This window comes from Pagrus pagrus (assembly GCF_965226575.1).
Source record: "Pagrus pagrus genome assembly, chromosome: 10".
NCBI classification, from domain to species: Eukaryota; Metazoa; Chordata; class Actinopteri; order Spariformes; family Sparidae; genus Pagrus; species Pagrus pagrus.
The window spans coordinates 6266598-6368225 of NC_140194.1; the positions used below are offsets into that span (position 1 = coordinate 6266598).

General features: G+C 41.8%; 6 protein-coding genes and 1 long non-coding RNA gene across 12 annotated transcripts; 3 read left to right on the top strand and 4 right to left on the bottom strand.

Moving 5' to 3' along the window:
- Positions 1-2697: 2697 nt before the first annotated feature.
- LOC311263360 lies at positions 2698-13481 on the bottom strand. Of its 2 annotated transcripts, XR_014623341.1 has the most exons (4): positions 13329-13481; positions 11698-11903; positions 9575-9885; positions 2698-3144 (listed from the first exon to the last, which is right to left on the bottom strand). It is a non-coding gene; the product is annotated as an uncharacterized lncRNA (long non-coding RNA). The 2 variants fall into 2 exon arrangements; XR_014623342.1 differs by lacking the exons at positions 11698-11903; positions 13329-13481 and adding an exon at positions 10783-10874.
- A 2272-nt stretch (positions 13482-15753) lies between these two features.
- Positions 15754-18540, bottom strand: LOC311263885 (Golgi apparatus membrane protein TVP23 homolog A-like). 2 transcript variants are annotated; one of them, XM_084364235.1, is made up of 7 exons: positions 18456-18540; positions 17252-17334; positions 16755-16899; positions 16538-16627; positions 16331-16459; positions 16118-16246; positions 15754-16034 (listed from the first exon to the last, which is right to left on the bottom strand). In XM_084364235.1, exons 2-7 carry the CDS (start codon positions 17329-17331, stop codon positions 16008-16010), a joined length of 600 nt encoding a protein of 199 aa, XP_084220361.1. In that variant the 5' UTR covers positions 17332-17334; positions 18456-18540; the 3' UTR covers positions 15754-16007. The 2 variants fall into 2 exon arrangements, with proteins under 2 accessions (XP_084220361.1, XP_084220360.1); XM_084364234.1 differs by lacking the exon at positions 18456-18540 and adding an exon at positions 17496-17541.
- polg (polymerase (DNA directed), gamma) lies at positions 17985-26521 on the top strand. Of its 3 annotated transcripts, none has more exons than XM_084364231.1 (23): positions 17985-18072; positions 18771-19368; positions 19523-19718; positions 19854-20021; positions 20157-20303; positions 20439-20518; positions 20634-20816; positions 20992-21134; positions 21225-21348; positions 21433-21657; positions 21767-21878; positions 22236-22319; positions 22530-22643; positions 22729-22889; positions 22980-23033; positions 23132-23249; positions 23355-23490; positions 23647-23893; positions 23985-24107; positions 24258-24426; positions 24742-24950; positions 25056-25216; positions 26383-26521. In XM_084364231.1, exons 2-23 carry the CDS (start codon positions 18797-18799, stop codon positions 26469-26471), a joined length of 3615 nt encoding a protein of 1204 aa, XP_084220357.1. In that variant the 5' UTR covers positions 17985-18072; positions 18771-18796; the 3' UTR covers positions 26472-26521. The 3 variants fall into 3 exon arrangements, with proteins under 3 accessions (XP_084220357.1, XP_084220359.1, XP_084220358.1); XM_084364233.1 differs by having other exon boundaries at positions 18033-18051; XM_084364232.1 differs by lacking the exon at positions 17985-18072 and adding an exon at positions 18584-18640.
- Positions 25218-37373, bottom strand: fanci (FA complementation group I). Its single transcript, XM_084364229.1, has 38 exons — positions 37259-37373; positions 37032-37131; positions 36869-36941; positions 36572-36702; positions 35916-36069; positions 35727-35784; positions 35112-35153; positions 34848-34971; positions 34668-34753; positions 34435-34567; positions 34275-34352; positions 34045-34181; positions 33144-33324; positions 32950-33037; positions 32704-32834; positions 32558-32628; positions 32324-32438; positions 32078-32200; positions 31761-31829; positions 31572-31673; positions 31298-31486; positions 30652-30773; positions 30393-30554; positions 29856-30035; positions 29593-29759; positions 29432-29502; positions 29095-29211; positions 28966-29017; positions 28750-28877; positions 28474-28539; positions 28245-28341; positions 27928-28112; positions 27530-27586; positions 27384-27443; positions 27164-27238; positions 26908-27003; positions 26682-26783; positions 25218-26545 (listed from the first exon to the last, which is right to left on the bottom strand). Exons 2-38 carry the CDS (start codon positions 37122-37124, stop codon positions 26483-26485), a joined length of 3978 nt encoding a protein of 1325 aa, XP_084220355.1. The 5' UTR covers positions 37125-37131; positions 37259-37373; the 3' UTR covers positions 25218-26482.
- A 2024-nt stretch (positions 37374-39397) lies between these two features.
- On the top strand, positions 39398-47427 carry fbxo31 (F-box protein 31). Of its 2 annotated transcripts, XM_084363468.1 has the most exons (10): positions 39398-39931; positions 41600-41671; positions 42081-42167; positions 42569-42645; positions 42826-42993; positions 43119-43193; positions 43303-43412; positions 43668-43821; positions 44199-44572; positions 45596-47427. In XM_084363468.1, the coding sequence occupies exons 1-10, from the start codon at positions 39490-39492 to the stop codon at positions 45816-45818; spliced, it is 1782 nt and encodes a 593-aa protein (XP_084219594.1). In that variant the 5' UTR covers positions 39398-39489; the 3' UTR covers positions 45819-47427. The 2 variants fall into 2 exon arrangements, with proteins under 2 accessions (XP_084219594.1, XP_084219595.1); XM_084363469.1 differs by lacking the exon at positions 42081-42167.
- Positions 47428-48058: 631 nt separating this feature from the next.
- Positions 48059-63707, bottom strand: ces2b (carboxylesterase 2b). The gene is made up of 46 exons (XM_084363525.1): positions 63266-63707; positions 61281-61482; positions 61061-61202; positions 60351-60484; positions 60097-60250; positions 59899-60003; positions 59452-59550; positions 59193-59336; positions 59024-59101; positions 58801-58939; positions 58551-58697; positions 58380-58452; positions 57939-58292; positions 57719-57860; positions 57289-57422; positions 56954-57107; positions 56742-56846; positions 56207-56305; positions 55959-56102; positions 55790-55867; positions 55569-55707; positions 55317-55466; positions 55156-55228; positions 54715-55068; positions 54495-54636; positions 54066-54199; positions 53727-53880; positions 53515-53619; positions 53014-53112; positions 52767-52910; positions 52598-52675; positions 52377-52515; positions 52125-52274; positions 51965-52037; positions 51524-51877; positions 51304-51445; positions 50875-51008; positions 50536-50689; positions 50324-50428; positions 49822-49920; positions 49575-49718; positions 49406-49483; positions 49185-49323; positions 48933-49082; positions 48773-48845; positions 48059-48686 (listed from the first exon to the last, which is right to left on the bottom strand). The coding sequence occupies exons 1-46, from the start codon at positions 63351-63353 to the stop codon at positions 48503-48505; spliced, it is 6405 nt and encodes a 2134-aa protein (XP_084219651.1). The 5' UTR covers positions 63354-63707; the 3' UTR covers positions 48059-48502.
- Positions 63708-65607: 1900 nt separating this feature from the next.
- On the top strand, positions 65608-101218 carry banp (BTG3 associated nuclear protein). The gene is made up of 14 exons (XM_084365449.1): positions 65608-65706; positions 65880-66033; positions 67601-67676; positions 68029-68138; positions 68269-68468; positions 68673-68762; positions 68924-69096; positions 70468-70707; positions 72829-72987; positions 75756-75877; positions 78510-78581; positions 80790-80834; positions 96520-96660; positions 100800-101218. The coding sequence occupies exons 3-14, from the start codon at positions 67607-67609 to the stop codon at positions 100914-100916; spliced, it is 1539 nt and encodes a 512-aa protein (XP_084221575.1). The 5' UTR covers positions 65608-65706; positions 65880-66033; positions 67601-67606; the 3' UTR covers positions 100917-101218.
- Positions 101219-101628: the final 410 nt, after the last annotated feature.

Below are 101628 nucleotides of genomic sequence, written 5' to 3' on the forward strand. Positions count from 1 at the left end.
AAAGGACTTGTAGGACACATTAAATCAGCCTGATTAGGAGTTTAGGAGAGGGCAAGGCTCAGGTCTGGCTGAAAAGGCTGCCGGGCAGCCCTCGAGTGATACTATTCACATCCTGGGAGGAAGGTCAGTGTCAGAATAGTTCACAGGCCCCATCTCCATTCTTATGCTAAAGGATCATGTACACATCGGCTCATTCAGAGGCTGCGAAGGCATAAACAGCTTTCTGCAGACTTTCCCTCCAAAATGTTTGGATTCCTCGACTTGAGCTCCGAGGTCCTGCCTCTGTGTCTCTCTTTTCTTGTCGCTTCTGAAGTGGAGATTGCATTCGATAATTGAAATGATGTTTCAAAGTCTGATTAATGTAAAAGAAAATGTTCAACAATATTACAAGAAAAGAAACGTGGCATTATTCTTTCTAGATGTGAGAAACTGTCCTCTTCAAGTCAGTGTGAAACCGTTTTTTTTGAAAGTGGTATCTTTATTTCCTCCAGTGAGGTGAACGTGCTGTTTAAACAATCTGTTGTTCCAGTCACTAATTTTGTGTAGTAACTAGTTTTATTAACCCTCCTGTGAATAGACTTCTTCGTGCATCTTCCTGTCTCTCTCTGAGTCCACTGGTCACGGGGGAATAGCAGGAAATAGCCACTTAATTAGCGGCCCTTGACCTTTGGCTGTGGCTCAGCCGGCTCCTGACCTCAGCATCTCCTCCTGCCTGTTTATTGTCCTCCGGGGGACTGTCCACATCGTGACCCCCTGACCCCTCCTGACCTGTAGGGACTTCACCAACAGGTCCCTAACCAGCTGCCCCCGCCTCATAAGACACTCATCAAAAAGCAATATTTAACCTGAGTAGCCGATTCAAGCAGCAACTACCTCAGGATGCTGAAGCCGTCATGATCCTTCCTGCAGAAAGAGACCGAAAACACACATTTGCAGAATGTGTGATATAAAGTCAACAGAATATTTTTTTTGGTTTTAATGATGAGAATCAAGCCAGTGTAACAGTTTTTTTTTTTTTGCAAAATCATTTTGAACATTTGGGGCTTTCGTTCCAGCCAAGACTCTACAGAGGCTGATTTCACTAATTGGTTTCCATTCATCCAGAGAGGGGAACTAATCACCGAAATCAGCCGCTGTAGAGTTTGGATGGATTGAAAACATGCTGACTCCTGCACGGGGGCCTCCATGACTGTGATCTCCACCGCTGCATGAGTGTGATTTTAGATTTAAAGAGAGGAGAAAAATATTGTTTTATGCACCATTCACACTTTAGTGACCTATTTGATTTATTTCTTGCTATTTTTGTCTCTTTATTGTAACGTATGTTTGGTATATGTTGTATTCAGTGGCCAACTTTTATTTTTGTTTTCTAGATGCTCCATTTAGTAAACAGCAGACGCTAATAATGTGTATAATGTTCCAGTTTTTTACTTTTCGTCATGCAACTGCTCTTGAATTTCTGCTGCTGTGACACTTTTCCTTGACCTGGTCTCAATAAAGTTTCTCATGAGGACAATGCAAAACTTTATTAATTTCAAATGCAAAAAACAAAACAAAAAAAACAGGTTGCTGTAAATTTTAAGAAAACGTTTCAGCGTTGATTTCAAAATAAAATACCCTAAATGTTTGCATAATGTAGTTTAAACTCAAAGTTTTAATTAGCCTGTTAAATGCTAGCCGTGCATCATATTAGTGTTTCGTTGTCTTATAAATAAAAACATATGAATTCGTTAAAATAAAACAGGCTAAATTAAAAAATGTAACAAATTAAAACTGAAAAAAAAAGGTGCGTTCACGTGTCACATTTTTCTGCGTAAACGCGCTGCCTGTAAAAACATTTTTCGCTGTCAGAGAGAGAGGAAACGACTAAATTCTGCCCTCAGATGTGACTAATGGACACTTTTAAGGGTTTCTCTTGTTTTCACAGACGGAAGTAATAATCCCCTGTTGACCCTGCGCGTGTCCATCTGTTGTTTGACTCCGGACACAGATCAGTCGGACACTGATTGAGGTCCGACTGACACCGGGACAGCCTGTAATCCCTCCAAAACCTGATTAATCGTCCAAACTGGGCCCTGGTGGGTCAGTGATAGGACTACATTAGGATTTAAAGTCAACAACACGTGAAGCCTGCACATCTTTTTATCCATATTATCTTCTTTTAAATATATATCTGCATTTAATTTTTCTCAAAGTGCAGCGAAAAAAAATTGCAAAATGTTTTTTTTTATAAAAGAGAGAGAGAGAAAGAGAAGGAGAGATTCGTTTACATTTCCCTGATAAATAAAATATGAGGGGAATGAACAAAAAAAAAGCTCATTATATATTTTAATAGCGGGGCAGGGTCAGTTTTGTCCGCAGAGTTTTGTGGCTGATGAACTTTTTCTCTCCCACTGATTCAACACACGTCCCCCTCTGTCTGCTCCTCCTAATTAAAACTTAATGCGGGGTCACTCAAACACACCGTCACACACGATCCTCACACACACACACACACACACACACACACACACACACACATTACCATGTGAATTATAAAAAAAGAGAGAGAGAGAAAAGAAAATCTTCTGCAGGCTTCACCCTTAAACACACTTTACATTTTAGATTTATCTTAAATCTTTTGAGATAAAAGACAAAATATTCCACATGAAAATTAACGTGGTTCGATCAATAAAACAAAACTATAACACAGAGATATTTTAATTATCTTTATTTCAACATATTTCAGTGTCATTAACAGCAGTAAACCTTAAATTAACACACTTTACCGGTGATATATTTATATCCTATTAATTACTAGACATAGGAGAAGAAATTAATTAATAACTGAATTAATTAAAACATTTATTTGCTATGAAAATGCACATCATGTATTGAGATGTAAGAAGGAGCATTCAAGGCTTCTTTATTTTATCATTTGTAAACAAGAGATTTGTCTAATCGCCTCTTTAATACAGCATCTTCACGGATCACAGACATATCTCGTGTTATACATTTCACGCCAACAGGATCTTTTTTACAGTCCTTCAACAGTGTTTCCATGACTGACAATCATTATGTTCTCGTCTCCGACGTCGACGTGTCGTTGAGTTTGATCCACGGTTCCTACAGAGTGCAGAAGGGCTTTGCAGGTCTCGTCCAATCCTGAGGGGAAAAAAACGACAGAGGAAATCATTAGCATGACAATCAAACTCCATAAACTCCTCTGCATGGAGAGAAAAGATATCTCACATTTTTTAGCAGAAGATTGTGAAGAGTTTTCCCACTTTATTCCTTTTTTTCTCTCTTTAATAATGGATGTAGCATAAAAGTAAGCACACATTAAACTTTCATAATAATAATTAAAAGCTTTAATGTAAAGATTCTTTTCAAAAGCTTGCAAAGAGCAAAGCATTTAATAAAACCTTTGCAATAAAGTAGATAAACAAAACAAAGGGCCACAGGGTGGAACAACATAAAAAGAGTAAACAAACCCCCCACACATAAAGTACGGTCATATAAAGTGAGTCTATGGAGGTTATGAATTTAAGCCCAAGTATATAAAAAAGCAATAATGACTCTGCAGGCCTACGATCTTTGTTTGGACAATACTGAATTTGTTGTTGTGCATGATTTTAAAGTTTTGTACGAAAATCAAACGCGGCGTTTCAGAAAAAGCAAACTTCCTTTTCATGCCTGGTAAAAAAAAATTAAAAAAATAGGCCCCTGCGCTCTGCATGTTGTTCTTCTCTCCCATTTTCAGGCTGTATGCATGGAGGGATCTTAAGGCTTTTATCCCCACGGGGAACCAGGCCGAACTCTTTCTCTGTCAATTTTCACCCACTCCCCAATTCAGACGAGCCCTTTCTCACACCGAGCCCACAATGAAGGATTTGTCCTCGTTCTCTTTGTCCACCTCTGACATCTTTTTTTGACTGCTCCCTCTCCTGCAGACAGCATGCAGCGTATGCAAATACACGCTCTTTTATTCCCGAGACCCCTCCCCTGAATGAATGCAACCTTAAATGAGGACACACTTGCACACATTTACAGAGGAGGAGGGGGGGGGGGTGGAGCATGGAAACACGCACGTATTACAATCAGTGGATTTGCATGCCCTCTCTGACATGCAGTCACTCAAAACATCGAACGCTGACAGTTTTAAAACGAGCAGACAGGAATATATGGTGTCACAGATTATTTTATCTGTACAGGCTGTTTACCCAGACTGATGGATCACAGACAGGACATCTCAGACTGGAGGTGTTGGCTAGTAATGTACTTTTAAAAAAATAAATAACATTTTTTTACAGTGTAACGTGTGCAGAGAAAGAAAGACGATCTGCTGCTGCACACGTTTTGGCGTAGAAGCTCGTGTGAAGCTGAATTTGAGAAAAAGTCAAAGATCTTTACGTGCACAGATACATCAAGTATCTCTACCATCTGCTACTTTCTCCCAAAGAGGAAATAGTTTCTTTGTTATATGATGTAACTGAGACTGAGTACAAAGTCCATATTATGTTTTTTTGCTTATTAAAATTAGTCGTCTAGTTACATTTCAACATTATCTGCACTATGATGTTACTAATGGTTAGATTACGTTTCGAGTTCAAACTCAGATTTTTAATATTTTCAACATTAATGAGTTACTAATACAAACTCAGAAATATTTATTTTTTCCATGACTGAAAAAACAAGCTGTTCTCAGAGGAAAATAAGGTCCCCAGGACACTGTTTGAAGCTAGGCAGGTGGCAGGGTCCGCCACATATGAACACAGTAAAACAGTATGAAAGTGTGTTGTTCTTCAAGGTTAGTTTGTTTATTCAGTTTTTTCAGGCATGAAAACAAAGAGAGTTTGTTTAATGATTAAAAAAATGTTTTCCCTGAAGCTACTTAACTCTAAGTGATGTGTCTGAGATGTAATATGGGTAATAACTTATTGAACAATGTTTAACCTTACAGATTAAATTGTGCTCCGTTGTGACTGTTTCCTGAGTGTTTTCTTACTTTAAGACCAGACAACAAGTTTAAGTTTACACTTCAGTTAAAACTTTCTTGGGAACGTCTCCACTTTTTGGTAAAACGTCCTTCATCTCCGCTGATTTGTTGTTGAAAAGAGTTTGATGTTTGAGTTGTGAAAGCCCTTTTTTCTGTCTGATTTTATTCAGACAAAGCTCTTTGTTTGCAATCTAAGAAGTCCTTCACCACAGTAATGGTATATTTAGTGTCCTATAAGCCCACAGCGCACACACACTATAACGCACAATGGCTGTTCAGATGTGTAGGACGAGACTGAAAAATGGTCCAACACAATAGCGGCGTTGCACTGAGGAAGAGGTGCAGACTGGTAATGTGTAACTCTAAAGGCCGGATGAATTATAACGGTGTCTGTTCTCTCGCCGCTAACATTCCCAAGCTGGCCCGTGCCATCTGTGAGTATGTGTGAATGGGTTCGAGTTAGTGTGTGTGTGTGTGTGTGTGGTGGGGGGTTGACGTCTGCTGGACAGCTCTGACAGTTCGGCCTTTTCAGTCGTACATTACTGAGCCGGCCCGGCCTCTTTCCCATAGCAACCCTAACAGAGGTCAAAGGCTATGTACCCCCCATCCACCCACCACCACCACCACCTCCTCCTCCTCCTCTTGTGCTCCAGGGTGGCCGCAGACTTGTCTTAACTCCCTGACTGGGTGCAGACAGAGCGGCTGCACCCACGAACTTGAACTTGACTCGATTTCTGACAGAGTGAAGGAGACGCATGTCCATTTAGTGGCATGAAAATGAGAGTATTCTCCGGATTTTTTCACTTTTTCACCCTTCGCTCTGGTATCGAATTCACGCACTGTACCAGTCACGTAAAAAACATGTATAAATGAGGTCACGCCAAGGATTCCCCCTAATTCTCCTCACCCTAGAACCTCATCTCCTCCTGATATGATTACAAAGGGCCGCTGTATTAAAGGCTCAGTCACCTAATTCTCTTCTACTTTCATTGGAGCACACAGGACCCCTACTCAGGGGACGCCACGGCCAGCAGACGTAATCTGAAAAGCCTGGGATGTAGGAACTTCTCTCCATCTTCCTCTAAGATACTTAATGTCAGGCTTTGTGCTAGATTAGTCTCGGCCAAAGTTGCATTAAAAAAACCCAGATGAGCCTCGCTTGACCCACATTGGACCTCGTCCAAGACTATGGGCGGCCCGTGAGCTGGGCTTTATATATCACAGCAGAGCCGTTAAAACATTAATAGTGTCCACACATAGCGAGGAGAATCCGGAGAGGTAACCCAGGAGCTATATGGTATTAACATTTTATCGCCGCTGTGGCTACGCTGCTTCACCTGCGCAGAATTGGAAGTGAGCGGCGGCTACTGTCACTTCATCATGTCACACGTTATAATTTCCCAGCACTGAAAAGCCCACAAAGCAAAAGCAATACATGGTTAATAATGAATAACAGAGGAAAGAAGACCGAAAAGGTAATCATTTATATTCTGCCATATTCCGGAGGGGAAATACATTTGTCATTTCTTTGAAAAGTTATGTTCAAGAAGGAATTGAAGAATGAATATTGAAGTTCTTCTGCCATCGTGTGTCTACTCAGGGACGCTCGTGTCCTAAATCCTTCCTGACACCGTGACCTCGCTGATCAGCCGCTCTGGTTTTCAGGCGATCTTGATTGAAAAACTCTCCTTGTGTCAGAGCAGATTAAAACCAAACTCCTAAGCAGTTTCGCCAAAGTCTTCGTAAGACACATTCGAACCAAGATGAGCTCACCTTGAGAGCGTATTTTAATTGTTCACTCCCTGTCGTTATTTCACATTGCCTCAACCCGCGTGTTGCAATTAGTCGACACTTATCATTAGACGAGGAACTGTTCTGTGTGCGCGTCGCTCGTTTTCACATCCTCTAAATACTCGGAAAAAGTGAATGCTCTTCTGAATACGTGAGTACATTTTCTTGATTTGCTTGAGTCACCCCCTCTCTTTGACCACGCTGTCTCTGTCGACTGCTGCAGCTATCGCATAAAGTTGCACACTAGCACCCCCCCTTTACTCTTTTCAAACACACACACACACACACACATGCACCAGCCCTCCATGCCCAGCTCCTCGTTGCTGCAGATTGCTTTAGCATGGCACTGCTGCACGAGCTAACACAAGCTAACTTCATCAGCACATGCAGAGGTGGCTCAAACATGGCTGCCCATGTGCTACACCTGCCTCCGTCGCCTCCTTTACATACACATTTGTCTCCGCTGTCGTTAACCCTTCCCTGATCAGCCAATCTTTTAGTTTTACTCCACAAGAAAGCCACAATTTTGCCATCCCCGCCCCTCCCGCTCCTCAGTTTTCCCTAACGTAACATGGAGATATGCAACAGAGATGTAGCACGGAGCGAGCTACAGTATCTCCGAGATTAATTTCCCGCCTTCACCGTTGCTTTCTCTCTTCTGTCAAGTCTGCCCGGAGCAACGCGCTGTATATCACAGATGAGCAGCACAAATGCAATTATAAAGACGGCTCTGAGTCTTTTATGTGAATAAAGAGAGGTTATAATCTTTTGACACGTGGGCTGCACATGCCTTACATATCTGGTGGAGGCACACATACAGTACGAGGCTCATTAATAATCATTATCCGCAGGTTACATCATTCAGCTTGTTAGGCGCACCCATCGCCTTAGCTGAGTCACTCTCGGTGGTACGCCGTGCCGACGTTATTTTCAGAACGTGTGTCTTTTTCGCCACCTGAGAGCGATGCAAAATATGCAGATTGTGTTTGCACGAAGGACAAATCACATCCCGCTGGTTAACTGAGCAGAGATAAAGGAGTGCACGGCTGATGACAGGCGCCCTGCGTTAAATAAAATCAGATTCTCAATGTCAAAAACATGAAAATGCATCTTTGCGGTTGTTAAAATATCATCGCATTAGACCTCTGATGGCAAACTGTTCGACTGTGTGGCAGGGTGGAGGCCTGATGTATGCACCTATATGCATATCATGTATGAATGCATCTCTAATGCCAGTGAAATCTGTCTCATTTAGCAGGAAAAAAACTGCATCTACATGCCTTTCAGACATGTAGAGGAGGCTGAATAGACTAATGAACAGTCAGGTGGCACTCCAGGGTCTGGACTACTACCCCCCCCCCCATCAAACACACATATTAAACATACATACACTCGCACACACATTAAAACTCAGCGGCTCGCCCGACCCCGGTGATCCGCACGACAGTCTAATGTCTCAGGCATCTGCTCATGTCTAGTCTGGAGGGTCTTTCCCACCCTGCCCCCCAGCCCAGGCCCGCCGCAGCACCAGCTCCCACAATGGTGGGAAAGCAGGGCCTGTACGGAGGGCGGAGGAGGTTTGGGGAGGGGGGGGCGGTGGTGGACTAAACAGCTATTGAGGGGTAGAGAGAGGGAGAGAGAGCGGAGCTGAATGATAATGTGAAAACGCACGGCACTGTTCATTAACACACAAGCACTGCAGCTGCACATGTTGGCCCTGGACACACATGCTCACGTGTCTCTCTCTCTCTCTTTTTTTTTTTTGCTTCAGGTTGCTGCCAGAGCCACAGGGGGTACAGAGCAGCTCTACGCCATGATAAGGAGCGTTTGTTCGATCCGTGGTAAAGACTTGGAGCTGTGATATTTGGCGGTCGCTCCTCCCACAGTCAGATTTTGGAAGAATGTGACATACATACATGAGTGATGTCTGAGTGTGGGCGTCAAATAAAGTTCCTCCATGTTATAAATTGAGTTAATATCTAATGTTCGGGAATAAATGCTTAAAAAAAGAGACGAGATCCAACATGTGAGCAGTCTTTTGAAGGGGTTTTTAAAAACACCATTGGAAACAATCCAAACGTTCTGATGATTGCATAATATAATTGATTTTAAAAGAAAGATATTTCATATAAAAGGCCGCTTCGTAAGCCAAAATATCCTTCTTCAAATCGTGAATTAAATGGAAAAATTGTAATGGTTCCACTGTTAAAAACACTAATGTGATCTCCCAAACAGGAGATTATTGCCCCCCCCCTTCCTCGGCAAAAATTCACCGGAGGGTGTTCGACACATTAAGATCCTGCGCTAAATATCATAATGTGGATTTCATAACAGAAGCAGGTTTGCATGAATTAATCTACGAGGTTCGTCGGGTGGAAACGCGCCGTACACACACAGCCTGGTGTGCATCAGGGAGTAAAGAAGCACCATGACAAGAGAGGATGGCAGGTTTCCTTCAACCAGTGCCAGCTCATTAATTTTGTTTGCTACCCCCACAACCACCACCACCACCCTTCCTCACCCACCCGCCCCCCACCTTCGCATCACCCCTTAACTGCTAATTAGCAGGAGCAGAAGATAGAAGAGAAAAGGGGGGAGGCCATGTGTGACTGGGGAGGAAATGGGTAACTCTTCTTCTTTCCCTCGTCCTTCCTCCTGCCCCCATCCCCCATCACACACACACACACACACACACACACACACACACACACACACACACACACACACACACACACACTCACACTCCCCCACCTCCTGCCCACCATCATCACTGGTACCCAACAGAAAAACCATGATGCAGCTCACCTCATATGCCAGCCCAGCCATTTTAGGTGTCGCAGCAACATCTCCCAAGATGGCTCCTCCGAGCGCGCCCATACTCCCAAGGATCCGGCAGGGTCTTTGTCCGCCTCCTGGCACGGGCGAAAGCGTCCCCCCGTTGGCAGTGCAGATGGCATTAGAGGCTCTTGGGTAAAAAAGGGTGATGAGTGGGGGAGGGGGGGAGGAGGTGGCAATTCCGGACTGACCGTTTTTCTCTCCTCGTTTTCTTTTAATTATGGTTCTGCCCTCTTTTGAGGAATCCCCCCCGATCATTCAACGCTGTTAATCGGAAAGGCCTGTAACAAGAGCAGATGGAAGAGAGAAAACAGAGGAATAAAACAGGAAAAGCACATTTCAGCCATCAGTACAGCTAAACAAAGCCTTTTGATTACAGGTTTTAATTAAAAATTGATTCAGCTTCTGTTTAGACCTTCACAAAGTAACCAAAACTTTTAAATCTGTCGCCCTCGAGTGTGTGTTTCTGCTACAATAAAAGCACAAAAAGAATCATTTGCATCGTACGCGCACACAGGATGAAACAAGAATGCCTCCGACCGTCCCGTAAATAAAGTCTCAAGCGTTTTTTACTCCCATTCATTAAAGCGGCCGCCATGTCGACAAGCTACCAGGCAAAGCTCAGGGAAAAAGACTTGGACGGCGGCCTTTTCACATATCCAATATCTCGCTGTGAAACGAAGCAATTAGCCCGGTTTGACAGCGAGCTCTTCTGCAATAGGTAGTTAACGGAGTGAATGAAAACTCATCTCACTTTGGTGCTCTTTAGGCTTTAGTGGCATTCTCCGGGCCGAGCGTATGCACCGCGCAGCGCTGAAGTACCAAGTTGAAAAGTTCAGCTCCTGTCTACAGGATGGCCCTGGCCTTCTCTTTGAGGCGAGACACAATGTCTCCCAAAGGTCCCGAGATTCTCTACAGCTTTAAATACAGACGCCAAGTGTCTTTTTTAACCCTGTGTGTGTGTGTAGGCTGCTACACCACTCAACTGCACTACAAGCAGTCCTGGAGACATTAGTGACCCGGACAAAGCATTAGCCTTCCCTTTCTCTCTTGTATAAACAGATTCTCAGAGGTTGAATCCAAAATGTGGTGTAATTTATTTTGAAATTAATTGGAAAATACTCGCAAAAGATAAATCCGGAGGATCTGCTTTGGTTAAAAAAAAATTAAACACTGACTCAGGATGACATGGCAACACACCGGTGTGTCCCAAAGCAGCTACCTCCTGGGATCCTTGAGAGAAATCCTGGAGGGATTTAGGCTTCGCTTCACTTACTACAGGTGAGCACGAGGCCTCACTTTCACTTTTCACAGTAGCGAAAGCACAGGTGTAAATAATCAAATCAAAGATGGCTGAAATCCATTTAGCTGCCGCAGTTTCAGGGCTCTGGTACTGTGCATGCTGGCTCACCGGTGCACTTCTCCTACTGTGACGAGTCAAAATGTCTGCTGTATAAGAAGACCAATTGTGACCTCATGCTGCCTCCCTGTTAACATTATTTGATTTTTTTTCACACAATTAAAACCAATTCCTTCTCAGATGAAGTTACTAAATCTCAAATCTGTAGCATATTCATTTGGGAGCCCTCGAAAAACAGAGAAAGTTTGAGCTGAGGCTACTATTTAACATTCAGCACCACGTTGCGGGGACCCTGAATGCACCACAACCCTTGTAACCACCCTAAACAGGGCCAGTTATCGACTGCAGGCCCTCTGTCAATTCATACAAATCATATACTGAATCCTCAAAATAAACTGATGTGAGATGAGAAATAAAACAGAATTGATATCAAACATAGAAGCTGGGTGAACTTTGAAACACTTTCCTCCACTGGATTAAAAGAAACATATTGTGTGGAAGCCATTTTTTTTGTTTTTCTAATGTCTCTCTGTTATCTCAGGCTGATATGTGGCTAATAAACATTTTCCAGCAAAGAAAAAGCTCTGCAAACTCATATAAATCTGCTGCATGCTTCTAGGAAATAACTCACTTTTTATTCTAGGCTATTTGAATTTTACACCACGTGTTAAACTACAAGCAGTTTGGATTATCTGTGTTCTAATATTATTAAAAAAAAGCTGTTTTTTCTTACCTTTTTGAGCTGAAAGCCAAAAAAAAATCCGTCTCCTCTCCTCTCAGTTTTCAGGGGGATGAACACAGCGTCAAAGGAAGTGATTTCTACTTTCGGTTATCTAGCTTTATGACAGGTATTTAACACTCATACAGCTAGATAACCAAAGACAGAAACACACCTCCTGCTCTCACACACTGTCAGGCTGCAGCTGCTGCTGGCCTCATCTAGGAGGAGGTGAAGATGTGTTAGCAGGCCTGTGAGATTATTACACTTTTCTTCTAATTATATATAAATAACTAAGACTGACTAGAATAAATAATAACTACAGCCCATGATAGTAACATGAGTTTAAACATTTAAGGTGAAACACATTTTATTGGTTAAAGGAGCCCAATCCGTTAAATGTCCCTGTCGTGATACGTTCAAGTGTCTGGTTGAAGGCCTAGTCACAGTGACATAATTGTATTTTGTAATTTGTGCACATTTCTTTTAATATCGTGTGTTTTTAATTTAACAAGACTTGTTCAAAAATATCAAGCGATTTCAGTAGATTTTCTTGAGAACTAAAAAACAAATATATTATTTTGCATGTATACGTGGGGTAAATAATAATAATAACAATAATAATAATAATAATAATAATATGAAGCATCTCTTGTATTATATTTCTGCAAAAAAAATCGGATTCAATATTACATAATTTGCAAAGCAGTAAATGTTCATTCGTACCAACTCCTGAGAGACTTAAAAAAAAAATTATAATCATTGAATAAATAAACGTTTCACACATTTCACGTGTTAAGTTGCGTTCAGGGACACGCATGCACACTGAAAGAGGTAATTCTATAAAACACACCGATACAGTGAGTGTGTCGGACAGGCCTGTTTCCTGCAGAGCAAACCCGAGGTATTTTTCATTCATTTCACACAACTTGTCACATCTGAACTCTCATGACTGACACATTGTTGTAAAAATCCCACATATTAATGATTTAAAAACTTAAACGTCTCTATTTACACACGTGTAATGCTAAGTAAGAGTGTGTTTCTGCCTCTTGGATGATCAGGAAACTATACAGGACGTGTCTGAGAGCATGACCGTGAACCTGACAGACGCAGCAGCAGGTTCAATGACGCTCCGAAATTTCTACAACTCACTCTTTTTAAATAAATATAATAATACAAGAAGTGTTAATGTAGCTTGTTTATGAAGCAGATTTAATTTGCTCGTGGCTCTTTAGTGCTCCTGGGAGGTAGGGAGGTGGGGAGGGGGGGCACGGGTCCCTACTTTTAATGAGAGTTGCGATTGGCCTACTTCTTCTAAAACTAGACTATTTCACACGCAAGGATTATCCGCACGAGCTATTACAGGAAGCAATTTGTAAGGCGAGAAAGGAGCGTGTGGTTATTTTCTGGCACTTTAAAGAACAAGGTTGGGTTTTTTTTGTCTGTTCTTCTCTTTCTCTCATTTTAAATGAAACGCAAGGGCGTTTTCTGAGGGTTAAAACACGCAGAAAAATAAACTAAAAACACGTAAATGCATCTCGCGTGTGCCTTCATTCTCCATGGAGATGGCACGAGAGCAGATTCAAAGCTGGTGGAAATATAAAAAAACGATGTACGTGCAAAATCAAGCCTGCGTTTCTTACCTGTTTCGGGAGCAAAGCGGCTCGTGGAGGGAAATGTCCTCAACTTCAGCTCGTAAAGAATTTTCCAGATGATTTGTTCCGCCTTCACGCCGGGCCCTTGTGGGGAGTCAGCCCCGCCGCCGCCGCTGCTGCTCTCAGGTGAGTCCAGTCTCATCCTCGCTCCTCCAGCTTCTGCATCTCCTCCAGCCTGCGCGCTTCCTCTACTCGCTCCCCGCACTGACGTCATGCCAGGACCAGGGCGGCGTGTTGACCAATCACAGAGTCCGCTGCTTCCAAAGACCGTCCGAGTTCAACAAGACCTCTCACTCCTAAAAAAAATATAAAATCTTATGCTTTTTATTGATTTCCTCACCACTAGGCTTCTACCTCTATAATATATTTTAAAAAAGACCAAATACTGAACAAAGCAGATCTTATTTTCAAAACGATCTTACTTAAAGGTCCATTTCAAAGCTTTGCTGGAGATTTTTGATCATATAAATAGATTTTTCCCCCCATTTTTTTTTTTTTTTAATAAAAATTGTAGATAAATAAGTTTCAATTTGTTTCAGAGCACTTAAAAAAAAAAAAAAAAAGTTTGTCCCTGACCTTGGAAACAGCATTTGACAAAATGTCACCTCAGGGTCCATTTAGATAATTTCACATTATGTTCACCAGTATATAGAGTAGCAGTATTAATTTAACCTTCAATATAATCATATATATTTAGCGTTTATTTTAAACAGAGTAGAATAACAAGATTATGAACTAGGCTGCTATTTCCAGTTGAAAAAACTCAAACAAATGGTTTCACTAGAGCCTCATAGGGCTTTCTAATCATCTGTGAGAGGTTTTACAGCCTTCATAAGAATCTAGCTCCACTTTAAATACGTCTGTAGTTCTTCTGCCAAGTTATTGAGCTCCACTGACATTTTCTCTTGAAATCAATTCAACATATCTCCTGGTTTAAATTTATTAGCAAGGCCTAATATTGCTCCAGCATTCAGCAAATCTGGTGATCATAGGCTGCCAAAATGTGCTAATGTATGCTGAAAAATATTTATGAATATATTTAAAGAAAACAAAATATTACCAGCAAAATGTTTCTGGGAATAGTAAAATGTATGGGATTTTTTAAAATGTATTAGTGATATCCCAAGCACACTTTCATCAAGGGCGTGAGGTACATGACAAAATAGATAGCCGGTTTCGGTTTTGTGGGATGACTCACTTATGCGTTAAAATTTGATGTTCTCTCTGGAAGTTACCATCTCCTCGTCAAAGCCTTACAGTAGGCTATTGTAAGTTCAGACAAGTGGATGCAAGAAAATGATTTCCCGCCCAATGTTTTAAACAGGGTAAACGCGGGCTGGAGGCTGGAGTGAGAGCTCCTGACGCATAAAACATCTTTGTGATCTGAGGCGTTTGTATGTGGCAAGTGATGGCTGGAGAGCTCAGGGGCCACGGCCAAGAGCAGCAGGCTGTGAGCGGTTCCCTCCAAATCTGTACTGGACAGTGTCACCAAAAGCACTTTTTAATGTAACAAACCAAACTGGAGACAGATTAAAAGACATGAAGCTCTTTTTTTTCCATGTTTGCAGGAAATAATGTCAGAGTATAAGACACATGACAGTCATAGTTAAGGCAACCCATTGTCTCAGGATTTAATCCCAGTGCCTGGTGATTAATCATAGACTTATGAGGTGTATGCTTTCTGATGCTCCCACTACATTCCTGTTTGGGGATAGGCAACAATAGGACATTGAATAAAATGGTGAAACAGGACGAGATCAAACTGGCAGGAATGGAGAGCCAGACTGATTTGTTAATACAGATTAATGAAAGTTAATGACATTTGAGTGAGAATGTAATCTGCTACGCACAAATTACTACTTCTAAAATGAAATTTCTCACCCAATAAACAAACAAAACTAAAAAGCTTCAAATTAACAAGTTAGTTTGAACGTTTAAATCACTCAGACGAAGAAGTTGCTGTTTGTTTTGTTGTTCCCACTCTTTTGTCTGCTTTTGCTCATGTTTTTAATCCTTCAGCACTGAAGCACACATGCGACAACGTGTAGGCCTGCTGCTAAATACAAATATCTTCATTTCAATCAAACTTTAATGGTCGTTTGTTTGTTAAAGTGTAACGAATGCTTCACACTGTATCTGAGGTGCCATCGTTCCCTGGTGAAACTTTTAGGGGTGTTCTGGGACAATATCAATCAAAGCAAACTGGCTTCACTGGAGAGTTACACCCTGTCTCTTATGTTTAAGAGGTAATAAGTCTAGTTTAGGGTCCTTACGTCAGATTAACCCTGTGTTTTATTGTAGGTCATGGAGCCACAGAGATCTTTACTTAAAGCGGTGGGAAAAAAACCTGCACGTCAATGAAAACTAAATGCTTTTTTCTGATTTCAATGAATTAATTCGCAGAGAAGGAAAATGTGTATAATGCACTTATCTTTTATTAACATTGACTGATCCATGGGCAACATGTGAAGTGAACAGTCAGCAGCATAAGGCATGCACAGGGCGCACGGCCCTTCAAGTAGATGCAGCTTGTGGACACTTTTGGAGACGAGACAGCCCTCATCCATCCTGCCCTCGGTCTCTTTCACACACACAGAGACACACATGAAAAAAACAAAAAACAGAAAAGCACAGCAGAGTGGCTGTATGGGTGCAGGAGGTAGATCTTCACAGTATCCCAAAGATGATGTCTGGCTGGAAGAGGAGAAATCATTTGTGAGTTTATGTCAGATTTGATTGAATGCTGCACATGTTTCGCGCTGCAGTCAGTCACTCACACGCTGTAGGAGGTGCTGTCCCGTGAAAGAGCTGGTGTCTGGAGGCTGGCCGTCCTCTCCCCCCGCCTTGCAGCGTAGGTAACCGTAGAGATTTGCCGCTTGGAGGGAAATACTTGCCACCACAAGTGACTGGGGAAGACAAACAGATGCATTTAGGGTTGAGATCTCCACAGAGCATTTCTAGAGCATGCACACAAGCAACATGGGTCTCACCAGCCATTTAATCTTCAGGGAGAAGAGGGAGGTGAAGAAGAAGAATATCCATATAAGAGGACAGATGATGAGACCCAGCCAGAATATCCTCGCCTCTGCCTCTGTCCCAATGTTATTACCCCGAGAAGACTGCACACACATATCAATAACCCAGTGTTAATGCTCCAAAAATGCTCTACCGTACTCACAATAACGAGAGTGTCTTACTTTTTTGGCCTCAAACACCCACAGGCTCTTTCCATCATCATCAATCTGATTCCACCAGCGCAGCCCCACCAACAGCCGGCCAGTCACATTCTGAAAACACAGGATGAGAGTGAGTTTGGTGGAGTGAAAGAAAAAAAGGGGTTAAACTACTGAGGGGAGCAAGAAAAGAGTGGCGAGGCGTTGGAAAGTGAGGGGACTTAACAGCTTGACCTCTCACCTTCACAGACCAGAAGTCGAAAGAGAGCAGAGTGATGATCAGGACGAAACACGGCGCGAAATTCTCGCTGATCCAGTCGCAGAGCAGATATGTGACAATGGCAACCACACGGAAGAACAGGTGGAAAAAGGAGGCGAGGGGGTGTCTGAAATCAGATGCACAGGGTTACAGATGATGGAGAGACTAAAAAAATGCAAAGTCAGGCAGGAAGAGTCGACTTTGATGTGCAGTAAATCTGCAGGCTGTGATTTCCTCTGATGATGTGTGTAAACATAAAATCATGTGATATAACTGAAAAATCAGTCATAGCTTTTAGACTGTATAACAGAGCATCATTGGTCCTATAAAGTTTTTTTCTTTAAATTCCACATTATAACAAGTTGAAAAAAAAAAAAAAAATCTCCCAGCTGGCTGATATCCCAGCTGATTGTATACTAATATAAACAAAAATAAATGAGTTTGTGAGACATGATAGATAGCCTCCCCCTGCAGTGCACCTTATGACTGCGCTTCTCCGCGCCCTCTCCTGCTCGTCAGCAGCAAAGTCCAGCTCCACATCCTCCGTGTCGTCCGCCATCGCCTGACGAGAAGCAAAGACAAAAAAACACACAGCAGGACAAAATCATGCCACACCATCCTCTCCGATACAACGCAGGCACAACACACAGTAGATACGGCTAGAGGCAGGTAGAAAATACTCATCGGTTTCATGATTGTGAATGTTAAAACCAAGCGAGGTACCATGTAGGGGGAAGCGTAGCTCTATTATAGGGCAGGAATAAGCCAGGTGTTGCAGTGAAATGGGACCGACAGTGCCTTCTCAGAAACTGCATCCACATCAGGAAGCGGGGCTTAAATGGAAAATTAGTGGGTAAAGGAAAAAAAAAAATACTATGAAAGGAAATGGCCTTGTAAATATCAGTGTGGTATGGTAAATGTGTGTAACGGATTCAGACGTCGCTACAGGATTTAATCAAAAGAGCGACCGCGGCAGGACTCGAACCTGCAATCTTCTGATCCGAAGTCAGACGCCTTATCCATTAGGCCACGCGGCCCGTCGATATACTGCTCCGGCAACATACCGCATTTTATATATTATTCAGTATATTTATACCCAGGATGTTGTGGATAATGTAAGGCTACATTTGCCCGCTGTCGTCCACCAACGTCGTGTTCAACCAAACATTTGTCTGTATTGTTAAAAAACAAATACATTCCTCCACACCGCCGGGGGTCGCTAACGCTGCGTGTTGCTGTAGCTTTAGCCCCACAACATCACCGTGAGTCGTCCTCCTCGGTGGGTAGCAAACATGCTAAGGTAACACTCGCATTCGCTCATTTTGGATTTTAAAACATATTTTAGTTGATTACTTTAACGTTTTACTTGATAACACGGATCGGGTGCGGCGTCTGTTTTGACTTGTAGCGACGTCCAGCTACCAAATTTAGTATTAAATAGTTATTACGTAGTTTGATGGCTCACACATGGAGGCGAGCATGGGTCTGATGTTAGTAACTTTCAACAGTTACTTTATTTAATTTAATTCATTATTAAGTCGATTAAAGTAGTAGCTAGCAGTATTGTCTAACAGTAACCGCTACTGTAGGTTAAGCTAGGTAGCTAACGTTTAGTCGAGCACCTACTTTTAGTTAACAAACTTGTTTTTGGTGTAATTGTGTGAAATATCAAAGTGTTTTTACCTCCTCGTCTTCAATAATGTGACCAAAATGTGTGTCAGCATGGACAAAGTAAGCCACTTAACAATGTTACACTAGAAAAATACACATTATAACATAAAATCAAACATGCATCTGTATCTGTTATGCAGGCGTGGAGAGTAATAGATTACATGTAACGTGATCACGTAAACAGCATGCACAAAAAGGTAAGATGTATTAGATTACAGATACATTATACCCTGCTGTTACGTCAGTATCTCCTCCCTATTTGTGCCTAACTGGAGCTAATCCGTATCATGTCACAGTGTTGATGTTGTTGATGTTTATGTCTTCCAGCTGGACTGTGAGGTCTTCATGAGGTGATGCTGCATGTGCTGCGCTGTCCTCTGCAGAGGACTCTCATCCCTCTACAATGGAAGTGTCTACGATCCCTCTGCTCCACCGAGCCTCAGTCCCTTCAGGGCGAGGACTCCACAGAAACCCGCATGAACCCCCTTAACATTCAGATGCTTTCGAGGAACCTCCACAAGCAGATCTTCAGAGGCCTTAAATCAAAGTGCAGAGAGGAAGATGTGCAGCGCAGCATCAGGCACCTGCAGAAACACCAGCTGTGGGGGAAGGAAACTTCCCTGTTGCCCGATGTGGAGCTGAATCTGCCCAAGATGTACGGCGAAAATATTGATGAGCACTTTCGTACCTTGGCCCAGACGCAGAGTCTGCCCTACCTTGAGGCTGCGAACAACCTGCAGTTGGCTGAGCTCCCTCCTATGCCGCAGGAATGGAACTGGGAGGTTGGCTGGACACGTTATGGGCCCGACGGGAAGAGTCAGAAGGTTGATTTCCCAGAGGAGTCGGCACTGGTGTTTGACGTGGAGGTGTGCATGTCGGAGGGGAAATGTCCCACACTGGCTGTTGCTGTGTCTCCCACTAACTGGTGAGCAACGAGCAAGAACTGGAAAGAGAGTGTGAAGGGTAGAAATGCACCGATGGGGAGGATCGATTAGCTTCTGTTTATTGTTTTGTTATGGGTTGTTTTGTTTATTAGGCAGAGGATTTAGATATTAATGTGTATGGTTCTCCCCTGCTAGGTATTCCTGGTGCAGTAAGCGTCTAATTGAAGAGCGGTACACCTGGTCAAATCAGCTGGCCCTATCTGACCTCATACCACTGGAGACAACCAGAAACTCTGTCCGGCCACCAGATGGTCACTGGAAGGAGATGCTCATAGTGGGCCACAATGTCAGTTTTGACCGATCTTACATTAAGGAGCAATACTTGCTGAAGGTAAAATGTTCAGAGGGTGGTGTGTTTCCGTCAACTCAGCTTTCTAACACCTTTTTCTTACTATTGTATTGAGTCACATGCCTTCGCATGACTTAAGTTCATGTACAGAACAAAGATGTGTTTTCTTTGCTACAGGGCTCTAAGGCGCGCTTCATGGACACCATGAGCCTTCACATGGCCATCTCTGGGCTGACTGGGTTCCAGCGCACACTGTGGATGGCCAATAAGATGGGTAAAAGGAGGGGTCTTCAGGAGGTCAAGGAACACATTAAGAAAACTGGACAGAAAAGAGAAGGCCCAGCGGTTTGTGTGCTTTTATTCACCATACTTCAGCTACAACATGCAGTGTCAGTGATAACGTTGCATCTTCAAGTAGGGTTAGTTATTTGGCTTCTGTTACCAGCGAAACCCGCCGTGACATTATGTGTTTGTGTATAGATTGGCTCCTGGGACTGGGTGAATATTGGCAGCATTAATAACCTGGCTGATGTCCACGCTCTGTATGTGGGAGGGGAGCCTCTGAAGAAGGAGGCCAGAGAGACCTTTGTGAAGGGCAGCATGATGGATGTCAGAAACAACTTCCAGGTTAGAGATTCGCAACAAATCCAATGTCAGATTGTCAGTATTTATGGGCCATATTTATACATATTAGCAGGTCTAAATGACGTGCAATCGTCATGAAGTAAAGACAAATAATGTGGGCTTTGCTGACCTCTGCAGGAGTTGATGCAGTATTGCGCCATGGATGTTGAGGCCACACATCAAGTCTTTGCAGAACAGCTTCCACTTTTCATGGAGAGGTTAGTAAATCCTAACCCGCAAACATTTTTAGTTTACGCTTCTATGTATTGATTGTTTAGCTAAGAGTATGATATTAATTTGCTCACCATATCTCTTTTTTTCTTCTTTTACAAGGTGTCCTCATCCAGTGACACTTGCAGGAATGCTGGAGATGGGCGTGAGCTACCTTCCTGTCAATCAGAATTGGGGCCGTTACCTGGAAGACTCTCAAGACATTTACGAAGAGCTCCAGCGAGAGATGAAGAAATCTCTGATGGCTCTAGCGGACGACGCCTGCCAGCTGCTGCAGGGCGACAGGTGAGAAAAGCAGCTATTTATCACTTTGTGATCACTTTGTGATAAATAGCTTATTTAAATTTAAAGCGTATGTGAAGGTAAAAAGAAATATAGAATTATGCATAATGTACAGTTTCATAACTCCAAGGTTTAAATATGCAAAAATATGTATGTTAATGTTTGTTTTTACCTTAAGATACAAAGAAGACCCCTGGCTGTGGGATCTTGAGTGGGATGTGCAGGAGTTCAAGCAGAAGAAAGTGGCAGCCAGCAAAAAGAAAAGCGCCAAAAAAGAAGCAGAAACAAAAGTCGCTACTCCTCTTCCAGACTTGGATGAAGGTACATTCTTCGCTGCTTTGCAACAATTATAGAAAAAGGTGTTTTAAAAACAACAGATGAGATGATTCAGCTGTGTTGTCGTGACATAAGACCCAGGTCCACCCTCTGAAGAGGAGATGGAGGGCCCTTGCCCCAGCAGGCTGGCTGTGGAGAAGCTGAAGGAAACAGTTAATCGACTTCCTAAGAGAAGGCAACATCTGCCAGGACATCCAGGGTAAGATCCACCTCAAGCACTTCAGAGTCGTCCAATATTTAGTATCTTTCAATAACCATTTCCCTCTCTCGCCTTGTCCTTCAGGTGGTATCGTAAGCTTTGTGAGAAGATGTCTGCGGAGGACAGCTGGTCACCTGGAGCCAGCCTCATCAGCCTGCAGATGAGAGTGACTCCTAAACTGATGGGTCTGACGTGGGATGGTTTCCCCCTCCATTACGCAGACAAATACGGGTGGGGATACCTGGTACCCGGACGCAGGGATAACCTGGTGTCTCAGGAGGAAAATACAGGGCCCGTGTGCCCACACAGGTTTGTAATATACTGTGATTACATCATCGAGATATCGGCTATTGATTATTTAGAATTACACAGCATAGGATATGTGTTGGGTTTGTTAAAGCATTGTTTTGTCCCATAGGGCTATTGAGAGTGTTTACAGGGAGTATTGTGAGCAGAACAGCAAAGAGCGGCCTGAATATCTGGACTCTTCAGATGACCTCGTGTGGACAGACAGCGAAGTGTGGAACAAGGTGCGTCGGCTCATAGTGTCATTTACCTTAGCTGTGTAGTGTTTACATAAAAATCCATAAATATGCAGTTTACAAATCATATAGAAGAAGTGTTTATCATAACTTTAGATCAAGCCAAAACAACAAAATAATCTCAGTGATTGTATGTCTGTCGTTACAGACGAGTGCAGACAGGAGCAGCTAGTAGCTAATGCAGCATAACTTTTCATAGTGCAGGTTCACCAAAATGTAATATTTTTAAGTTTCGAGTTGTTTAGGTGTTGGTGTTTAATCAGTGCTATGGATCATTAATCAGGCCCATGGCCTCTGGAATGATAGAATATGTATCAGAGGTGTTTTTTTAAACTTCATCTCAAGATGGAGGAGTTTGGTTCCACGGAGAGTCTGCCAGAGGAAAATGGAGTCACAGTGACGAAAAATGGGGCGAGGAAGAAAAACGGGGTGAGTGAAATGGTCGTTCCATTTATTCTGTTTTAATCTAGTATGTATGCACAGTTGCAGATAAAGGTTAGGCTACACTAACTTTATTAGTATGATACTCTTTGTAGAATTAGATTCCAGACATTTTGTATTCTACATGCGTCTGACTTCGGTGTTTCTTCACTGTGCTGAAATTGAACATCAGTTACTGTGTTTTGTTATGTGACATAGTCCAAAGATCCAAATGACATCTCGGCAGAAAATCAGTGCCATTATCACCAGGGAAACGGCCCCTACAATGAAGTAGATATCCCAGGGTGCTGGTTTTTCAAATTACCCCATAAGGTGAGTGTTTATAATACCTAGCATTGGCACATTGTTGCTTTAATGATTAATTTTCATTGTTTTACTGTGCGTGTGTGTGTTTCAGGATGGTAACGACAACAATGTTGGCAGTCCTTTTTCAAAAGACTTCCTGTCTAAGATGGAGGATGGCACTCTCAGTGCAGGAAGCAGTGGAACCAACGCGACGCGAGCTCTGGAGATCAACAAAATGATATCCTTCTGGAGGAATGCCCATAAACGTATAAGGTAACATCAGTTTCCATTATAAATTGGATAATCTCAGCTCTGTCAGGCATGAAGATGATGAATATGTTTTTTTTTTTTGTCTCCTCATAGCTCTCAGATGGTACTGCAGCTGCGAAAGGTAGAGCTTCCTCCGATTGTCAGGAGGTCTGTCTGTTATATCAACAGCTATCATGTATTTATTGATAAGCCATGTGGAGAGGAGAAGTCTCTACTGTACATAACAACCTTCCTGTCTCCCGTAGACACAAAGAGTTTGATGAAGAGGCCCAGTACGGTGCCATACTCCCTCAGGTCATCACCGCTGGAACGGTGACGCGTCGGGCTGTGGAGCCAACGTGGCTGACTGCCAGTAACGCTCGGGTAAGAGTCAGAGCTGACGAGGACAAACTGCACATCACATAGCATTCATCAGAAGCCAGTCATGAAGTTTTGTTGGTATGGTTTTTTGTTTTTTTGTGTCCACAGCGGGATCGGGTAGGCAGTGAGCTGAAGGCCATGGTGCAGGTACCTCCTGGATATCACCTGGTGGGGGCAGATGTAGACTCTCAGGAGTTGTGGATCGCTGCTGTGCTTGGAGAGGCTCACTTTGCTGGCATGCATGGTGAGATTTGTCCCCATTGACATCTAAGTCAACTTCTAATTACTAATGAATGACCTTAAAATGTGCATAAAAATATGTTGATGTAAACACGGCCATAATCTGAATATACAGCATCTGATGTTGACTGTGTTCATCTCATGTCTCTGCTGGGTTCAGGCTGTACAGCGTTTGGCTGGATGACCCTTCAGGGGAAGAAGAGTCAGGGCACTGACCTGCACAGCCGCACTGCTGACGCTGTGGGCATCAGCCGAGAGCACGCCAAGGTGTTCAACTACGGACGCATATATGGTGCGGGACAACCCTTTGCTGAAAGGCTGTTAATGCAGTTCAACCACCGCCTCGGTCAGGAAGAAGCTTCTAGTAAGGCCAAGCAGATGTACGCCTTAACAAAGGGCTTACGCAGGTACATTCAACAAGCTGAACAGTTGTGTGTTTGAGGAAATATTTCAGTTGTTTGTGCAAACTTGAGCTCCAGTACTTGTATGTTTTTTCAGATACCATCTGACAGATGAGGCTGAGTGGCTGGTCAATGAACTGGGTATTGAGGTGGAGATGGAGGAAGATGGAAGTGTCTCTCTGCAGGAGTTGCGGAGGATCACCAGACTGGCCTCACAGAGGTGAGGGAGCAATTAAAACATCACACAAACATCCAGTCTCTTGTCAGGAGCTTTTTTTAATTAGCCCAACATATTCTCCCACACCATCTCAGTAGCTCCGTTCATTCCTTTCCCTCTGTCTCTGGTTGTTATGTTCCTGACACCCCTCAGCTCTCGGCGGAAAAGGTGGGACATGGTCGGCAAACGTCTGTGGGCCGGAGGTACAGAGTCGGACATGTTCAATAAGCTCGAGAGCATTGCTCATTCAGCCCAGACAGCCACTCCTGTTCTTGGATGCAGGATTAGCAGAGCGCTGGAGCCCAAGGCAGTTAAGGATGAGGTGAGGCAGTGCTCATCAGTGGGGACAGACTTGCATAAATCTAATCAACAAAAGCCTTTTTTATTAGTCTAATTCTGGAGATTCATTGTAAGAGATGTTTATTGCCCTTAGCCAAGGGCCCACTTTGTCATTAAGGGAAGGCTAAGTCCTAAAATCTAATTATAAACTGTTCTGAAGAGGAAATTCTTAGCATAGAAATGGCCGTTCTTTCCTAAATCATGAATAACACATCTTGCTTAAGAGCCCTAACTGGTTGAGGTCCATTGTTACTGCTAATGGAGGCTCTGAGACTAAGACGTTGCTTTGTTTTCTCAGTTTATCACGAGCAGAGTGAACTGGGTGGTGCAGAGCTCTGCGGTGGACTACCTACACCTGATGCTGGTGGCCATGAAGTGGCTCTGTGAGGAGTACGACATTGACGCCCGTTTCTGCATCAGCATCCACGACGAGGTGCGGTACCTCGTCTGCAGCACAGACCGCTACAGAGCAGCGCTGGCAATGCAGATCACAAACCTGCTGACGAGGTCTGATCACAGCTTAGTATTTATCCTTCCCTGTCAAAAATATCCACCCTAGAACAGGCTGTAAACTTGAGACTTTTTCTGATTGTGTGCTTGTGTCTCCTGCAGGAGTATGTTCGCTCATGCATTAGGCATGCAGGACCTTCCTCAGTCGGTCGCTTTCTTTAGTTCAGTTGACATTGACCAGTGTCTGAGGAAGGAGGTAAACATGGACTGTGTGACCCCGTCCAACCCCACAGGTCTGGAACGGAGATACGGCCTGCCACCTGGTGAGTTCTGCACACCACCATCAGCCTTTATTTTTATAGATAGACTTGTCACAATAGCAATTGTGTGCATGTATAATCTGTAAATATGAAACACCTTCCACAGATACAAAAAAAAAATTCTAAACTCACAAAAATATTTTGCAAATATAAAATGGATCTGGAAATACGAACAGATTCCACAAATAAGAGAAAATTGTGTGTAAAATACAAATCCACAAGCTTAGAATTAAGATCCACACCTTTTCAATAGAAAGTGGATTCACAAATGTCTGTTTGAAATCCGTATATGTTTGTATATGACACAAATGCTTTTCATGTATATGTATATTAATGTATTCATGGATCTATTTTTATATATTTAAGTTTTAATTTAGTTTTTTTTAATATTTGCAAAAAATATGAGTTTACATTTGTGGAAGGTGTTTTATATTTACTGACCACACATCTGCACACAATTCTCGATTTGTTCACACACATACATCTTTTTTCATACATATAACATGCAATGTGTAACTATTTGAAATAAAAGTGCACTAACTCTAACTTTGAGGGTACCTAAAAGACATGAAAGTCTTACTAGAACCCCAAATATATCCACGTGTAGTACAAAATTAATATATATCAAAGAAGCCTTTTTACATTGTCTGTGACCGTTCGGTTAATTTGTACTGCATTACACATTCTTGTGTGAGCTGGCCACAAGAGTAAAAAAAAAGAGTACTGAATGAATCTAAAATGTTGACTCAAACAGTGTATATAAACAATATTTATTTTAAAACAAAACAGCACTTATAATAATGCCTGAAAATCTCTTCAGGATGAAATTACGTATATTGGAAACCAAAGATCCGACTCGTTCCCTCAGCGTAACCAAGGATCGATAAAGTAGGGTCATCTTAGCTACGTAGTTATGTAATAACAACTATACAATCTTTAAATGAACAGTGACCCTTATATTAACAACAGAGCAGCTTATTCATCACGAAGTCATCCTGAAAAAAGTCGATTTACTCCTTGACAACTCTTTAAATAATGTAAAACAGAAATGACGGTGTGACACATTTATCATGTTTAGAGATACGTGTCATATGCAACAATTCTTTTGAATAAAGTGATCTACAGGAACATAACCGAGTTGTTAAACAATGTGTGCAAACTTTCCATAGGTGAGGCTCTGGACATTTACCAAATCATCAGCATCACTAAAGGCTCTCTGGACAAAAAAAGTCAGCAGTCGGAAGGACCTAAGAGATGAGGAGTCTTTGCTCACGGCTTTCTCTTCTTCTGTTTCGGTTCTTGTGTCTCCTCTACGTCCTGTGACTCTGTGGTCTGAAAGGAAAAAGAAACAGACACTTGGATCCTACCTTGCAGGAGGGAAGGGGGGAAAACTATGGCACTGTGAATGTGTAAGGGCAGACAGAAAGGAGTTTTGGAGCTGCTAGTTTCAGTGTGAGATTGCACTTACCTCCTCAACGTTGTCCTGCTCCTGCAGGGCTGCGTCGAGAGTGGTTGCGTTGATGCGGAAATCTCGGGAGGTGCTCAGCTTCATGTACTGCATCAGATTTACCTGGACAACAACCGATGTTGGTGAAACACTGTACGAGTGGTCTGACAGATGATATGGTACTGATGGTGTTCAGGGAGCTTTGTGTTTTCATCGACCTTTACAAGTCTCTTTATGTCACACATACCTTAGATTTTTTTGAGAGTGTGATGAGGTATTTTTCATACTGCTCGATGCTGAAGATTAAGTTCGGGATGCCCGTTGTCTCTCGCAGAAGTTTTGCCTACCAAGAGAAAAATAAAAGGATCGATCATCAGATTTGTTTGAGGCTTAGAAGCTTTGGGTTGTACAGTGTATATACACGTTTAATGATTTAATAAATAAACAGAAAATGTAAATGTCTTGTTGTTATCATTATAATCACAGGAGATGAATGTTCTGACCGAGGTAATAGTGTTCACTTCATTCCTCTTCTTTTTCTTCTTGTCATCTGCACCACCACCACCGTTTTCTCCACTCTAAAACATGAAACACATTTTATTTTTAAACTTAAATACTCCTTCTCAGGGCTGAAATTCCATAACCAAAAACAGCACAGTCATATTTAGAGAATATTATTTGTGCGAGAACTTCCAAACATGTTAAAACTGGAGTGAGGTCTACCTGTGCGTAAATGATGAAGGCGTAGCACTGTGGTGTTAGGTGGGAGCCGGACAGTTTGACCTACACAGAAAACACCAGATCAGCATGACATCATCGGGACAAGAAGATACAAACAGAGGAGAGGAACAATAACACATGAGACTCACCAGCTTCTCAAAGCGTGCAGGCAGTGCAACGGGCTGGCTTGTACACACCTGGATGTACTAAAATGACAAAGGGAGAAACAAATGTCACGCTAGACAAACTTCAGGGTTTGTACAACTTTTTAAGAGTAAATTCGAGCATTTTTTTAAGCACTTTCAAGATCGCAAAACCAAACATTTCCAGACTCTTGAAGCCTGTATCATCAAATCTTCATTGTTAAAAATGAAATTGCGAAAAAAAAAGCCTCACAGAATTCTTTTGTCCACAACAATCGATATATAAAAACTGTAAAAAATAAGCATTTTTCAAACTTTCAAGACTCTATGAACCCTGACACTTCCCAAACTCTACATTAATACTTACATCACAGTTGTACAATACAGAGTATAGAGATACGCACATATTTGACGAGGGTGGTGAGGATGTTGTATGTGCGAGTCAGTTCTTTCAGCAGTGTGATGGTGCAGTTGCCAGGCAGCAGGGATGTCTGGACCAGCTCGTTTAATGCCGTCAAAAGAGTCCCCAGCTGCAGTGTCACAGCTTTCTCTATTGGATCCTGCTGGCCTGCAGTCTGGGTGGCCTCACCTGCACGTCAGGAACGTTAACATCACAGAAGTTTTAGTACTGTGTCCTGACAAAGATGCATTTCTTCCTCGTGTCCCCTCTGAACTCTCACCATTAATCAAACATGAGCACCTGTGTGAAAAGGTTTCTTACCAGAGCCCGATTTGTCAGAGGGTGTCTGGCTTTTCTTTCTGGCAATCAGCCAGTCCACTTCATCAAGCACCCTGTCCACCTGCGACAGGACCAGCAGCTGTGGCAAGAGATTAAAAACGATGACGAAGATGACGATGGTGATTATGGGGAGCACACTGCGCAAACAGATTCAGGGTGTCACTGGAAATCAGAGGCCCCCAGTTACACACAAAAAAAAAAAAAAACTCACTGCTGCAGTGGTTACAGTCTTTGGGTTCACAATGGCAAAGTGAGACTGTTCTTCCACCTCCACATCCTGAGCATAAAGACAGAAAAAGCAGAATAAAAGATCATCAAAATGTGGCAAGCTAGTATTGGCTGAATTGCTAAATAATTGTCACCAACTACTGCAAAATGAAGGCCAAATGATAGCTGTGGATTGCTGTTGTAAAGTATCAGTCCAGGGTGTCTTGAAGCTTTTTACAACCTTTTTAAGAAACACAACGTAAAGTATGTTTGTGTGTACCTGATCAATATCTCCCCGTTGGCTGTGGATGTCCTGGCAGAGCTCGAGCAGCAGGCTTACAGGACTCTTATAGAGAACATGCAGGTTGAAGAGAAGAGAAAGCAGGCCTTTGGAGAACGCTGCATCCTCTAAAAGAGAGAAATAAACAGACCTCAGAACACACCTTACCCTACTGAACCCAACATGGCGACAAATATTAGGTCAGCTGTCACTCACCAAAACTGGTCTCCTTGCAGATTTTCACAGTCCATGTGATCATCTGTACAAACTGCAGATGAAGACGTGTGTTAATGGATCAAGTACGACTCCATTTATCCTATAAGGTGCAGTTAGGGGTAGACCTACCTGTTGGGAGGAGGGCTTCAGCTGGCGGGAGAGCACAGTCAAGATGCTGACCAGCAGCTGAGCCTCTTTGCTGTTAAATTCATCCTCGCCGCCACTTAACTGTGTGAACAGCGCCCTCTGTTGACGGGCAAAGAAAATTGGATTTTAGTGTAGCTGCTCAGATGGGGTTGAACATTCCTCACCGTATGTAAAACACTGCTGTCTGAAAGAAATCAAGTAGGTTTATATCTGACGCTTTAAAGGCTCCTGTTACAAAATTGACACATTCTATATATGAAGTCAGGTTTCTGAAACAGGCTAAAGTAAAAATAACGTAATACATTCTGTGTAGATGCACCTGAAACTGTCGGATGTAAAAGAAGTTCATCTCAGCGCCATCATCTGACTCGTCATCTTCCTCTGAGGTGTCTGCAAGAAACACAAAATATGATGAATTCCTGCATACTGCTTAGCTGTAAAACGTAAACTTCATTGCTGTTACGGTGTGAATAGTCTGACCCATGGTGGAGAGGAGCTGGGCCATCTTGTCTGGAAAGCGCTGCTGGCATGTCGTGAAGATCCTGAGCAGACCTTCCAGACACAGTTGGGAGAGGCTGGAGCGCTTCTCCTTTTTCCCTGCGTCCTCCACAACACTCGGGATGTTGGTGTAACGCCATATCAGCACACTGGGATGACAGTTAAATAAAGACAGATCTCTCATTGGTTATAGAAAATAAAACCAGGAACAGTCAAACTGAATGCTTAGGCCTGGGGGCACCAACCTTGTCATGTCACAGAGGAAGCGGAAAGTTCTGTCTGTGTTCTGTCCATCCGGGCCGTCCGTGTGTCCAGTTTCCTCCAGCTGCTGGATCTTCTGTACGGCCACGCTCACTGCATAACGCACAAAATCACCACTGGAGCGAAGCACCGATAGAGCCTCCTCTCTGCTCTGAGTACTGTCTCTGAAAGACAAAAAGCAACATTTGACCATTTTTTTAATGTTTCAGTGTTGTCAATACTATTTTTGATTAATGTATACATTTTCTGGAGACCAGTTAGCTTTTAGCTCATCCAGTTTGCTCAATACTTGTAACGTTTTGACAAAAGCTAAATATAGTGTATTTGTTTACTGGCTACAAATTGCAAACCAGTAAAGCCATGCAAAACAATGAACTAAAATGAGTGCATTTCCCAATGAGTACAGTATTTTAAAAGCTGTTTTCAGGTGATTCAATTTCATAAAATGTGATGTTTATATTCAGACAAAACCAGTAAGTGTAACAGTAATCCATGTAAAGGTAAGCATGGAAAGCATTTACCTGAAGAGCGCAGGGAGTAGAGTTGATATGAAGCCCAAAGACAGTAAACTGCGGGGGGTCTTGTGTGAAGGTACTCGACCTTTTCCGGCTTTCTCCTTCAGGATCTCAGACAGCTTGTGGTAGCGGTTGAACAGCTCCATGAGCTCCTCGAAGCGGCTTTTACTGCCGTAAAGTACACACACAAAAAAAAAAAAATCACAAATCTAAATACATGAATGCAACACAACGTCCTCACCATACAAAAAAAGATATATGTTACCTGTAGTTGGCTTTGATGAAGTTGTACTCCATGAGGACCTCATACACTCCCATCACCAGCACAGCGTAGATATTATTCTTCACCCCAACACTGGATCCCATGGAGAACTCAGCTGACTTGTCCTGATCAACACATAGACCGTATATATGGCTTCAGATGATGCTTCCAGTGTCACATTATTAACGGGCAGGGGTAGAAATAGAGCTGTGATGATTGGTTGATTGAAAGATAATTAGTTGCCAACTAGTTTAATCATTTCGTAAATTTTTCAAGCAAAATAACAAACATTTGCTGGTTTCAGCAGCTCCAGGATTTTACACTTTAGAGACTAAACGACAAACCGATTAACCCTAAAATAATCTGCAAATTAACTGACAATGAAAAATAAACGTTGGTTGCAGTCCTAAGAGGAAAGCATGGAAGCTGAGGAACACTGGCATTATGATGTGATGTACATTTCAAAATAAAAATACAGTGTTTATTTGCTTGCACATGTCTAAGTTGCTATATTTCCTTCAACCAGACTAATCAGTAAGAGAACAATAAAATGTTATGCAGGTCATGTTGAGAGGATTACGCCAATGTACAATATATACAATGTATACAGTTCAGTGTACAGTTTACAGCTCCTGTCTTTAATGCATACCAGTTCAAAGTCCTCCAGTTCACTCTTTATCATACGTCTTGTCATGCTCTCTAGGATTGTCTGAAGTTCAGACTGGTATCCCTCTTCCTCCTCCTCATCATCATCGCTGTCGTCAGTGTTGCGGTTGGTTGATCGCCGCATGTTCTGCAGCCACAGCAGGCAATGCACAGTACAGCTCACCAGATGGGCCTGAAGGAGGACAAACATTATTTACAGCAGCCATTAACACAGCAAACACCCAGGCACAATAATGCTACAATGCGGACAAGCATACCAGCGGCTCCTGGAGGTAGACTTGGTCTCCTTGAGCTGTGATGCACGGTTCCAGCTTCACTGGGGGCAGGAGGTCTTGTTCAGGCTCGTAGTACCGCCTCAGCTAAAGATGCAAAGACATACAGCTGTCTACATTATAGATATTATGATAACAAGGCCGTTACACTGAACACAGTACACACACACATACCTGTGAGAAGAGGGTCTGCATGATGGAGCTTGCAAGTTGAGAGTTGCGACGGAGAACATCATAGAAACCCTGAAATAGGTGAGAATTTGCTTTGTCAGTATAAAACATATCTTAACACACCCTAAATGTTAATAACACCACGAATGTTGAAGGGTTACATTTCATAATTTTGTCTACAGTTAAAGATTTATATACAGCATAAGATGCTCAAGATGGCATAAAAGAAATTGGGACTAAGCTAATCAAGACTATCAATCATGGCTAGTAATTGTTAAATTAACAACTACTTAACATGGCATTAGAAATAGAGCTCTAACCTCATAGAGCATGAGGCGCACATCAGCCTGCTGGCCGAGGCAGCGACGCAGGCTGCTGAGGATCTCCAGACAGAACGCTTCGTTTGCAGCAGAGTTGTAACGAGAATGAACGTCCACTTGAACCTATTTTCCAGAGTTCAGGCAGACGGTCACTACATGATAGACTGTGTTAAGGGTTGCACATTTTTCCACTACTGCATGTGTTTTCAAGCATATGAACTGCATAAAGTCCAACTGGAACTGTACCTGACTAGACGAGATTGCCTGGCTACACTGGCTCGACGCCAAGCTGCCCAACACTTTGAAGTTCTTCAGTAGCAACAAGAAGCCGGTCACTGCAGACTTCCTGCCATCCAGTTGGCTAGTAGAGAGTCATATATGGGAGGAGAACAGTGTTTTCAATTACTGGTAATCTATCAAATGTGTTAACAAAAGCATGATTCATCATCTGTACTGATACAGAGCAAAGCAGTACCACACCTGGAAAACATGGCCTTGCGTAGAACCAGAATCAAAGCGTCTTTCAAGGACATGCTGACTTTAAGCAGGGGCTGGAGATTAAACAGAGAGGAACTATTAAACAACGGAAACATCATCTCTGTTTAGGTGTTTGTCTCTTTAGGTACCTGGACAGCTTTTAGTAGACCCTGAACCGTGGCCAAGGGCAGGTATGACAGGTGGTCAAATGTCTCTGTCACCTTGGAGGATGACTCAAGGAGGATCATGGGAGCAGAGACCACAATGTCAGAGAAAAGGTCTGATGATACAGAAACAAAAACAGGAAAAGAAAAGACGGAAAGTTAACATGTATTCTATATCTTGATTGATTAATAGAAACTAGTGTACGTCTGAAAGTTGGGGCTTATCATTACCTAAGTAATGACTGACAGGCGAGGCTGTCTTTGTGACCAATCGATTCAACACCTGCTCCAGTATCTCTCCTCTGATAGGCTCGTGCATCTGTCGCAGAAGAACAAACACACTCCGGTGAGAAAATACAATACAAACATGCAGTCAATTACCAATCATTTGTATTGTGGTTATTCTATAATATAAAAAATGTTACCTTAAAGCCCTGTAAAAGCACCTGTCCTCCCAGTTTACATGCCAGCTGAGCAGGGGTCCGGGCTATGGTAGAAGACCCTTCTGTGGTCTTGCCAAAGGGTCCAGGTTTGGGTCCAAATGCATCCATAAGGAAGAAGCCCAGCTGCACCAGCCCCTGGGTCACATGATCCCAACCAAACACACTGCACGGGTGGAAGAGAAGAGTTCATGTGAAGAAGATCAACTACAAATACTGAGTTCATGACAGATGTGAGATGTGCATCTTTACTTTATACATCTCAATTATTTTTCCCAAAAAACCATCTTTTATCACTCTTTGCCAGACAACACAGGAAACACAGAAAAGACCAAAAAGAAAACTAAACTTTATTGTGGAGAAACTCTGTTTTCTCACAGTGATCATGATTCTGATGAAATATTATAATCAGTGTTACCATTATCCATTAACTGTTTGTTTTTTCTTGGGGAAATCTTTCAAAGTCAGACATATTTAAGTTTCTCTGGTCATAATGTCTCTCGTCCTATTCCAGGTTGTCAAATACTGATGCTTTAGATTGGTGATGCATGACATCAGCGAATTTATTTCATCTGTGAATTTATAACCTCAATAAACACATTTAATGGTCCGAGCAGTTAAAACTTCCAGGTCACGCTGACCTGCATGGTCAACGGAAACCCTGATTGTAATGATTTAAACTCGACAAATTTGCTACCTCTTACTTCAGAATCTTTTTTGTTGTTGTTAAAACTCGTACAAATACACACAATCACAACAATACATCTGTATGTGTGAATCTCAGGCAGTTCACGTGGTGTTGGGCTACATCGACAGGGGGATAAGCCCTTTTCGCTGTTAGAGCAACACATTTCCAACACACTTAACTTTGATTTGATGCTCTGACCTGTTCTTTACTGTGTCCAGTATCATCTGAGCCACGCTGCAGTGTCCAGGCAGCAGGTCCTGCAGGAACTTTGACCCCTGCTGCAGCTGCTCGTCCTTGAAGCTCTTGATGATTGCCCCCTTCAAAAGGTCAAACACCTACCCAAATCAGGGAGAGGAGATGAAACGAAATAAGTGAGCAGGAAAGATAAAATAACATTGAAATGAGTATACAGAAAAAAGGTGTCTCACCTGCTCCTCATAACGCTGGATGCGAGCCACTGAGAGCATCAGGGCAACACTGAAAGGGCACAGGTCCCCATAGGATGTCTGTAGAAATTCAATTCAAGATTTATGGCAAACTCTACATTACAATAGTCACAAAATAACTGACAGATGAGTTATACATAACCTTAAAGCTTTTAAGGAATTCTCTCCCGAGTTCATGGTCGAGTCGTATGGCAAAGACTATGTGGAGGATTGCAGTGCCCTCCACGTGCCTTAACTGGTCCTGTGGGATGGACTGAACCTCTAGATCCAAGCTCCTGAGGAAGAAACAGCAAAATCATCAGTTAAGGGGAAAAAAAGGCAGTAAGATTTAGAGTCAACATATTTTATCCCACTTGCAGTTTATGAGCCACTCACTCTCCATCTTTCTGCTCTTCTTCCTGGCGAACGTCTTGCTCCTGAAAATAACTGATGATTCCATCCAGGACCTGTTTCTTACAACCCTAACAGACACAGTGCAGGGCCGACTTTTAGATCATTAAAAAAAAGAGGAACTTGATTACCTGCTCCTGATAATCAACATGCTGATACACACACCTTTGCAGATAAAAGCAGCAGCTGATAAACCAGAGGTGGGATCTCCTGCAGATCCAGTTTAGTGAACATTCTCAGGACTTTCTCCACCAAAAACCGCAGCTCCTCTGATGACAAGGGCACATCTCTGGATTTAGGCAGCACAAGAAGAAAATTAAAATTGGGTAAAACATTGTGATATCAGTGTGAACACATAAAGATAGGGAAAATATAAGGTACTGCAATAAACAAGCAAGAATGTGATGGTCTGATAGTCAAAGGTATTACCTGAACATGGTTGTCAGGTGGATAACACATTGTGGGTCCCATCTGCATGGAAAAAAGGAATAGATAAATACATTCAACAACCACTTTTATGTTTGAAAATGATCCATATCTAGGGTTTTATGCGTGAATATTTCATCTCCATGAGGGTCGTTGACGCGCCCTCATTATCATATATGCCTTGGCAAAAAAATCACAGTAAAGACCTCTTTCAAAACTCCACCACTTAGGATAGCATTTGGAGTAGCTCCACAAGATATACATCCTAGTTGCCAAGGCAAAAATATGACATATCTTAGCTTGATGACCTATACTCATACTATACTCTGGTAGAAAAGCCATAAATTACACACATTATACATCATTTGACATTTATGCTATATGGCAACCATTTTTAACCAATACAGAGAAAATGTGCACGACTGATATTTTAGTTTTGTACTACTGACCCAAAATTATACGCAGTTAACCTTTACTTTCATCCCTGATAATCATTAATTATTATTGATAGCCAAATTTAACCCAAAACTCCCTACTAATGTTGCATGAAGCACTACAAACGAAAAATTGCATATGAACACTGTACACATAGCTGTTTGAAATATGAGATGTTCTCACCTGCTTGAACAGAGGCTGTTGATCAGCTGTTTCTTGTATTCCTCACCACTGAGTTCACCTGAAGTTATGATAAAATAACAAGCAACCACAACAGACAGAAATTCATCACCTTTTAACATCTGCACCCTCATTAAGATGTTTTTGATATGACTTATAATAGAGTTATTAAGACTGGTAATTTGCACTAACCTTTGCCATAAGACAAGGCCTCACAGGCTGAGAGGGCAGTAAGTACAGTAGGAAAGAGCTCCAGGGATTTCCCACTGCCCATCTTTCCCACCTTAATGGCTTCAACGAAAAGGGACGCCAGTTGTGCAAGAGACGGTCCGGACAGTGTGTGAGTCTGTGTATAACATTTGCAATGCAAAATGGTAATAAGACAAGGACAGGACAAGGGGTCACAATGTGTAAAGGTATGTCTACAATTAAAATTGCTTTACTGATGAGAAAAAAAAACTAAAAAAACTGACTGCAATTCAAGAAAATTAATAAAAAGTAAAGGGAAAAGATGTAGACACAAGATCAGAAATCAAGTAGCCCCAAAGAGTCTGTGCAGGCCGTCAGAAAAATGTTTAACAGTTTTGTTATTAAAGTCATATTGTATTAACCCATGTCTCACGTCTTCATATCTGAAAAGCATTAGGCATCGCAGAGAGTTCAAAGCAGGTTGTTACTTTAAGAGTAATGCATTTGTTACCCAGTACAACCACAATCCTGCCAGTTTCTAGACATTACTTGATTATACACCTGCTATTACTTGTTGCTGCTCTTTCACGGAAGAACATGTGTCATTAGAAATCCTACAAAAGCATCATGATCAGACTTTTTTTGTTGTTTTTTTTTACCTCCAGCATCAGTAGTCCAATGATATCAGCCACCACCTCAGTCTGAAGATCCCCAGACTCACACAGAGGGATGCAGTGTTGATAAACAAGAAGTCTGCGGTCTGATCCTTCAGTGGAAGTGGGTGGAGAGCCTTCACACAAGAGCAAAAAACTTTACTTTTAAATGCACAGGACACCATGTGCGATATTGAAAACAATGCAGGTCATTTATTAATGAGTTTAATGACTCTGCCTGGAGATGTATGACAGATTGTGATTATAATGATGCACTCACAGTGGAAGAAACTGAGGGCTCACCTTTGAATATGCCTTTAATCGTGGCCCCGGCCTTCTTTCCCTTTAGTGCCCCATTGGTAATCCCAGTGATTAGCTAAAAAAAAAAGGAGATGATTTAGGGGGGAGTACTTTATAAGCAACCTGGCAGAAAATGTGTTGGACTAAATTGACAAAATAACATTACCTGGTCATTAGTAAGGGAGGACAGGTACTTCTGAAGCTCGGCAGTACTGTCTCGATCAGACAGTGAGATAATTTTATCCATATCAGCCTTCATGATGAACCTGCAGACAGACAAACACAGCTAGCAAGAAATCCTCATGTGTTGACAACCTCAGAGAGCGTATTGTTGCAGTAACGTTCGCTAAATGTTTAATTTGGAAAACAAAGCGCACAAATGAAACGGTTTACCTCTGCTGATCGTCTGGCCAAATGTGATATTGGACATTCAGTTTAATTTGGCGAGCTGTTTCGTAAACAGTCACAGTCCAGCCTTCAGTAACGCTTTCATAATATGTGGCGAATTTCCCGCCAGTGCACACTTCCTGCTTTTGCTTCGTGGTTGCCACGTTCGGCTCACAGTATCCCACATCACGTTATTTGATAATCATATCAGCACAACACTCATTGTGACAAAATACATGTAATAACATGCTACACGTTTAGGTTTAACGTGAAAGTATTCAGTAACTCAACGCTGTATCAACTGTTGTGTAATTGCTAGTGAAAGCCATTTAGTAGAAAAACCTGATTTCTGCAGATCTGGCAACCCCGTTTACACAGCACGCCTACAGACGTAACGTCAGTTAGCCAGCCAGGTTGCCACTAATAATATCCCCCCTGTTGTAAATGGTCAAATTTAATGATATCAGCCTGAAAATCACAGGACTTATCTGTTGTGGGGAAAGAAGTAAGTAGTATGAATTTGAAAGATGTGTGAGACTCCTTTCCTATGAAACAGAGGGGGACAGTAATATTACAAGCTGTCAGGATGTGCTTTACCTGCTATAATGGAGCTGCATTTAAGACAAATATGATAAAATAGCGATTTATATTTAGCCTATAAATGAATGAGCATACTTTCTTCCAAAAGTCCATAATATTCAAAATGAAAAGTCTCTCACAAATATAATATTTTTTATTGATAGAAATAACAGTAGTTGGCTGTGTTGATAAAGACATAAAAACACAAACGTATGTGCTGTTGTCCCAGTTTAAAAATATAACTAGACAGTCGTGAAATTTGGATTTCACTTCTACAATACAACATCTTCAGATAAAACTCACTAAAAAAAGTCAGTTTTGAACCTCAGCTCTCTCCACAGTGCCTCTGTGGTACGAGCACAACAACTCGGGGGCGAGCGTTTTGTGAACGCGCGCTTCCTTCGCCTCGCTCTCTGACAGTGTTTAATAGCCTAATTACAAATAATCAATGAATTAAAAGAAACCGTAGCAATCATAGAAATCAATCCTTTATAAAGCGATCCTTTAAGTTGGTATGCGGAGTTTTGGGATTCCATCTCGGGCTAGTGGCGCAATGGATAACGCGTCTGACTACGGATCAGAAGATTCTAGGTTCGACTCCTGGCTAGCTCGATCTTTTTCTTTATCAGGAAGATTTGACGACGATTCCTGTTATATCTAATTCAAATTCCACTTAATAGATTATTTTGATAATCATTTTAATTCATAATGTAAATACACGGCGATTTAAACTGTTATAGATCATTCACCAGTGTTTAAAGCTGCTTCAAAGTAAGGTGTGTCAAATGGGAAAAAAACTCCACTCTGTGCAAGCATATTCTTGCCTAACCTTTTATTTAAAGCACATATTGCTTCTATTATATGTGTGCAGTTGTCCATAGCCTGCTGATACTCGTTTTGGTAGATATTCCCCAACAAGGCTGGATAACCAACCCAATGCTCTGGGGGACCGAGACCCCCTGGGGCCCCCCAAAAAACCACAGGTTCACTACATGTTGTAGCATGAGTAATTGCAAATCTGTTGAGGAATTTGCACCGCTAAAAGACAATATCCTGCATTTTTTAGATGCTTTTTTATGGATGTGTTCTGTAGAGGAGAGGATTATTATACCAGGATACAAAATATTTTACTTTTTACTGCTTTTATTTAACAGCTAATTACTAATAATTGTGCCGATTAAGATTTTACATACAGAACAAATGATGATCACATTAAAGGTGTACAGTATGTAAAGAAAACAAAATTAGTTCCACCTGGACAAGCTAATAATTAGTGATAATAATAATAATCTACATAATAAGTTTTATCCTTATGTACAGTTTGAGTTTTGAAAGCAGGACTTATATTTGCAGTATTTTTACAGTGTTATATTTGATATGATTATTATTTTTCCAGTCTGATTTATGTATGATTTAAGTGACAGTTGAGGAGCACAGAGTAAAGGCCGAGGAGAGAGACCGAGGGAGGGAGGGATGACATGCAGAACAGAGCCTCGGCCTGGACTCGAACCCGCGCCGCTACGCTCTTTTACGTGCATCGATGTGACGTCAGAAGAAACGCTTCTGCCCATGCTCGCACGGACAGGAGGGAGAACAGACCAGACTGCAGCTGATAGATGTGTTATAGTGATGTAATGTTGCCTGTTTGGTGACTACGGATGGCTGTTTGTGCCAGGCTCTGCGGAGTGGGTCAGTCGCGGAGGTGCAGGAGGCGACAGCGGCAGAACCAGCAGGATCAAGGTAGCGATTCCGACATGGACGAGGAAGAAGAAGAGCGGATCGTGGGCCAGAAGCAAGGCGACGTCGGCTGCGGCGGCGGCGGCGGCGGCGGCGGAGGCCCGGAGAGCGGCGTCGCCACTGCAGGGCCGAGTGACGCTTGTGAATATGGCAGCGGTCATCATGTCAACAGAAGAGGCTGCCCGGAGCGCACGAGCACGGGACCTCCACACCCGCAATCATTAGTGGAGCTACCGCCGGAGCTTCTGGTGGAAATATTCTCCTTGCTCCCCGGGACAGCGCTACCAAGTGTTGCCCTGGTGTGCAAGAAATTCAAACAGATCCTCCACACTGAGACGATCTGGAGGAGGCGGTGCATGGAAGGTAAATATAGCGAGCGATTACTGGATGCATTTTTAAACCTTCTAGTAATAGACTGCTAAATAAAGCCCCTGAGTCTCATATTAATATCAGATGTGTTGTTGAGCGCGAGATTCCTTCTGTATTTGTGTCTGGCTCGGTGCACAGCTGAGCCTCTGGTTCCTCAGAAATGTCTCCCCCCACCTTTAAAAGCCTTTCTATCGATCTGTACGGGAACAGTGAAGGAAATGACCACTAACCCCCTGCGTCCTGAGTCACTGCTGTAAAAAAAAAATAAATAAATAAATAAATAAATAAATAAAGGACCGAGCTCTCTCACTGTTATCAGGCCCCTGTCAGCCATTCTGTGCAGCTGATAAGACTGTTGATGCAGGGCCGGCCCTTGCCTTTTGGGGGGCCTTGAGCATTATTTAACCACCACCACCACCACCACATAAGCACCCCCATGTTGCTAAAGTGGAGTGCACTGTGGCAACAAATATGTATTATAATGTGCACATAATTACACACAATACCATGTAAAACATTAATAATGTCATATTCTACGAGCTCACTGTTATTGTTTTGAGACGCCATGTCGAGTAGCCAGTATCGCTGCAGAAATCAATCTGTAGAACAAATACAATGTTATATATCAGTTAGTTTAGAAAGATAAAAACCTTTTATTTTGGAATATTAGATTTATATCTAGGTATACATCATGATAAAAGCTTTCCGGCAAATCGTATTAGCATTTGTTAGTCAATAAAAGGTAATAAACTTCATACAGCACTTTTCAAAACAAAGTTTCAACGGTTTACATGGTCGTAAACCAACGGCTAATAGAAAAACACAACAGCGAAAAGGGAAAACATGACTGCAAATAACAAAAAAACAACGAAGGAGTGGAGTGGGATTTGCAAGAAAAACAGCGGGACCTACGATAATCCTCTTCCAGAAGAAGTTAATGTCGTCATTATTTCCAATTTTGTTTGATTTTGATTCCGTAACATGAGCAGTAACTGGATTTAGTCATTAGTTTGCACTGTAACACAATCAGGAAACTGCAAACTGTAGACAGCACGAGATAAATATGTTGGCCTTTAGGAATGTTGCGTACTGAAAAGTTACACAACAACCAGCATACCAGGCATTTAGGGTGAGCTGGAAAGCCACTTGTATGTGCGGTGCAGAACAACAATCAAGTATGAAAAACCAGTGAATTTAACTTGTCATTCTTTATTTAAGGTTTGAGAACACTTCGAAGGCAGTAAAAACACAAACACGAGCTCTCCAAGAAACGTAATTTAAATGTCCTTTCTCACGGTTCTTGTGGCGGCTGCACCGGCCTTTAACAGCTGCTCGGCTCACTTGTGTGCCTCAGGCCGGCTGTGTGTTTTAATAATTCTTGTGAATCATCACGAATGGGACGTGATCGGGTCACAGTGTGGACTTTCCATCTTTCTGGCTGCTATGCATACTTCCTGTTCAGCTGCTTTCGCTTTTGGAGTCACAACATTAGTCAGAGTTGATCTGGACTTTTGCCACTGTTTACTGTCTCGCTGTGGAGCTGCCGTAATGTGTAACACCCCCACTCGCATTATGAATCCATTAGATATGGAGGATTTTTTAAGCATTTCCATCACCACGTTTATGCGCCAAATAATAATAATACATGTTTTCTCTCTGCAGAGTTTGGTATGAAGGATGATCTGAGGAAGATGGAGGTTGGAGGAGTATCCAGCCGGGACCTCTACGTTAAACGTGAGTTTGACTGCTTAAAAAAGTTGTTTTTCTTTGACCCAGTGTAACATTTGGTTCATCTCTCCTCCATCGGGTCATTTAACATTTGCACCCTCATATTTAGTCGTGTGTCTGTGTCCAGATCCATCTCTCTAAAGCAGCAGATTGGGAAAATAGTCCCAGCATATTGCTTTCTTTGATATGAATGTGGTAAATTTTAGTGAAGTCCCTCCCATCCGGTCCTCGTTTGTTTATCAGCAGATATATTGAGCTCGTTTTTGCATTTTGAAATTCCAGCTGCCGTAAAAACACGCCAGGCAAAGCGGTGGCAGCTGTTGGCTCTTTGAATATATTATTTTTGCAGTTGGACTGAGCCCGCCTCGGTCCTGGTGGTGGCTGCTCTACACATGCCTGTGTTGTGCCTGTCCAGGTGTCAACCCGCGGGTGAAGTCTGGGCGCTTTATGAAGCTCCTCCCGGACTACGAGCACATGGACTATAGAGACGTGTACACACACTGTATGTACATGAGCCTCAGAGTGGCTGACCTGAGCATGAGGGGTTGTGTGTGTGAGCGTTTTTATTGATTTCATTCGCAAGCCAACAGTTGCATCAGTGTTTATGCATCCTGTTAATGATTCTCCTCAGCACTGTTTGCTTTCATATTAACTTGGTGTGCTGTGTGTGTGTATTGTTTGGACTGGCTGACGGGAGCGTGGTCAGTTTACACTTTCCTCCCTTTGGGTTTACATCTCATAGACGCCATCCTGGCAGACATTAAACAAAGGGGTCAGTCTGTGGGCTTTAACTTCCCCTCTGTTGTTTTTAACCATGCACGGTGTAGCTAAAAAAATAAATAAATGAGTGCATCGTTCCAGAAACTGATCTGCGCTGTGCAATGTTGTGCTCTTTTGTTGCAGTGCTTCACCCATACAGACACATCTTGGGCTTGTGGCAGCCTGACATAGGTCCTTATGGGGGGTTGCTCAATGTCGTGGTAAGCAGTGTGTTTCTCAATCTCATTTGTAGTAAAATGAGGAACAAATGACCGCAATTTACAGTTAGTTGATCTCTTGTGCAAGTCAAACGCTGGTCATCGAGGAAGCAGCAGAAAAAGGCGTTTTAGCATCAATTCAAAGGGTGATAAGTTATTTTAAAAAAAGTGTTTATCATTCAGGTGGACGGGCTCTTCATCATTGGCTGGATGTATCTGCCACCTCATGACCCTCGTGTGGAGGACCCCATGAGAAGACGGCCGCTCTTCCGTATCCACATGTGGGAGAGCAAAAAGGCCACTGTGGAGTGTATGTACGGACACAAAGGTCCCCACAAAGGAGACATACAGGTACAGGGCTTATTATTACAACAGCATAAAAGCTTCTCTGTGCGCCGAAGAATACTTTAATTTGAGGTTAGAAGCTAATTAAAGTAGATCATCCTTTAATATGTGTCATATTGTGTTATCTTTAGACTGTGAAGAAGGACGAGTTTTCAACAAAGTGTAACCAGACTGATCATCACCGCATGCCAGGGGGCAGACAGGAGGTGGGTCAAAACAGACACCAACACTAACTCATTTTGAAGCCCACATACGTTGATAATGTCAACTTTTATGTTAATGTTCTATAATGTCTGTCTGTGTGTGTGTGCGTAGGAGTTCAGGACATGGTTGGAGGAAGAATGGGGCCGGACGCTGGAAGAAATCTTCCATGAGCACATGCAGGAGCTCATCCTGATGAAGTTCATTTACACTAGTCAATACGAGTACGAGTCTCTTCCTCACATCACCCTTTCTCCGAGGCTGAAATCGAGCGTCGGAGCGTAATGTCCTCAGTAGCTCTTATAGGTTAAACGTTAATAAACAGACTCGTTATCTTAAGATTTGCCCCCAATTTCACCTATTGATTAAGTTGTAACTTGTACTTGTAGATCTGATGGACTTAGCAGAGGTTCAAGTAAAAAAAAAAAAAGGCGGTGGCTTACATCTGCTTTTTCTTTTTCTTCTTTTTTTTTTTACAGTAACTGCTTGACATACCGAAGGATCTACCTGCCTCCTGTGATGCCCTCTGACCTGCTGCAGCCGGGCCTCTTCAAAGGCACCTACGGCAGTCACGGCTTGGAGATTGTCATGCTCAGTTTCCACGAGACTTCTGCGAGAGCCACCAAGCTCACTGTAAGTCAGTGAATAATCATTATCAGACACCGCGTTTGTTGTTAAATGAAACGTTGTTTTAATTAAATAAATTAATCGTGTGCATCTTGGCCCTGCAGTGTAAAGTACTCACAGTCTCACAGCAGATCTGTGAACACACTGATTTTTCTACAAAAGACTACTTTCCTGGAAATCATTTATCTTGTTCATGTCCGTTAGGTCATCCTCCTCCTCTCCAACAACAAACTAGTCAGCCAGAGTTCCTGATGTAATCACTCAGGCTTTTATCAGTCACTCCTACACAACCAAGTGCCTTTGAACGGAACATTCTCAATGTTGTGACCCGCCACATTTCATCTGCTAGTTATGCAGACTGTAATTTTTTCTCCTTCTTGCAGGGAGACCCCAATGTTCCTGCAGGCCAGCTCACTTTGGATGTTGACCTGAGCCGGCCCGTGGTCCTCCCAGACTTGGAGCAACAGCGCAACATAGAGGAGCTGTCCCGGCTCGTTCTGGGGGTACACGCGGAAGTACAGAGAGAAGCGGAACAACGGGCCAAGGGCGCTTCTGCCACAGTAAGAGGTGCAGCAGAGGGGGCCTGTGGTAGCACCAGCGCAGAAGCAGGGGTGGATGCAGATCACGGTGCCTGTTCAGACAGCTGCCAGCTCGAGCCCAGCAGCACCACCACCAATGTTAATGAAGCCCAGCCCTTCGTCCTGCCCCTGGGGGTTACGGCTCGCAACGAGGTGTACCCTCGCACCTGTAGGAAATGGTAAGGACTTGTCTAAAAGGGCATGGAAAATGTATACAGTCTAAATTCCACTGCTGGATTCATTGTGGCTGCCTTTGCCCCAGTGACAGCAGTGTTAGACAGTGTACCTATTGTTCCTGAGCTGTACTCAGCTGAGCTACAGTATGCTGGTGAAAGTTCACAGCCAACATGCTGAAATCATATCAGTCTCTCATTATGGCTTGTCAGTGTGCGTTTTGAATGTAAGCTGAACATGTGAAAATTCAAATGAAGATAGTGATTATGACTATTTTTGGCTTCCAAAATGAATTAAACTTGCTATTGTGCAAAATGGATGGATGATGCAGAGTGCCTGTTCTGGTGCACCAAATCAGGGTTAATTGTTTGATCAGTTATTTTGACCATAGTCCAGTGTCCCGACTTCAGTCCAGAGGTGGAAGTCTAAAGTCTTAACCCTCAAGTCTCAAGCAAGTACAACGTTACTGTGGTGAGAATCAAGCAAGACAAGTCAAGTTATTGCTCAGGTCAAACAAGTCACTAATCAGATCTATACAAAATGATGATCTACCCCAGTTACTACATTTAAATTAGTTAAAGGTACAAAAACTAAAAGTCAAGTCCTTTTGAGTCCTCTGTCTCAAGTCAAAGTCAACTCACAAGTCACAAGTCAGGAATTCAAGTCAAAGTCCAGTTGAGTTTTTTATCGGTGTTGGTCAAGCAAGCCTCGAGTCCTTAAATCTGCGCCTTGAGTCTGACTTGAGTCAGGTCATGTGACCCGATTCCCCCGACTCTGCTGGATTTCAGTAACACCAGAAATACTTGGATGTGTGTAATTGTGATGCATTTCTATTACAGATTCAAAATCAATTAGTCTGCATTAATCTGCATTCATTGGACAATGATATTCAGAAATTGTTATAAATTATTATTAGTTTAAGTAAAATACTGCAATCATAACCATTACCTATTGCTGTTATTACTGTTTTCTGTACTCATGACTCATATCCATCAAATTGTTGACGAGTTGTTGTTCCTCCATTTCAGCTTCTATGGGACAGGCCTGATTGCCGGGCATGGCTTCACCAGTCCGGAGCGCACCCCGGGGCTCTTTGTGATGTTTGATCAGGACCGTTTTGGTTTCATCTGGCTTGAGTTGAAGTCTTTCAGTCTGTACAGTCGCCTGACGGACAACCTGGCCCACGCTCACGCCCCAAACATGGAGCGATTTGAGGCCATGCTGCGCAACATGCAGTCCTGGACATCCTGATGCACCACGCTTTAAGTCTCCTCCCACAACACCATGACACACAAATCACCTCTGTCCTCCGCTGGAAATGTTACTACGGCGATAGCTCATGATCTTAACTCTCCAGGTTCTGTCTCTGTCCCAACACATTGGGTTTTACTGTGTAATTAAGCTAGTTATACCACCCCCAAGCACTTTGAAAGGCCCCCCAAGTCACCATTCATCACCTCACCTCAGTATGACCTTAATCCTTCCATGCAGCATGATTAACAGGTCACATAAATGTGTTTTTTTTATTTATTTATTTATTCCCTTGCAGGAGAAAAGGAATGATTATTTGAAACCAACTATTATGGATCAAACTGTATGTGCCTCTGATTCTAAAAACCATGTCTGTACTTGGTAGTGCTTGAAGAAGATAAAGGTGTCCAATGTATTCTACTATATAGTATTATACCAATTTTAGTGCCCAACATATTAAAACTGCATGCTGCGTTTTATTTAGATCTAACTGCATTACACTCATAACCATTATCTGAACATGATGTTTTATTTTCATGAAGCAGCATGCCCTTTTTTTTTTTTTGCTTTAGAGACATCAGAATTAAAAGAAACAAAAGACAGCATCTCAGGTGCTTTTCTCTTCACCACGTCGGTGAAAAACACGACAGAAGTATTAATGTGTATAACAAAAATGTCATTAATAGTCCAATAGAAATACTGAGTTTTACAACCGTGCAATTTTCTAATCATTGACAAGAGATAATTAGCTGTCTTATCAAACACTGTAGCTGTATCAGACTGACATCAATTTACCCTTTGAACACGGGAGATATCTTTTTCAGTGATATGCTTTGGCTCATGGTCATACATGAAAGATAATAAATGTCGCCACACCTGCCATAGCATTATGTAAGTTGGAAAGATGTATTTTACTGCAATAGAATAATGTAACCTATACATAAACTAAATTCAATCGAGATAATACGGTTTATGTGCTTATGTATTATGATCTGAAACGTCTCTTACCTTTTAAAATGTATTGCATTTGTTGTTTGTTTAAATGGCTGACGTGATGTTTGCCTGGCTTTATACCTGCAAAAGCTATCCAGTTTTCCGATTAATTACAAACTTGAGACCAGGCTAGCTGAACATTATACAAACTAACAGCTCAAAGTGCATCTCAAAGTACCCAGTAAATGTCTGTATGTCTCATCACGGCCTGATGGTGGTGCCCAGTAGCTTTCCTACTCCAAGTGCACTTTTCTGGGCAGTATAGTGAATCATTCGAAACCACTGGCCAGCACTTTTCTATCAAGACTGCAGCTTTACTAACATTTGCAAAAAAAAAAAGTGTCTGCTGAAGCATCATCAACTTAATTTAGTCACATTTTATTAATTTGCTCTGCAATTTACAGCATTTCTTTGACACATTCTCCTCTCTGTAAGCCCTCTGTATCCAGCTATTTGAATGATTTGCCTTTGAAAAATGTTGCTTTGTACTATTTTCGATGTCATACGCCTGATTTATGAAAAAACTGAGTTTGACTCATTCAACTGCTCACATCGGACTTCAGGGAGCTTTTCAGCTTAAGCGCTCTTCTCAGTAATAAAAAAATACAAAACTGAAGGGAACCTTTTTGTCATATCTATTTATTCTGTTATGGTTTCTATCTGTATCACATTACGGCAATGATGCATGTAACCTGTTCTCAACTATCCCTAAAAAAACATTATCTCTTGTACAGGTATTTTATTGGAGAGACATTTAAATGTTGTTGCACTTCACAATACAGCCCTACATAATATGAGGAATCAAAAATTGCAAACAAACTTCTATTATCTCCATAAAGCATGAGCTTAAGTGACCCTTGTTCACCTCTTTTACGAGAGTGCTGGACCTACAAAAACCCTGGAATTTGGACTGTCTGGTAATCCATGTTAACCCTTTCCCATCAGTGTCCACACTGTTGTTTGTGTGCACTGGTGGACTCATTTCAAAACAATGCTGCAACAGTACACTCTTGGATGCCCTTATGGTAGATAAGACATGATAAAGTGCCCTCTAGGAACACATGTGATGCCTTTTTTATTTTTTTTCCTTCACATTTTTGCCCCCTGCCCCTCAAACATCCTGAGTCCATTTCTGTGTTGACAATTTTGTTGTTTGTGTGTGTGAATAGAGAATGAAATAGTTGGACACAATGTTGAGTCAGGTAGATACAAACACAACTGAATAATACACGATTTCACACAACAACTTCAAAATATTTTTTTTTATTTTGGATCATTAAAATAGATATTAAATATGTGGGTTCCTGGTGGTGAAGCTGCCCTACATATTTCTTTTATGGCTTTTAGAGTTTATAGAAAAATTCGCTGAATTAAAATGCCTTGGATTCAAACTGATGCTCAATATTCACAGTAGCTAAAAAAAGTTATCACAACTTTCAGGTAGATTTTAGAATTGGGGAAAATACTCCAAAGATACATTTTTTGAAAGGACCTTGTTCTAAATTTCATACAATGTGTTCTGCAAAGGCTACAAAAAGTGCATCAAGTAGTCAAAATATTATTTATATCACATTAGTGGTGATAACAATTTCACAGTAAGGCAAGTGCATTTTAGTGGCTTGTTTAGGGTGAAAATGGAATCAATAAAAAAAACTGGAATTGATGGACTGGATAAAGGAGAGGTGGCTGCTCTAAAGCTCGCTGTGCTTCTTTGCTTGATGTTGTCGGATCTTCTCTGGGAGCGTCTGAGTCAGGAAGACAAACTGGTCCTTCTTCAAGCTCTGACCAGTTACCTGCTCCTTTAAACGAATTTCCAGGTAGTGTTCTTCTGCTCCGTACTTTGGCCAGTGGGCAAGACCGTCCCCATTAGGAGACCTAGACACATACACACACACAGATGTTATAAACAAGTATGTCTTATCTCAGGTCGTATTATAACATATAATGAGGTTAATTCTTACCCTGTGCGAGCAAAGTTAGCCCAGTAGCTCATCATGGTTCTGCTCAACTGCATCTCCTCTTCAGAGCATTCATCTAAAACAATAATACTCTTGTTACACACCCAGAGAAAATCCAAACCTCTGGTGGTCTGCTGAAAAATGTATTTTATATTGCACTTACCACTTAACTTGACATGAGAAGTTGTGAAGCAAAATCCTAGTACTGTCAAGAGTTCATCTCCATGGTCAGTGCCAACAAAGCTTGGCCTTCTTTTCTGCAGGAGTTTGGGAGCATACTGGTACTCATACAGGTACACGGGGGCGCCTGCATCTATTGGCAGACAAATGAGTGTGATATTATGTTGTTGTGTGACAGTAAATAATAAATAATGGTTCTGAACTAGATTTGAGTAGTCTTCAGTAAATGTACTACCTCTGTGAGCATTAGCTGCCTTTATGGCTGGAATGTTGAACATCAGATCTCCGAGCATCTCTGTGAACCCATCTCTATTTTTCACACGATCTTCACCATTTCCAATGTATTCCTCTACGATCAAACCACTGATGATGGGCTTGAGAAAAAGAGCAACACGTGTTAGAGAAGTTTGAGCATGATGAAACAGTAATACTGTATCAGGCCAGTGTCTGTCTTACATCAGGGCTGAACATGGAAATTACGTTCTGGACCTGCTCTCGATCCATTCCCTCAGCCCAGTTTGGAGGACCAAAGAACTGAGGGAAGACACAGCTGGAATTAACATTTCAGACAAAATCAAAATGTTTAATGGGCTCATAGGGCAATCAATTTAGTATTTACACTTACACCATTTAGTAACCAGCCCCCTTCATCATCATTAATACCAGTCATGAATGGCACAGTGAGAAGTTCATGTTTCTGGAACAGCTCCTCGACAGGTTTGGTCAGGAAGTGTCCATCAACATTTATGGGATATCTTAAGTGTGCATTCTTGAGAGAACAAAATGTAAGAAGAGAAAAAATTATAAAAACCAGCTACATAATAACAATCCCATCAAGTCAATCGATATTAGTTTTGCATACAATAACTTACGCTCGTAATATCCACAAAAGTATCAAAATCGAGGTTGTTCATGCAGTCAGCAAGTTTCTCTGTGCTTTCGAAGCTGCAGCCAGTTATATTTGCGACCACCTGAGGACATTTCAGAAAAACAAACACTTTATGATATTCTCAGTATAGTACACAAAAACTTGCCACTAATTCTAAACCACCCATAACTGCTTAACCATAATTTGAGCTCACCAGATCTAGGAATCACATCAAATTGTACTTACTGATAGATACCAGCCACCTAAATGCACCTTTTTTTTCCATCATCAAGATCAATCCTTTATTCCCTGAGAAATAAATGCCCTATCTCGCAATGTTAAAGAAAGCAAAAAAAAATGTTTTCCTGGATCCGTCCCTTGTCTATTCTGGGCTGAGACTCGTCCTCCATCCAAGTTCCTTTGAAATCTGTTTAGTATTTTTTGTGTTATCCTGCTCATAAACCAACCAACCTAACAAATAAATAATAAACACACTGATAATCAACCTGTGTTATAGGTAGAGGATCATTTGCAACAAGCACATCCATTGCAGCAGTGCCACTCTCAGCAATTGCATGGTGGAACAGGCCGTCGGACAGTGGCGAGAGAAGCTGTTGATTTAAGTGACAAAATATGAGACGTTATTTGAGCTGCAGGAACTTTGTAGGAACTTTGTAGTGAGCGCAAAAAAGTGCTTTATCTGCTGACTGATCCTTACCAGGAGGGATACGCTCACTCCACCAGCCGACTCCCCAAATATGGTAACTAAATCTGGGTTTCCTCCAAAGTTGTGAATGTGCTCCTGGACCCACCTCAGAGCTTGGACCTGGTCCAGCATACCGAAGTTCCCTGACATGTGCTCATCTCCAGTGCTGGATAGAACATACAATTATAATCTGCAAGCCCAAGTTTACAACTGCTGGTCAAAGTAAGTAAATAAAAAGTACAATAAAGAGAAAATAGAGTTTGAAAAAATGGATTGTAGTTCACATCTGGCACAGATGGGATCAAAAGAAATAGAACGCAAGTGAGTATTAGTTTTTGGGGGTTTTTTTACCTGAGAAAGCCCAGAGCTCCCAAACGGTACTGGATCAGAACCACAACCACATCCTGGTATGCAGCCATGGCAGAGCCATCATACATTGAAGCTGACCCCATAACAAACCCTCCACCATGGATCCAGACCATGACCTGGCAAGACATAAGGATGTTTTTCCTTTATTCTAACAGAGCTCATAATAATCTAAACTAAACTACAACAAACTAAACAAAGACTTTTATCCGACCAAAACTGGCTGTGACAAATCAGGTATATTTAGAGGTGATCCCTTTGCAGCCCAATTCTAAATAATTGGCATCAGTATTCATTGTAATTAGGAGTTCTTTAAAAGGAAATAAAATGTAAACTTCTCCATGAACAGTACCAAGAGCTGAATCTCAGTAACTGAGCAGCACCACTCTTCAATCTGCTGCTTAGGGTTCTTACTGGGAGCTTGGTGTTGGGAGCTCTGTTTGCAGGAGTGTAGATATTGAGGTAAAGGCAGTCTTCTGAAATGTCTGGGATTTCTGGCAACGTGGCACCCAAATTTTCAAGCAGATCATGAGTGAGCTTCATATGCTGAACACACCTGAAAAAAGAGACACGTTTTATCAATAATCATTGTCATAATTTCTCCAGGTGTGGTTTGCAACAAATGAAGCCTTACATGGATGGCTGCTGGGTGGCGTCCCTCACTCCTTTCCAGCCCTCTACAGGCTGTGGTGCAGCCAGTCTCAGAGCAGGACCTACAGGTGGCTTGGCAAATGGGATACCAAGGAAGGCATGGACTCCAGTCAACTTCCCCTTTATGCTCACAAACATGCCTCTCAGGCTGCCGAGCTTTGTGTGGACTTCAGGTGATTTATGTTGTTGGATCTTCTCTGGGAGCGTCTGAGTCAGGAAGACAAACCGGTCCTTCTTCAAGCTCTGACCAGTTACCTGCTCCTTTAAACGAATTTCCAGGTAGTGTTCTTCTGCTCCGTACTTTGGCCAGTGGGCAAGACCGTCCCCATTAGGAGACCTAGACACATACACACACACGGATGTTATAAACAAGTATGTCTTATCTCAGGTCGTATTATAACGTATAATGAGGGTAAATTCTTACCCTGTGCGAGCAAAGTTAGCCCAGTAGCTCATCATGGTTCTGCTCAACTGCATCTCCTCTTCAGAGCATTCATCTAAAACAATGACAATCTTGTTACACACCCAGAGAAAATCCAAACCTCTGGTGGTCTGCTGAAAAATGTATTTTATATTGCACTTACCACTTAACTTGACATGAGAAGTTGTGAAGCAAAATCCTAGTACTGTCAAGAGTTCATCTCCATGGTCAGTGCCAACAAAGCTTGGCCTTCTTTTCTGCAGGAGTTTGGGAGCATACTGGTACTCATACAGGTACACGGGGGCGCCTGCATCTATTGGCAGACAAATGAGTGTGATATTATGTTGTTGTGTGACAGTAAATAATAAATAATGGTTCTGAAATAGATTTGAGTAGTCTTAAGTAAATTAACTACCTCTGTGAGCATTAGCTGCCTTTATGGCTGGAATGTTGAACATCAGATCTCCGAGCATCTCTGTGAACCCATCTCTATTTTTCACACGATCTTCACCATTTCCAATGTATTCCTCTGCGATCAAACCACTGATGATGGGCTTGAGAAAAAGAGCAACACGTGTTAGAGAAGTTTGAGCATGATGAAACAGTAATACTGTATCAGGCCAGTGTCTGTCTTACATCAGGGCTGAACATGGAAATGCCGTTCTGGACCTGCTCTCGATCCATTCCCTCAGCCCAGTTTGGAGGACCAAAGAACTGAGGGAAGACACAGCTGGAATTAACATTTCAGACAAAATCAAAATGTTTAATGGGCTCATAGGGCAATCAATTTAGCATTCACACTTACACCATTTAGTAACCAGCCCCCTTCATCATCATTAACACCAGTCATGAATGGCACAGTGAGAAGTTCATGTTTCTGGAACAGCTCCTCGACAGGTTTGGTCAGGAAGTGTCCATCAACATTTATGGGATATCTTAAGTGTGCATTCTTGAGAGAACAAAATGTATGAAGAGAAAAAATTATAAAAACCAGCTACATAATAACAATCCCATCAAGTCAATCGATATTAGTTTTGCATACAATAACTTACGCTCGTAATATCCACAAAAGTATCAAAATCGAGGTTGTTCATGCAGTCAGCGAGTTTCTCTGTGCTTTCGAAGCTGCAGCCAGTTATATTTGCGACCACCTGAGGACATTTCAGAAAAACAAACACTTTATGATATTCTCAGTATAGTACACAAAAACTTGCCACTAATTCTAAACCACCCATAACTGCTTAACCATAATTTGAGCTCACCAGATCTAGGAACCACATCAAATTGTACTCACTGATAGATACCAGCCACCTAAATGCACCTTTTTTTTCATCATCAAGATCAATCCTTTATTCCCTGAGAAATAAATGCCATATCTCGCAATGTTAAAGAAAGCAAAAAAAAATGTTTTCCTGGATCCGTCCCTCGTCTATTCTGGGCTGAGACTCGTCCTCCATCCAAGTTCCTTTGAAATCTGTTTAGTATTTTTTGTGTTATCCTGCTCATAAACCAACCAACCTAACAAAGAATTAATAAACACACTGATAATCAACCTGTGTTATAGGTAGAGGATCATTTGCAACAAGCACATCCATTGCAGCAGTGCCACTCTCAGCAATGGCATGGTGGAACAGGCCGTCGGACAGTGGCGAGAGAAGCTGTTGATTTAAGTGACAAAATATGAGACGTTATTTGAGCTGCAGGAACTTTGTAGGAACTTTGTAGTGAGCGCAAAAAAGTGCTTTATCTGCTGACTGATCCTTACCAGGAGGGATACGCTCACTCCACCAGCCGACTCCCCAAATATGGTAACTAAATCTGGGTTTCCTCCAAAGTTGTGAATGTGCTCCTGGACCCACCTCAGAGCTTGGACCTGGTCCAGCATACCGAAGTTCCCTGACATGTGCTCATCTCCAGTGCTGGATAGAACATACAATTATAATCTGCAAGCCCAAGTTTACAACTGCTGGTCAAAGTAAGTAAATAAAAAGTACAATAAAGAGAAAATAGAGTTTGAAAAAATGGATTGTAGTTCACATCTGGCACAGATGGGATCAAAAGAAGTAGAACGCAAGTGAGTATTAGTTTTTGGGGGTTTTTTTACCTGAGAAAGCCCAGAGCTCCCAAACGGTACTGGATCAGAACCACAACCACATCCTGGTATGCAGCCATGGCAGAGCCATCATACATTGAAGCTGACCCCATAACAAACCCTCCACCATGGATCCAGACCATGACCTGGCAAGACATAAGGATGTTTTTCCTTTATTCTAACAGAGCTCATAATAATCTAAACTAAACTACAACAAACTAAACAAAGACTTTTATCCGACCAAAACTGGCTGTGACAAATCAGGTATATTTAGAGGTGATCCCTTTGCAGCCCAATTCTAAATAATTGGCATCAGTATTCATTGTAATTAGGAGTTCTTTAAAAGGAAATAAAATGTAAACTTCTCCATGAACAGTACCCAGAGCTGAATCTCAGTAACTGAGCAGCACCACTCTTCAATCTGCTGCTTAGGGTTCTTACTGGGAGCTTGGTGTTGGGAGCTCTGTTTGCAGGAGTGTAGATATTGAGGTAAAGGCAGTCTTCTGAAATGTCTGGGATTTCTGGCAACGTGGCACCCAAATTTTCAAGCAGATCATGAGTGAGCTTCATATGCTGAACACACCTGAAAAAAGAGACACGTTTTATCAATAATCATTGTCATAATTTCTCCAGGTGTGGTTTGCAACAAATGAAGCCTTACATGGATGGCTGCTGGGTGGCGTCCCTCACTCCTTTCCAGCCCTCTACAGGCTGTGGTGCAGCCAGTCTCAGAGCAGGACCTACAGGTGGCTTGGCAAATGGGATACCAAGGAAGGCATGGACTCCAGTCAACTTCCCCTTTACGCTCACAAACATGCCTCTCAGGCTGCCGAGCTTTGTGTGGACTTCAGGTGATTTATGTTGTTGGATCTTCTCTGGGAGCGTCTGAGTCAGGAAGACAAACCGGTCCTTCTTCAAGCTCTGACCAGTTACCTGCTCCTTTAAACGAATTTCCAGGTAGTGTTCTTCTGCTCCGTACTTTGGCCAGTGGGCAAGACCGTCCCCATTAGGAGACCTAGACACATACACACACACAGATGTTATAAACAAGTATGTCTTATCTCAGGTCGTATTATAACGTATAATGAGGGTAAATTCTTACCCTGTGCGAGCAAAGTTAGCCCAGTAGCTCATCATGGTTCTGCTCAACTGCATCTCCTCTTCAGAGCATTCATCTAAAACAATGACAATCTTGTTACACACCCAGAGAAAATCCAAACCTCTGGTGGTCTGCTCAAAAATGTATTTTTATATTGCACTTACCACTTAACTTGACATGAGAAGTTGTGAAGCAAAATCCTAGTACTATCATGAGTTCATCTCCATGGTCAGTGCCAACAAAGCTTGGCCTTCTTTTCTGCAGGAGTTTGGGAGGATATTGGTACTCATACAGGTACACGGGGGCGCCTGCATCTATTGGCAGACAAATGAGTGTGATATTAGGTTGTTGTGTGACAGTAAATATCAAGTAATGGTTCTGAACTAGATTTGAGTAGTCTTCAGTAAATGTACTACCTCTGTGAGCATTAGCTGCCTTTATGGCTGGAATGTTGAATATGAGATCTCCGAGCATCTCTGTGAACCCATCTCTATTTTTCACACGATCTTCACCGTTTCCAATGTATTCCTCTGCGATCAAACCACTGATGATGGGCTTGAGAAAAAGAGCAACACGTGTTAAAGAAGTTTGAGCATGATGAAACAGTAATACTGTATCAGGCCAGTGTCTGTCTTACATCAGGGTTGAAGAAGGAAATCACATTCTGGACCTGCTCTCGATCCATTCCCTCAGTCCAGTTTGGAGGACCAAAGAACTGAGGGAAGACACAGCTGGAATTAACATTTCAGACAAAATCAAAATGTTTAATGGGCTCATATGGCAATCAATTTAGTATTTACACTTACACCATTTAGTAACCAGCCCCCTTCATCGTCATTAATACCAGTCATGAATGGCACAGTGAGAAGTTCATGTTTCTGGAACAGCTCCTCGACAGGTTTGGTCAGGAAGTGTCCATCAACATTTATGGGATATCTTAAGTGTGCATTCTTGAGACAACAAAATGTATGAAGAGAAAAAAATATTAAAAAACAGCTACATAATAACAATCCCATCAAGTCAATCGATATTAGTTTTGCATACAATAACTTACGCTTGTAATATCCACAAAAGTATCAAAATCAAGGTTTTTCATGCAGTGAGCGAGTTTCTCTGTGCTTTCAAAGCTGCAGCCGGTTACATTTGCGACCACCTGAGGACATTTCAGAAAAACAAACACTTTATGATATTCTCAGTATAGTACACAAAAACTTGCCACTAAGTGAAATGAAACTCAATAGTCCTGTATCACTCTAAATTCTAAACCACCCATAACTGCTTAACCATAATTTGAGCTCACCAGATCTAGGAACCACATCAAATTGTACTCACTGATAGATACCAGCCACCTAAATGCACCTTTTTTTTTTTCATCAAGATCAATCCTTTATTCCTGAGAAATAAATGCCCTATCGCGCAATGTTAAAGAAAGCAAAAAAAATGCTTTCCTGGATCCGTCCCTTGTCTATTCTGGGCTGAGACTCGTCCTCCATCCAAGTTCCTTTGAAATCTGTTTAGTATTTTTTGTGTTATCCTGCTCATAAACCAACCAACCTAACAAAGAAACAATAAACACACTGATAATCAACCTGTGTTGTAGGCAGAGGATCATTTGCAAGGAGCACATCCATTGCAGCAGTGCCACTCTCAGCAATGGCATGGTGGAACAGGCCGTCGGACAGTGGCGAGAGAAGCTGTTGATTTAAGTGACAAAAAATGAGACGTTATTTGAGCTGCAGGAACTTTGTAGGAACTTTGTAGTGAGCGCAAAAAAGTGCTTTATCTGCAGATTGATCCTTACCATGAGGGATACGCTCACTCCACCAGCCGACTCCCCAAATATGGTAACTAAATCTGGGTTTCCTCCAAAGTTGTGAATGTGCTCCTGGACCCACCTCAGAGCTTGGACCTGGTCCAGCAGACCGAAGTTCCCTGACATGTGCTCATCTCCAGTGCTGGATAGAACATACAATTATAATCTGCAAGCCCAAGTTTACAACTGCTGGTCAAAGTGAGTAAATAAAAAGTACAATAAAGAGAAAATAAAGTTTGTAAAAATGGGTTGTAGTTCACATCTGGCACAGATGGGATCAAAAGAAGAAGAATGCAAGTGAGTCTTAGTCTTTTTTTTTTTACCTGAGGAAGCCCAGAGCTCCCAAACGGTACTGGATCAGAACCACAACCACATCCTGGTATGCAGCCATGGCAGAGCCATCACACATTGAAGCTGACCCCACACCAAACCCTCCACCATGGATCCAGACCATGACCTGGCAAGACATAAGGGTGTTTTTCCTTTATTCTAACAGAGCTCATAATAATCTCAAATAAACTACAACAAACTAAACAAAGACTTTAATCCGACCAAAGCTGGCTGTGACAAATCAGGTATATTTAGAGGTGATCCCTTTGCAGCCCAATTCTAAATAATTGGCATCAGTATTCATTACCATTTGGAAATTATTTAAAAGAAAAGAAAATGTAAACTTCTCCATGGACAGTACCCAGAACTGAATCTCAGTAACTGAGCAGCATCACTCTTCAATCTGCTGTTTAGGGTTCTTACTGGGAGCTTGGTGTTGGGAGCTCTGTTTGCAGGAGTGTAGATATTGAGGTAAAGGCAGTCTTCTGAAATGTCTGGGAATTCTGGCAACGTGGCACCCAATTGTTCAAACAGATCATAAATGAACTTCATATGCTGAACACACCTGAAAAAAGAGACACGTTTTATCAATAAGTATCGTCATAATTTCTCCAGGTGTGGTTTGCAACAAATGAAGCCTTACATGAGTGGCTGCTGGGTGGCGTCCCTCACTCCTTTCCAGCCCTCTACAGGCTGTGGTGCAGCCAGTCTCAGAGCAGGACCTACAGGTGGCTTGGCAAATGGGATACCAAGGAAGGCATGGACTCCAGTCAACTTCCCCTTTACGCTCACAAACATGCCTCTCAGGCTGCCGAGCTTTGTGTGGACTTCAGGTGATTTATGTAGTTGGATCTTCTTTGGGAGCGTCTGAGTCAGGAAGACAAACCGGTCCTTCTTCAAGCTCTGACCAGTTACCTGCTCCTTTAAACGAATTTCCAGGTAGTGTTCTTCTGCTCCGTACTTTGGCCAGTGGGCAAGACCGTCCCCATTAGGAGACCTAGACACATACACACACACAGATGTTATAAACAAGTATGTCTTATCTCAGGTCGTATTATAACGTATAATGAGGGTAAATTCCTACCCTGTGCGAGCAAAGTTGCCCCAGTAGCTCATCATGGTTCTGCTCAACTGCATCTCCTCTTCAGAGCATTCATCTAAAACAATGACAATCTGGTAAAACACTCTGCATTATGAAACCCAGAGAGAACCCAGATCTCCCATTGTCTGTTGAAGATTTATATATTGCACTTACCACTTAACTTGACATGGGTTGTGAAGCATATTCCTAATACCAAAAAGATTTCATCTCCGTGGTCACTGCCAACAAAGCTTGGCCTTTTTTTCTGCAGGAGTTTGGGAGAATACTGGTACTCATACAGGTACACGGGGGCGCCTGCATCTATTGGCAGACAAATGAGTGTGATATTATGTTGTTGTGTGACAGTAAATATCAAAATAATGGTTCTGAAATAGATTTGAGTAGTCTTCAGTAAATGTATTACCTCTGTGAGCATTAGCTGTCTTTATGGCTGGAATGGTGAATATGAGATCTCCGAGCATCTCTGTGAACCCATCTCTATTTTTCACACGATCTTCACCGTTTCCAATGTATTCCTCTGCGATCAAACCACTGACGATGGGCTTGTGAAAAAGAGCAACACGTGTGTTAGAGAAGTTTGAGCATGATGAAACAGTAATACTGTATCAGGCCAGTGTCTGTCTTACATCAGGGCTGAACATGGAAATGCCGTTCTGGACATACTCCGGATCCATTCCCTCAGTCCAGTTTGGAGGAGCAAAGAACTGAGGGAAGACACAGCTGGAATTAACATTTCAGACAAAATCAAAATGTTTAATGGGCTGATATGGCAATCAATTTAGTATTTACACTTACACCAGGAAGTAACCAGCCCCCTTCATCATCATTAACACCAGTCATGAATGGCACAGTGAGAAGTTCATGTTTCTGGAACAGCTCCTCGACAGGTTTGGTCAGGAAGTGTCCATCAACATTTATGGGATATCTTAATTGTTCATTCTTGAGAGAACAAAATATATGAAGAGATAAATTTGAGAAAAAACACAACATAAAAAAGACGACATAATAACAGTCCCATTAACTCAGTCTATCAATTTTGCATACAATATCTTACCTTCCCAAGAGTCACAAAAGTATCAAAATCAAGGTTTTTCATGCAGTCAGCAAGTTTCTCTGTGCTTTCAAAGCTACAGCCAGATACATCAGCTGCCATCTGAGGACGACAATGTAGAAAACCGAACATGTTATTATATTCTCAGTATTGTGCACAAAAACTAAAATGGCACTCCATTTATTATTCCCTGAGAAATGATGCCCTATCTTGCAATGTTAAAGAAAGTGAAAAACTGTTTTCCTGGATCCGTCCCTTTGTCGGGATCTAGACCAGGAGTTGATGGGTCTATTCTGGGCTGAGACCCATCCAAATCTGTTCAACAGTTTTTTGCATAAACCTGCTGACAAACCAACTGACCAACTAACTAACCAACCAACAAACAAACAAACAGACAAAGGTGAAAACATAAGCTTCTTAGCAGAGGTAATAATCAAACTGATAATCAACCTGTGTTATAGGTAGTGGATCGTTTGTAAGGAGTACATCCATTGCAGCCGTGCCACTCTCAGCAATGGCATGGTGGAACAGGCCGTTGGACAGTGGCGAGAGAAGCTGTTGATTTAAGTGACAAATAAATTAGAGGTTATTTGAGCAGCCGTGACATAACTGTGCAATTAAGTATTTTATATGCTGATTGATCCTTACCAGGAGGGATACGCTCACTCCACCAGCCGACTCCCCAAATATAGTCACTAAATCTGGGTTGCCTCCAAAGTTGTGAATGTGCTCCTGGACCCACCTCAGAGCTTGGACCTGGTCCAGCAGACCAAAGTTCCCTGACATGTGTTCGTCGCCAGTGCTGGATAGAACATACAATTATAATCTGCAAGACTGCATGAGACACAATTAAGAAATGTCAAAGTATGCTCATTCTACCTGTGCTTAGTCAGTCTTTTTACCTGAGAAAACCCAGAAGTCCCAAACGGTACTGGATCAGAACCACAACCACATCCTGGTATGCAGCCACGGCAGAGCCATCATACATTGAAGCTGACCCCATACCAAACCCTCCACCATGGATCCAGACCATGACCTGCCAAGACACAAAGACATTTTTACTTTATTCTAACTGAGCTCATAAGAATCTCAATCAAAATACATTAAACTAAACAAAGACTTTTATCTGAATAAAACAGAACTGACGCTGACAAACACACTCTTAGAAATAAGAGCCTCCCGTCCCTATCCATCACTGTTCCAAAAAGTAAATGTTTTACTTTATCTGACTGTTTTCTCTATTTAAACATTAGTCATTCAAACATAGATTGCTTAGATGATTTTATATGAGACTTTTGGGTTCTCCATTGAACCACCTGGGTCAGTTCTTGTTAGCACCCAAAGAAAGTGGAAAGGTTCTGGATAGAACAACCAATAAGGGTTCTGGGTGGAACCATTACACCATAGAAAGGTTCTCTGTAGACCTTGTCATGGGGGGTTCTGGGTAGATGGTTCAAAGTATAACCTTTCATGTTGGGTTCTAGGTAGAACCCTTGAAAAATGTTCCAGGTGGAACCTCTTTCAATGCAAACAAAGTCAGCTTCTCCATGAACACTATCCAGAGCTGAAGCTCAGTAACTGAGCAGCACCACCTGCAGCAAAGGGTTCTTACTGGGAGCTTGGCGTTGGGAGCTCTGTTTGCAGGAGTGTAAATGTTGAGGTAAAGGCAGTCTTCTGAAATCTCTGGTATTTCTGCCTCCAAGACACCGATTTTCTCAAACAGATCATGAACTTGCTGTAAATTCTGAACACACCTGAAAAAAGAGACACGTTTTATCAATAATCACTGTCATAATTTCTCCAGGTGTGGTATGCAACAAATGAAGCCTTACATGAGTGGCTGCTGGGTGGCGTCCCTCACTCCTTTCCAGCCCTCTACAGGCTGTGGTGCAGCCAGTCTCAGAGCAGGACCTACAGGTGGCTTGGCGAATGGGATACCAAGGAAGGCATGGACTCCAGCCTTCTTCCCCTTTACGCTCACATGCGTACCTCTCAGGCTGCCGAGCTTTGTGTGGACTTCAGGTGCTTCAGGCACTGAGGCAGATTCATAATGTGACACTTCACAATTTATCAATTCATTTTCCATTTCCAATTAAAGTACAAACAAAATATATTTCTTCCAAATATTGCATGGTTGGTTGGTTTTTCAAGTAGTTTATGTTGCAAGTGACGAGTTACATAATACAGCTACTTTCCACTTCAACTCTGTTGAGCAATGTGAGAGAATCAGTTCCTCTCTCTCGCTCGCCAGGCTGTTATAACTCATTTATAGTTGTAAAGTCATGGCATTTGTTGACATACAGTTAATGATTAATCAAAGTATAACCAACATATTAATCATTAATAAAATGTCGCTCTTCAAGCTGGCTGTGTGCCTATCGGGCTGCAGATTTACACCCTGATTCAACTGTGACCCACTGAGTGCAGTGTTGCAGAGCAATGCAATGACTGTTACATATATCTAAAGTGTGTTGACATCCTCTCTGGACATAAGTGGTTTAGATAATTTGACTAAATTGCCTGCTGGGTATTTATTTAAAACAGTTCATTTGTAAAGTCCTGTTAATAATCTTTACAACTAACCTGGTGGATAACATATTATAATAGAAACAATTACAAAACTCAAAAATAAAGATATTACATTAGGTATTGCATTCCTCCATTCTACACCACATTGAATATGGTGCTTATTAACACACCTACAGTTATTCTTATTTAATATTAAGCTGCATAAAGCCTGCAGAAGAAAAGACCAGCCCACATATCTGAAAGTCACACCCTGATAGGGCTTTAAGTTTCACCTTTGGACACACTGAGCATCGCCAGTATGTGGGTGACAGGGTAAACAATGTAAGAAGGCACTATGACAGATGCATTTAAAAAAGGGGCATACACTGCAGCTGGGGTCGGTGAATTATTATTATTAGTCGTAGTTGTATGAGTAGTACTTTCGATTATGCAGGTCCGTGTCTTCCATCATCAATCGATCAGGACCACTTAGCCTAACTCCTTTTTGAAGAGAATTGAAGATTAATTTTCAGTTGGTTTTTCGATCATGCCATGGCTGCATGAGCACCAAAGTGCAAATCAAACAGACTGAAGTTATCGTTCGTCCCGACTTCTATCAAGCTGTTGAACAACAAAACTAAAATTAAGCTGCCACATTGTCAGTGTTAAAATGTATAGTGTCTTCCATATTGAGATGTTTTTATGCTGATTTTATAATTGTTTTTTTATGTGCGTCTGTTGTTGAGGTATGCTTGTTTCTGTGAAGCAACAAATTGTAGCACGGTGCCCAAGGCAAATTTCCCATCGGGGACAATAAAGTTATTTCTGTTCTATTCTATTATGATTTCTATTAATAGTAAAGATCAATAATATTTGACAGACAAAAGATAATTATTTTTATTTATTTATTTTTACATCTATTCAGCACAGTGTTGCCAACACAATGAGAAAAGGGAGAAGGTGTATTAAATGTACAATAACTACTCCAAAGACCACTCAGTAAGACCACAGGCAGATGACAAGGACCACAAGACAGACCAGTGTCTTTAGCGCCCCTAGTGGTTGTGACCACTGGTCCGTGCCAGAGACCAGCTGGTCCGTGCCACAGAGGAGCTGGTCGCGACCACCAGTTTCTCTCGCGCCCCTAGTGCCAGCAACCACTGGTCTGTGCCAGAGACCACGGTCCCTGGCACGGACCCAGCTACAACCCCCTCTATCCCCAGTGCAGTCAGAGCTACAGCTAACAAGCAATGCATGCGAATTAATGTCGTCGATGCAAATAAAGTAGTTTTTGTCCTAGCCTACTTACCGTGAAGGTCTGCAGCCACGTACAGGAATAAAAAGGACATTAAAAAGAAGGAAGTTTGCTTCGCACGTAGCTTCATAGTTGGGCTCATGTGTCGGGTTGCGACACCCTGCAGGAAAAAGCGCAGAGACGAAGTGCTGCCACCCAGGAAGCCTCCTGCTTTTTAAGTCGGCCGTGCTGCAGCTCAGTATGACATCATCATGTTTGACAGCACGACGACAGGTGATAACCGAGGGGAGACCTTCCGCCTGTCAGGGTCCTGTGTCACCGGCCGCCATGGCTCTCATGAAGGGTGTTTTTTTTTTTTTTATCGGTCCTTCTCAAAAAACAAAACATGAAAGCTGTTCATATTTTAGGCTAAATAAATAAGCCTCCACCTCGGAAAACATGGCAAAGCAAGCCCCCAACTATATTTATCACTCACATGCTCGTTACAATGCCATTTAGAGAAAGCGTGAGCGCAAACACTTTGAACAAAATCTCCTACGAGCCAAAAAGACACAAGGGCTCTTGGGAAATGTAGTTGTTCAGAGTTGCTAATTATCATAATAGCTGTTGCACCCAAGAGATCCAGTTTGGAGAAAAGTTATTGCAAACTGTACACAATAGGCTAAAACATGTTCAGTTTTTTTCCATCACTTTCATTTTTCACCTCTGATCACAAAGTCTCAAACTTTAATGTTCAAAAGGCATATTTTTAAGAATTTAAACAGCCTATTTGGCAGTTGGAGCGGCTGCTACTGGCATTATTTTTCATTATGAAACTTACTGGGTTATGGTTCAAATCCCAGGCTGTGTGAACTGCCTGGGGAAAGGTACATACATACAGGCTTAAAAAGGAGGTTCGACAGGTTTGAAAATACAAAAAAAAAAAAAGAAAAAGTCTACCACCTAATCTCCTGCCATACCCGTCTATATATCTGACAAGACTGAACCTGAAAAGGACAATGCTCCTTTTTAATCTTAGAAGTTGGTTGTAAGTTTGAGTTTTACCTCTGCTTAACAGCTCGGGTTAAAACTTTTTAATGAAATAAGAGTATTTTTGTGCTTTGCAACAGACCTAACTAATGAATGGGCTTATGAACCTACTAACAAAATGACCAAAGAGCTGGAGTGAGATTGTTTAAGGGCCACATTCGGCCCATGTGCCACCAGTTGAATAGGTCTGATATAAGACTACTACTTTACTTTGCATGATATTTTATGCAGACCTTGTTTAGCATTTTTTCCATTGGTCAGTTTTCATTTCATCTCAGGTCATCTATCAACCTCAGCCACCAAGTCAAGCTCTTCCTGTCATTGTACCGACACCAACTCCTGTAGCGTCCTACAGTGCCTGGACCGTCTCAGCAAATGCTGCACCTGGAACCTCGCAGATGTTGTTCCTTCAGCTATGCCACCGTGAGCTCAGATGCAGACATCAGGGTCGGGTAGTTCCTTAAGCCGCTCAACAAGAAGATTAAAAACAGGAGAGGGAGCACACAACAAAATACACTACTCAAAATTAGTTAGGGATATTGGGATATGGTGTATATAGTATATGCATGTGCAGACAGATATGATCCTTTGCAGAGGATGTGATCCACTGCAAGGAAAAGAGAAAGCCACCACCACGTCTTATTTTTATTATTATTATTATCATTGTTAAATTATTACAACTTTACTTCAAAAAATCGAAATATTCCCATATACAAGACATGATTGTCTGATGTCTAACTATGGAATAATATATAATAAAATCCTTAATATTTATATATATACTTCTTCTCTTCATCATCACGTAAGGTCCTTAGCTTCGCAATGGATTTTTACAAAGGCCTACTTCACATGTCTGTGTTATCTTAGAGATTATAGAGTTAGCAACGAGCGGGATTCGATACGACGATGTCAGGGTGCATTTTGGTAGCTTCAATAGACTAATGCGGGCAGGCAGTTGCCAGCTTCTTTGAATAGAGTATCTGCTGTCCGCTCTCTGACGGTGTTACATAACTTAATCGCTCCGAGTAAATAAGCTAAATTAAGTTTAATTGTATTTTTCACCATTACACATCGACGTTCATCACAAGCATACGCCTTTAAAACATCTAGTGGAATAACTAACATACAACTCGGGCTAGTGGCGCAATGGATAACGCGTCTGACTACGGATCAGAAGATTCTAGGTTCGACTCCTGGCTAGCTCGATCTTTTTCTTTCCTAAGTCTACACAAGACAAAGTTTTGTCATCTCCATACCAGCAACCCCGTAAAACAAGCATCATACTAACATCTGACAAATGTTGCGGATTGAACTTATTCATGGACAGTTTATATAGATATATGGGGCGTTGACCAATAGAGAATTTCCACTGGTGCATCTCCACATTTCAAACTACTATTAAGTAACACCGATCGATAAAGTAAGTTTTTCCTCTTCAGGTCAGTTTCCTCTTCACTTTATATGAGGTAAGTTAGCGATTATGCAGAAACCCTTACCAACATGACTTATATAGAATATTTTTTAAAATCTGATTTAATATGAAACAACTAGCTAAACAATTTTGCATGTTAAAGCTTCTTGTTGTAAAGGTGAACTGAGGAGTATTCAACGTTAAACATGCTGATGTATATGTGTGCAGCTGCTGTGCTTGTCCGGCGGCCGCAGCCCGTCTCTGACTCCCCTCCTGAACCTCCGTGTGAGAGCAACGCACGAAGGCAGGGGCTCATCTCTCGCGAGGAACGACGCCGTTATCGGAATCTCTACAAACAACACGAGAATTCATCATTCACACGGTAATATAACCCAATCTTACACGGTACATGTGTTGTGTGCCAGCGCTGGGGAGAAGAAGCTGCACCAAAATTCATATTTAATCGTTATTTCTTCCAACAGATTCTTGCATTACATTTCGGCGGCCTTTAGGCCCAACTAGCATGCTAACCACCACGCTAGCTTAAACAGTGACTCATTTGCGCTGCTTAGCTTTAACGTTAGCACGCAAGCTTGCAAATCCGATTTTGTAGCGGCAGCTAACGTTAGCTACATTCGGTCCAGGCTATTTAGCTAGCGCGAAAACGACAGTTTGTTGAAGTGTAGTAGTAATAACGCAAGCTAGGACACATTCAGTGAGTTATATAAATGCTTAGCCAGCTAACACATCAAGTTAGACCGTTTCTTCAGTTTATAATGTTGTTATAAAGTATTTTCACTTCGCTGAGAGACCCCCGCCCAGTTAGCTTACCGTTACTGTAACAGATAGCTAAGCTGTGGAGTAACATTATCTAAACGTAGATAGCCAGGCTAGCAAGACCACTAGTTTCATGTGACATTTTATTGATCGTAGCAGCTGAAAGGGTAACTTTGGCTATCTGAGGAAGCAGGGGGTTTGCTACACTGTTTCCCCAACACTAGCAGAGTTACCTCAATGCTAATACAAATGCTAGCCTTGAGAGTTCTTGCAGATTCAAGTCCACTGATAATGTCTTGCTTTTCATTATCATCACGACATTGCCCATATGTTATTATGCTGGGCAGGAATTTGTCATTAATGTTAACCTAACTAGAGGAATTGACCAGGGAGAAGGCTGGCACATCATGTCTGTGGGTATCTGTCTTCACACTGTTACTGTCACCCTACTTGTGTATGGCTCTCCTCTGAGGACACATGCCCCCTGTACACATCTTCATGCTGCACAAATACACAATGAATGCATTCCTGATTGACTCTGAATTGAAGGTATCAACAGCCCATACAGTTATGTTAGCTCACACAATAGCAATTACGTGATTGTAATAAAGAAAACCCATTTAAATTACATTACAGCTCTCTCTAACCGCTATTGATATAATATTGAGAGAGGTATCCTTGCAGTCAAGTTGAGACAGAGAGGTATATAAGCAGGGGACAGGAAAACAACAAAGTATAAACCAAATAAATGTTGGATATGTTGTCAAGAGTGCTTTGTGTAATTAATATTTCTTGGGTTATTATGTCTCAGATCGGTTATTGGTTTTTGCAACCACTTGTGCATACCATTAAAGACTGAATGGTATACACAAGTTAACAGTGAAATAACTGTTATACCGTTTTGTGATATAATTAGTGAAACTGCTAGATAGCAGATTTTTAGATGAATGTGATGCGTGTGAGTCTGACAAGCCTTGATTCTTGATCAGCAGTTTTCCCCCTGGTCAGTAGTAACTTGCAGTATTCCTGGAAGACACTCTTTAACATCTCTGTATTGAGCAAACTAGTGAAATTTAGTATATGCAGTTTGAGATTACTTAAGTGAATGTCAGTAAATACATCATTTTCTGTCTTGTGAAGTTAACAAAGTTTGCCTTTTTATCTTATTTCAGTAAGCAATGTCCGAACCAGGGTTGGATGATATAGTGCAAATAACAGTGGAGGACTTTCACCAAGAAGACCGTCCAGGTAAGAATCCTGTGAAACAGCATGAAAACGTATTATTTTTCTAGCTGGATGTTGACGTTCTCTGTTCTTTTGTCCAGATATGGTTCAGTTTCCCTATTAGGCAAACGCTGCACTATGAGACGTGGGCATTTAATCAGTAACAATTTCACAAGTGTGTGCTGTGCAACTTAATTATTTAAATCTGTACAATAAACATTGCATGCAGGATTTGGACTCTGTGTCAGCATATACTTAATACCCTTTGCTATGGATTGGTGCAGGAGCGCAGCTTCAATCAGGGCATCCCGCAGTGAACATCCAACAAGATGGCTGTCGTGTTGTTGACAATGTCTCTGTATTTGATTCATGGCAGACATGTTGGACAATCATGAAGATGATGAAGAAAGACCTCAGAAGAAAAAGAGGAAATTAAGCACCAGCCAGGAGAATAACAACAGTAACCAAGATATATCTTTTATAAAGGTACCAGCTCTGTATAATGGACGCTGTCCAAAGCTCATTTATTTTTACATTGCTATAAGTACACAACATTTGTTAATTTTTCGAGTGCAGATAAATTACACATACTACATCTTGTTCTTTGTGTTTCCAGAACCTGTTGGTTTCATTCACTGCATCAATTACCCAACGACTGGAGGGAATTGAATCAAAGCTACAGGCTCTGGATGCTACATGCAAAGCTCTTGGACGCAAACTGGACAGCATGGTGCCCTGTGCAAAGAGTCCTATCCAGGTTCCTATGGTTGCAGGGTCTCCTCAGGGGGCCACTCAAACTTGGAACAAAGTGCGATGGTAAGGCTCAACAAGCACAAATCGATCGTTTTCTGTATCCAGGCCAGGAAGTGCATTCTGAAGAATTTGTCATTTTCACTATTGTACAAAGCTGTACTTTGCTTACTGGAGCTAACAGAATCACATTACTTGAACTGTTTGAGGATTGTAAAGTTTGCATGCATGTGCCAGTTAACAAAAGTGTTTTGATCTTCTCCTTTTCAGTGTTGTTCCACAAACAAATGTGATAGTGAGCAGTGAAACCCCAAAGGTCACTGGCCAAGAAGACACCCCCCTGGAGAACCTGCTCAGCAAGTGAGTGGCTCAGATTAACAATATTGGGGTTGCTACTGGAAAACATTAATCAAATGTGCCCTGCCTCAGTTTTCAGTCCAGGCAATCTGTGGAGAATCTGAATACTTCACCCACTGTGTATGTTAGGCCTAGTGATTACAAATTTGCGTTTTTCTTTTCAGCACGGTGACCAGGAGGCGGCAGAACACAATCCTTGTAAAGGTGCCGGGCCCTGAGGAGAGTCAGGAGGAACAAGAGAGCGGCTCAGAGGCCAGTGACTCTATTTCTAATGGTGGCCAATCCAGCAATGCGCAAAATGGCCAAAATGTCACACTCATCACACTCAACTCAGAAGGTATGACTTCACACTGCTGACACAGACACAGAAACACACATACAGCATGTACATTATTACTCTTGTTCCCTGGTAGTCTATCAGTGTATAGCAATTAACATATTGGCTACATTGACAATGATAAAAACAAGGTTGGATTTTTAAGGGCCCTCCTTACAGATTTAAAATTAATATTCCTCACACGCTTATACACAAATTTATATTTCTGCTTTTACTTGGAAGCCAGTCACTGTTGTGCATTTTGAATAGTACCATCACAGATTGAGCAGCAGGAACAACTACAGTTTTACTGCTTTCAATTTTATTTTTTAACCTTTGGGCCAATTTTTTCCTGTGAGGCAAAGGAAATAAAAAGCCATAAACCTCCAACAACAAATCTTCCATCGCTCGACTTAGGCCGTCAATATGACTTCTCGGCACCAGGAGGCTCAAGCCACCCTTTTCACTAAAAACAAAACTGAATACAGTGCAACAATTTGAGTCAACTCTGCAGTGCTGCAATGGATCAGTTGCCTTGAATTTATTTTTAGACCAAATGTTAAGAGTATTCACCATTTACCTCTCATACACACACTGATGGCAGTGAGCATGTGGCGGGGAGCAATTTGGGGTCTTTCCCAAGAGCACTTCAATCAGCGGATGACCCGCTGTACTTCCTGCATCACAGCCACCCCAAAGTAATCAATTTTGATTGATTTTGTGGTTGGACTTAACTTTAACATGGCTAACGTGACTCCGTCAGATGGTCTCCATATTGAATAGAAAACAAACTGTGCTGATGTGTCATGTCCATGTCGCTGTGGTTTTGACTCAGGCTGCATCGATAAATGCTCCGTGCGGTCAGTCATGTTTTCAGTAGCTTTGGTTCTGGCTGAGCCTGAGAGAGAATAGTTTATTTCTAATTGTGCAGACCTAAATGAAGTCCACATTGTTGTTACATTTGTTACGATTATTAGTTTGGTTATTTTCAGTTGACTGAGGAAGTTCTTGGGTATCTTCAAAGGCAAACTATTACTCATTTATTTTCATCTGCGGGTTACCATGATAAAACTGTATTAGTCAGCATTAGCTAGATGGTACCATGTGTGTCTCATGATTGTTTGTGTGTGTGGTGGACTTAACAGCTAACATACGCCGTGAGCAAACAGCCAAACCACATATTCTGCTTTTTTAAAATACCTTTTAATAATAACATCACAGTTTTGCCCATAATTCACCTACTTCCTCTTTACTGCCACAAGGGTGTGCTATTGTATTACATGAAGTATCTGTGTGGCTGTGTACCAGTGCAGTATTTGTCAGCCTGTGAATCAATACAATAAAGCTGTGTAGATGAGTTTGAATAACTGCTCCTTCTCCTGTTTCCTCTAGATGATTACCCAACAGGCACCTGGTTGGGAGACGAGAACAACCCGGAGATGCGAGTTCGTTGCCCAGTGTCTCCAGCTGATATGCTCCATATCACCACAAACTGCCGCACAGCAGAGAAAATGGCACTGACGCTGTTGGACTACCTCTTCCATCGGGAGATCCAGGCCATGTCGAACCTCTCCGGTCAGGGCAAACATTGCAAGAAGCAGCTGGACCCGCTCATGATATATGGCATACGATGTGAGTCCTCCTGCCTTGACAAGTGTTGCAATTTTAGGCCACCTGCTTCACTTTTTGATAAGTTTTTGACAAAGTAGAGGTAGGCCTGGTGGTAATCTGACTGACCAGATGTGTAGACTGTGGGTATAAGCGTGTCATTGGCTGACTATTTCACTCAGCATTGTCCCACTGTCTGCTATCTCTGTGTTAGCATTTTTAAAATACCTGTCTCTACTGAAGAAAACACCAACAAACACCAAGTCAGCAATGTACACGCTGAAAATGGCAAGACCACCCTGGTCGCTAACAGCACAAACTTAGACAAACTAGCACCTGTTACTTTTACTTTTGCAAGGTTTCAGTCATTTTATGGGCTCGCCTCCCCCACGTAGAAAACAAGTCCCCATCTACAATATTTTTGCAGTGGAGTGTTTTTCCCCTATAGCAGAATGATGATGGCTGCAGCCCGACCTTTCTCCTGGAGAGCCTGGTCTGACTATGCGTGACTAACCTGGTGGAAAACTAGAGTTGGGATGGAGCCGATCCAATATTAGTATCAGCCGCCGATCTTGACATAATTCACTCATCTGATGAACCACTAACAGTACCACGTACCGATACAGCTTCTGCAGTCTAATGTTTTTATGAATTGTAAACACTGTGTTGGGTCTCGGATCGAGACTGAAAAAGAGTGGATCGGTGCATCTCTATGCTAAAAATGATTTAATTACAAGCCAGTTTACAAAAAGGAGTGTCTTTTTGTGCACCAGCTGCTGGCACTGACAGACGTCATCAAGCCTTGGAAGTGAATCTTGTCAAGTGTTCTTGAGCTGTTTGAACTTGCCAGTTGGTGATAACTTAATTGGCAAAATGACCCACTTATAGCTGCCAAGCAACCGCTGTTTATCTCATGGTTATTACATGATTTTTGCACAGTATAAATTTCACACACAAAATGCACTCAGGCAGAGTTTAAATCCTCGCCCCCTTACAGCAATGAATGAACTCTCTGAGACCTTCCCACATTTCGTACCCGTTCCCATTACAAAGCGGCACCGGATTGAACACAGAAATAGACTGCAGTCTGTATTCCCAAGACGGGTTACAACAACATGCATTCATCATTGCACACACGCATAAATGTGCAACACATTTTATAACATACCAGACTCTAAATGACAAGCATATGTCTGGTAGAAAGATCCTAATGGAGTCACCCTCAATTCACTCAACTCTTTGATTTTTGATTAAGCAGAGTCGGAATTCTGATGATAGACAGACGGATATTTAATATGGTCCTGTGACTATATACTATATTTATATGGGTCATATTGCAGTGTATAGAGGGGATCTGTCAGCTATAGCCTTTCCTTCAGTGTGAGGCTTGTGCCCCCTGCAGGAGGGTTCAGTAAATATACCCTATGGCCCACATAAGGATTTGTATGCGTGGTTACCTATATTTCCTCTCAGCAGTGTGGGTGTGTGTAGTTACACACAGATTTGGCCTGACATAGAGGTATGTAGAAGCTGGAGCAGGGCCAGGTGAGTTTTGGGTGACTCATTCTGCCTGCCTTCAAAAAAAGGGAAAAGGAATGAAGGAGCAACTGGCCTGCCTGCCTGCCTGTACAGGACCCATCAGTTGTAAAAGGGCTGCAATCCGCTGCCATCCCTCACTCTGCCCAGATACCCATGAGCTCCCCCTCTGTCTCATTTTCTCCCCTCAGGCTGTTGTTAATTTCTTTTAGACAGGGCTGTCAAGTGGCTCACTGGCTTTAAACAGTTCGCTGAGGTTCACAGCCACGAAGTACAGCTGCATCCAGTCTCACCTGCACGTATCTCGATTGAGGGAGGGATGACGCACAGTCGCAGTCCTGTGTAAACACTGCTTGTCGATGGGTGTGGAGCAGAAGTAAACAGAATCAGGACAGTTTTTTCTTTAACTTTCCATTAAAGTGTGCATCAGTTGCATGTGAATTGGCCCTATTACAAACACCTTGTCCTATAGCTGCTAAATTATGCCCACCCTTTATCTATTCTGGTGCAGTAGTCTGCTGTGACAGTTGGCATTGAATGTCCAGGAAAACAATAACTGATTATTTATACTGTGTGCAATGACCTTTGAACTCTCTGTGTCCCCCACAGGCCACTTGTTCCACAAATTTGGCATCTCTGAGTCAGACTGGTACCGCATCAAGCAAAGCATCGACTCCAAGTGTCGCACCGCCTGGAGACGCAAGCAGCGTGGCCAAAGTCTGGCTGTCAAGAGCTTCTCCAAACGCACCCCTCGCAATTCAGGCGGAGGTAAAGTACAGATCTGCTTAAAACTACTGTATAGGCTTAAAGAGTCAGACTTTGCATTAACACTACCTTTATGTTATCTGGCAGCCAGATAGAGAGACAGAAAGAAAGAAAGAGAGACACAGCAACAGTGTCAGAAAATGATTAATAGTTCTCACATCCAAGACAGCCTCCCTTCCAGTTCCTTTCTAGAACATCTACATTTGGTCCATGACGGAGTTTACTGTGTATTTCTCATTATCCAAATATATCTGGAAAAAATTAACAGTGAAGAAGTCAGCATTAGCCACGTAGTATGTCAAATGAACACATACAAAATTATAAGCAAAATAATATGGCAAAGGATCCTGCAGATGTGTCCGCAGAGTATTAGACTGGAGTGACTTGTGGACTTTATGTGTGTAAATCACACATAAAAATCCAATTAATGTCAACCTTTTAATCTTGTAAATATTTATATTTAAGAAATCAAAGTACTTTTGAACCTCCTGACACCTTCCTTGTGAAATGCTGTGGGAGTGAGCACATTAACATTTATCTGTTTTTGGTCTGAGAGATGAACGCCTACCTGGCTCCACTCACATGAGTCTTTATCAGCTGATAACGTTGCTATGTTCCTGTTTTCTAATCAAACAAGGTTGTGAGAATCAAGAGATGTCTTTTGCTGTTTCTTTTGCCAACGGGCCAATGACGCCACCATTTGTTTTCAGTTTGTATTGATTTCAGCACAGCGGCATGTTATATTAGTTGGCTTGTAGTTGGGGGACTTATTAAGTTTTTGCCGTCAGCTAAAAAAAATTTGATTCTTTTCTCAACTTTGGACCGGCTTCAACGAATTTGAAAGGAATGGATGGAAGCCTCTGAACTTTATCATCTTGATAGCCAAGCTTTCTTGTGGTTGTGACAAAGTTTACTATGAATATCTACCAATGATAATGATTATTATTATCATTGGTTATCATTGTTATTGTACGATGATGATTATGATGATGATGTATTATTTTTATAAAATGTTGGTGATCCACCTAGAGACGGGCTCAAATACATTAAAGAGTATCTTAAAATAACAGATTACAGATACTTGTTTTCCAAATATATCCCAATGTTTTAGCAATTTAGCTTCAGTATGGGCTGGATTTTGTTGCCAGTTGTCGAACAGCGACAGACAGCAGCCTCATGATTAAAATTAAGTCTTAATTTGTGCTATTTAATTTAAAATTCAAGTTACTTTGTTAACTGCTGTAATGTAGCCAACTCTGATTTTGCATCAAACATAGATCACGACGTCAGTGGTTAAAACTGTTTTCTAAAGGAAAAATATCCAACATATTTCATATATTATTAATGAATTATCGATAATCTATTGTTAAGGCAGCCGACTATCGATTAAAGAAATTACTTAAAATTTGCATCCATAAGTTTTAATATTTGGCATGTCTAATTGCCTACTAAGTCTAACTCTTTCTTATTGCTTGGATGCTTTACACCAAAAAAACATTTAAAATTCAAATGTTCTCTTTTACTTCCTATTCAATTAATTTAATGCAGGAAAATGACTGGATGCAAATAGTCAAACAGACACAGTCACACACACATTGAGCTCAGGCTGCACCTATTTCATCAGCTATATGAAAGCTATTTTAAGACCGGAAACTCAAAAGCAGATACAGTGTGTATTGCTGCAGATGGTTGTAATCTGCACACAATGCCTGCTGTCCTTCCTTCCCTGCGAGCCATCACCTCTCACCTCTGACCAGGGAGAAGTGAGACTACAGGGGAAACCCAAATATCCTGTGAGCAAACACGAGGGGTGGGCCCTGCCTTTTCAGGGCCACACACACCCAGGAGTGTACAACACAAATACTAGTTCAGATGGCCCATGCACAAACATGCAAAGTCAAACATACAAATTAATTCCTTCCTTAATCTGGTCACGTGTTAATGGACAGGAAATGGCCAATTCTTCTGCTTTTTAAAGTGCTCTTTATCAGTGAACCGGGTAGTAGAGCTCAGACCAAAACTGTAAAACGTCATAAGCCACCTGGCTCTCACTTCCTTTTCTGGCAAAGAAAAGCATTGAGGATTATTTACATAAAACGATACATAGCAGTAATTACGGGAGACGGGACACAGCCGTACTTTTCAAGGCAACATAATGCAAAGCAGAACTTTTGAGGTGTATGTGACATGTGCTGTATGGTTCATATCATTTAAAGCGACGTTCCTTTTTTTTTTTATTTGATCAAAAAAGCATTTCTTGCAAGTTCTGTTACACTGAATGACCTCAGATCTAAAGGTGTGATTTATCTACCGTGATGTACACTGTAGTTCTCTGCTGTCTTTAATTTGCTGACATGGTGTATTGATTTCTTTGGGTTGGTTTGGAGCTTCGGTGGGTGATGCTACGGGTCCGTGCACTGTTTTCGACTGTGATAGCCTGTGTTTAGACTGAGGCCTGGAGTTTGTGTTTGGCTGCTAGAACAAGAGTGTGTTTGGATGGCTAGTTGGAGAGTCCTTGTTGTGTATTTAGGCGTTTGATAAAGTATAAACACGCTATCATCCAGCAGATGGTCTGGGTGTCAGCCAGGTTTTTTTTTAACAAGAGGTTGTTAAGGCCCCTTGCATCACCATGTCTGGGTGTGTGTCAGTTTGTGTGTCTGTGACCTCGTTTTTATTTTTTATGCGTCCAGGGACCCTTTGCACTGTATTCCTGACCTGCTTCCACTGTACACGAGTGCACTAATAACCATGCTGCTTGTTCTCCTAAACAGAGGCAGGCATGGCAGAAGAAGCAGCCCAAATAGAGACTGCCACCCAGCAGACCTTGCACTACACACTGGCCAATCAGCAGGTCCAGTTTCACCGTATTGGCGAAGATGGACAAGTTCAGGTGGTGAGTGTCAGACATTTCATCCCCCAATCTTTCTCTGAATCAATTTTATTTATCGTTGAACACACAACAAACTATTCTCTGATGGTCTGTTTCTAAGATACAGATGTACATCTTAGTTTTAGCCCCCTTTTTCTGATATATTTATTTATTTTCCTTGCTGCTGTCATACGAGCGGCCCACAGACCAGGATTTGTAGTGCAGGGGGATAGATTACGCCACCCAGCACAGTGACACATATGGCAATCTGCAGACATATAGTTTAGCTTATGACAATGGAGGAGTTTCCCATGCTCAGATAGTCGTTGACCTTGTACAGCTGCTATGGTTAAAGGTCAAAGTCAGGCCCACTACAGCGTTATGGGTGGGCTGACAAAGAGGAAGTCACTGGACCTCTCATATCTTATCCTTACTTTACTCTGAAATCACCCATATTGCCTTAACTTTAAAGGGGACCTATTATGCTCATTTCCTGCTCTATATTTTTGCATGATACACAGTTCAAAAGATTAATTTTTTATCTTGTGCTGGTCCTTTATGCAACCCCTCACTTCATCATCTAGTCCTAAAACAAGTCGTTTGAGCTCCAGGCCTCTTTGAGTCCACTTTTTTCAGATTGGACCTTCCAGAAGCCTGCTGAGGGAAATCACCCAGTGCTTGTGAGCAGTGAGCACTGCATTGCCGGTCTACTGGCATAGTGATAATGGGGCACTGAAATTAATGACGCCTAACCAACTACTATGCCGAACACAACTGCATAACTTCATTCAATGACTCTGGTAAAAGGGAATCATATTTTGTGGAGAAAATAACTCTGATTTCCAGAGTTTCCTGATGGATTGACAGCTTTACTTGTTGCTTAGCTAGTTCGCTCAGTTAGCCGTACAGCTATTTAGTTCATTTAGCAGCTACAGCTAGCGGTCCTATCAGCTAGCTGATTCTGTTTGGACTGGAGCTTTGGATCTCTCGGAGGAGGTGGTTTTCAAGCTTGGGGATAGCGGGATAAAGCAAGGAGATTCAGCTAATAGGATGGCTCACTGCACTGCTAACTGAATTAACAAGCCAACAGCCGCTATCATTACACTTAGCAGCAGTTAGGATATGGTTGAGGAACAACTAAAGCTATCTATCCATCAGGAAACTCCATAAATCACAGAGAGTTCACGCAGAGCAACTGGAGGACATAAGAGGGAAAACTAGAAAGTATTTTCTCCATAAAGTTTGATCCAGAGTCCTGGTCAGAGCAGCTGGAAATCAACTCTGTACCATTAGACAGACAGAGCGGCTGCATGTCCCTATACTGAGTGGGCGTGCTGTGTCTCAACAGATGACCAATAAGTAGAAAAATAACAAAGTGAAAACAGTTCATATTCAAAGCAGTCTGAAACCTGAGCTCAAATAAGTTTACTTGATTATTTGAAACTTCAGCCACGTTTAATATGAACATCCCACATGTAACATCAGTATATGACAGAATAATAATCATAAATTCCCTTTTTAAAGGGACAAGTGAGGATTTAAACACTGAGGCATGATGAAGGTCTCAAAGATATCAGTGTTTTGAAGTTACAGTTTTGAATTGATCAAATTGATACAGTGACAGCAAAATAAATTGGATTTTCTTTCCTTTTCTCTGATTATACTGTGTGAACAGGACAGAGGTAATTTTCATTCTGCTGTGAGGCTCCACCTCTACTCTTTGGCACATCCGCTGTATGTAATGACAGTGCTACAAAGCTACCTCATAATTTACAACGTTGAGTATTTCTGCTGTAGGTAGGTTGCTACGTGAAACATGGGTTTGGAGGTACTGATGATAGGTGACTCGCCTGAGAAAGGAAGGAACAGGCATGAAAGATAGAGGGTGGACAGACAGGAAGAGAAGTTAGGGAGATGTTGGAAGAGTGGGAGAGAATGATTGTCAGGAGCTCACTGTGCAGTTATATTACCCTCGCGACACTCTGCAGAGTATTACAGGGTGCAGCTGAGCCTGAAATTTATGAGTGCTGCTAATACAGAGGAGGAAATCGAGTATACTTACTGGCTGTGATTCAGGGCTGCACCCGTTGTCTGATATTTTTTAACCAATATCAGTGTCACACTGGTGCTTCATAGTTCATTATTTTCAAGACATTATGTACATTTTAAGTGAAGATTTAAGGTAAAAATCGTGCCTGCAGATTCTGCATACACATGGAGATGAATAGTTTGTAGGAATTGCAATCTTTTAAGTACAAAATCCCTCTTTCTGTTATATCCTTCCACTGTTGCTCAACAGGGAAACACATGGAGCAAAAGTCAACATTTTGTTCCCTGTCACTTACGTTAGAAGCGCATTAGCTGAGGATTTCTTAATGGCCACAGGAGGTATGAACAGGAGGAGTGATTACAGCAAGCAAAGCTGTTTCAGTTTTCATATGGCCACCAGAGATTTGTTTTGAGACAGACTCGAAAATGTGTAAAGTTATCCTTTAACCACAATTCATAATCAAATGATAATTAAATGCAGATTTCTCTGGAATTGAAAATGTTTTTTAGGATTAAAGGAAAACATGCACATTTCTTGATTTATTGATCATATTTGTGTAATTGTTTCGACTTCAGCTGTTTCACATCTTTCGTCTGTGTCTCTCAGATCCCACAGGGTCAGTTGCACATTGCCCAGGTGCCACAAGGAGAGGAGGTGCAGATCACACAGGACAGTGAGGCAAGTGTCTGTATGCGTGCGTGTGTGTGTCTGTGTGTGTAAGACTGAGACCCAGAAAAAAGAAACAATAACCCACTTCTTTTCTTGAGTCATTCATCTGGTATATTGAATTTCTTAGCAAACACGTCAGTCAGGAGAATTTGTTTCCAAACAGAATATAACTGTTACAGTGAAGTCATGCTTGAGAAAGAAGCGGTTTGTTTGGAAGAAAAATAATGTTGTCTACTTTAGTGTGGGAATGTCAGTATGTTGTGTTGGAAGTCTGGTTTGTAATTTGGTCGACTTATGGTTAGCTAATGACTTGCATTATTTGAATGGGTATTTGAAATAATCCATTATATTTGTGTGAACATGCAGATTCTCCAAATTCACCCTTAATGGCCCTCAGGCATTTTAAGCATGATTATAAATCAACTTTTGGTTGAACTTATTTAGAGCAATACAGAACTAATTGCCAACAAGAAGTTTTTTCAAACATAATTTAGGTCATTAAGTAGAAGTGCTGTCCAGTGCAATACACTATCTTTTTTTGAATCTCTCGGTCATGCTGAAAGCTCATGTTTCTCCAGAAAGTACAGCTGTGTGGACGAATTATTCTAATTGTTAGCTACACCCATTTGCCAATGATTGGTCACATTTGAGGTTGCACAACTCACATTTTGGAGACTATTAGCTTGTCTACTTCTCAGAGACAGAAGAGGAAGAGCCATCTATCAGAGCTAACTATTTTTCATTTGTCAAATAAATTTGGTAAAAAGGAAATATTTATGTGCCCTTTGAGCCCTGTCTGTTTCTGTTTGCCCACGCAAACAGCCACCCCAGTGAAGCATAATGCACCCGACTGGCCATTTCAACAACATTTGAGTCATTAGTGAATTTTAGTGAGAACAGATGTTCCTTAAAGAACATTTTAATCTTGATATATCCGCCTGCTTTTGCGTGGGGTTATGACTTTTGTTTCCACACAATACCCAGATGTCTCATGTCCCCCACCAAACATGCACTCTGCATGCACACTCATTGCTGGCCTGCCAGTTGAAATCGAAATCTAACTCCAAACCACACCGATTGCTGATGAGGAATTTCCATATCAGCATTATATTTAGGGATTTTTGAAGGATGTGGGAGAGTGATTTATTTCAAGGCGCCAGTCTGTGTACACTTACACACATATTATAACATACCGTATATGACACGTGCCACACACGCGTCACATTTATGCAAAAACGATCGACACCTTGACCGAGTGTTTTTCTCATTTCCTATTCGGTGTTGCTAAAGAACACTCGAAGGAAGAAATGCACGATTGAGTGAGAGCGACGGAGTCAATTTGAGGCAGAAAACCTCTAAAGCCTTTCCTGCTCTTTGTGGCTGAGCCCAGATTTTCTTCTCCTCTCTCCTTCCTATTCCATGATATTGTTTGTTTTTGGAGTTCAAAGCTTAGCAACAAAATCCCACTTCTCCCAACTGCCACTCACAGAGTATGTTTTCATTAGGAACGGGCCGCTTTCATCAAAGACATCGGTTTTAGCGTGCTTGAAAAGGAAATGAGCTGTTTGAAAGATTACACTGGTCTCTGACCATATGGCAGCACAGACAGCACTTGATATATACATGAAATACAATTAGCAAGAGAAAACAGCTAAAAACTAAAGCTAAATATGGCTTATATGATGTCCTCTCTCATGTGGTCTTGTTAACATCACTGTCGGTGTTCAGAAACTTTACGATGGTCATTGCATCTTGATGAGACAGCAGTAGGCTTGGGCTCGTGCGAACGGGCATCTGTTTTTGTTTACAGGAACGTCGATGTGGCCAGAAATGACAGGATAGCTGACATATACTCAAAGACATTGCGTTCTCTTCTCTCTCTTGTGTCATTATGTAAAACCGGCCAAACCCTGCATGCTCAAAATCCTGCAAAAACTGTTCTGATGCATCTGACACATTGAAGCTGTCATGCTGCACATTGATCACACGTGTTCATTTTGGCCCTATATTATTGCTTGAATCACCTTGTGATAATGCAGGATTTAGAAATCTTTAGTCCACACAGGTAAAGGCAAACAGCAGGGCAGTAAAATTGGCAAGATGTCTCTTTTTTATGGCTTTATGTTTGCTCATTGAAATAGCTGAATTTGCTAAACTATGGTGTGCACATGATTTGGCATCAGGCCTTTGACATGACATGTCACCTCTCTATTTCAGGGAAATCTCCAGATCCACCAGGTGCACGTTGGTCAGGATGGACAGGTAAGACCACATTTACAGAAAATTAGATAGAAATTATTAAGCACTAATTAATTGATGCTGTAAATGATAAAGCACTTACTCCCATCGCTTCTTGCTTTGGGGCATAAAGTGAACAAAGGCTGGATTACTAGTGGGGGATGTGTGTTGTTTTTGTTAAAAGATTATGGTCAGCTTTGTACAGTCCTCCTCATCTGATCTTTCACAAATGATTTGGATGTCTGATTGCCCAACACCTTAAGGGCTGGCTCAACAGGCTCTTTGTTCTTCTGATTCTGCAAATCACCCTGTCGTTTCTAAAACTCTTCCTCCAAAACATGACTAGTCCAATTACAATATGATTTTATACCAAAATGGAATGTAGCAAACAGGAAATGGCAGCCACTTACAAATGTTTCACTAGAAATGCCGTGATACTGTCCCTGCCTTTCCTCATGCATTACAGCCTAAGGTGGTGGTTCATCAAAAAATGTGCAGCTGAATTTTTTTACAGGATCTGTTTGCACAGTGATTGCACAACAACTCTTACCATTTTCGATGGTTGTTTTTCCATGTGACTGCACCTTGCAGATGCTGAAAGTTTGCACATTTGTCATTGAGGGTAGTGAACCGTGGTGACTTGTGTGATGGGTGATGTCACAGGTGTTGTACTGTTGTTGTGAGTGTTGTGACCCTGATGTGGGCGTGTGTTGAGAACATTTGGCCGAATATTTTACAAGTTTGACCAATGCAGCATTTACAACAGGCCACATTCACCTGGCAAACAAACTTTAGACCCTTGTATATATTCTCCTATATTTTTGGGATCTGTAGGTAGGATTTATAGTAAGAGACAGAAAACACAGCAGTAGCCAGAAGTATATACTGTACAGAACAAATAAAACTCTTGTATAGCACTAATAAAAATAAATATAAGCTTTCTGTTTAGTGAAGCAGTAAACATAACTTTCAGTAGAATTAGGTATCTAAAGGTGCCCTGCGGAGAAAACATCCTATTTTATGTGCTTAGGACTTTTATTGTCCTTTTACCTTTTTTTTTAATAATACCAATAATGTATCAAAGTTTAAAATTTTGGTTTCAACAGCACATTGTGTGCAATCTTGAGCTTGAATACATGGTTTTGAAAGCAATGCAGTGCAAGCAGTCATCTTCGTCACTGATGCTTGCTGATATCATGTCGTGTTACCGCCACCGGTAGATCAATGTAATATTGTGAAACGAGATAAACAAAACAGAAAAATTGCTCCAGAGCTCTACTAGAGCTCTAGTAGAGCTCTTAAACGCCACAGGAAAGTTTTTTTAAGCTTCCTGTTATAAATATGTGCTATTCATGTAATTGAAGGACCAGGTGACACGCATTTGCTAAGTTGATACAGGTAGTCTGCTTTTCTGTCCTCAAGTGGACATCTGGAAAACCACAATAAACTCCTCCTTTTAGCAGATTGACACAACTTCCAGTTGGCTGCAATAATGACAAAAGGTACATACATACACACCACACTTAGATGTTTCTGTGGTCCGCCCAGCATCTATGTCTTTCTTCATCCCTCACCCCTCCTCCATCTCTGCGTGGATGTTTTGGACCGAGGGCCCTTCCTGTTTCTCTGTTCTTTCCTCTGAGATCCAAGTAAGTCACGATCAAAGCAGAGCCGGCCGGTGTATGACCATTGCAGACCACATGTGGACGCCTGAAGACCAACACATAATTTCACATTCATGATTTCATTGTGTTTGTCTAGAAGTAAGGCTTTAGGGAAGGAAGTTGTCTCTCACGCTGCCCGTCTGGTGGTTAAACTGTTTTGTGTTATTCTGTTGGGACAGGTGTTTTGATCTAACAGCCAACAGAGAATTTTTATTTCTAAAATCTGAATAAACACTAGGCTATTCAGCTGTCAGGGTCATTAGTAAAACGAGCAGACTTTTCAATCAATCAATTCCACATGGCCCAATAAGAAAAATAGCTACACGATTCATTACCTTACTTTTGCATCACACCTGAAAACAATTGTGGATGTTTTAACTGGATCAAAGTCATTTAAAGTCACTCGGAAGCCATCTTGACCAAGGCCCCCGGCAGCTGTTCTGGGATAACAAGACCGTGTCCCTATCTAAATTAATCAGGAGAGAGCCAGAACTTCACTTTAAGTGGTCACAGAGACAGAAAAAACCTGCATGCATAGAACAATTAGTCAAATCTGATTTTAAAAAAACAACACTCACTCGCCCAAAAAAATTTTTTTTTCTCCCAACTGGGATTCAACTTTGCATGTAAATGGTTTCACAACACCAACTTCTTTTATGGCTCAGTCCAGAGTGCCGTGACATGACGCCGTCTGCAGACGTCTATGTTTTTCAAAATTGTTTGAAACTGTTATGAATCTCGACTCTGCGCCCCCGTTAGTGCAACAACTCGATCGGCTGACATGTTTCTCAGTTCGTTTTCTATCGAGCAGACAGTTGGCTTTTGGGAAGAAGGGGCGGGATATGCGTCATACAGCGTTGTTTTATTCAAAATGCCAATGCAATCTTGTCTCTAGTAATGTCGCTGACTAAATCGCTCAATGTTTCAGGGCTAAGTCTGTGTTAAAATATTTGTGTGAAAAGAAATTCCCCTCATTCATTCATGTTATTTTATGCATGTGTTTTATGCTATACCATGCCGCATACTGCCGCACGATGCAGCGTCACCAGCAGGCGTGTCATGCTGTTGGCCAGTCAAATACAAGTGCACATTCCTGTGAAATACTTCGTACAATGAGCGGCGTCATCTACTGTTTACTCTGCAACAGTGTTGCAACAGAGCATGAGATGATTATCGCCATGATACCTTCCCCGGCTGGCAAATTTCTCCCTCACAGTATTATAAACCACTGTGCTGTGTTTTGGCACCTGATAAACTTCAAAGCTCATGGAACTTTTACCCAAACCAGCCTTATTGGTTCATGTTTCATCATCTCACCACTACCTTAAATAACACCTACGCAGTCCCGGGGTTGTAGTAAAAATAGTCAAAAATAGAGTCTACAGCCTTAAAATCAGATTTGCCACTTTGTTGGCTCAGACACAAGCACTCTGCTCATAATTCAGAATTTTCTGGCGTGAACTGAAGGCAGAGTAAGACGGAGATTTTTCCATAGATATCGTGCCAATGATAGACTTAAGAGGCTTAAGAAGGTAATGGAAGTAACAACCGTATTTGTTCACTCAGCATCATAATGTTTAACTTGTTCCAGTGCAGTAAGTAGTAATGCCATTACAATATTACTTGCTAAGGAATTACTGGACCTCTGATTTGAAGCTGCGCTTAAAAAAAAGACAGTTATCACCCTTTCTATGTAATATGTCAAAATTTGGGAATAAGGAGTTAAATGCCACCCATCAACACATAGACTTTTCACTGCTCAATTCTCCATTTTATGGTCTGATTTAAAAGCCAAATCATCCAATTCATTCATAGGTTCAAGGCGCTTTTGGCTGTCTATGTGCACGCACATTTATGTGTTAATGCATCTGCTTTGTATGAGGGTTTTTTTGTTCTGCTTGTTTGTATTGTTTTATTGGCCGTTTGGCTCTGTGTGTGTTTTCAATTGATGGAGGTAGTCACCACACATCCTCCCGCCCCTCCTCTCTCACACACTCAAACACACATGCATGTTCGTGTCCTCAAATGACCCACTCGCTGAGCCTGAGAGCAGCATTCCTCTCTGTCTCTTTTTAAGATCATGGAACAAGTTTTGGCCACAGTTTGGTTTTGATTTTTCACCACAACACACATCTCCAGCAGTTATTCATATCAGTTCACAGTGTACATAAACTTTTTTTTGCAGATTTCCATCGGCTTTATCTTGTTAAGTTGTTGTGCCATACGCAACATATGTAAACAAACGCATTATTTGAAACTGCAGTGTGGTTCCTTGCAGATAGACACCAAAATGCCAAACGAAAAAAAATGATAAAAAGAGAACAGAAAGCAGCACAAAGGCTTCTATTCCCTTGGCAGTGTCTGGGAGCCTAGTCCAATAAAAAGCTGTCTTTATTTTCCCTTTTCTTTTTAGCTCATGCTTTGATTGGGTCTGTAAAATGATATGAATGCACTGCCAAAACAAACACACAGTGACTTATTCTTTAAACCTCATGTTGCAGGTCGAGCTTTTCACACACATGCAGCGATACACCACAGTGGCAGCGTCTCGTCGTTTGTATATTCTCATATTCTCTTGAAATGGAGGGCGGGCGACTCGTAGGTCAGCTCGAAAATCTGACGAATCCCTGAAAGAACATAAAAAACACTCTTGGGGAAACAAAAGCTCAAACAAGTATATTAGTGATAGCACTTGCACAAGGAGATAAATCACGGTGACCAGATATGGTTGCATCCAAATAACATATTATGTCTTAATCATGATTGGTGTGATGTATCTTGGACCAGAGTTCGTAAAAGATAATACAGATAAACATAATCCCGATATGTGCTTTCTTAAATATCTAATTTATGTGTTTATAGACGGGTCTGTATCAAACAAGCTGTGTATGATGTCAGTGTTTTTGTAATCTGACAGCATAGTGCTGAGGCTGTGTTAGTGTAACCCAACGTACGCAATTCATCATTTAAGAGCTCGCTCTCATTTTTTTCTATCTCTGGGGCAGTTTTCCCCTCCTCTTCATCTCTCTGCCTCTTCTTTCGTCTTCCCTGTGCTGTGTAGCTGTTATAAAGGCCACCTGCCGCATCTTATCACTCCAGCTCACTTAAACTGTCAGCTACACACGCAGGTCAAAACGCACTAAGATCCATTACATGAAAACAGAAAAGTGGCCCTCATGGATCTTTTTGAACTCTGTGGCTCCAACAGGGTTTCTAAATTTAATGCGCATGATTTCCATGGTTGTCTTCACCCTGCTTAGTTTAGTTAAGTTTTCGTTTATTATCCTTTCCAAAAAATCTTTTTGTGTCTGTGGCAATTGTAAAACACAGACAACCACAACATTACAACAATTACAGTCAAAGACAGACGTTTAACAACAAAGTGCTTCACATCATCACCAACGAAAAAGAATATAAATATAACAGAGTGCAAGTGACACACAGATTATATTACATTTGTTTAACAGAGCTTAACTGGAAGGTACAAAGGATTTCTGGGCAAGGGAGGTCAGAGAAGGTGGTACCCTGTACCTCGTTACTGAACATACTGTAGCAACTCATATTCACCATAGAGAGGGAGGGTGTGGTACATCACTGAGGATTGACCGTTGACCTGCAATCTTGCTAAAAATATTAACAATCATACTGAGTTTGTTCTTGTTAACTACAGAGGAAATGAAGCAGAAAGTTAAAATACTATCTACAAATGGACTGTAAAACAGAACCAGTGTATGTCTGTCCTAGGAAGCTTCATTATGGAGGCAGTTAATTAATTACCTCCACTGATGGGTCACAGATCATTTAATTACTTGTGTACATGCTAAATTATTTGTTTGTTTGACAAATAACACCTATTGTGAGTAGGGCTGTTGATTTTTTTTTTTTTTTTAAATGGCAATTACTGTGTCTGAAAGCCCAAGATGACATCCTCAAATGTCTTGCTTATTCCACAAGCCAAAGATATTCAGTTCATTGTCTAAGAGGAGTAAACAAACCAGAAAATATTCACATGTAAGAAGCTGGAATCTTTTTTTTTTCTCTTAAAAAACTACACAAACTGATTAATCGATTATCAAATTAATTGGCTACTTGAAAAGTTGACATCTCATCAGTTATTTTATTGAAGCTGATTGTGAGCTGTCCCCTCAAAGCTGTCATTTTATTGTCAACAGACTGCTGACTTTCCCTCATAACTCTAAATATGCTACATTTCGTCAACAAGATTAACTTTATATCAATAAAAAAAACTTGTTATGCCATCCTGTTTGTAGTTGTTTTTAAGGCCGCGCACGCTGGTTCCATACTGCCACGTGGGATTCATGTGACTCACATTTCTGACTTGACAATATAATTCTTTGTTTTTATTGGCAGAACACTTTGTTCAAACCATTATTAGGCTGGAGAAAAACAGTGGGTGTTTATGTGATGTCATGTTGTACAAAAGTGCTGAATATCTAAAAAAGATTTCTTTGCGGTGCAATCAGGAAACAGAACATTTTGCACTCGTCAAGGAAAACGGAAAATGATCGTCCGCTGTCTTCATTCTTTCGCTGACAGCTTGTGTGTATCAGTGTGTCATTCTTTGAGTAAATTGTACTGTCAAGTTAGTAAACTAGTGCTAAGTATGCTATGCTTACTGCATAATGGTGCAGAACAAACTCAGTAAGAGATAAGTGAGAGGATTTGGGGCCTTGTTAAAGAATAGAAGGTCAAACCCCTTCTCCAGCTGTGCTGACAAAAGAAATTGAGGTGTCTTTGTAGCTGAGGAGACAGGCTGTGTTAAAATGTAGAGAGGGCTGCAGACTGACCCCTCTGTCTACCCTCGGTCCACCCATCATGCTCTACATTGTCACTGGAGATTTATTGCATGCAACAAGCAGCACAATGTGCTCCACACATCTGACTATTCACTTTGTTTGTCTAACTGCTCATGCTCTTGTCAAATCTATGCAGTTTTGCTGCAGATGTTTGTGTATCCGCTTCCATGTCAGTCTATGCCAACTTAGTTCAACTTACTGCAGCTGTGCCAGCAGAAAGTCTGAACAAAACCGGACCCCAAGTTCCCTGCTGGCCTGTAAAAAAAAAACAAAAAAAACCTTGCAGACGGAAGAGAAGGCGGACCCATGAAACTATAAAATAACCAGTCTTTTACTGCACTACCCGTCTGTCATAGCCTCTTATCTAGTGCCCTTCTCTCTCTGTGCTGTGATCTTTCCCTTCGCTGATGCAGACCAAATGGAGGATTGGAAGATGAAAGGAGCGACTGATGAGGAGGAGGGGAGAGGAAAGCCAAGAAGGCAGTCCGTCTGGAAGACATGTTTTTTTCCCGTTCATGATTCAAAGCTGAGACTATTTAAGCTGTGAATGGGACAAAAACACACCACGTAAAAAAACAAAAAATTGAACAGCAGGGTTGTGCTGTCTGCTAGCACAAATTCAGTGTGCTCACGATGTCCTCAGATGCCTTCTTTTCTGTCAGATAGCTGTAAGCCCATGCTGTGTCAGTCTCAAAAAAACCCAGCACATCTCAAGAGGCTGCTATAAAGCTTTACCAAGTTACTGATCGTGTCATCCTGCGGCATTTAACGATAATAAACCTGAATGCCGCCCATCGGGGGCTTGAGACGTGATTGTCAAGAGTCTGAACACAGTCACCCTCCACCCCCTCCACATCACTTCCTCCCTCTAGTTGAACCTCTGCCATCCTTTTCTGTCAGCACATGTTGCGGTGCATCTGTCGGACCCTCCCAAGCAGCATTGTTCATGGCCAGTGTGGGAACTGGGTCACAGAACAGAGAGTCCAGCTCAGCACTGGTCCCTCTGTCCGTGCTGCCAGGACCTATTAAGACAGAACCTGTCGAGAACCAGGAAAAATAAAGAGGGCACATATTGTGTTAGAGAAGAAAGTGTAGGGGAGTTAATAAAGAAAAGGATAAGAAAGGACAATGAAGAGATAAGGAGGAAAAGGATTAATTATTTTGTTTTGACCCCATCTGCTCTGAACTCATGGTGTCGTGTTGATGTACATGCAGTTGTGTGCTTTTGTGCCAGAGACACCAGCTCTTTCGAAGCCAGATGTCATTAAAAAAAAGATGCATGAACATTAAGTACTCACGGAATCGGGGTGTGATTTGTGCTGGCATGTGGTCTCCGTTGTCCTTTCTCTCTGCTGAAGAATGTTGTTTCTAGTGTGTGAGGGATTGTTGAGATTCCTGTGATTCACAGCATGATGGGAGGGTAAAAAGCAGATGAAAAGATACAAACGAGATATTTTATGACCAGTGTTTTTTATAAGCGGGGTGTACGTAAGCAGCCGAGGATTCAGAGGTGGATCCTGTTTCAAGGAGTAGTGGTCTGATTTGTGTCCTTGTGGCATCATGGCTGGAGATAAAGGGCCGTCGATCGGGGAATCCTTAGTTCTGAATGTGTGTGGGTGAGTGTGTTTGTAACTCGGCATATCTGAGAAGTGCAGAGGAGGATACCCCGAGTGGTGTTTTCTTGTCTTGTCTTTGTGGGTAGAGCCCAGGGACGCTGGCTGTGTGAGTAAGAGGGACCAGATGTTTTAGATGCATTTCAGTGTGATTCATCTGCACAGTCCTGGTGCAGCCCTGCCTCACCAGTCCCAGGACTACAATGCTCATCAACTCATCAGTATCAACTTCAACAGGATCCTGACAGGGATATGTAATTCCTACGGCTATCCATAGGGCGTTTACAAGGTTAATTGTAATTATGGGTAAGGGGAAAAATCAAACAAATGCATCACTATTCTCTCTTGAAAGATTACGTCTGGACATAGAAAAGTCAATAATCAGAAATTTAAAACCCAAGTCTCTATTTTATGGATGGATGGATGGTGCAGTGTAACAGACATAAACATGTGTGTCGTATTTACGTTCTAAGCTAGGCAACTTTGTTAGCCTTGGTGTAAGCTTGTTTCCTAAAAAGTTAGTTGAGTCCATTGACTGTGTGAAATACGGACAGAGCTTTTAAGTCTTAAAAGTGGAACCAATGCAGAAATTCCTCAAACCTGTATTCTTTCTAGTGGCCAGCAGGGGCAGACACCATTTGGTTTCAAAAATAGGTCCAATTTTATGTAAGCTTATGAGATAATCACCCTACTTCTGACTTGATTTATTACCCCAGTGAACAGTTTCCTAATACAGTAAGTTCATGCTCTCAATCGCTTTTTTCAATTCTTGTTCAATACAGCATTAGGTTTATTTAATAGATTATGGTCCCTTTCAGAGCACAATAGATGATAAAGCAGGGTATGCAGTAGGAAGTGGCTACCTTGTGATTGACAAGTTGCTACCAATGGCGTGTCCCAAGGTTCTCAGTGGGATCCAGTCAGGATATTCTCCTCAGCTCCATCCCCTTGTCCAAATACGGTCACTTCTGGCTCCAGCAAAACAAGATGGAAACAAACAAAACAAAAAAATGGATTGAAATCAAAATATTTTAATATTTTCTCAATTGGAATCAAATCACGAGGTGCCTGGAGTTTAAAAAACATTTTAAACAAAGGTAAAAGGAAAAGGAAAGAGAAAAAGAGAACCTCAGGAAGAGCAACAGGAGAGGTATCCCTCTCCCAGGATGGTCAAGATTCAATATGTCATGTGCACAGAATAAAAAAAAATCACAATTTCTACATATGTTGATGACAAAAACAGCTATGTTTATGTAAATTGTGAAGCCCAAGTAAATAGTATGGATCTAGGAAGACGTTAAGCAGCTTTGGCTGTCACCAGATAGGTGAACCTGAACTACATGACCTCTCAACCATGGAGACCTGGAAGAAGAACAGGCCACACAAACACAGAAGAGGCAGCACAGCATTCACACAGAGAGAGAGAGGCTAGGGAGAGGGAGAGATGAAGACACGCTGAATCTCCTGGGTGAAGATGATCCGGATCCAAAGGCCTGGATGAGGCACCGACAGCTAGCAGAGAGAGAGAGAGAGAGTTTCCCAGATGGCTGATGGTCCAGTAGAGAAGTAGAGAGGAGCCAAACTCTGAGCAGTATCTAGCAGAGGAGGAACAATAAAACTCATTTTTTTGGGGGGGATGATAGCAAAACAACTTACATAACTAACTCTGCAGCGAGGAGTGTTTTCACCAATACAAAAGTTAAAAATGGCAACAATATATATAGTATTTACAGACTACACATTCCTCTGGACATTAATGTGACTGTGACATAATTGTGCCAGAGAAAGTGCGAGACAGATGTTGAGATGGATGTTGCACATTAGATTAGAGTTTGTTTTGCTTCTGCTTTTACCGATGCTGACAAGTGTACAAATTGTCTGATAGATGTGATTTCTCGCAGAGTTAAAGACTCCAGTGTGCTACATGCTGATTTAAGATGATGGATGTCCGTCATGGCAGATCTAACACTTGAATTAGAACTGTTGGATTCTTGGCCACTGTCGTGTCGAATACGTCAGTTTGGGACGCCCTTTTCAAAATAAATAGTTAGGAGATTTGGGTGCACTGCTTAAAAGGTCGCTCTTAGGTCATCTGGACATGTTTAGTGTTAAAATCTTGTTCCCAGTGCATTTTCATTTGTTCTGAGTATTTAAAGGGGACTGCCAGACCTTTGTAAAAAGGAAATAAGATGTGCCACAGAAAAATGAGATTTGATTTACTAAACATTTGGGCCTTCATCAGTGTGTATTACCATATTAAATGACTTGTTAAGATGGGTTTTTTGTGCAGTGTGATATTTCGTTAGTTGAGTTTTACAACCTGATGTATATCATCTCCTCTGGCTCCATTGAATTAAACGGGATAATTGGAAACACGATAGAGTCGTCATCTTAAATCATGAAATTTACTGACATTGTAAAAATGCCTTCGTCAATTAGGCAGTCCAAGTTTGGATTTACGCTGGAGAACAGAGGGAACCTTTAGTGGAACTTTTCTTTCTTTTCATTTTTAATTACGGCTGTTGTTTTTGTCCTCAGTCCCTGTTTGATTTGCTGGTTCTGGATCGGACTTTGGTTCAAGCTGGTTTTGTCATAAAACCTCTCTTAGCCCCATCTGAATCTGACTCTCAGTCTGCTGGTGGGAGTTGTGGAGCAAAGGATGCAAGGAAGGGGTTGATTTGATGCAGGTGTTGAGCTCTGGTGTACAAACAGTGTCAGGGTGTGGGTGGAGATGGGAAGCAGTGGGCCAGGGTCATAAAGGGTCAGGGGTCTTGCAAGACGTAATGATTTATAATAAGGATGTATTCTAACGAATAGTGTTCCAGTATTGTATGGTATCTTTACTTGTCAAAAGTCTCAACATGTAATGACAAATAAGTGAGAGACTTGACAAATCCTAAAGGAACGAAGCTCAATAACTTCTGACATTTTTTTGATTTGCATCACAAGCCCACTGTTGTCTACTCAGTCATATTATGAGCCGAGGCCCAGCTGAGATCAGAATAGTCCTCAGACTCAGAGGTGAAATAAAAAGCATATGTAACTAACAGTTAATGACTGCAGTGTGTTCATTTTCCATTTTCCCAGTCCACACTAAACAAGCTCTCAGAGCACCGCTGTGTCTATGGGCATCTTTACAGCCAAGTCGTAGCCAGGCCTTAGTCCACCCTCTCCACCCCACCTACCCACCCGGAGATAGTGTTTCTGCTTGGACATCTGTCTACGGTTGGCAGTCGCAGATGTTGTTGACGGCTGTGAAGCTGAGAGGAAGTTCCAGCCACTCCAAAGTCCAAATGTTTCTTTTTTCATTTCCCTGTTTTGCTTTTTTTTTTCTTTCCTTTTTTTTCAGATCTGAAAGAAGAGGAGGTATTCCTTTGGGAATGATAGGAACCAGATTTGTGGTGTTCTTTTCTCTTCTTCTCGCCTTCTTATTTGTATGAATTTTTGTGAACTTAAAAGGAGGATCTTGTGTTAATGGGGTATTCCAGTATATTTTGATTACAGCGAGGGTGAAGCAAAACATACTCAGACACAAACACACACATGCAAACTAAGGGAGTGACTCATAGCATTTGTCGGATGAACAGCTGAGTTTAACTAAGACCTCCTGTGAGCCTGGGAATTGATGCCAGCCTGCACTAAGTATGTGCATTTTGTAAGCAGATTTTCTGATTGACGCATTACTCTGCGACCTAGTTACCGAAGGAAAGAGTTGGAAATTCGGAGGCATTGCTGTATTTTTGAACCCATACGCTCATAAAGCTCTCTTTATTGGAGTTTAACTAGTTTCATATGAAGCGAGAGGAGAGAAAGTGCATTTTAAACTCCTCAGACGAGCACAGATTAGGTTTGGGTAACAAAGCCTTGTTTATCAAGTTGGTTATTGTCTTTCAGAATCATGAATCTTTCTCTGCGTTGTGCTGCAGTTGTCATTTTTGTGTCTTTCCTCTCATGTTGCTGTATTTTCTTGGCGTCCTGGATGCATTACTGAAAGCATTACAGCATCAGAGAAAGATTTATGTTTTTCTTTCCCTTTTTACTCAAGGCCATGGCAGCTCGCAAAGCCTGCGGAGGATTTAAGATGCTCTTAATTGTTCGATGCTCTTCCTTCCAGTACTGTGCTGCGGTATCATAGCCCTTTAATCCTGTTTGTCTGCTCTGCTCTTTGGACTTCCAGCATGGGGGTGGCAAGCCAGCCAGCACTGATAATTTAAAGGTCCCAGTCTTAGAAGGTTGAGGTCAACAGTAACTAATGCACTTAAGACCTGCTGACGGCCCTGTTTCTGACAAATTAAGCTCAAAACGTCAAATCTAATATATCGGGCTGCATTTTAACTGAGTCATCCCAGCTCTTAGTTGAAAACCGATGCAGTCAGACAATCAAGGGGAAAAATCAAGGTTTTCCAGTGTCAGGGGATTCATCTGCTCCAAAAAAACCTTGTTTTTATCAGCAAATCACCATATGGACCAATAAAGGCTTTGAAATTAAACATCAGCCAGAAAAGAAATTCCTGCGGATATACACTAACAGGCCGATAAGATGATGCTTGTCATGTGTGGGTTATGCGAACTGTTTGTTATTTTGTTCCGGGAATGTTTAGTTTTTAAAAGGCATTGTATGTCTGCATTTTCCAGTGGGCTTTCATGATAAGAGATTTCCATGACAGGAGAGACTTGATGTTCTTTGCAATAAGTCGGAACGTCTGTAGTCGGTCAAACAAAGTTGTAAAATAAGTTCATATTGAGTATTGGAAAAAATCCCATACAGTGTCAGGGTTTCCCATACATCGACTTATTTTTGATTTCCCGCTACAATATCAACATTGGAGAACAATGCCATCTGTGATCAATTAATTAGTGGACTAAGTAGTGCTCTGTCAAACATTTCTTACCTTGTGGTGTAGTGTCTCTATCTCCACTAGCAGTCTTGATTTGTTGATTCAACCCAGTTTAAGAGAAGAATCGTTTTCTATCTAATCATTAGTATAGACAACAAATCAAAATTTATGCTGATATGGCAAAAAATATTATTTTTACAAGACTGAATTTTATCCCCGTACATTTTCTGGGCAGCCTCCATGAGATGGATGAACAACTCTCAAGAATAGATTTAGCTTTTGATTGTTTTCGACATGTCATACTTTAAAGCCAAGCATCACAGCATTACACCAAAACAGTGGAGACGAGTTGTTCTGACCAAGCGAGTCGTGGGACAGGATGTGGACCCGAGAAGTTCCTGTGTAATCGCCGCAGAGATCTCACACACTGTTCCAACTCTGTAAATGCTTTTGTGAGCCTCTGTGTGCTGCTCCTCACAGCTGAGAATGCAAACTGCTCTCAAATGGAGGTCGAGAGTCTAATTGAGTTAGACAAGGCTTTACGATCTCACGTATCAGCCATGGCAACACTCTAACGCCGGTAATTATACACTTAGACACACTGGTTAGAAAGTACAGAGATCCTGCTCGAGTTTACACACATATGTTCATATACATGCAACTGCAGGCAGATGACCACTTGGCAGAAACTGCATTTGACTCCCCAATTTAAGAACAGTGTGTTGACATGTGGATCTCTATAGATGTCTACCATGAAAACGCAAACAGCTGGCGTTGCATTTACTTTCTCACTGTTCTCGCTGAGCTGTATCGATATTGGAATATGAGATTTTGGTCATATCGCACAGCCCTGCTTTAAGCTAAGCTAAGCTAATTGACTGCTGGCCCAGGCTTTACTTACAGCCCATTATTGTAGGAGCAGTATCGATCTTCTCTTCCCTTCTAAATCTCTGCAAGAAACCAAATAAGTGGATTTCCCAACATGTTCAATTGTCAACTGTCTTATTGATGTTTTCATCAGCCCTCCAGGCCAATGCTCCAACTGATCAGGAATGTTTTCTGGGCCATCAAATGCTGTGATTCATTTGACCCAGCTCTAGCACTCTACTGCTAGTCTAAGAGTCTCGCTCGCTCAGTCTGGATCCATGTCTGTGCTTGAAGCATGGTCTGATCGGGTGAGTCAGGCAGACCTCTCACACTAATAACTTCCATCGGGCCGGCCGAGCCTGGTACATTATGGCGATGAAGCGGCACATTTTGCGGTGAAACCGGCAAAGTCTCTTAGATGACAAGGCAAGCCGGTGGGTAGTGGTGGTAGTGGGGGTTAACTGAACCTTTGGGGCCTGTCTCTCACTCAGATCTTCAAAGCAAAGGTTGGACTGGGGGTTGGGAGGCAGAGTGGGACTCTGGGATTCGAAGAGTTGGGGGGCAACAAACATCATCTGTAATTGAGGTTTGTGAGGTTTGGGTTTTTCTGCAGCCTTGCATATTCTCCCCTAAATTTTTAAATCTGTTGCGCCTGTCCCAGCGAGTCCCAGCACCAAGCGCAGCTGGAAGAAGCCCGAGCTGGAGACCTCACATTGCATTGCAGAGAAAGCACACAAAGACAACATACATGTGAAACCTGCCAGTCAAGAAACACTGAAAGAGGCCTGTGTTCAGTCAAAAGTTGAGAAACTGGTTAACATGTAAATGAGACCACACTGTGAGTTCATGCAGGAATGCATTATATTTCAAATTAGTAGCCCCAAACTGAGATATTTTTGGAAAGCTCTGGGCCACATCAGAACGTCATAATGTGGTCTCTGACTTCTATCTGATTAAAACGATGATGCACAGGTACAAATCTGTGGGAATGTTTCCCTCCATCCGTCTTATTCTGTGTCTGTGTTGACAGGATGATTGTATGTTAATTTGTACGTCTGTTGTCACATTGGAGTTATGCTACACAAATTAACAGCAGTGCTCTGCTAATCTCAGAGCATGTGTGTGACCTCCTTACAAGTGCACACACAAAAAACACATGCTACCCTCTGTGTGCTTGTGTTTAAAGTCTATAAGAATAGCCTCAACAACAAACTATAGGAATACGTAACAACACTCCAGCTGCACGGCGCTGCTCTGTAATTAGTGTGTCAAATAACGGCGGCGCTTTAATGTCGCCTGGCTGACTTTCAACGCTGTGGGAGATTAGGATCCCCCTGCGATGTCTGACTCTCCTTTTTATTTCTTTTTCTCAATCTGACTTCAATGAAATAAACCCAAATAAAAAAATAATCTTAACTAGCACAATCATATTGCGGAGCCCTGGAAAATAAGACGTGTAACAATATAATTAAATTGAATGGACCATAACGTTGTTCTCAAACTCGAGGTATAAACAGAGGGTGGGGATGATAAGCAATGAGAACAGCAGGACTGAAATGTTTATTTACGTCACTCCGATACCACCACATGGCCCTTTTCCTTGCCGCAGTTACTTTGGTGTGTTTGTGTGACACCGTGCTTATACACAGTGATGGCTGTAATCAATAAAAGAACATAAACACATCAGATACGACACAAATGAGGCTTTCTGCTGTTTGTTATTATTTGGCTCTAGTTTCCAGTGGTGTGTACGGTAGATCATTGCCTTTTAAACTCAACTGAATGAAGCTGACTCGGGGCATTTCAATCAGCTCTATTACAATTTTATATGATTGACTGACTGATCATAATATTGAGATTGGATTGAAAACTTCAGTTATGGTTGACTGTTCCTCTCTCCTGTCCCCTAGGTGCTCCGTGGGGCTCAGCTCATTGCGGTGGCGTCAGCTGATGGCGGTGCTACGGCAGTGGAGGGCTCCCCCCTCCCCCCCGACATCCAAGTGCAGTACGTCCAACTAGCGCCCGTCGCAGATCACACAGCTGCCGTACAGGTAAAACAACACACACGCACAAAAACACAAACTCTTCCAGGCTCTTGTACACGTGTACACAAACACAGATTGTTTGTAGCTGGGTAGTGTTCCAAGTTCTGGAGTATGCAGCTAACGGCTGAGGTGAAACAGACTCTAGTACTAATCTAAATCAGTCCCACTAAACATGTGTTTGTGTTTGAACCAATCTATAATAAATAACTGTACTCCACTCCTCTTCTCCTCAATCTGATGTACCGATCTGTAATCAGGGATGCTATTAATCTGTGCTGTGTGCTCAGTACTAGGCTAGAAGATACAAGGACTTTGCTTATTTTAGTGCTCTGATGTGTACAAGCTACAGTGATTAACTGAAATGTTCAATTTGTTCCTAAACAGGACAATCGTTCAAAAATCTTTTATGCAAAGAAACTCCACATGTTAACAATCAGTCAGATAAGGTGAGCAAAGTTTGACCTGTTAACTTTGGAAGTGACTCATGGCCGTTTTACTCAACTACGTGAGTCTTTGATTTCATGATGTGATAGATAGATATTTTTTTGAGAAAACAGTCAAATGTCTCAGATTTGAGCTTCTTTAATATAATATTAAATATATTTTCCTGTTTCTTTACTCTTCTATGACAGTGAACAGAATATCTTTGAGTTGTGGAAGAAAACAAAATATATTTGATGATGTCTTTGGGAAACACTGATCAAGGTTTAAGGTTCAAGGTTCATTTATTTGTAATTTTACAAAGTGGTTGCGAAACAAAAATTAGTTCAAGCTCCTTCGTGCTACACAGAGAAGAAAACAACACAAAACAAAAACAAACTGTTTTCTGTAGTGGATTGACGTATGGAGCGATGAATTGAGTCCCACGGGCTCAGCATGTTTCAACATTTTATGGCGTGCAACTAATTATTCAATCAAGAAAAAAATGTATAGATGAAAATGAAGATTGATGAAGGGAAAAAATGTTGGTTGCAATCCTTGTAATGTATAGTATAACCCATCATTATACATACTTCATTTTTTGACACTTTACGGCCGTCTAATTGGAGCAATGGATCACTGCTTCTGTCAAGGCCCCAAAACACTTTTTTTTGTGTGCTGCAGTGTATTTGATGAAAAAACGTGTCAACAGTTTGATCTTAAAAGCATCTCACAGTTGCATTACTCAATGATTAAGTGAAAAATATATTCACTACAGCTGAAAATAATGTTTCAAAGGAATTATCAGTAGGCCATTGTCTTCACTGAATATTTTTGCTCCATCCACCTAAAACTCCACCTTTTTGTCCAGTCAGTTTAAATCATGTCTTTTATTGTAGATTTGCCAGCGTTATAAATCCACAGATGTCTTCTTCCCTGTGCACTTTTTCTTTTCTCCTTTTTTTTTTTTTTTTTTTGATAAATTACTTATTGAACAGCAGCCAACGTTTCTGGATGTTGCGGCTGACATCTGCCTTCTTTTTTTTTTTTTTTCTGCTATAATGATTTGATCGGCTTCGTAATGACGCAGAATGCATCCTGTAATATTTCATTGATAATTACTGTAATGTTGAAATAGAAATATGAGCGTAATTTCTACAATTTAGCTCAACTACTCACAGATAAAATGGGTCTGCCTTTAATTTCACTTGAAATAAAATGCACTTAGCCTTCAGTCATTATGACGTCTGTTTTGACAAACAGTAATTTACCATAATAAAGTGGAGGGGATGGAGTGTTGTGAGGAGAAGAGTGGTAATTAGTAGATAAGCCTTAAATCCCTTGATGATTGAGCTCGTCGAGGAACAGCCACATGTGGAATCAGGAATGGTGCACAGGCGCGCTGCACGGTGGCCTTTGAAGTGGTCAGTTTAACCCTGCGAGGAATATGACAGAACAGCACTTTTTCATTGTTCTCTCTGCTTTTTGTTCTCCCCAAATATCACTTTTTCTCGTTACCGCTTCCCTCAAGTGCCGCGCTAAAATGGGTACAGTCTAGTCCTGATGTGAGTCAAGTCTTTGTTGGGTTTTTAAAGTATAAACAGAGAGAGAACTTCAAATGATTCATGGCTGTGTAAAATACCAGTTCGGTCCTGATATAGATCTTCCTGCAGACTTTGTGGTGTGATTGATTACATCGTCTCACTGCAACACATGCCGAGAGCAAATGCGATGACTGGCTAGCATCAGCTTTTTGAGATGTCCTAATTTAAATCTTTGCCCTCTCAGTAAGACTCTGCCTTGTTGTCTTTTTGTTTTCTGTAGTCGTCTAGGTGATTGGTTCCTTGCCCAGTGAGCATAGTGGTGATTAAAGAATCCTATATTGATTATTTATTTTTTGGGTGTGGACATACACATTGTCACCCGTTCACTGTATTCCAAGATCTGTGCTCCATGTTGCTCGGCACAGTGAGCAATCAAACTGTTTGTTTACTCTACTGATTTTGTTTGAATGGATTTTAAGGTCTAAAAAAGGTCTAATTTTTTCCTAATGTTTGTTGATTTCTGTCAAGATCTGTGTACAATCAAAGCTGGCAGAAGCCTGATCAGTCAGTAACTCTCTGTTCAGTGGAGTTTGGGTTCAGTAAGGACGCATGGGTGTGGAACAATGCGGCGTCCCAAAATATACTGTGAGGTGTTAATTCGCCAAGAAGAATGTTACATTCAGTATGTTCAAGTAGACTTTTCTTTTCATTTTCAATTTTTTAAAGTGTGCTTCAAAGAACAACCTACATAGACCTGATAAGGTGAATGAAGAGTCTGAGTTTTGGACTGTTGTTTGGACAAAATAAGCAATTTGAAGACGTCACTTTGGGCTCTGAGAAGTTTTTTGTTTTTTGGACATTTTATTGACTAAAAGATGAATCGATTAATTACGTAAATAATCAGCAGATTAATTGATAGTGAATACAATCCTAAGCTGCAGCTCTAAACTGTGTTGTAAAAAACAGTCACCGATGTGGGAGTCTAGATTCTGGGCCTGGCCTGTCAAGGTGGTACAGGGCAGGTTATTATCACAGTTGGGTTTTGATGTGCTAAAGTGTAAACATGACTTGACTTTTAGCTCAAAGTTCAGAGAAAGGTTAGCGCTGTTCTTTTTCCCCCTTTTTGAAACGTGTTGAATCGAGAGAATTGCTCTCATCTGTTTCCAGACATATGGTAGCATTTATACAAGTTCTTGAAAAATTACTTAGGCTTTTGTGTTTATTTATCTCTGCGTTTTCCCCCCTTTTTCTTTATTTAATAGTTTCCATTACACTTTAAACTAGATGAAGTAGGGGACAACAGCACACAGTCATATTTTGGCATTCTTCGCTGCATTCCTGCAAGTTGGTGATAATCTGCGGCTAAATTTTGACACAACATCTCACGCGCGGGGTTAAAGTTGGGACGGCCGAGCACCAACAGCCTGGTTTAAGCACACTTACAGCAAGAACATTTTCTGCTACATCCGAGTCAAAGCAATGGATCCATTATCTATTAGTATTTCCAAATGGAGATCGAGGCAGTTTTTTATGACAGTTCAACATGTCCGTTGTCTCAATTGCTCAGAGAAAAACATGGATCCAAATGAGTTTAACTTGGCCTCTTTACTGCCGGCGGTTGCAGTGTGTCCGCCTCATGTGTTGTTACATTATGCTGCTGTGGTGCAGCTGTGCTCCATTCAGTGCTGTTGTCTAGTGACAACATGCTGGGCTGGAGGGAGGATTAAATGCTGCAGGTGTGTTTGAGGGAACCTTTGGCGTGCATTCGAGGAAGGAGTGAGTCACTCTTCGTGGTCATCATCCAGGACTGAGTCATGAACCTCTCATCTTTTAAGGGGTTTTTAGCCACACAATACCTCGCTCTGTCTGACAGCGACCATACAGACAGTCAGGGAGCATTAAAATACAAACGGCTCATCTCTTGTCAAGTCTCTCTCCACCTGTCACTGCACTGTCTTTCTTCTTTTCTCAGTCCTCTTTCTTCTCTCTGATATATCTCTTCTCTAATCTCTCTCGTCATTCCTCTGCTCCTATCTTCCGTCCATTCACTGTGGTTGTCTCCCACAATAACACAGCAGGAAGGGGCTACAGGATGGCTCGGGTCTCCATCTGTTAGTTTCTCATGTAAGATCTCGCTGTTTTCCCGTACTTCACCTCTTCTTCTCTTCTCTTTCATGCCAGGCTGCTGAGCTGGCCCCGGCCCTGCAGACAGACATGGAGGTGAAAGAGGCCATTCAGGGTGCCATCCACGGAGAGAACGGCGAGGTGGTCCAGATCGTCACCTCTGTGGCCACCTGAGAGTCTTGCCTACAACTGTGCTCTGCACCATGGCCCGACGAGACTCGGTGGAAAGACAGAATGCTAACAGTCTGACAAGCAGTCGAGTCAGAAAAGCCTTTATAACAATAAACTGAAGGTCACTGATGAGATACAGGGAAGCAGCATTTTTCAGTTTTTGTGTTTTCCCCTGCAAAATGCTTACTTCATTGCCAACCAGATGTCGCAATGTGGAAATGTTCACAGAGAACTTGAAAAAGACTACGATAACTGTGGTCTTTCTGGTGTTTTCATCACCAGAAGGACCTGGCCCCGCCACAGAATACACACAGGGATTAGTGTCTATCCAGGGAGGATGCTGCTTATGCAGGCCATCATCCTGCCACTTCATCAGCACACACGCTTGTTTACATCAGCTTTGGAAAATAGTGGAGTTTTTGGGGGGTCAAGACACTTGGCTAACCTTGAAAAACCCCCATGAGGGTTTGTTACGGCTCAAACAGCCCGTACTGTGGTCCCTTTCTCGTCGTTACTAGTCACAGTGGACTGCAGTGGAAAGTAGATTTAGCTGAGGACAGCTACTCTTGGTTCTGATTAATTTGGTTTCCTGTCACTCTCCATGATTCGGTCCATACATGTCTCCCGGCTCTGAGCCTCGTCTTCATTTTTTTCCCTCAGCTTGTTCTCATATTGCTTTAGCCGCACAGCTTTGTTTATTTGTTCGATTGATCTA

Coding starts and splice junctions, on each gene's coding strand:
- polg (XM_084364231.1), top strand. CDS start 18,797: ATGCTGCATGTGCTGCGCTGTCCTCTGCAGAGGACTCTCATCCCTCTA. Junction 22,320..22,529: donor GGGCGAGGAAGAAAAACGGG/GTGAGTGAAATG, acceptor TATGTGACATAG/TCCAAAGATCCAAATGACAT. Junction 25,217..26,382: donor GAGATACGGCCTGCCACCTG/GTGAGTTCTGCA, acceptor AACTTTCCATAG/GTGAGGCTCTGGACATTTAC.
- LOC311263885 (XM_084364234.1), bottom strand. Junction 16,460..16,537: donor GGGTGTTTGAGGCCAAAAAA/GTAAGACACTCT, acceptor ATGTGTGTGCAG/TCTTCTCGGGGTAATAACAT. Junction 16,247..16,330: donor CCCTGAAGATTAAATGGCTG/GTGAGACCCATG, acceptor TGTCTTCCCCAG/TCACTTGTGGTGGCAAGTAT.
- banp (XM_084365449.1), top strand. CDS start 67,607: ATGTCCGAACCAGGGTTGGATGATATAGTGCAAATAACAGTGGAGGAC. Junction 68,763..68,923: donor CTGGAGAACCTGCTCAGCAA/GTGAGTGGCTCA, acceptor TTTTCTTTTCAG/CACGGTGACCAGGAGGCGGC. Junction 72,988..75,755: donor CCCTCGCAATTCAGGCGGAG/GTAAAGTACAGA, acceptor TCTCCTAAACAG/AGGCAGGCATGGCAGAAGAA.
- fbxo31 (XM_084363468.1), top strand. CDS start 39,490: ATGGCTGTTTGTGCCAGGCTCTGCGGAGTGGGTCAGTCGCGGAGGTGC. Junction 42,646..42,825: donor GGGGGTTGCTCAATGTCGTG/GTAAGCAGTGTG, acceptor TTTATCATTCAG/GTGGACGGGCTCTTCATCAT. Junction 43,194..43,302: donor TGCCAGGGGGCAGACAGGAG/GTGGGTCAAAAC, acceptor GTGTGTGCGTAG/GAGTTCAGGACATGGTTGGA.
- fanci (XM_084364229.1), bottom strand. CDS start 37,124: ATGAAGGCTGATATGGATAAAATTATCTCACTGTCTGATCGAGACAGT. Junction 30,774..31,297: donor AACTGGAGGACTTTGAACTG/GTATGCATTAAA, acceptor TGTGTTGATCAG/GACAAGTCAGCTGAGTTCTC. Junction 28,113..28,244: donor CTCTGACAAATCGGGCTCTG/GTAAGAAACCTT, acceptor CCTGACGTGCAG/GTGAGGCCACCCAGACTGCA.
- ces2b (XM_084363525.1), bottom strand. CDS start 63,353: ATGAGCCCAACTATGAAGCTACGTGCGAAGCAAACTTCCTTCTTTTTA. Junction 57,861..57,938: donor GCCACCCAGCAGCCACTCAT/GTAAGGCTTCAT, acceptor CTCTTTTTTCAG/GTGTGTTCAGCATATGAAGT. Junction 51,009..51,303: donor CTCCCAACACCAAGCTCCCA/GTAAGAACCCTA, acceptor ATGTCTTGCCAG/GTCATGGTCTGGATCCATGG.